The sequence below is a fragment of the Passer domesticus genome, chromosome Z (assembly GCF_036417665.1).
Source record: "Passer domesticus isolate bPasDom1 chromosome Z, bPasDom1.hap1, whole genome shotgun sequence".
NCBI classification, from domain to species: Eukaryota; Metazoa; Chordata; class Aves; order Passeriformes; family Passeridae; genus Passer; species Passer domesticus.
Window position 1 is genome coordinate 79718091 of NC_087512.1, and position 144179 is coordinate 79862269.

A 144179-nucleotide genomic window follows, 5' to 3' on the forward strand; every position below is an offset into this window, starting at 1 on the left:
TGTGTTGTCAAGTGAATATTATCAAAAACAACCCTTTAGCCATTTAGAGGGGGAAGAAATGCTTCAGAGGCAGGCTAATGGCTGTCAGGCTGGGTGCAGTATTAGTCAGAATATGAAACTGCAGCAGCAGTCACGGTGTTACCTACCAGCATGGCAGCAGGACAAGTTTCTCTCAGTGTCCTGGGGAGTGAATTATGACCCTTTTCCATCTCTCTGACCCCAGCTCCTGTGGATGGAAATGTGTGTGAATATGAAAAACCAACAATTCAGGGTCAAAATTCACTCCACGTACCTTCCAAGAGGATATGCATTTGATAAACTACTACAAAGAAGTGTTTGGATTTTTGTTTATCCTTGTTTCTTTTTCCTTTTGTCCCCACTTTAGCAGCTTTACCTGTGCCAGGGCTGCACATTCTGGCAGATTGATTATCTCCACGACACAGCTGCACATCTGTTCAATCCCTTTCTCTTAATTTCAGCTCAAGAGAGTGAGGAGAGCACACTAATTCCAGCAGTAATCTAGTTTTAATTGAGAACGGCTGACTTGTGGCAAAGTTTGTTTTTTGTCCCCTCTTATGATCCTCCTCATGCTCTGTTCTTACCCTCACATGTGAAGATTTATGAGGGGCTTTGGTGTCTGCCTGGGTCCACCATGCTCCATCACCTGTTGAAGGCAGAGCTGTCTGGTAGGGCATGATGTATGTTTCCATTGAAAACCCAGCAGCTGCACTCAGACAGATAAAAAAGGTAGGGAGGAGGAAGTTTTAGCCAAGAATCAATATGGAGATGCAAGGGGAAAGAAAATAAAATATCTTATTGCTGCTTCTGTGCCCCTATTAGCTCCCTTTCTTTAAGTGCTGAGAAGCTCTGCTGTGAGGTGTTAGCAGTGATGCATATCTCTGACTTTATTGATTCCATGGGAATCTTAAATATTTCCCTTTACCCAATGTTCCTGTGAGATCTTCAGCTGCTTGGTGTAGAAAGGAGCTGTTTTTCTCCACCAGTGGGTGATTTTCCAAACTCTGTTGAGGAGTTTTCTCTCAGTAAGTTTCATTTGTTATGGGTCAGTTATGGTGTGGAGGTGACGAAACCAATGATAAATGAGTTAAAAAGAAAATGTTTCTGCAGCTAAGCCCTGGTTACTCAGCAGGTTGTGTGAAGTGTGAGGGAGGAATGACCCGGATGCAGGAGGGCTTGAGTACAAACCAAACCAGATTTGAGAGAAAGGTTGGTATTAATAATTTATAATACTGTATTTTAAAATGATCATAAATTAAGTGATGATTTATTTGCTTGTTTTTTGTAGACTTAGTCATGGACTGAAAACTCATGGCGTGCAGGGGTCTGTAAAACACAATATTAGGAAGTTCTTAAGAGAACTGTCTCAACCAATTTTCGTCCCATTCAAGGACAAGAACTGGCAAATACCTGCAAAGAGACAGGTGGAGACTCACAAAAAGTCAATGAGAGAGCATTTGTGAGAATTAGAGATGATGGTCTTAAAAGCTTCATCCCTCTCTGTTTAAACACACTTTAAAAAAGAAGAGTTTTAATCCAAGGGAGCTTGATGCTTCTGGAGTGCCTGAGAAAAGACTTTGGAGGAAGAAGAAAAGAGATTTTAGAACAATGTGTCTCACTTGGCATTGAAATCTGTTATCAAGAGTAGGTTTCAGGCCATAATCAATATCCCAGGAGAAAACAAGCAGTAAAGAACCTTGAATATCAGAGCAGGTAAAAATATATTATTTTAGACGTGGAGAGCAGGTTCACCAGTAGAAACTGAACTGGGAAATAAAACTCAAATTCCAAACAGCAGTAGAGGATAGTCAATCAACTTAAAAGCAAAAGGAAATGAGATGGTAATTGAAATGGCACAGGAATTATCTGCTTGATAGAGTCTATTTGGATTTCCAAAAAGACTTTGCACAGAGCCCCTGATCAAAGACTTTAGGAAAACTAAGGAGCCGTGGTGTAAAAAAGAAGGTCCGTGAAGAGATGGGTAAATGCTAAAAAGGTAAGAAACAAAGTGCAGGGAGAAATAATCAGTTCTTTTAGCAGAGAGAGGTCATCTGAGTTCTGCAGAGCCCTGCCCTGGAAGATTTTTTTACTTTTAATAATTTGCCTGCAAAAGGAGAAGAGCAGTGAAGAAACAGAATTTTGTGATGGTACTAAGCTGGAAATGCAAAGAGAGGGCAGAGGATGAAACACTGCAGGAAAACCTTATAAAGCAGTAATATTACCTGGTAATAAAGTCTCTTGTAATTCCATGCACATAAATAGAAAGCACTGTGAATAGTGACAAAGACACCTAATTTCACATACAAAAAGAGAGTTGTTACTCTTTGGTAGCAATATTTTGGGTAGGTAGCTCCATGAATGCTAAAGCAATGATGAGGAGAAAAGAAATCTAGTGCTAAGAGTTATTGGGAGAGGAATCGAGAGCAAACCAGCATCACCATGATATTTTTATGACAATCCTTTGCTAGGATTTTTGTCCAATTCTAGCTGAGAAGCCTCAGAAAAGAAATGTAAACTATTAACTATCTGATGGCTGTGGGATGTGGTCTGGACATTGTTTACCACCGGGTGCAGCTGGGATTGGTGCATGCTGGTTGTTTCTAATTAATGGCCAATCACAGTCAGCTGGCTCGGACTCTCTGGGAGTCAGGAGCTTTTGTTATCATTCCATTCCTGTTCTTTCCAGCCTTCTGATGGATCCTTTTCTCTCAATTCTTTTAGTATAGTTTTAGTGTACTAAATATAATAGTATGCTATGCTATGCTATGCTATGCTATGCTATAATATAATATAATTGATATAAACAAAATATAGTATAATATAACATAATATAAATAACATAACACCATATGATATCATAATATAATAAATCAGTCTTCTGAAACATGGAGTCAAGATTCTCATCTCTTCCCTCATCCTAGGACCCTCAAACACAACCATAAACCATCATCACCTGGCATTACAGAAATGGGATGTGCTTACAAATCCAACACACATTGACCTGGAGCACATAGGAGAACCGGGGAAGTTTTTATAGCTGGTGATAAGAATGATTAAATGCTCATTTTCAGGCATTGGCTTGAGTAGCCTGGGGCTCCTCAGCCTGAAAAATTACCAAATGGGGAGAGATTTGTCCAGTCCATAACAGTTTGTGTGGCACTGAGAAAGTTGTGTCTGATTTGACCATTTTTTCCATTCCAAGTGCAGTCTGACCCAGCCTGCTCCCGACAGGAGCCAGTAGGAGAAAATTAGGGAAGGCCATGAGAATAGGCTAAGCATTATTAGGTTGATTTTTCCAGGCTCCAGACCTGTGGCTGCAAATCTGGAGCCAGAGATGACATCTGTGTGCTTCAAAGCATTGTAGGAGAGAAGCAAGGGTAGAAGGATGTGAGGAAACAAACACTTTCTCACTTGAATAATTTAAAAGAATAGGTGAACAAATCCCTTTGTTCCCCTAGATTCCTTTTTTTTTTTTTTTTTTTTTTTTACTAAGCGTAATTAAGTAAAAGTAAAATACTGAAACTGCAGCATGCATAATTTGGTTCAGATAAATGAGAAATTTTGCTGAATAGACCATAGGAGAATTCACTCTGTGGCAGGAATGTGAAGCAGGAAAAGGTGTTGCACAACTTTGGCTGAGTTGGGGGACATCCTTCAGAGTCTTTAAAATTTTTACTTCTTTTGGAGCCCATGTGAAGGCTGCTTTCAGCAAAAACAGCTTTTCTCTGGAATGACAGCCTTTTGTTTTCAGGAGCTAAATGACAGATGGGATAATTCTATATCTGCAGCCAATACAACAGATCTTTCCTCCTCTCTGGCACTCACTTTGGCCCAGACTTAATCAAGATGCACTTTTGTGAACATTAGTTTACTACATGAACAAGCACAATAAATGTGAAAAAATCTTGAATATATTGGGTGACACCTAGAATTTATGTTTTAATGACTTTATGAAGGGTGTTCCGAGTAAATCAGTGTTCTGAATTGTCAATAAACTGCCAAAACCTGAGAGGGGACTGCTAAATTTAACTTCAGAAAACTGAAAAATTCACCACAGCTTTTCCACAGAGAACTTACTTTTATTTTTTTCACATTGAAAATACGCATACTTATTATAATTTTATTATGAACCTAAAATGTGGGTGAAAGCTGAATGGCTCCAGTTATCACAATTAATACGAGTAACCAAATATCTCCATTCTACAGAGAAGCAAAAATCTTACAGTCCCAAAGAAATTTAGTCTAGAAGAGCATCCTTTCAATATAATTTTGAGCAATTAAAACTTAACTTCAAATGGTTGAACATCTATGTGAGTGTAAAAATGTAGGGTGAGAGCTTATATATTTTTAATTTTTAAAATTCACTAAGACCTGAAAGACAGACACCTGGGGATATAAACAGAGAGACTAATTTCTAATTTAAAAAAGAGTCAAAATAAATGAGGAAGGAAGTGGTGGAAGGAAGGAAGGAAGGAAGGAAGGAAGGAAGGAAGGAAGGAAGGAAGGAAGGAAGGAAGGAAGGAAGGAAGGAAGGAAGGAAGGAAGGAAGGAAGGAAGGAAGGAAGGAAGGAAGGAAGGAAGGAAGGAAGGAAGGAAGGAAGGAAGGAAGGAAGGAAGGAAGGAAGGAAGGAAGGAAGGAAGGAAGGAAGGAAGGAAGGAAGGAAGGAAGGAAGGAAGGAAGGAAGGAAGGAAGGAAGGAAGGAAGGGTAATGGGTGGGGGGAGAAAAATAGGGAGGGAGGGAGAGACAGATTAAGATGAAAACTTCACTTGTCTGTGCATGCTGTTATAGATATGCGTAGTAATTTGTGGGAGTAAAAGGTGTGTCAAAATATATACATGTATAAAATGAACTACTGGTGTACAAAGCGGAGGGGAAATTCTTCCCCAGGATGGCAAAACCACGGCAGATGGACAGAGGCACCACCACATTTGCATGCGAAGGAACTTCGGCTGCACAGGAGATGGGCATTCACAAGGACCTGCACCCAGTGGCATGATGGCCCAGACAAGATACTTATCGGAGAGGACCAGGCCCATCAACACCTTCCATCTGAATGCCAGATTCTGGGAATTGAGGAAATTCCCGATGGAGGCTTTGTGCAGCCTGAGCCAGAGAAAGAAACCAACTTGAATATGAAGAACTCAGAAAGAAACAAAGACACTCTGCTGTGGGCAGAATAAACCGTATCGGAATTTCTGCCTCGGAGCAGCCGGTGTGGACAGGGAAATTTGGTACTAGCAGGTCCATTTCTCACATTCACCCGTAATCACCGACCAGGGGTGTTAACGCTGGCCAATTTGATTGGTGACGGTCGGGGCTGTATTACGGTCACATAATAAATTTTATTTTTAAATTTTTTATTAAAATTGGCTATTTTTCATTTGTCATTTATAACAATGCCAACGAGTCCCGTTGACGCTCTCCATCAGCTGTCCCTGGTGCTCAGGGTCCCCCAGAACATGGAGCTCAGCACAGGGACAGGCACTGGGGCCAGGGGAACACCCGGGGCCCTGCCCTGGCTGGGGGAAGTTTGAGGCAGTCTCTTGCAGCACACTCTGCATTGCTGCATGGCTTTGCATCCCGTGCAGTGCTGTGCTGCAAGGCCTCACCACTGAGCCTGGGGAGAGCTTTGGGGCTCTCAGAGGGACTATGAGTCATCCTCACTGTCTCTGCTTCTTGTTCTACTGGTTCTTTTCCTTGTTAGTCTTCTTGCTCCTCCTCTTCTTCCTCTTCATTCACCTTCTGCTTTTTGTCTTCTGCTTTTCCTTACACTATTTCTAAATCTTTTTCTGATGCCATTAAAGATTTTTACTCTTTTTATACTTCTTCTTTTTGTTCTCGTTCTTCTTCCTCTTATTCTTATTCTATTCTTATATTCTTATTCTTATTCTTATTCTTATTCTTATTCTTATCCTTATCCTTATTCCTTATCCTTATTCCTTATCCTTATTCTTATCCTCATCCTTATCCTTATTCCTTATCCTTATTCCTTATCCTTATCCTTATCCTCATCCTCATCCTTATCCTCATCCTTATCCTTATCCTTATCCTTATCCTTATCCTTATCCTTATCCTTATCCTTATCCTTATCCTTATCCTTATCCTTATCCTTATCCTTATCTTTATCCTTATCCTTATCCTTATCCTTATCCTTATCCTTATCATTATTCCTTATTCCTTATTCCTTATTCCTTATCCTTATCCTTATCCTTATCCTTATCCTTATCCTTATCCTTATCCTTATCCTTATTCCTTATCCTTATTCCTTATCCTTATCCTTATCCTTATCCTTATCCTTATCCTTATCCTTATCCTTATCCTTATTCCTTATCCTTATTCCTTATCCTTGTCCTTATCCTTGTCCTTATCCTTATCCTTATCCTTATCCTTATCCTTATCCTTATCCTTATCCTTATCCTTATCCTTATCCTTATCTTTATCCTTATTCCTTATCCTTATCATTATCCTTGTCCTTATCCTTAGCCTTAGCCATTGCATTAGCCTTATCCTAATTTCTTATCCTTATCCTTATCCTTATCCTTATCCTTATCCTTATCCTTATCCTTATCCTTATCCTTATCCTTATTCTTTATCCTTATTCCTTATCCTTATTCCTTATCCTTATCCTTATCCTTATCATCCTTATCCTTATCCTTATCCTTATCCTTATTCCTTATCCTTATTCCTTATCCTTATTCCTTATTCCTTATCCTTATCCTTATTCCTTATCGATATCCTTATCCTTAACCTTATCCTTATCCTTATCCTTATCCTTATCCTTATCCTTATCCTTATCCTTATCCTTATCCTTATCATTATCCTTATCCTTATCCTTATCCTTATTCCTTATTCCTTATCCCTTATCCTTATCCTTATCCTTATCCTTATCCTTATCCTTATCCTTATCCTTATCCTTATCTTTATCCTTATTCCTTATCCTTATCCTTATCCTTATCCTTATCCTTATCCTTATCCTTATCCTTATCCTTATTCCTTATCCTTATCCTTATCCTTATCCTAATTTCTTATCCTTATCCTTATTCCTTATCCTCATTCCTTATTCCTTATCCTCATTCCTTATTCCTTATCCTTATCCTTATCCTTATCCTTATCCTTATCCTTATCCTTATCCTTATTCCTTATCCTTATCCTTATTCCTTATCCTTATTCCTTATACTTATCCTTATTCGTTATCATTAATCCTTATCCTTATTCCTTATTCCTTATCCTTATCCTTATCCTTATCCTTATCCTTATCCTTATCCTTATCCTTATCCTTATCCTTATCCTTATCCTTATCCTTATCCTTATTCCTTATCCTTATCCTTATTCCTTATCCTAATTTCTTATCCTTATCCTTATTCCTTATCCTTATCCTTATCCTTATCCTTATCCTTATCCTTATCCTTATCCTTATCCTTATCCTTATCCTTATCCTTATCCTTATCCTTATCCTTATTCCTTATCCTAATTTCTTATCCTTATCCTTATTCCTTATCCTCATTCCTTATTCCTTATCCTCATTCCTTATTCCTTATCCTTATCCTTATCCTTATCCTTATCCTTATCCTTATCCTTATCCTTATCCTTATCCTTATCCTTATTCCTTATTCCTTATTCCTTATCCTTATCCTTATCCTTATCCTTATCCTTATCCTTATCCTTATCCTTATCCTTATCCCTTATCCTTATCCTTATCCTTATCCTTATCCGTATCCTTATCCTTATTCCTTATCCTTATTCCTTATCCTTGTCCTTGTCCTTATCCTTATCCTTATCCTTATCCTTATCCTTATCCTTATCCTTATCCTTATCCTTATCCTTATCCTTATCCTTATCTTTATCCTTATCCTTATCCTTATCCTTATCCTTATCCTTATCCTTATCCTTATCCTTATCCTTATCCTTATCCTTATTCCTTATCCTTATTCCTTATCCCTTATCCTTACCCTTATCCTTACCCTTATCCTTATCCTTACCCTTATCCTTATTACTTATCCTTATCCTTATCCTTATCCTTATCCTTATCCTTATCCTTATCCTTATCCTTATCCTTATCCTTATTCCTTATCCTTATCCTTATCCTAATTTCTTATCCTTATCCTTATTCCTTATCCTCATTCCTTATACTTATCCTTATTCCTTATCATTAATCCTTATCCTTATTCCTTATTCCTTATCCTTATCCTTATCCTTATCCTTATCCTTATCCTTATCCTTATCCTTATCCTTATTCCTTATCCTTATCCTTATTCCTTATCCTAATTTCTTATCCTTATCCTTATTCCTTATCCTTATCCTTATCCTTATTCCTTATCCTTATCCTTATCCTTATCCTTATCCTTATCCTTATCCTTATCCTTATCCTTATCCTTATCCTTATCCTTATTCCTTATCCTAATTTCTTATCCTTATCCTTATTCCTTATCCTCATTCCTTATTCCTTATCCTCATTCCTTATTCCTTATCCTTATTCCTTATCCTTATCCTTATCCTTATCCTTATCCTTATCCTTATCCTTATCCTTATCCTTATCCTTATCCTTATTCCTTATCCTTATTCCTTATACTTATCCTTATTCCTTATCATTAGTCCTTATCCTTATTCCTTATTCCTTATCCTTATCCTTATCCTTATCTTTATCCTTATCCTTATCCTTATCCTTATCCTTATCCTTATCCTTATCCTTATCCTTATCCTTATCCTTATCCTTATCCTTATCCTTATCCTTATTCCTTATTCCTTATTCCTTATCCTTATCCTTATCCTTATCCTTATCCTTATCCTTATCCTTATCCTTATCCTTATCTTTATCCTTATCCTTATCCTTATCCTTATCCTTATCCTTATCCTTATCCTTATCCTTATCCTTATCCTTATTCCTTATTCCTTATTCCTTATCCTTATCCTTATCCTTATCCTTATCCTTATCCTTATCCTTATTCCTTATTCCTTATCCTTATCCTTGTTCCTTATCCTTATCCTTGTTCCTTATCCTTATTCATTATCTTTATTCCTTATCCTTATCCGTATACTTATCCTTATCCTTATCCTTATCCTTATCCTTATCCTTATCCTTATCCTTATCCTTATCCTTATCCTTATCCTTATCCTTATCCTTATCCTTATTCCTTATCCTTATCCTTGTTCCTTATCCTTATTCATTATCTTTATTCCTTATTCCTTATCCTTATCCTTATCCTTATCCTTATCCTTATCCTTATCCTTATCCTTATCCTTATCCTTATCCTTATCCTTATCCTTATCCTTATCCTTATTCCTTATCCTTATCCTTATTCCTTATCCTTATCCTTATTCCTTATCCTAATTTCTTATCCTTATCCTTATTCCTTATCCTCATTCCTTATTCCTTATTCCTTATCCTTATCCTTATCCTTATCCTTATCCTTATCCTTATCCTTAACCTTATCCTTATTCCTTATCCTTATCCTTATTCCTTAGCATTATTCCTTATCCTTATTCCTTATTCCTTATCCTAATTTCTTATCCTTATCCTTATTCCTTATTCCTTATTCTTATCCTTCTCCTTCTCCTTCTCCTTCTCCTTCTCCTTATCCTTATCCTTATCCTTATCCTTATCCTTATCCTTATCCTTATCCTTATCCTTATCCTTATCCTTATCCTTATTCCTTATTCCTTATCCTTATCCTTATTCCTTATCATTAGTCCTTATTCCTTATTCCTTATCCTTATTCCTTATCCTTATCCTTATGCTCATCCTCATCCTTATCCTTATCCTTATCCTTATCCTTATCCTTATCCTTATCCTTATCCTTATCCTTATCCTTATCCTTATCCTTATCTTTATCCTTATCCTTATCCTTATCCTTATCCTTATCCTTATCCTTATCCTTATCCTTATTCCTTATTCCTTATTCCTTATCCTTATCCTTATCCTTATCCTTATCCTTATCCTTATCCTTATCCTTATCCTTATCCTTATCCTTATCCTTATCCTTATTCCTTATTCCTTATCCTTATCCTTGTTCCTTATCCTTATTCATTATCTTTATTCCTTATCCTTATCCTTATCCGTATCCTTATCCTTATCCTTATCCTTATCCTTATCCTTATCCTTATCCTTATCCTTATCCTTATCCTTATCCTTATCCTTATCCTTATTCCTTATCCTTATCCTTATTCCTTATCCTTATTCCTTATCCTTATCCTTATTCCTTATCATTAGTCTTTATTCCTTATTCCTTATCCTTATCCTTATCCTTATCCTTATCCTTATCCTTATCCTTATCCTTATCCTTGTCCTTAGCCTTAGCCTTTGCATTAGCCTTATCCTAATTTCTTATCCTTATCCTTATCCTTATCCTTATCCTTATCCTTATCCTTATCCTTATCCTTATCCTTATCCTTATCCTTATCCTTATCCTTATTCCTTATCCTTATCCTTGTTCCTTATCCTTATTCATTATCTTTATTCCTTATTCCTTATCCTTATCCTTATCCTTATCCTTATCCTTATCCTTATCCTTATCCTTATCCTTATCCTTATCCTTATCCTTATCCTTATTCCTTATCCTTATTCCTTATCCTTATCCTTATTCCTTATCCTAATTTCTTATCCTTATCCTTATTCCTTATCCTCATTCCTTATTCCTTATCCTTATCCTTATCCTTATCCTTATCCTTATCCTTATCCTTATCCTTATCCTTATCCTTATCCTTAACCTTATCCTTATTCCTTATCCTTATCCTTATTCCTTAGCATTATTCCTTATCCTTATTCCTTATTCCTTATCCTAATTTCTTATCCTTATCCTTATTCCTTATCCTTATCCTTATCCTTATCCTTATCCTTATCCTTATCCTTATCCTTATCCTTATCCTTATCCTTATCCTTATCCTTATCCTTGTTCCTTATCCTTATCCTTATCCTTATCCTTATCCTTATCCTTATCCTTATCCTTATCCTTATCCTTAACCTTATCCTTAACCTTATCCTTATCCTTATTCCTTATCCTTATCCTTATTCCTTAGCATTATTCCTTATCCTTATTCCTTAGCATTATTCCTTATCCTTATTCCTTATCCTTATCCTTATCCTTATCCTTATCCTTATCCTTATCCTTATCCTTATCCTTATCCTTATCCTTATCCTTATCCTTATTCCTTATCCTTATCCTTATTCTTTATCCTTATCCTTATCCTTATCCTTATCCTTATCCTTATCCTTATCCTTAGCCTTAGCCTTAGCCTTAGCCTTTGCATTAGCCTTATCCTAATTTCTTATCCTTATCCTTATCCTTATCCTTATCCTTATCCTTATCCTTATCCTTATCCTTATCCTTATCCTTATCCTTATCCTTATCCTTATCCTTATTCCTTATCCTTATCCTTATCCTTATCCTTATCCTTATCCTTATCCTTATCCTTATCCTTATCCTTGTCCTTGTCCTTGTCCTTGTCCTTATCCTTGTCCGTATCCTTGTCCTTATCCTTGTCCTTATTCATATTCGTATTCCTGAGATGTTATTACCAGGCTGGCAGCGGGAGCGGGTGATTCTGACGGTGCCTCGGCAGTGGAGCATGGGCTGGGACGCAGCGCTGAGCCCCTGGCAGCAAGTGTCCCCATGGCCGCGGCTCTGGGGCTGGCACAGGGCGCCCTTTGGCCTCGGGGAGCCGCCCGGGGGTGCTGGGGAGCATCCGGGGCCGGCCGGGCCCGCAGGGACACGCGCAGGCCGAGGTGGCCCGTGCGGCTCCCTCAGGGCGCCGGGCAGGCCGCGGGCCGGCCGCCATCGGCAGGCCCGGTGCTGCTGGCAGCGGGCACTAATCCTCGGGCCGTGCCGCCAGGCAGGGGCAGCGGAACAGCCCCCGCAGCGCCCGCAGCGCCCGCCCCGAGAGCCAGCGGCGTTTCCTGCGGGGCAGCCCCTGCCCAGGGCTGGGCTCCAGGGCACAAGCTTCCCGTGGGATGGGCATGTGGAAGCCATCTTGAGCTAACACTACCAGTCTCTGCTGCTTGGCCTCCTCATCTTCCTCATTCAGGTCCAGGACGCTGATTTTGTCCCAGTCGTCCTCCAGCTGCAACCAGGCCTTGAGCCAGGGGCTCAGGACACGTCTGTTTTCCCAGCCATGCGGTGACAGATTTTGGACACTTTTGTCTTCCCAGCTGGCCTGCTCCAAGGGTCTTCTCTGAACCTTGCCTTTGGACATCTCCTGGCTCCTGTCTTCTCTCTGGGACATTTGCTTTCTGCAAACTTCCAAGTCGTAGCGTGCCTGTTGGCTTGTGCCTTCTCCTGGGGACAACAGCTGCTCAAGAGATTCTTCCCAGTCAGAAATCTCCTGGCAGTTCTCAATGTCTCCCAGGGACAGGTCTTGCTCCCTACATTCCTCCCAGTCAGAGACTACTGGGGAAGGCTCCATCTCTGGTGGGGAGGGATCTTGCTCCCTAAGTTCTTCCCAGTCTGAGAAGTCCCAGTAGCTCCCGGATTCCCCTTGGCACAGCTCTGGCTCAAGGCCTTCATCCCAGTCCAAGAGCTCCAGGGAGCTACGGGCACCTCCTGGGTACAACTCAGCACAGCCTTCCCCTGGAGTCCCCTGCTGGCCTTGCTTCCCCTCCCCTCGGGTGAGCTCTGCCTCCTCCTCCTCCTCCATGCTGAACTGGAGAAAGAGAAGGTCCCCATGCAAGGCCCCCCTCCTCCCTGTCCTTGGCCCCACCGAGCCCCTCTCGGCCTCCTCCTGCTGCCCACTCGAGGCCTGGGCTCTGCAGGGGCCGGGCCAGGGCCGGGGGGGCTGAGAGCTGGGCTTTGCCTTGTCCTCCTCCATGGCTGCCGTGCTGTGGCACAGACAGGTCCCACACACAGCGACACAGCCGCTCTGCTGGCACTGCCCAGCCCCGGGCCCGCACTGTCCCTTATATACCCCCAGCCAGGGCGGCTGCCATGTCACAAAGGACTGTGGCCACCACAATGTCCTGCAGTGTCACCGAGGGCTGTGACACAAGGTGCCTGTGCCACAAAGGCCACCCCGGCACGCCTGGAGCAGCCGAAGGCTCTGGGAATGGCTGGAGCAGGGCCGGCCTTGGGGCTCGCAGCCCCTGGGTGTGAGGTGCTGAGTGAAATGGTCAGGAAGGGCTGGGCCCGAGGGAAGGGGCAAAGGAGACCTTGTGTCAGAGCAGTGGTGTGGAGTTTATTGAAATGGGCATGGCAGAGACAAGGGCGGGGAGAGAGAGCGTGAGAAACAAAGAGAGAAACATGAGGATGTTTAGTCACTACTGACTCTGGGCAGATTAGTCCTTACTGGAAGTGAAAGACCCGCCATTTCATTGTGCAGCCAATTTTAGGACAGGGCCCCATAATATCTAATGAGCACTGCAGAGATAATATACTATTTGGAATAACCGTATCTATATCTTCTTGATACAGCTCAGCAGTGCTATTTCTGTAAAATGTTTTGAAATCTTCACTGATTTCCTTTGTTTCAAATGGTATTATTAAGGAAAAGGTGTAAAACCATATTTTTTTCTGAGTTTTGTGTATAGATCACTCAAATATATCCGTCTATTTTACCAGTAACTGTGAAGACTGTAACATGGAATATATTTCCAGTTTTGGGTGCTGCCCTCAGGGATAAGGTGAAACCAAATACTGAAACTTTGGAAGGAACAAATGAAAGGTTCACACTCCTGAAAAATGAATTTTGAGGTATGGTGGAGGTGAGACATAAAGAATTGAACATGTGTCAGAAGGAGGAGATAGAAATGTCTTGTGTTTCCTGTTCCTGGTTAGACAGGGAGCAGGAAGTGTGAGCTGGAGAAGGAAAGTTTAGTACAGATATTAAAAAAATGCACCAAAAACTTAATCAGACTGATTAGGGACTGTTGTCCATGTTTCAGTTTCAAAGGTCTTTAATTACACATTAGGCTGAGCAATAACTGAGGGGAAGTGGGTGTTCTGAACAACCTCCCCAAGGTGTGTGCTACCTCTTTGTCTGTCTTGCCCTCGGGTTATGCTGCATTATTTCCTTCTGGTTTTTCACCTTTCATGACAGCCTAAAGTCTCCCTGGCCCTTTGTCAAACTGCCTGGTGCTCCACAGGGTAAACATGCTGCATTGATTTAGTTAAGGCTGGTTTGAAATACTTAAGCTTGGTTTGTTTTTAGCTGAGCTGCATTCCAGATCTCTTATCACCTCATTTTTATTTTTATTTAATTTTTTTTTTTTAAAGGAAGGAATTCAGGCTAATTAGGTCAAGTCCTTCAGGTCTGCTTCCAGTGTGCTTTTCAGTTTTGTAAGTAGAAGAGCTCTGTACTTCTGATTTTTCTCATTAAAAGTTTGTTGATTATTTCTGGAAGAACCAATTCAGATGCCCTGAGAGACAAATATGGGATTGCAAAACAGTGCTGGTTAGATCTCTAATGCTTCAAGCATGCTTAATTTCCATTTCTAGGTGATTTAGTCTTGCATCAGATTCTTCAAAGAATCCTATTTGGTTTTCAGCATGGACATAGAGATTATATTTCATCTTTATACCATTACTAGCCACTCTTTATGTAAAAATAAGGAAAGCATTACTGATATGTGAATGTTTCAAGGAAATGAGATTTTTTAAAAAAAAATATAATTTAGAACTTCTGATCTTTGAATATTTTTTTAGATATTTATACATAAAAGCAAATAATTTAATAAAATAAGCTGTGGCAGGCAAAGCTTATTTCTAATAGCAGTACTCCAAAGCTGAAACTTTTAAAAAGGAGGAGAATGAGCATGAAATTTGCCCCCATCAATACTTTTCTCAGTTTCCTTTTAGATGTTCCATGATCAACTCAGTGCTGACACATGTATTTTAACAATAACAGCAAACCTTTCCACTCAGAATGGTATGTTTATTTCTTGGCTTCCCAGTGTACTTCAAAAAATAAAGATCCTTATAAACTTCAAGATTTGTTGGTTGCATTTTGTCAAGCTGAAAGGAATTTAACACCCAGTTCCAGGAAACAAATGGTTGTGTCAAGGATTCCCGGAGCACATGGAAATAAGAAACTTATTCCATATTTGTCATCCACATCCTTTCAAATCACTGACTCTTGTTTCTCCAAAGTGAAGTGAGAGTACAGGGAGAAGACACAGTGAATTATGTTCAGGTGATCACTGTGTTAATATCCAAACACAGAACGTTATATTTTATTTCTATTGTGTTGGATCTTACCTAAAGCTCTGAAGTAGTTACAGTAGATAATCTATTTTCCTTTTATCTCTCAAGTACTAAAAATTTATTTGGAAATGTGATGTACAAATCTTTATAAGCTTAATCTGTGGCTGACATTATCTGGCACTCAAAAAATCATAACAAAAATGTTTATTTCCACTGAACAGATTGCCCAGTCTGAATTGTTAGTTACAAAGAGCATCACAAGAAACTTCAAGATACGTGGAACTGCTGTCTAATTTAGACAGAATTCTTTACGGCCTCCAAAAATAATGTCACTTGCTGTACTGACTTTTAAAAATGCTTATTCTCTAAAATTAACCTCCTCTAAACCAACATTGGTGGTAAACAGAATAAAATTTACTCAAATCCTTAAGTTTGGCTTCAGAAAGAAATAAATTAAGAGTAAATAATATGTATTAATAGGACTATTAACAGAGAATTGACATTACTGCCATCATTTCCTTAAGAATTAAAATCTCCTGTGAAGTAGTAACCCCTAGATGTAGTTGGAATACTCCCACATTTAACACTTCTTGTAATAAAATTTCAGTTTTGCTCCAGGGTTCAAATTTCCCATTAGAAGAGCTTAAATAATTTGCTTTAGGAGAATTGAGCATATATTTATCAGTGTTTATTATTCTTGCAAGACCCTATGGTATTTAGTAAGGATGCAGTTTAAGGATATATTTACCTTCTGCTGTTTTCTGTGGAAGTTTTGTTGGACTTACAAAGCACTTTAAATTCTTCAATTAACCAGCAAAAAGTATTAGAGAAAATAGTGTGGGTTTTATTGCAAAGTTGAAACTTATGAAAAGAAGGAGAGGTGAGGTTTGTAAATTACAATTTCCATAAGGGTTGACATCCACACAGAGAAGGAAAACTGGTTTGGAGCAAAGCAGCAGCAAACCTGACTTAGTCCAGCAAGTCACATTTCTGGAACATGGAATTTTGGGGCCTTTCTGAACCCGTTCTGTTAACACTACAAGATCAAAGCAGTGGCCATGGAATTAGGATCTTTCCTGGGAAGAAAATTCATTTTTTAGAGCTCCCTTCTCCCTTTTTTCTCTCATTTCTCTGCTCCCAGACTGGGTTATTTCTTCAGCTTCTCTCTGTGGTTTAGAATTCTAATGCCATTAATTGTCCAGAAGAATTTATTCCTTAGAAAGAAGAGCCCCTGCTGACATGAGGGAGGTGAATTTAAAGGAAATGCTGCAAACTTGGTAGGACTAAAATAATTGCAATGTAAAAGGGAGAAATTAAATGCCAGTTTTTATTTCCATGCGTGCCTCAAAACATCTAAATGCACCTTGTGCAAGGAGGCTAATTTCCTTTATTGTAATTGTCTCCTCTTCCACCACTCTGTCTTTTTGGATATTTTCCCCTTCATTAATATAAACAAATTGCTAATCGAGTGGCCACCAGCAATCTACTGTTACATCAGTCATCAACCCAGGAAAATTGGTTCCCTTGATTATGTGACATAATCACCTGAAAAACAATCTGAAGGAAGTTTTGTTGTTATCTGTTCCCGTAGCTAAGAAATGTTTTTCTTTCAGAGAGCAGAGCTTCACACTTGTTTACTTTCTCAGCTTTTATTTTCCAGAATACTCCCCCCATCATTCCCCATTGTCCTCCAGCTTGCTCACAGGCTTGTGTGCGCCTACATAAGCCAGATGTTTTCCTCTCATATTCTCCACAATGGTTATTTTTAAGAGTTAATTGAACCCTGCGAGATCAGGCTTTGTTGTGGTTTTGCAGAGAGGTTCCATGCACAGGAGCTATTTAGGGAGGATATACAGGAGACGAGCACAAAGGGCTTTCAAATCCCTGTTATCCTGCCTATGGAATGCTTTTGGAGTGTTTCTGTATTTCTGGTGATACGGTTTTTTACCCTACAGTGCCCTGCAGTCCCTGGGCAGTTTGTAGCTGCTGACATAACAAAGATGGGAAAAGTTTGTGAGCTGGGTAGTTGTGACTATCACAGGATGAAAGTGAAGAGAAAGGTGATCTATATTTAGATTTGTTTTGCTGCTGTTTAAGACTCTCCTAATCCTTACTCAGAGGAACAGTGCAAGTAAAAGTATTAGAAATATTTGCTGCATGATATTTGTTGACTATAGAAAGCTTCTTAATGAAAATATTGTCCAGTAACAATATACCCCACTGTATCATTCATTTTAGACTGAAATATCCATTGATTTTGGAAAGATACTATTTCTTTTCAATCTGTGAGTGTTCAGAGTAGGTACAAGTGATTATGATTTTTAAAGTGGAATTCAAAACTATTTATTGCTGTGGTGTCTATAATAAATACCACTACTAAAAGAGTATTTTTTCTAGGAGTGAAAGAAGAGGAAAGTTTGCCTCTCTTCTAGCCATTTTCTACAATAAGTACACAGAATATTCAGTGAAATTATAGCAATTAATTTACAGACAATTCTTAGCTAACAACACATTTTTAACAACTCCAGGGAGTACTGAGACGTAAACAGGTCTTCCCTCCAGATTTGTGGTACTGTTTTAACTTTTCAAGAATAAATGAAAATTCTTCTGTCGGAGTAACAGGCATTTGATTATCTCCAGCCAGGGATATTTGCCAGCTGCTCTTTCCCCAGATGCATTCCTTTTTAATTTTTCTTTAAAACTGTCTTAGAAGCCAGGGAAAGAAAACCCCAAAAATTGTCAAAAATGAAATCAATGGATTTAGTCTCTTGTGAACAGAAATTGGAACATGAATAGCTGGAATCTCTAGGGTGAAATCCAACATTCACTGTAAAAAGAAAAGCATTTTTCAATTTAATGTACAATGTGGATTACAGCCAGGACTACTGACTTTTTTTGGCTCTGCAAAGACAATCAGGAGAAAATTTGGCTTATATTTTGGTTTTCTTTCTTTTTGGTGGAGAATCACTTCTGTGGCAGGAGGGGAAGGCTTAAGAATGGAAAAGAAAGACTGTTGAAAATAAAATTTTGGCAAAACTAATAGAAAAACAAATAAGGAGCTGGCCTCCAAGACAGTCCTATAGGCATAGGACAAGCAGTAAATTTATACTGGGGAGAGACTGCTATGCATTTTACATCTTCAGCTGGAGTTGAACTATTTGCTGATTAAATATTGCTGTTGCCAACACCTTTGCTTCATCCTTGCTTTATTATATATTTATGTGACAAAATCAGACTTCTTGTTACTGGAAATAGTCCACTTGCCAGAGGAAGGACCACTTACCAAGATGCATGAATATTTTTTACAAGTTTTGAGCCCCTGTAAATGAAAATTCCCGCTCAAATCTACTTTGATGTTTCTCAAGCAGAGTGGAATAATTGGGGGGGAAAAATTATTCATGAGCAGTTCTTTATTCATAACATCTCTGGGATCTTAGTGATGCTAACATTCAAAGCAAATATTAGAGTGCAAGTGTTAAAATTTATGTTCAAAATGTTTGGCTTTCTAAGGAAAGGATCTGAGATTCTCATCATGCACACATGAGCACTAATGATGGTCCAAATGATGCATGTCTTTAATACCCATCTGTCAGCTCCTAGTTTCAATGCAGGGCTAAAAAAGAAAGAAAATAAAAATTGAATTTTGGTGCAGATCATTATTTTGGTATGTAAAATAAGATAATTTCCAAGTAGAAATTTCCAAAAGACAATTATATTGTTGCTTCATATCCTTTACCCTTTTTTCAAGAAGAAAGCTTTCCTTCGACACTGAAAATGTAATTTTTGAGGGTTTAACCTCAAAGCTAATTGTATACTGATCAAAAAGGAAATGCATTTTTGAGACGAACAAACTTTGTTAGTACAGGAATGATGAAATAGTAGAATAAATAACAAGAAACACAGAACCACAGAATGGTTTGGGTTGGAATTAAAGACCATCTAGTGCCACCTCTAAATCCTGAAATTAGCTGATATGCTCTTTATATCTGGTTCTGTTGCATGAATTACTTGCTATTTTAGACACAAACTATATTTGGCTTTAAAGAAGTGAGACTCAAGGTTTTGAATCCCTTTCAATGAAGAAGATGATGGAGCAGAAGAGAGGAAAGGTGATGTTTCATTCTTAGGTTTGCTGTCTAGGGAGCAAAAGATAACTGAGCTACCTCAGCAGGGACTGGAAATGTCCAAGAATGAGATTAGTAAGAATTAATTAGACTTGAGAATTATCAGATTATCAGCTCCCCACTGGAAAACAAAACAATCCTGAAAAATCTCAGGCAATGCATCTGGATGGAGGAAACTCTGTTTCAGAGGGTGGGGGAATGTGGCTGAGGGGCACCCACCTGTCAGATCAGAGCTGATGGGGCATGGGAAAGAGTAAGGGGAATTTGTGTGGGAGTGAGGATGAAATGCAAGCACTCATTTATTTTCAGGAAAGGTGCTTGTGTTTATAGTAGGATACAGGATAAATAGCATTGAGTGCAACTGAGGAATTAATAGGAGATATCTCAAGAGAAAATAGTGAAAAATTTCTCTCAAGAGAAAATAGTGTGGTATTTCAGATGAGATGGACGATATTTGCAATGTGCACAATTTCAGAAGTTCCCTGTAAATCTGAAAATTAAGTTGCATAATCATCCTGGCTGCATTGAGATTGCTTTAGTGAAGGCCAGAAAGAGACAGTGCAGAAAAGTAACACTTTCCCCAGGGCAAACAGATCTTATTTTATATCGGTGCCCTGTAAGTGTGTAGAGAGAAAACAAAAATAGCTAAGATGCAACCCAAAGTGTAAGTGAAGAGGACATTCAAGAATAGAATAATATATTTATATATATATATATTAAGAAAAGAAGTATATTGACATTCTTTTATAACCTCTGAAACACTTTGGATTTGCCTAAATTGTGAAGAATTCTACAAAGTTTAACTAATATTGCTAATATTTACAACAGGGCTTGTTGGGATTTTTTTTTGTGTTGTTGGTTTATTTTTCCCCAAAAGATTTTTCAACTACATTAGCTATGAATTCAAAGTGGGTTTATTTACAACCACTTTATTTAAATCTCATGTGGGAGCCCAACAAAATTCAAATTACATTACAGTTGTTGTGTTGCTTTTATGGTAGATTAAATGACCTTTTCAAAGAAAGAGATGAAATTGGTTTGATATCACATGGCATGGACACATCCATACTCTAATCCCCAAAGTATTTACACATCAATTTTTTAGTCATTTGCTGAGATATCTCCCTGGGTATTAAACTTAGGACAGTTTGTCCTCTCTTTAACTATTTTTGAAGACAAAGAGTGTCTATGCCCTTTTTCAATTCTTCAGGGTCATTCATTTCCCATTACTTCTCACACATGATCATCAATAATTCAGAAATTGTATCAAAATAAATATCACCAGATCCTCTGACCGGAATGAGTTTAATCTAACCACATATCCTTTGATCTGTGTTTTCCTTTTTCTGATTTAAAAAAAACCCTTAAGCTACTAAGAGGGTCTTGAATACATTTGGCTTTTTTCAGTGTCCTCCTTTTTTTCTCCTTTTCCCAAGCAGTTCACCTGTGTTTTCCTTTCCCTTTCTTGCTTTCCTGTGTTGTTTCTTAGTACTTGTCCTTGGTTTTTCGTGCCTTCTCTCCATTTCATTACAGTCTTTCAGATTAAACCCAAAGTGACTGTGCTGTAATTTTAGTTTTCATTCTTTGTCTTTTAGAGGTCCCTTTTAGATTTTGGAGGGACCAAAATGAACAATTTTCATTGTACAGCTCTTTTTTTCCCCCTTAATATATGTGTCTTTATCATCTATCTTCAGTGTAGAGAGAAAATAAAAAAGATAATATGCAACCCAAATTTTATTTATTTTATTATCCCACTTCTGGACTATATTCCTGATTTAAAACCATCCAGATTTTGTTGCCTGGACCATTATATTTTGCAGTTCATTTTCTCCTTCAAATCTGCTTTTGTTCTCTCTGTGCATTTAAGGCCAGACAAACCCTTCTGAATATTACTCCTTCCTTTCTGTTTTTCCCTTTCCATTTTTGTGTCCTGAGCCACTCTCCAAACTGGGTAACTAAAGCCTGGATGGCTGAGCTGGAGTTTCACCTAGAGCAGCCACTATTCCCTGGCCAGGAAAGCTATAATCCCTCTCCACCTGCATGCATCATAAACCTTGACCTTCATTTCCCCAAAACCAGCTGAAATTCCAAAATAGTGTATTTTCTTCTACAAATTCCTATAAGATTAATTTCTAATTACATCCTTACATGGCATCATTTGTGGACTAATGACTATGAACCTTGTAGACTGCCTTAATATTTTCATATATACATATACATATATATATAAATATATATATATATATGCATAAACACACAGAACCTTCTGGTACACCTATTTTTTATTATTCTTCTTCTATCTGAAGCATCTTTGTTGCAATTTTATTTTTAATGAGATAGCAGCTGAGAGATGCCTTTCCCTTCATTTTAATCTAACTGCACATTAGCCAGGCTAGGAGTGGGAAGAGGAATGTGAAACAGCAGACTAAAATCTGGAGTTAGTGCCCTTTTACAATTTTAGGATAACTTGGAATAAGACATATCCAGAAGATTCTGAGCTGTATGGACTGAAATTTTTAAATTTTCCAGGCTAGGAAGCCACAAGCCTTATCACTTAATGATCATTGCTTTCAAAGATGAAAATTCAGAACTCCTTTTTTTTTTTTTTTTGGTCAAAAGCTGATGCCAACATTCATCTGATGCAGGAAATTAAATCAGTTCTAGCCCTAGGATCCAGAAATATGTCAATAGCTGAAGTGCTTTACAAGAACAGCATTATAAGTTTATGTGTACAGCATATGATGAATTTTGCCTTATGTATGCTCGTGGCAGAATACAGTGAAGAAATATGATAGTGACACAAAGCAGTAGCAGTGTCTGGGTCCAATTTCTGTCTTTTTTTATTCTTTTTCTTCTCCCCCTCAGGAAACAGAATGTGGCATCTGATATAATGCATGCAAATTATACCCCCAAACCATATTGTCTGGTTCCTCTGCTCCTGCAATAAAAAATTTGCTAAAGAAAGACTAACTTCCAATCTGGTTTGGTAAAACACCCAATTACATTCAAGTTACATTAAGAACTGAATGTGTAGGAGTATGATAAGAAGATTTAATGACCTACAGCATATAATTAAAAGGAAAAAAAATAAAGGAGCATCTCTACATGCTCTTTATTCTCAAAGGTAGTTATCCAACAGCGCTTAATTCTGTCCCATGCCACTTACCAAGATAAATGTTTGTTATCTTTGCATTCAAATCATCCAGCCTTCTCAGGCATGCAGAGAGCAGCTCTTCACTTCTATCCCCAGTGCCTTTGCCTACAAGCTGCATGCTCCACAAAAGCTTCCAGCTTCATTTGAGAGGAAAACCTTATTTGACTCTTCACCACTTGTAGAACAGATTTTTTTCTGTTCTCTGCAGCTGTGTGAAATGTGATTTTTAATTTTATTTGATTTGATTTAAAAAAAAAAATTTATTATTAAAAAGGAATTCAGTGGAGAGATCCAAGTACCTAAGCTTTTTTAATTGCTCTGATATATCAGGTACCTTTCACAGGAAGGAGCAGAGGGAAAACCCCAGGCAAACCATGCCATTGAGGAGCAGAAGGTGAAGTTCAAGAAGACATGGTACATAATATAAAATAAAATTTCATCCCAATATCCAGAGGGCACTATCTTCCCCAAAACATAGTTTTTGTCAGATTTTCAATGTCATCAGTAGCACCAACTGCACCTGCTGACAATTTTTACCTTCATAAACAAGCAGACAAGAAAAATGAGACAATGGTTTTTGAGTTCCTATCCCATTTCCAGCATATTTTTTTTTTAAATTCTGACCTCAGTTAGAATTAAACGGTGGCAAAAGGCTTTGTCTCTTTTTGGTCATGTCTGGCATAAGCTTATGCCTACATTTGGGGCTAAATAGTGAGCACTGAAACTGGAAGGAGGGGGAGATCAGTTTTAACAGGAGACTGAGGTAAATCTTGGAAAATTTCCCATGTGTGTGCCAGTTCCCAGCCCCCTCAGTAAGCCTGTCAGCCAACATCTGAACAACAGTTTGGGGAAGGATTTTCAGGTCTCTTTAAAATGGCCATTTGCTTATTTTACACTTTAAGTTTTCTCTTTTTACCAGCTCTGTTTCCAGTCTTTCATCGAGATCCTGGCTGTTTACGTGATGAAACTGCTTTCACTTTAATTCTATCTTGTTAAACCCCTGTGATTTTCACACACATAAGGTAATCATTTTACTAAAGAGGAACGCTGCATATCAAGGGAAAGCTCTTTGTGCTATAATCCAAGATAAATTAGATCTTCCAGGGAAATGTTAGAGGTCAGCTATTACAATGTACTAGGGAAAGCAGCATATTATTTGCCAGCCTTTATTTCAGAAGTGACTGAATTATTTTGATTAGTTTTCTCTAGTAAAGCACAGTCTTGAAATGTCATGTTAAAGGTCTTGACATAAACTGCAGGGAAAGGAAAAAGACCTGTAAAGTAGAATCTGTAGGTACAAGCTTGTATGTTAGCCAACATATATTTTGAAACATTTTTCAGTTATTCAAATATGAATAAATTTTTGGACATGAGCTGTTTTCTGGTGTCTTTGAGTTTGGTTTTTTTTCCATGTTATTTGTACCAGACTTATGAATTTATTTTGTTTCCTATGCCTAGAGAAATAAAAATCTTTTTGCTCTCTGCTTTAAGCAAAGAAATCAGAATTGTGCAATGTTCACGGGATGGTGTAAGGACACTTGACTTGGTGAAGAAATTTTTTCAGAAGGGGTTTTCAAAAAAATTTATAGTGCATGTAGTAGCAGCAGTTGGTAGACAATATTAAATGCACTTCAGATTTACCTTTCTATTAAGGAAAATATTGCAAGAATCTGAAGGGCTGTGTGTTTTCTTGACTCAGATTGTGCCTGAGATTCTTGCACCCCTTTGCTATGTGCTAATGGATGAAGCTGGATATCAAGCCAGAAAGATTGACTATTTACAGCTTTCCAGCAGGAAAAGAACCTCTTTGCTCATCCATTTCTCATTTTCCAAATAGGAAGGCAAAAGAAAATGGAAAAACATCAATATGTGAAAGTTTAACATTTTCCTTTTTTTTTTTCTGTACTACTGTTCTAAGTAACCAGAGGGTGTCTTGAACCTGTGCTTTATTTTCATTCCTGTCCCTTGCCACCACCATCCCCCTCCAAAAAAAAAAACAAAACAAAAACCCAAAACTGTTTAAAAAAACCAACAGAAACCAAAAAACTTTCACTTACATGAAATTCAAGTTATCAGAGGAAAACTGATACCATGTGTGTGACCATGTACTTTTACAAGTACAAAATGCTTCTAAAATTGAACAACTGTACTAATTAAATGTGATTTACAGACACACAGCTAATACTGTAGTTTTGGAGAGTAACATATAATTCAAGCTCTTATCTCCCAAAAATGTTGTTCTGTTGTGTATTTTTAATGGAATTTTTCTTTTTGCTTTGGTTATATGTTTTCTTACTCTGTGCAGAAGGTGACATGTTCACGACATTTTCTGTTCCTGTTATTTGTGTAAACATTTGGTGATCTACAAGCATCAGAATTACTGAAGTATATTGCCAAATAAGGGTTTGTTTCTTGCTATAATTAACAGCTATCTGTTAAGCTATTATTTTTTTTAATATTCTTTGATTCAGCCTCTAATTTATTTGTCAGGTTTATTTCCTCTCTTCCCTCCCTGACATTTTCAGCTGAGTAGTGCTGTACTGTGTATATATTTTGTGGTTTCAGTCCACTTGGGGCACAGGTGATAAGTGACACTTTCTCCCTCTGAAATCTAGGACTGGGATGGGAGAGCTGGATTGCCACCTCCCTGTCAGTGCTGATTCTCACCTGAGGCTTTTCCTCATCTTTACAGCTGCTTCTGTCCTGAATCCAGGAATGCTGCCTCCTGCTAATGAAAACATTCTGGCAAATCCAAAACTCCCCAAAAGTGCTGTGGTTTAAAATGCAGTAATCCTAATCTATCATCTGTGTATTTCTTTCATTGAACAATGCAGATACATAACTTTTTAAGTCCCATGCCACTTGAACATATGGAAACAAAACTTCTTGTAACCTTCCGAGATTTGCAGAGATTGAAAGCAAGAAATACTACCCAGACTGAAACTTATAGGAAGCAAATAATTTTAATTGCACTTGGAACTCCAAATTATGGTTTAAGGGGCATAAAAGTAAAGCATTGTTTTCTTGGATTGGAATCCAAGAAAAGGAAATATTGGAAGCTCCTTGACCATCCAGAAATGGACTATTAAGAGGTAGAAAAATTTGAACCATGGGCACAATAAACAGCCAGGGGTTCCTGAGGATGTGGGGAACCCCACACATTCTGTTGGGCAGAGGTCTTTGCCTGTTGAGGCTGTTGAAAATGAGATGGGGCTCAAGAAGAGCTGTCAATACAGCTTTCACTGTAAATGGAAGGCGTGGAAAAGAGTTTTAGGTTCAGACTTATGTGGGAACAAATCAAAGCAGAATCTGATTAATTCAATCCCAGTTCAAATTTCCCTGCTTAAAAGGAACAGAGAAGAGTATGACTTGGGGCTAACCATACTGAAAGTGTTTGTTAAGTTCACAATATATGTGCACATGAGATAATTACTTGTATTGTCATTTAGTTTAGCAATTTCTGCAAAAAAAGCTGATGATACCTTGATAAGGAACAAAAAAGAAACTCCAAAACAAACAAATCCAAAACCCCCCACCACAAACGTACAAGCCCCCTTGAAGTCAGCAGAAATTAGTCAACAGGAATTAGTGAAGAGAGACAATGTTAAATGACAGTGAGAAAATATCTGAGAAGTCTATGACACAAGGATTCCATGTCTTCATGACTCTATAAAAATACTTATGTTTTCTTCCCTTGTCATGTTTTTCCCTCTTATATCTTCCTCATGCTGTTCTGTCACCACCTTGCACTTGAATGCTGGCAGGGTGGTGTCATTCTCATTATCTTTTTCTAGTTCCATTCTCATTCTCAAGTCCTTGCCTTTATTCCTATTGTTCCAGGGCATTTCTAAATGACTGAGAAAAAAGTAGGCAAAAAACCAAACTGGAATCTAGATGTTTCACTTGTGGTGGCATTAGAAACCACCACATTAGATTCTGTGATTCAATGCTTCTGAATCCATGACTCCGTGATTCTGAGATACTGATAATTCTATGATTCCCTGATTTATTATTTAATTATTCAGTTATACTATGGTTCTGTAATCATGTAGTTTTTTTGTGTCTGTGATGCATTGATTTTATGACTCCATGACTCCCTGATTCTCATTTATTATTGAATTGCTCTGTTTATCTGAGTGTAGGTTTCCATGCTTCTGTGATGCAATTTTTCTGTGGTTTCCTCATTCTTTGATTCCATTACACTATGATTCAATGGTTCCGTGACTTCACAATGGCTCTATGATTTCATGTTCCTATGGTTGTCTTTGTAATGCATGATTCCATGATTCCATAACTCTGTGGTGCGTTGGCTCTATGATTCTATGAATCCGTCTCTACAAGTTGCAACGATTCCATGACTCCATGCCCCTGTAATTCCTTTGATTCCTTGCATCCACGATTCCATAATTCTCCATGTCTATGATGCAGTGATTCCATGTTTTTATGACTCCACAACTCCATGATTCCATGTTCGATTATTTTCTGATTTTGTGGTTGTGTGATTCCATGGCTCTTGTGCTGCAGGTGTAATGATCCCACTGTTCTTTAATTCCATTACTCCATTATTGTGATGCAATGATTCTTTGATTCTCTGATGTAATGATGCAAATATTCCATGATTCTATGATTCATGAGTATGTGGCTCACTGACTCCATGATTTTATCATTATTTGATCAAATGATTGCACAATCCCTTGTTACCATGATTTTTCTATTGCTTGATTTTATGGTTTCATATTTCTGTGACTGTTATAGATCCTGAATCTATGATTCCAAGATTCTGTGATTCCATCATTTCTTAACTGATTCTGTGCAGTTTTAGCACTTTGTTTGCCTGATAAATTTGGTAATCAAAGTCTGTGTTTTTCACCAGGCTTTTCATTCACAACATTAAAAAGTTGTTCTGAAAAGAGAAATGTCGCTATAAAGAACATACTTTTTTTTTTTTTTTTTTTTTTTTTTTTTTTTTTTTTTTTTCAGGTGAAATCGGCTTCTGAGCTGCTGCTGACCCTGAGCAACTCTTAAAAGTGAACAAAGCTGATGTAACTCCCTGTAACATGCAGGGGAAATTTAAGTTCAAGCCAAGTTGAGAAATAGTGTTAGCTCACTTTGATGGCTACATCCTGAAAGGTGATATCCAGTTTTGAAAAATTTATATGCCACTTTGATGTTGTCATGCTGGGAAGATGGGGGTTACAGAGGGATAATGAAAACACGTTTTCTTCAGTGTCTGGCAGTTCTTTCCAGGGGCTGAGAGTCAGGGTGTGAGCACAGTGCAGGTTTAACCTAAATGTGAAGAATCCATGGTCAGAAAAGAGAGTCCAAAATGTCTTATGGAAATATTGCCACTCAGTGGGGAGCCCAAAGGTAAAGGAGCAAAGGTGATGTGTGAACAGTGTCCTTGGAAAACTCAGTTCTGGAAGTGGAGGAAGCAGGAACTAAGACCGAGGACTAAAAAGAAATATGATTTTTAACTTGTTCCAATTTTCAACATGAACATTATCTCCTCCATGGTCTGCCTGGGTAGAGTCCTAAAGGGTCAGATAAGGCTGTGCAGAATGGACTCCACTGAATCAGAAAAGGACATGAGAGCTCATTAAAAATGCAAAGTCTTTGGAACTAAATAACGACAGCTTCCTTGTGGGTGAATTGTGTTCAGTTTCCTTCAAGGATGTGAACCAAGGAGGAGATACTGGAGTATTGCAAACCTTATCTTCAGATCTTTAAAAACAAAAAAACAAAAAAAACCAAAAAAAAAAAAAAAACAAACAAAAAAAACCCCAAAACAAACAAACAAAAAAAATCCATCTCATCAAGGGAGAAGACCTTCTGCCCTTTGTAAAAGTTGGTCTGAAGGTATCATGGTTAGTTATATAGAAAGCACGCATTTATTTTTAACAAAACAGGTACAGTTGCAACAGAATGAGGATAACATTAAAAATGTACAAATGTGGTTGTTAAATATCTGTAAGTGACTAGGCTGAAGACTCTTCTTGCCCATTATTTGAAAAATATCATAGTCACAGGAGTTTTTTTATTTAAATATACATTTGAAATATATTATTTTCTTTGATAATTATCACATTTCAGATGGTTCATGGAAGATATCACACTGGTCATAAAGAGTTCACAGGATCCCCCAGGGTGCATTTTTGGCTCACAGAAACCATATTTTTTTTGGAAATATATGACATCTAGGAAATCCATAGATCTTTGGTATGTTATAATGAATTCTAGACGTATTACTGTTCTACAGGAAATTCAAGGTGTTTAAGGCTACTTTCTACACCATCTCATGCCATAATAACACAGTGCTCCAATCTGATGTCCTTGGTGTTGTGGCCTCTGTAAGTGGTGATCTGAACCTGACTTCAAACCTTAGCTCTGCTCTCAAAATTCTCTTCTGATTGTTCCCCTGAAGTTTTTATTTCATAATTTTGGGTATTTTACTTTACTTTCTTTTTCAAGTATGGAATGTTTTCCTCCCTTATTTATCAGGTTGCTGTCAGGCACATTTAAATGCTGTTTGAAAAGCTGCTTGGGACAAGAAAAAATTAAAATTAATTATAAGAAATTAAGAAAGTTTCACCAATCTCTCCTTTAGTGCCCAAAAAAGCAGGAAGAAAGTAGTGAGTCCAACAATGCCATTATAAAACTGGTTTAGGAGCCGGTTTCAGCTTCAGGAATGGAAGAGGAGACTCAGTCCCTGTTTACTGCTTCCTGTTGAGTTCCATCAGCCATTCAGGCACTAATAACATTAGGTCAGTGACAACATTTTTGTGAGATGAGCTTTGACACACAGAGGAAAAAAAGAACATCTTCATAACATGGAGAGTCACAGCTAGTAAAAGCCAATTTTGCCCATTAATAACAGTGAACAAGTGAAGATAAATGAGGTGTAATGCACAGCTTTGAAGCATAAAAAATTGTTGTAATGCTCACATTTAATTATAATTTATCTGCATTCATTTCTCTTTAGATACCTGACAAGACACTGTTTCATCTTCCTAACACTTGCTACAATAGTTAGCTTTTTATTTCCTGCAATAATTTCATCACTGCACTTCAAAAGCACATCTATTCCTTTCGGACCCAAGACAAATGTGTTTGTTGACTTTCAGGCTGTTAAAATTAGCCATAGCACTGGATTAATATTCATTTGGAGCTGTGACTCCTTTCATCTATCTGAGTCTAGGCAGGCACAGTCTAATGTATCGTCTGACTTTTATGTAAATAAATATTCCTCCTGCCTGCAGAGTTTGATGGCAGCTGCAGACCTTCCTGAACTTTATGGAGTTCTCCTAATGCAGCAGCATCCTTCCCCTCCTGTCCTCTGATTGCATAAACAGCCCTTGTTACAATATTTATCAGGAGCTTTGTTCAGCACAGGCTGGGTTCATCTCTCCAGCACTTTCACATCACATCTCAGAGAGGCCCCTGAAATACTTCAAAAGCTCTGGTTTGCTAAAAGGTTGTGGGTTTATTTTTCCTCCTCACCTTTTCCCATCTCTGATGCCTTTTTTTTCTTTTTTTTCTTTTTTTTTGTTTTATCCTGTGTGTCTCTAGTTCTGTAATTTTCCTGCCATTTACTTCTCCCTCAAAGCTCTGCCACTTTCATCCTTTATACACAAGTAAGAAGGAATTGGTTGGAAAGGGCTATTACCCAGACTCTTCCCTGAACATGTGGTGATGGAATTAAAGTAACATTAATTTCAAACTTCTGAGACCCACTGGGAATGTAAAAGTTTTTCCTGTACATTTTCTACAACAAACAACCTCAAAAGAAATGTGAAAATGCATTGCATCCTCCTTTTATTGTTATCATTCTTTTCTCAGGACCTAGAGCTTTAATTTAAATGCTGATGTGGCTTTGTTCAGTAATGATGTTCCTTAGGATTCATGTATTCAAAATGTGTATTTTAAAGTGACATCTCCTTGTGTAATAACTTGAACAGAAATATCCCTTCACAATGTTGCTCCTTATGTTTTTCTTTCACTCTGAATCTGTAAATGATAATGCTTTGCTGATACTTGCTCAGAAATATTGTCTAATCTTCCAGTCTGATGGTGGTTTAAACAATGAAAAACCTAAGAATGCTTTTGAACATTGGAAAGCTTGTTTAGGGAAGTGCAGTTTTATATCAAGTACTAATCTGGCCCTTAAATTTTTTCCCCTGCACCTCTGCGATCACTTTTGGTTACAAAATGCATTTGTGCAAATAACATCTGTCTTTATTCTGTGATATTTAGGTTTCTGCTTTCATGGATTTGCCAATCTGTACCACTCAACATTCCACACACTGAATTCAGTGATGAACCCCCAAATTTGGTATCTGTCTTGGTTAAAACCCCAGCCAGGCCCAGCCCCAGGCAGCTGCTCACTCACTGCCCCACCAGAGGGGCTGGGGAGAGAACTGGGAGGGTAAAAGCTGGAGAACTCATGGATTGAGACTTGGACATTTTAATAGAGAAAGAAAAAGCCTGTGTTGTAAAATATGTCTGTATTCTCTTTGCTATCTGTCAGAGCTGGGGCAGTTCTCTGCTGTTCATGGGGCAGTTTTCTTTATCTCTCCCACAGCCAATCCTCCCTCCAGGAGATCTCTGCTGCTCATGGGCCATTAATTATTAATTATCTGCTGTTCATGGCCACTGAGTGTCCCTGCATGGCTGATCAAATTCCATCATCCCATGGGGAGATGCTCTACCCAGGGCAGGAGCCAAGCATTCCTACCTGGATACAATCTGAGACTTGGGACACCACAGCAGCCTCTGCCCCCTGCATTCCCAGAGGAGCAGCTTTCTCCTGCCCTGCATTCCCACAGGAGCAGCTTTCTCCTGCCCTGCATTCCCACAGGAGCAGCTTTCTCCTGCCCTGCATTCCCAGAGGAGCAGCTTTCTCCTGCCCTGCATTCCCAGAGGAGCAGCTTTCTGCTGCCCTGCATTCCCAGAGGAGCAGCTTTCTCCTGCCCTGCATTCCCACAGGAGCATCTTTCTGCTGCCCTGCATTCCCACAGGAGCAGCTTTCTCCTGCCCTGCACTCCCACAGGAGCAGCTTTCTCCTGCCCTGCATTCCCACAGGAGCACCAGGCCCATCTGCAGCAGCCCTGGAGCTGCAGAGGAAAACTCCCCCCTTGTGCAGGATCCCTGCTCCAGCAGAAGCACAGCTGGCACTGCAGGAGGGCTGAGCCACCCTGGGATGGGACTGTGCCACCCCCTGACCCACAGGGGCAGCTCCTGCTCTGACTCTGGCAGGGTTGTTTTGTATTACCGCATTTTTATTTTATTTTTCCTAATAAGAAATGGTTATTCCTATTCCATATCTTCCCATGAGATCCTCTTAATTTCAAAATTATAATAATTTGGAGGGAGGGGGTTTGCATTTTCCATTTCAGGGGAAGCTCCTGCCTTTTTTAGCAGACACCTGTCTGTTCAAACCAAGACAACACCAGCACTAAAACCCCAAGGAATCAATTCCCTGTTTCCCACGGAATTTCAGCACCTGCAGGACAGCAGGGTCACATCCTGCAGAGCAATGACCTGGAAAACAAACACCACCATTCCAAACGTCCCCTTCCTCCTTCTGCCCCCAGTTTCCACACTGAGCATGATGTCACACGGCCTGGAACATCCCTTGGGTCACTCTGGGTCCCCTGTCCTGGCTGTGTCCCCTCCAAACCTCCCAGGCACCCCCAGCCTCATCCCCAGCGTGGCAGTGTTGGAAATGATAGAACTTTTTAATAATTTCAGTTAATGGTTTTAATTAACTCCTAAATTAATTGTTTTAATGAGTCATAACCATTGTATATATACTAATTATGAGTTGCGTGTTATTCTTAGCCAGCATTTATCAAAGTTGTCATGAGCTGCTTTTGCAGGAGCACAGCTTGGGAAAATTACTGAAACTTTAAGTTTCGATAAACTAACTCTGATATGCTTCAATGAGCAGAGCCTGAGAGAGAGAGAGAAATGTGTTGTTGAGTTTGGACATCTGGAATGCAGAATTTGTGGGCCACAAAGGCATTTCACAGAAACTAGAAGATAAAGAAGAGACCAAAAAGACTCAGTATATGCATTGGAAAACCCCAACCAGAAGAAAAAGCTGTTAAAAGACTAAAAATATGGCCTCATTAGCATAAGGAGCAGAAATCAATAACTGATAGAGGAGAGAATACTGATTAATGAAAGAGGATTATGTAATTTACAACCACCAAACATTAATTTATTTGTTTGAGAAAAATGTATAAATAAGTGACAAAGTTTTGTGTCTGTGTCTGTGGAGGCCAGAATTTTGTCAGCCACACACACAGGCCCTGACCAGGAAAAAAGTAATGCCTGACTTGCTGACACCAAAAAAAGCAGTGTTAAAGGGATTTGTTTAACCCCATGATTATGGAGAATTTTGTGCCACCAGAAAGAGGAGCAGAAAAGACTTTGGCTCAGCAGCAGCAAAAACATTTCTAAATTTCCAACTCTGTGTTCATCACAAATCCAAAACAGAACCTCATAATAGCCACTAGGAAGAAAGTTAACTCCACCCAGGCAAAACCAGCACAGTTCCTAATCCAGTGTTTAATTTTGGTCACATCTGCAGACTCCACTACCAGATTTGCAACAAACTATTAAAAGTAGATTTTGTACTAACCAGAACAGAAAAGGGGAAGTATGCAAACTGATTTTTGTTTCAAAGCATCCTGGTAAGTAGAAAAATTATTATTACTATTGTAATAGTAGTAGTAGCAGTAGTAGTAGTAGTAGTAGTAGTAGTAGTAGTAGTAGTAGTAATAGTAGTAATAGCAATAATAGTAATAGTAATAATAATAATAATAACAACAACAATAATAATAGTAATAGTAATGCACTATAAGCCAATAAGCTCTTCACAAAAATCTACATTTTTCAAACTTTCACAAACAGGACTGGGGCTTTGTAGTAGCAATATCTTGAGGTTTATACCAGCAGGAGTCCCACCCTGCTACCTTCAAAAAATCTGAAAAAGACAGGATACATCCTACTCAATCTAATTTTTAAACGATTGCTGGAAAAAAAAAAATCACACTGCTTTAGACTGTTGACTTGTGAATAGATTTTCTTCATACATATTTTTTTGTAGTATAATTTGACCTCAGTGTTTCAAGGTCAATTCTCTCCAATGAGTATAATTTCCTTAGAAAAACGAAACTCCTAATTTTGCAACTGACAACACAGCTGGGTTATTTATAACAGATCAGAATAATCCAAAATATAAAGGACTAGTAAGTGACAGACAGAATCAAAGAGGAGTAAGGGCTAGTAGCAGGAAAAGTGAGGAACAGAGTAAGCTATGGAAAAAGAGAGAAAATGGATACAAAAGGCAACTTCCTACCCCATTCCCTCAAATACATGTGCTTTTCAGTGTTTTGGCATCTCTGTGCTTACCCAGAGATAGCCTTTTCACCTTTGGTTAGTTTAGTACCTCCTGTATTTCCACTCACTGTCAAAATCTGTGGTGTGGAGGCCCCTTTTTCTGTCTCACTTGAAAGGCCTTAATGGGATCTGTCTGCAGTCTTTATAGAAAAAAATGGTGAGCTATGGGGAGGAGGGAGAATTTATTCCTTCTGCCTCCATCAGGTCCAGTGGAACATGATTTGGAGCCATTTTGGGAGAGTATTCACTGCAAAGGAAGAGGGGAGATAACAATTTTTCAGGTCCCTTCCCAAGTGCAGCAGGAAAATGCTGCCACCTTGGCCAAAGTGTCAAGCCCTGACTCAAGGAACAGTGGGATCAGACACAATTATCTTCCTGTCCTTAGGTTATTGAATCCATAACTCTTGCTCCCAGGACTCTGCAGAGCACCAGGCTGTGAGTCTCTGCTGTTAACAGTCTGGAGCTGGGGATGGAATAATAATAAAAAAACTCCAAAAAACCAAAAAAACACCACCCTCAAAACCTGCTAAAGGTTCTAATGCAACAGCAAAGGGCAAAAAGGGAGCAGAGGGAGTAAGAGCTTGTGAGGTGGATTTTAACACCTTCCCTTGGGAAAGGGCTTTGCAAATTTTAATTTCAAGGGGTGATTATGTGCTTAGTGTTTAACATCAGACATGAAATGCAGAGATAGCCCTCGAGAGGAAGAGATGAATGCACTTGGTTTTTTAGGTATGCATCCATCCTCCTTTTCCCTCTTGAAAAGAATTCTGGGGTGTAAGCCTGAAAAGCAGGAAAGGCTTCCCTGTAGAGGTTTTAAAAAATGTTTAAAATCCCTAATGCAGAAAATACAGCCAGTTTCTGCACACGACTGAGGCACCAGCCATATTAACATGTCACCAATAAATATTATTCCAAAATATCCAAGAGTCGCACATTAAGAGTGCAATGATCTGAAGTCCATTTCCAGCACTGACATTCCTTATTTCCTCAAAGCACAGTGTTCTCCTTGTCAGCAATTTAATCAGAAGAGTGAAAATCTGCCAGTGATATCCACTTCGTCACTAATTGTTGAGATGTTGAGGTCAAGTCTGAGACAGGCCAAACATGGTTTTAATTTTCCATGACCACCTTGTTTGCTGCCACAGCAGCAGAAAGGGGCTTTAGTGTCAGGTGAGTGGCCTGAAAAATAAAAATGTGTTGCTGTTCTCTGTGGCACACTTATTTTCTTCCAAAATAAAGTCAAGACTAAAAAGAAAAGTGAAGAATTTGGCATGAAAAGGTGTTTAAATTCTTTCCTGCTATTCATGCACCAGAGTGAAATTAAAGAAAAGGTTTGTGTGTTTCTGTATATATATTGTTGCTTTAGGAACAGAATCAGAAGTGAAGCTGGTCTCTAAGAACACTCAAATGAAGTCAGCACAAAAAAACACATAAAGAAAATTAAAATAAAAACCACCATGAGATTACCTAGAAGGGGCAAAAGAAGATGCTGGGATTTGGGAAGAAGTAAATAAAATGGCACAGACTGAGAAACACATTAGAACAAAAGTAACCACAGAAACATTAAAAATAAAGGGAAGAACACAAAGGAAATCTTTTCATAGGGATCAGAAAATATCATAAGCTAGTCACAAACACACAGACATAGACACAGACAGAAGGGGGAGAGCACAGAAAATGACAGCCCAATATACAGAAGAGAAACATCAGAAGAGATTAAAAGAAAAAATGGCTTGCTGAAGATAAGGATGCAGCAACCTGACCAAAGTAAAAAATGACAAAAAAAAACGAGATAAGGAAAAGTCAGCACAGAAAAAACATAAGAAATGGAGTGCAGGAGATCAGTACAAAAACAAGTAATCAGTGTGAGAGGAAGTTTTAAGGAAAAAAAAAACCAACCAAACAACCAACAAAACAACAAAAAGAAATTGCAGTAAGCAAAAAGACAAAATAGTCTGTCCAAACTGCCTGCCTAGGCTTCAGGAGAAACTTCAAGAGTCAGATCTAAGGATGCCCCTGTGTGTGAGTCAAGAAGCACCTCACTGTAATTTATCCACAAGGAGCTTTAGATGCCTGTGATACCTGTTTGCTCTATATCTCAATGAGGATGACACCAAATTCAAGAGAGAGAGGCTAAAAAAGACTCTTAGAGTCTATAACCTGGCTAATTCTGTATAAAACTCATTAAAAAGGGCAGAAATGTGAAGTTTTGCTACCGAGTTTTTCCACAGTTGCCTCTCCAACTTGCCCTTTTTTCTTTCTTTTTTTTTTTTCTTTTTTCTTTTTTTTTTTTTTTTTGTGGCAGCAGCTTCAGAATTTGCAGCAGGAAAACCCTTACAGAGTCATGGTCCATCCAAGTGCAAACTGAGGGGCCCTTAGCAAAGGGTCTTGGTCTTTTTTCAAGTGAAAAAAATTCTCTACTTTAACAGAAATTTCCTGTTTTCCTTGCCTCCATCCACACAACTCTGGCAAATCCCTGTGTCCCTCTGATCCCAGACAGGAGCTCCCACTTGCAGCAGCCTGGGGCCAGTGGGGTCAACCCTTCCCCAGCTTTTCATCTCCCAGATAAATTCCATGAGGAGGATGTGATCTCTGAGAAGGATGCTGCCAGACCTTCAGTTCTGCAGGCACAAAAGGAGGCTCAGCACAGATGGTCCTCAGGGTGGTGGCTTTCGTGGTGAAGTGCCAGGCTGTGTGTGCTTGCTGTTTTAGAAAACAGAGTGTGTACAATTTTATACACATTTTGCGTTATTTTTTTTCAGTTTTCTACAAAAAATTTGCTTTTTCAACACCTTTTATCTTAATATTATTAGATCTCTGTTCTAATAACAAGATTAAAATGAAATATAGGATCTATTTCAATTGTCTCAGAATTTTCATTCATTAAAGATATAGATGTAAATGAAACCATAGATTTTTCTTTAGGTTTAAGTCTTATTTCTAAGTGAATTTTTAGCAACTAGGATGTAGAACTGTCGTATTTCTTCACTTGGTAACAGTTTAATGTAAGACACCTTCCAGTCTGATAACAAAAAGTTAGTCACTTCAGCTTTCAGATTTCTGCAGTTTTGTGTCTTTGCAGTCATGCCCCTTGAGAAAAAAAAAAAAAAAAAAAAAAAAAAAAAAAAAAGGAAAGAAAGAAAAAGAGAAAAACAAAGAAAAAAGAAAAAGAAGAGAAAAAAATTAAAAATAAAAAGAAGAAAAAAGAATAAATTAAAAAAGACAAAATAAGAAAAAAAAGAAAAAAAGAAAGAAAAAAATAAAGAAAAAAAAGTATTTTCTTGCAGATTTATAAGGTAAACAATCTCTATATTTAAGACCATGATTCTGTCTCTCTTTTTCTTATAAGGATCACAGATATGCAGCTTTATAGTTCCAGGACTGCATTATCTTGTATTCAGAAAGAAGCTTTTCAGAGTCCTAAATGTTGCAGAAATATTTTTAAAGTGCTTCATTTACATTCTGACATCTTCCTCTCCTGAAGTTTAGAGGGTAATTTGTGCCTTAACTTCGTGGCTGTCTGGGCAGAACCAATCCCTCATGAAAGGTAACAGAAATCTTTCTTTTGGCTTTACTTGAGGCTCATAGAATCATAAAGATTCAGCCACAGAGATGAAAAACTGTTGCTGAAAGAGGCTGCAAAAATGTATAAATTCAGAGCTGTCTAATCACAGAGACAGAAAATAGGTTACCTCAGCCTAAAGCATCTGGTGCTGGGCTCTGCCTTCCTCTTGCACTTCTCCCTTTGACTACAGATTATCCTGGAGATGTAAATGCTTGGCAAAAGAAAATATTTACAGCTTTCTAAAGCTTTGCAACTGTGACATACTTTTTAATTAAACAGTAACAACTGTAGCCTGTGGCATTTTCTCTGATTAATGAGTGGCTGGGAAGCATTGCTGGCCTAAAGCAAAGTAGCCCATCATTAATTAATAATTAAAAAAAACCCCTTGTTCTTGGCTTTGGTTATAATCTGTTTGGACTCAGAATCAAATGAAAAGAATTAGTTTTCTTTTCTGTAGTGCTGTCTCTTTTACACAAACTGCTGGGAGTTTCAGTTGACTCTCTCACTCAATGCTGTTGTAATGCACTGTGAACTTTTTTTTTCAGCAAACAGAACACCTCTGAATCCTTTTCCCACTGCAAGAGGTGCATTCTCACTGAGACAGAATTTTCCTGGAATCCAGAGCAAATCAAGGTTATTTTCTGTTGGTTTTTTTTTTTTTTCTCTCTCTGACTTTATGAAAGTTGTTTTCCTCAGTATTTTCTATGCTTGTGCATCTTTTGAAAACATCACAAAATTGTGTTGAGCTTGTTAAACTGTTTTAAGGGTTTCTAAATAAAACCAAATTAATTTGCCCTTGCCTCCAAAATTCACCATGATTTTAGGAAAAGTCTGGAAAATAAATCTGAAAACATTAAACCCAGAAGTGGACAGTGTTGATCCAACATAGGCTTCAATCTTTTTTCCCATTTCTGATTTTGTCTCAGTCTTATGCTGTGAGATAAGAAAAAAGCCCCACTGAAATATCTCAGAAGTGCAGGTGAAACCTGACTGCAGCTGTCTTGGGCTAAAAGAACCCAGACAAGAAAATAAAACCACAGAACAGCCCAGTTTGGCAAGAATCTTGAAAGATTACCTCATCCAACATTTCACAAAAAAGCAGCCCAGGTGGGATTTTCTTACCCTCTTTCCAATCTCATCTTTAAAACTTCCATCAATAGGGACTTGATTATATGATTTTGTCTTTTGGAAGCTCCAAGATTTATGATCCTACTCCAAACGGCATATTTCTGACTTTTTAAAAAGACCATTTGGCACTATGCAGATGCTTTATCAGAATATGAACATACTTATGGCTTTTGTACAAAAAAAGGAAAAAAAAAGAAAGAAATCAAAATTAATTCAGAACTCAAAATTGAAAGCCATAAGTGGCCAAGGAAAAATGCAGAGAAATAAGAAATATGACTTTTTCATGGAGAATCAGCAAATGAATTCTCAAATAAAACAGTGAAGTGAGATAAGGCAGGTACCAAAGCAAGTTAAGTAAGAACAAATACCGTTTTTGATGATGATGATGATGTTGAATATAATTATTATTATTGGTCATTAATTTGACCCACAGTTCTTAATTTCTTGTATTCAGGGGATCAGATTGTGCCCAGGTTGAAAGGCAGAGTATCAGACAATGTTGATGAAACAGAAACTCCTCTTCCAGAAAACCCAAGCACCAAATACTCAAGGGACGTACAGGTGGGAGAAAAAGCCCAAAACTAAAAAAAAAAAGCCCAAAAAACCCTAAACCCAAAAATGAAACAAAACAAAAAAAAAACCACAAAAAGCTCTCATAGGAATGTTTATCTGTGCAACAATGAACTTTTCAAGCCAGCAGCCACCAGCAATGTCATAATTCTATTTCATATGATAACTGCTAAAGTTAATGGTGAGACAATTAATTTCTTCATAATGAATGTGGCCTTTTCTGTTCATCCCTTGCTTGCCCTTCCCATTCATCCTGCCAAAAACCAATTGATTTGCTTCAGTTCTGAAAGTTCTTCTCCTCATCATCATTATATTTTATCTCCAGAGCCCTAGTGAGGGCTCTTATTGAAACAGTGTGATTGCTCATAGCTCATAAAGCAAAATATTTTCTCAAGGCTTTGAAGGGATTCACTGATTTACCACAGCAGAGCCATGCATAATAAAAATTATAAAGGGGCCTCTTTATTTTGAATGATTAAGCAGACTAGGACTCTTTAGTTTAAAAAACAAATCAATAAGAGGTCTGGTAGACATGTATGAAAGCAGGAGCAGTGTGGAGAAGGCATCACTTGTTCACTCTTTCCTCTGATAGAAGACCTAGAGGGCATCAGAGCTATCAGCAGGCAGCTTCAAACACATAATTTTTATGTAGTTTAATCAGCAATACTCATTGCAGAACAGCAGTGGCCTAGTTGTTGTGTTCAAGGTTGGAACAGGAGAATTAACAGATAAAAGTTATACCAAAGAATATAAAAATATTAAATACATGGCGTTTCCTCAGTCTCAGGAAGACCTCAGACACAAATTCTGAGAGACAGGAGAGCTTGAGCAAAAAAACCCAAAAACAAAAAAACCAAAACAACAAAAACAAACAAACAAACAAAAAACCCAGCCCTAAAAACCCCCCAAAACCAAAAATAACCCAAAATACCTGCCAAAATTGTGGTAAATTTTTAGATTTATTAGATATATTTTATTATTTCTTATTCAAGTCATTTGCTCATGGTGGCTTTGGCTTTGGCCTGGGGTTTTTCCTCCCTCGCTGCTGTGTTTTTATTCCCCTAGTTTTGTCTTTGCTGCTCTGACTTTACCTGTGGAAGCCTGCTGTTTGTATAATCACAGAATTATTTCCATAAACCACCTGAATATCTGAAATTTACACAAGGCAGGGTGTGCATTTTTACTGGCAAATGTGAACATCCATCGTGCTGTGAATATGAGCAGCTTTGCTGACCAGGTGAAAAGTGTGATTCTCTGTCTATTAATGCAGACAGAAACTTGGTATAAAGGCTTAAATAGGCAAACAAACAGAAAAACTTATAGTAAAGGCCAAAATCAAAGAGACACTCACAATTTATGTACCACAAGTGCTTCCAGAGTGGAATTGCTCCTTTTGGAATGCCTTTTTCCACCCCTAATTTAACATTCAAGTGTATTATGTTCATCTAGTGTGAGGTAAAATGACATTTCAGGTTTTTGCTATAATCATCTATAGAATCAGCTGATCAAAAAAATCACACTGCTTAATATATGAAAAATGGGCCTCATTTATTAAAATTATCATAGAGAGTTTTGCTAAGCATGAGTGAGACCTACCTCTACCACTTCATGCTGCAGAGATTCTGCTTCTTTCCTTAAATATCCAAATCCTCATGGTCCATTTATTAAACTCTCAAGAGACACCTTTCCATTCTCTCCCACATCTCTCTGGAGTTTCACACTTTTGCAGCTACCCAAAGATGTTTTTAAGTTTCTGTTTACAACGTGCCTACAAAGCATTTGATAATTACCAGATTGTGGCTGATGCACAAGCAGCCAAAATTTATGATTCCTTAACAGCCTTATTACCTTCTCCTTCCTAAGTGTCTAACAGCTTTTAAGATTTTTTGGGGGAAGTTGATTTTTTTATTTGTACTAGGAACCTTTATTATAAGCATATTAGAACTGGAATTTGAATGTAAACTTTTTTTTTTTTTTTAATTTAAATATCTCAACACATGTATACCAGGACTAGGAAATCTTAGTTTCTCAACACTAAACTCTCCTAATATAAGGACTGGCCTGTGCTCTGGAGCAGAATTGATCATGAATTCACTCAAAGAATCATGGCAATCCTGTGTTTTATATACGAAATTCTTGTTAAACTTATTCTATCTGGAGCAAAATACTTATAATGCAATGGAATTAGACTTTGAAGAGAAATATTTAACTTCCTTTCCTAGAAGCAGAAATGTGACCAAAAAAAGCATCCCCAAAACATCAACTCTGAAAATGCAGCTGAACTGGATGTCCTGTGGGAATTTGAAACTGTCCAAGGGTCTTTCCTTGCCCTGATGGGATAAAACAGAAATAACAGCAGCAGGGGTTTTCCTCTGCAAAGCATGCCATTAATTATTTATGGCACAATGCTTTCTGATTGCAGAATCAGATTGTACACTAGTGTTATTCATTATTTCCAGCAAAGCAGTTGTATTGACTCTACTACAGGGAGCCTGGATGCTTTGCCTCTGGCATTCCTGAGGGAAAAAAAAGAAAAAAAAGAAAATGTACCTTGCAGAAGGCTCTAGAACAAAATCTTTCTAACAGGAGAGATCAGGAAATGATCTTTTCCAATGTTACTTTCTGTCAAATGTTTACTTTCTACACTCATTTGTGAAATATGTTATTGCTATTTCTGGGTGATTATTGACTTTAGCAACAGAGAGATGTATTCAGTAGGACAGCTCATTAAGCCAAAGGACAGAGAAAGTTGTGTGCAAATCAGACTTTACACATTTTATTTCAGTTATGGGGATTTTCTATGAGTGTGACAATGTTTAGCAACCTGCTATGCCTCTGATTGCACTTTTCTAAAGTTCTTAATGGCCACAAATTTCCTGTTGATTTATTATACAAGGTTATGGACCAAACACTTTGATTCCTGTGGCACAAACCCAGATTTAGGTAACTCATCTTTGGCATCTGGGATCAGATGTTTACATGACTTCATTGTTGCTATGTCAATTTACCTCATCAGAAAATTCATCCCCTCATTTGGTAACATTGGACAAAATATGTAGCCTATGATAAAGTGATATCCATAATATTTTGAAAAAAACCCCAAACCTATTAAATTTTTTTTATGCTACTTTGTATTGTAATATATTCCTTAAATGGATGCATGATAATAATAATAATAAAAATATTATTATTATCAATAATGATTGTCATAATTATCATAGATAATGATTCTAAATCAATATTATTAAGCAATTGAAAGTGAGCATATGGTTTGGTCCAGCTACTGTAACACCAGTGTAATGATAAGAATCAAGTGTCCATCAAATACTGTTTTAAAAAACTATAAAGAATGTTTAAAACTGCATTTGAGAAAAAAACCCAAATGTAAGTGCAATGAATACTGAATACTGTACTAATTATAGACTGCATACTAATTACTAAAATAGCTATGACTGTAGAGGGAACGGAGGAAAAAATCATTGAGCTTTTACTAAACGAGCTCAACATTTCAATTATTCTAAAATTACTCTATACAGGGTCCAATTTCCTTCACTTACAACCTTCTTACAGCAATTTTTACAGACTAAAAGAGGATTAGCAAAATGTGGGGGTAAAAACCTGTCTAAAATAAGTGTGCCAGGGCTGTTAGGAGCCCATATTTAATTAGAGAATTAATGACAGAGAGTCAGTACTCACTTTTTCATTAATTGTGTATAAGTAGCAAAATGCCCACAGGTCTGAGCTAACAGAACAGTATAGCTTATTGTTTCAATTAATCTTTTTTGCTTTTTAGGTGTTGCACTTTTCTGGTAGAAATAATGAATCTGATTTATTTCCTGTGGGCTGATATTGGAGTCCACTGTGTGATTTGGAAAATTTTGTTTTGATATGAGAGAAACTTGGTGGAATGGCAAATGAAGCCTACCATATGAGGTCATAAACATGGAAAATGAGTGAAAAAATTCTACTGCAGGCAAGGCATTTCATCCAGTGCTGAGCAGAGTTTCAGATCCTGTACATCTTATCAGACAAGCATTTTTTTTTTTTTTTTTTTTTTTTTTTTTTTTTTTTTTTTTACTGAGTGCTAATAATCACATAATGGATACTGTGGTTCTGATACCAAAAGTGTCCTTCCAGTTTCTTGATATCCAATTTATCCGTGTCTGCTCAATCAATGGGATAACAGAAACACAAACTGGGTCACTCTGGTGATTAATTACCATACATGTGGCTCCTGGAAAATCCCCATATAAGGGAAGAGTGCTGCCTGCCCTTGCTTATCTATCAGGGGAAGATTCACATCATGAATACATAAATGCTGATTAATTATTCTGATCAATCACCCACAGTTTCTGATCTGTTGCTGTGAAAACCACTCCTGTAGCCCCCTCAATAACAAAACTGGCCACACAAATGCAGCATAGTTATACTGGTGATTTTATTGTGTAATTTAATTACAGACCTACAGGACCTTTAAAAAAAAAAAGTCAGTGTATCAAACTTCTCTGTTGTATCTGAGTCAGATGCTTTCTTACAGTAATGGATTTCCTTTTTGACTTACAGCAATGTTATTTCCTTAATCAAATTGCCAATAGTTCATTGAATTTGCTGTTAAATATTATATTTCATACCCTGTTTAGTCTTCAGGGCTGCAGATATTTTTTTGCCGTTATTCAGAAAGATTCAGTAAACAGCTGTAAATAATGTTCCTTGCCCTGCAGTGTTTATGTTAGTAACAACTTCCTCACTTTTCTCTGACATATGTGAATATTTCTCAGAAACAGAATCAGTCCTTGGCAGGGGGGTGGTGGGGGAAGGAGATGATATTTAAGGTCCCTTCCAGCCACAACCAGTCAGTGACTCTGTAACTCTTTCCCACCAAGATCCTAGGCTGTTCGTAGTTCCAATTTCCTATATTCCATCTAAAAGCTTTTTTGTTGTAGATTTCTAAGGAGCAATTAATTAAACCCAGGGATGGGCCCAGCTGAAACCCTACAAACTGGTAATCACATATGCATGCCATATTTGAATTCAGTCCTACATTTATGAGGCAACCTATTGCATCATGCAAGTTTTGTACTTAATGCTTACTGTGATACACGAGCAATTTAAATTTGTCTTGCTCTCTCAGATGTTAGGTTATGCAGAAAAATAGCAAAGCAGAGTTCAGGACATGTGTCTGAATTTTTTAATGAGGCTGATGACTTCCTTCAGCACCAAAGTTCTGGTATGAAAATTTATTATTACTTCTTCTCTTTTTTTTTTTTTTTTTTTTTTTTTTTAAATGAGCTTTGTAGATAAAGGAACATAAAGAATCTGGTGGAAACCACTGCTCTTCAAAAGAAAAAAACCATTTGTATTTGCATTTGAAATGGAGATTCAAGCTCTAGGCCATTTGTCTTAACATGAGTGTACGGCTTTTACAAATGAAGTTTTCTAGAATTAATGCCGCTAAAATATGAGTTTCTTCCAGGACATGGAAAGAGGACAATGAATCTATGTGTGATGCTATGAGATGAATAAATGCTTGGGAAATGAAAACAATTTCTGACCTGAATATGGATGAAAAATGTCTTGCAAATGATATGGTGAAATTTATCAGGTACTTGCATCACGTTTGCTTGATAGGCTCTGACCCTGAAGTTATACCAGGAAAGTCTTTTGCTGAAGAAAGTTGAAAACAACACCCAAATGATTCTGAAACATGTTTTATGAGCACTGTGAGATGCTCATGTTGTAGCAAAAATGATTAAAGTGATTTACATATATATAGCTTCTACATTGAAAAAAGGGCCTCAGAATTTTATAAACTGAATGCAGAGACTACTGCAACCAAAACGGGGAGTCTTTGTCCCCAAAATACTTTATTGTAATACGACATTGCAACATTCTACTGTATTTTGGACAGAATACTGTGATCACTTCAAAAAAATTCAGGGAGAATTGACTTGATCAGTAGAATTAAGGTAAAACCTGAACTTTTCAGAAATAGTGCTGCGTGGGAAATGGATTTATAGAAAATAAAGTGATGACGTTTGTTATAGAATTATGTTAGAATTTATATTCAGATTTAGAATTTTATATTTCAGAATTACTTTATTTTATAGAAAATAAAGTGCTGTCATTTATGCTGACATAAAGAAAATGACAGTGCTACACTTGAGAAATGTATAATGGTAAATATTAAACACCACCTCTGAAAGAGGGAATATTGGCTCAACTGGATAATTATGCTAAAGAGAATATCTGATTTTTACAGAAGTATTTTTACCTTTACTAATTCTCTGAAATATTTTTGAGCTGTCTGGGGACTTGTGCTTTAGAAGAAACCTGTTACATGCTCTTGCAAAGTCACACCTTTTGAAAAAAAGATGCAAAAGGGAGTCCCTCATTTAGTGTGTCTCAGAGATTATCACTTCTGTCACTGAATAACAGAATTATTCAAATTTTAACACATTTTCCTTTCTCCTTTTTTTCCTTTATCATTTCTTGTTTTTTTTTCCCTCTCTACCCCTTTTGCATGTCACAAGCCACCCAGCACTTGTTAACCACGTCTAACATTCTTTTAGGGGAGCCTTCCTGAAATTTAAGCAAACTCCTCAGTGTGACTGCTGTCAGCTTTCATTATTCTCCAGTGATTTTCATCAAGCCTCTTAAGCAAGGTTTCCCTTGATAAATTCTCACCAGTTTTCCATTCTCTGTTTTGTTCACCTTCCCAGTCACAGAGATCTTAGATCAAGAGCAGCACTTACACCCTTGAATTTCTACTTCATTTGCTGTTTTCACAACATATTAGGCTTTTTCTACCCTGATGTCCTTTTTATTTTTTTTCCCTTGGTTTTGTTATATTCCAGGACTCTGGGAAACTTGGAAACAGACAAAAGTTGTCCAGTAAAACTGAGATCTCTACATCTGCTGCTCAGAACAGTTGTATATGCCTCTGTTCTTAGGATTATTGTGAAAATACTGCATATACTATTTACATTAATGTAAATTACAACTGAAAGAGATGAGAAGCATCTCTTGCAGCCAATCAGATGACGCTGGGATTTTCAAAGTTTTCCTGAAAGGAAGAGTAGGAACCACAGTGTGTTCTCATCAATCCCATGGTGCAGATAACCAGGTTGTGGGGCCTCTTTACTGCAGGAAATCACTCCTAGGAGACCCAACAGTGAAAACTTTGCAATGCTTTAAAAATAAAACCATAAATCTCTCTGATTTTAGTTTTGGCATGTATTGAAGTGCTGTATGTTAAGCTGTCTCCCTTTTCAGATAGTGGCTATTCTTAAATCGATCTCCATAACACAATAGCTGTCTAGCAGACACCTTTGGACAGGCAATTAATTTTGAAACCTGACAAGGCAGAAATAAAGTCAATTTTAATTACCGTACAGTATGCTTCTGCCAGCTGACTTTTACAAAGTCTGTTAATTATTATTTTTAAATTTGTATTTTTTATTTTTTAATTTCTAAATGCAAGACGTAGCTAATGAGGTTTTGATGTTTGTGGTCTCCAGAGAAGATTTAGACTCAACATCCAAGAAAGTGTGTGTCAGCTTCTCATAGCCTCATATAAAACCTCAGTGTAGGCCCACTAGATAAATATAAAAGATGTTCTTATAATCCCAGAAATACAGCTTCAGTCCTCTGCCATTCATAGATTTTCTGTCTGATTCAGACAAGTGATTGATTTCTCTAATTTTCCATCTTTCTTTCCTAAAATTAGGATAATATTCCATGGCTGTAAGAGGTGATATCCTTCCCTGGCTGGTGGCTGAAGGTACCCTATGTGTAACAATGCCTGCGTAAATAATATAAATAAATAACACAAATAACTAAATAACTAAATAACTAAATAAATAAATGTTATAAATAATGTAGAGGGAAGTATGTTGACTTGATAAAGTTATGAATTATGTGCAAGTTGTAGGGAGGCAGTGTAGGGGTGGAGGGTGTTCTGAGGGTGTGGAAGAATGCAAACCTTTCTCTCTGCAAAAGGTTAATGGAGCATAGAACATTTACCTTCTAATCTCAGTCTGTCCTGCTCTGGAATTCTCAGGAATTCTGAAAGCTCAGCTCAGAAAATCAGCCCTCCAAAGCTGTTTGTTCAGTTGATGTGGCTTGGCCCTGAGCAGGAAATAATTACAGAAAAGGAAGAGTAATGAAATGGTTGTGGGTATGGCATAAATTATTCAATATTGGCTATGTTCTGCTACAGCTAAAGCAGATTTGTATGTGTTAAAGACCTATTGTTGTACATGCCTGACTTTAGGCCTTATATACCTAATAAAGCAATCCTACTGAAACCTCAGGATACGTCTGTGTTAGTCAAAGCAGCACTGAGCTGGCTCAGCCTTGTGCAGTCCACACAGTGCTGTGGTCTCTGCTGTTAAATGTTATTTCTAACATCTGGAGTGCTGAAAATATTTTCTGAGTTAGGAAATGGGTACTGCCCGGCTTTTTCAGGGCAGGAATCAAGGTTTATCAAGCAAGGAAGAGTTCTACCCCTGAAACTATCATGCAGACCTCACCGCAGTAATTTTTTGACAAAGCCAGGTCACAAACAATTGCATTCTGAGATAAATTCTGTGCTGCATATTAAGCTTTGTGGGTTAAAACTTCTGTCAACAAGGTGCTGTCTGCTTTCTGGATAAGACCTGGGCACACTTTGAAGGGGGAATTGTTTCTAAGTGCACTTCACATGTGGAATTACACATCAGTAGTAAAGACAGCTGGAGGTAAACTGAGCAAAACTCAGAGAATGGTGACTCTGATCCTAAGTACCCAAACCCACCTTAAAAAATCTAGTTTAGGTGGTGAAGTTCTTTCTACATGTTTTTCCTCTTCTCAAATGAGTGAATTTCTCCTCCAGAGCTGAGGAAATGAGGAATTGGTGGCTGCATCTACCACATTAGCAATATTGTGTGATTAATGGGAATATTTGGGCTTTGGGAGGGGGGCTTGTACTCAAAAGAAGGAAAGAAAAACAGACTAGAATGAAATGAAAGTTAGGGTTTTGAATTATGTTGGACATTATGAGAGCATTTTTGTTTTGCTCACCAGCAAGAGGAAATTAAACAAATTGCTCATTTGCATGGCAGCTGGGTGTGTGATGCAGACCTTGGTATTTTCATATGCAGTGGCTTTCTTAATATAATGCTTCCATCACTGATGTCTGACATTGTGTAATATGATATTACTGAGATTAAAATAGAGTTTTATTCCATGCCTAAATTTTTTGAGTTTTTTACTTCTTATCTGTTTTCCAGGTCTTGACCCATGGAGCCTTCAGAGGACCAGGAAAAAGAAGAACAGAAATTTAGAGGAAACTGAAATGTAATCCAAATAAATCAATGTACTGATCTGACTTCTTAGAGGCAGCAAAACTATTGGACATGGAATGCTAAAACGCAGGGCCATATTTCTCTTTCATTGAACAGAATGCTCCTTCTCTATCTTCCCTGCATTTATGTTCTATGCTAATAGATGTGTTGTGATGAAATTTTTTTGCTTTTCAGTAATGATTACAAAGTAAATAATATTAAAAGCGCGTACTCTTAATTCGGCCTTCTTTTTATTTAATCACAAGAAATGGTGCTTAAATTACCACAGAACATTTTTAGGTAGCAGTGAGGCAGAAGAAAGGCTGGAACTAACCGTGGGTTCTAGGTAGTCCCCTCCTCTGGGATTACTGATTTAATTTATAATATCACTGTCATTTCTGTCAACTGTTAGGACATAAAAGGACAGCAGGATCAATAAATAACCCAACTCTTTTCCATGTGTAAGGATTGTAATAATATTTCCATAGTACCTGGGAAGTCATTTTGACAACACAAAAAATACAGGTTTTGTGCAGAAAGTAGGGTTGAAAATCTGGCCAGAAAATCACGATGTATTAGATTTGCAATTTTTAAAATTTTTTTTTAGCTCTCAGTTTTCATTAGATTTGTTTCTTAACTTCATCTGTTTGGGTTTTTTTAGTTGCCTTTTCTGTTGTTGTTGTTGTTTTGTGTGGGTTTTTTTTTTTTTTTTGGTTTGTTTGTTTTATCTTACACCCAACATATTGGTTGGATTTTTTGCAAATAAATAAGTTTCTTTTAATAATGTTGATTTCAAACCTTTTTTTTCTAAATAAGGTGACTAACTCAAAGCTTAGGTACATGAATCTTCACAGAGATAAAACCTGGTGTCAGAAAATCTGACTTCTAGTGAGACTTATGAAACATAATGAACCAAACATCCTGCAGAAAATTTAACCCTGCAGGACCAGGAGGATTCACAAAAAAAGCTCAGATAGGCACTGAGATCTTCCTTTGCATGGTGTAGGTGTTATTGCTTTAACCATGGATGGGTTTGTGCCTCTTTAATGAAGAGTAAAAAGCGGATTAAAGAAATTACAGAAACGTTTAAGGGTCAGTCAGTGAAGTTTTAAAAGCATCACAGTGGGGACCAGATGGAGGAAGATGCTCCAATACCTCCAGGAGGTTTCAGGAGGACCTTTCCTAAGTTTCTAAACACCAAAATATGTAAGTTTATTTTTCTTGGACACCTTTTGCTGCTGTTGGTTGCCCAATGTCATTGTGTCTACTTTTTGAAGTCTTTATGGATTCATCACTGATTATGTAATTGTTTTTGTAATTGCATCACAATAATGTAATTAAGGCAGTTTTTCCCTGCAGTGATTCCACAAACACTGTCACAGTGATGTTTGGGACAGAATAACGGGTTTAAATGCTACATTAATATTCCTGTCAGATGTCTGTCAAAAGCAGGACACATTTTGCAGAAAGTAAATGTTAGTTAGAGACATAAAATTCACATCAGAAATAGGGTCTGAATGTGGAGGCTTTTTTTTTTTTTTAATTAGATTTCCTGTATAAATGCATTGGATGGAAATGAAGAATTTATCTTTTAATGTAGGCGCAAAAGAGCTAAATATTGAAAAGCAAATTACTTTTAACTATGCACAGATTTTATTTTTTTCTGGACTTGCAGCATGAGTTTATTTCAAGGTGAAAGAAAACACAACTTTTATGGGATATAACCCCAAGCTTACAGAAAAAAAAAAAAAAAATTAAAATTAGGTCTCTAAATCTTTACTGTGCTCTGTGAGAGATCTTGTGAAAAATCCTTGAGGAATCTTTGGCTGAATTTGACCTGGATCATGAGGGGAAAACCATGGGGTATTCAGGCAGCAAAGCTTAAAATGTAGTCTTGAACAAGTATTTGCAGTTCCTGGCAGATCAAGCAGCAGCAAATGTAACATTTACTTTTGCTTAGGAGAAGAAAAGTCAGTATCAAACTCAAATGCTTGCTTTTAGTTGGAATATTGGAAACATCTTTAACTCCTTGACTCCAGATGGTGAAATCGCCTAAAATCCCAAAATTGCCAAGAAATAAGCAATGCCTTTCTCTGCTGTGTTTATGTTTTGACAGCTGTCCAGACCCAGCCACTCTAGAACTTGAGGAACATTAAACTCTACAAGCAAAGGAATACCTTGTTCTGATCAGAACATTTTGAAAAATTAGATTTACACAACACTTGTACATTCTCCAGTAGCTAGTGCACAGTAAAGGAAGTGCAGCAGCAAATATTTTTTTTTATTTTAAATACAAAAGCAGTTTATTTCAGCCTTCAGTTCCAGAGCAGAAGACAATTTTCCATAAGAATGTCACAGATTATATGAAACAGACAAGATGTCCTGCCTGTAAACCCATTTTGGCTACAGATCAAAATGCTGCTCATTTTGCAATGAGCAAGAATATATGACACATTCTGTATTTTTCTGTGTGAATTATCCATTTAAATATTTTCCTGGGCTATGTTTTTTTTCAGCATTAAATCTGGAATCTTTTTCCCCCCCCCCCTTCATTTTTCATTTCTTTTAATGAAAACTTTAGGACAGCTTGCTATGGAGGAAAACCTGGAAAACTTCTTTATGATCTAAAGTACACAATTAACATTTGTGCTTTATGTTTGTTATGTAAATAAAAATTACTTGTCTTTATTGAGATTTTTACCTGTTAATTTGCCAGTCATAGGTAGCTAATGTATATTATTATATTAACAAATATTAACAATTATTGACTACGTAACTCTTAACAACCTGAAATATTTGTTCACTTAGTTAATGCTGGTTAGAGTGTAAAATTATCTTCATAGATGTAATTAAAAGGCCAGATTTAGTCCAAAGGGCCTGGTTTTTTATATTTATGTCCCAAACAAGCAAAATCTCTGAGCTGAAAAACCTGGTCTGGGGACAAAATACAGTCATGAAAAGAAGAATTACTCTTTTTAACTGCAAGAGGGGGTTGGGTTTTTTCTCCCATTGAAAAGTAAGTATATATTTTTTAATGTTGAAAGGAAGGGAGAAGCTCTCTAGTTGGTTAGATTTAATTTTCCGTAAATAACTTGGGAGGAGGAGGATACCACCATGAAAAAACGTAATTATGCAAAGATGTGTTTGGAAATAAACCAAGTTTAGTGGGTATTTATTAATTTCAAGCACTGAAGTTCATGTTGAGGCCCAAGATGCAGATAAATTACCTCATGTAGTGCTCTCCTTAAATTCTTAATAAGTTTTATATATATTTACATTCAGGTGTCATTTTCATAGGATTACTTACTTAAACTCTATTTTATATTTCATTAGGAGGAGTAGGTCACTCAGATCCCTTAACTACCTAGAAGTTTGGGTTTTTCCCTATGTAAATAATTTTAAATTATCAGCACAGAATTTAGTCAGATTTAATTCAATCAGAATCTTAAAATCCCTCTGTAATTACTTTGTAGCCAACTTTTATTTTGCTGATGGTGGCAACTAAAAATTTCTTCTCCAAATCACTTTTGTGTAGAAGTTTCCAGTGAAAGCTGAAGTTCAATTTTCAGAAGACTTATTTTATTTATTTAATTGCCTTAAATCTCCCAACAGTTAAATTTTTGCTTGGGATCTGTCTTCTTCTGTTTAATTTTTTTTATTCTTTCCTTGTTATTTCTGAATGGTTGTCTGGCTATAGAAATGTATCATCTGCCTTAGGTTTATTGGCATCATGGCAATAGCTAAAACTGACTTTAAATTTGTGTTTCAAAGCAACAGATTAGAAACTTCTTATGACACAGCCAAGAAAAAAAACTCAGAGCAGAATAATTAGAGACAGCTGGAATCATCAGAGCACAAAAGATACAAGGGAGGAGACTCGAAGGACTGAAATTTTTTTTTTTGGTCTATCAGGCAAAGCAAGAAATAGTAGGAAATCAGTCTGTTTTTCTCAAATTTGACACAAATAGCAGATCTTTCTGTGCTAACCTTTAATTTATCTCTTGTGCATGAGCCAAGTTCTGTTCTGATGGGCAAGAATGGCAATGGCACCCACCTGTCACAGGGGCTGGTCCTGTGATCAAATTTACCTGTCAGTAAGGAAGCAATATTTTTATAATGAAAACATAAAGCAGTGTTCCTAAAGTTTGGTAGCAGAGTATGCAGTACATAGAATAAATACAGAGATTTAATATATTTTTAAATAAATGGTGATAGCTGAGCTATTGCACATATCTGTGCAGTGTCAGATTCAGTGATATTATTTTTTCTTACCTGTTTATTTTGAAAACAATGATTCCTTCCTTTTCAGGCATCTCCTGCCTGACATTCCTCAAAAGTGTATTAAAAAAGTGTATTAACCCTTTAGCAAACAATTTCTCATACCTTTTTTTTTTTTCCTTTGGGGGATGTTTGTTTGGTTTTTTTGGTTTTCATTTTTAGGATTTCTGGGGTTTTTTTTGCTTGTTTGTTTATTTTTTCTGAAAAGTGCTTTAATTTTTTTTTTGTTAATCACAGATTTTCTAAAGTGCAGAATTCAGTCTCTGAAACTGAAGCCATTCTGATTTCTGATGGTGTAGAAATCTGTGCAACAACATCAGTGAATGTCAGGCAGGATGTTTGAACACGAATGCTTACTTTTTAAAATAATTTGGATTGGAGGTAGTGCTCCCTCTGCTGCACGTGGTTACTTATTCTGATAAAAAGCAGGAAAGGGATCATCTTTCTCTTGTTCTAAATCCTCCTGGGAATGCCCTTTGCTACTGAACACATCACTGCTTTTTTGGATATAAATATGGTGTTAAGGATGGATTAGGAAGGAAGATCATTCGTGCTCTGTGCTCCATCAAGTTCTCCAAGGATGTTGCTGAGGAATGACAGCAGTGGTTAAAAAGTGCAGTTATCTGTCAGAATGGATACAGAGTTTTTGAAAGCTTAGAGGGAATCGAGGATGATCTACGCAACAAAAAATTGTTTCAAAGTGCAGGACTCGGTAGAAGATATTTTTCTTCAGGGAAACACTAAACCCTGGAAATTACAAATGACAGATGGTGGAAAAGATTCCAGTGAGTCTATGACTGTCTTCAGCAGCTACTGAGGCCATGCTGAAATAAGCAGAAATATCCTTTTTGGAAAAGGCCAGGGTAGCTCGTGAGAATTCCTAAGTCCATAATACCACCAGAAAAGCAAATAATCTAGCCAAAGGCAGGAAGAGACAGCCCTACAAGCAGGCATTCGTTTAAAGAAGACCCCTGAAAAGTCACACCTTTAAAAAGCTGGTATCAGGCGTGGCAGGAAATTGCCAGGCCTTTCAAAATGGTGGACGTCCAAGGAGACACGGGTTTAACAGAGACTTTTAGATTTTAGGAATCTACATGTGGTGTATTCACACAAGACCCCGTGACTCAGTTATTATAAAACTACAGAATCGCACACTAGTTTTGAAAGTAAAAAGGTTTTAAAATCATAGAAAATTTAGGGAGTTAGAAAGAGAGTTAGGCGTAATAGGCCCTGGGGAAATGTGAAGGGCAGGCCCTGGGAAATGCTAGGCCTTGCATTTGTTGGGCCATGTGAAACTGTACCTGTCTAATCAATATATGAAAAATTATACAATCGTTAGATGTGATTAGATATAATTATTGTTTAATTGTTAGAAGACTCATGAGAAACTGTGTTCGGGGTTTGTTGGGGATCACAAGAAATCCATGCGTGGATGGAATCAATGTATACAATACAACAATGTATACAATACAATGTTGGTTTAATAATTAATATGTAAGTTATATAATGATAGAATATAAAACACATTCAGCTCAAAACCATGTCAGAGTCAGATTTGGGTCTGTACACCACTGACACCCACTCCTCAATAAAATCACCGGCATAGAATCATTCCGTGATTATGTGTTCCTGAATGCTAACAGTTTGGGATGGGGAGGGATCCCAAAGCCCCTCCAATGCCACCCCAGCCATGGCAGGGACACCTTCCCCTGTGCCAGGCTGCTCCAGCCCCAGTGTCCAGCCTGGCCTTGGGCACTGCCAGGGATCCAGGGGCAGCCCCAGCTGCTCTGGGCACCCTGTGCCAATGGCATTTGAAAATATCTTTGCAGCATCAATGCATTTTCATAATGTTTTCTTGCACAGTTCAAATTTTACCCATAGTCAACTTACTTTTTCTCTCCCAACATGACACAGGCTGCAAACAAGGCTCCTTTTCCAGCAGAAGTGGTTCAAATATTCTTCAGACAAGAGGACAGCGTAAAACATGACTCAGTCTGTGAAGAAAAATTAATTCACCTTCTCAAAACCTCATTGTTATTTTAGGTGCGAGAAAGAGAAGGAATGTTATTGTAAGATGCACTTTAAACAAGTATATTACATTGCATTTAAACTTCCTATAAATATATATAATTCAAAAAGTATCTCTTTTGATTACATTCTGTTTGGGTATAATCTGCATGCCTTTAATGGAAGAGTTTTTATTATATAGTTTATATTTTTTATTACATACTTTATATTTTTTAGTCTATATTTTGACAAATCCTCCCAGGTGATATTTTTAGTATGAAGATCTATGGTTGGTTTTAAATAATTTTTAATCCTCAAAACATACGTTGGTATTAAAAAAATGAAGGCATTGAAACAAAATCTGTTGTTTTTACAGAAACACGAATATTCAGTATATGTACAAATAATTTTATTCCAGCAAGAAAACCCTCTGTTTTATTATATTTTGTCAGATTGAGAGTGGAAAGAATTTGAAACACTAAGTAGTTTCCAAATAAATAAAAAATTAAAGGGCATGAAAAACGATTTTTCCATGACGCACAGGTAGGAGAATAAGTGCTTATATTATTTGGTCAGAGTTCAAAAAAAGCTGTTGGCAGGGGTTCCCTACCTTTTGTTTTCATCACTTGCCCATCCTTCCGAAGACACTTTGGTTCTCTCTTTTTTCACAGCTTTAAAGAACAAATTCCTTTCGACACATCCTTACAGTAGTGATCAAACAACAGCTCAGCTGTTTTGGAATTGAGAGAGATTTAATACATACTAATTTGCTGTGGTATAATCATATAAAATGCAATTACCACTGAGAATGAGTTTTAAATTAGTTATAAACAAATTGAAATAATTTAGAGTCATTTAAAATAACTGCATCTGGCTAAGTTTTGCTGTACCAGCTTCACCACAGGATTTCTGGTTTAGCCTGCTCTTTCTGACTGACAAATTCTTTCTTCTTAGCAGGAAACCTTGGGTGGTGGATTATGATTGTAATTGAGTGCCTTTTAATTAAAATTAAAACATCACATGAGGTTGTTTAGAGGTGGAGAATGGCGTTGCAATCAAAATCTCTATTAAGAAAAAAATCAAATCATTATGTCACAAGCGATTGAGTGCTTGAAAATTTCATTTGCAGTCTGAAACTGGGAAACTGGTTTGAGGTTTTCATTCCTACTGCAGAAATATCTGACAATATTTCTGTGCCATGGGCCAGCACTTGGGCCAGTGTTACTCCAGTGGATGCTTCTGCATTTGATTTTAGCTGTAAGGGCACAGGGTATCTTCCTGTGCTTTAAGAGAAAGGAAAACCAGTGCAATTTGTCATTAATTTGTAGTAGATTTTCCACCATCTGAAGCATTTCTGCACTCTGATATGTTGTCCTTTTGCCCAAAATCCTGTTGCTTCTATAGTTCATGGTGGTATCATTTCAGAATTGTAGTCTAACCCTCTTAAGATGTTTGCTCAAATTTTCCTCCATCCTTTTACCTATGTACTTACATACCTCAGGTGGATAATTGAAAGCCTTTTCTCAAAATTAAAAAAATAATAAAAAAAATATACAGGCATTAATTCTCATAAATAAATAGCTCTGGTGCACCAGAGTAATTTTGCTTTACCTTCTGTCTCATTGTCTTCCTGAGGTATGTACAGATTTGCACTGTGTCATGATTTGTCATGTCTTACTGCTTAATTAACCTTTAGTGTGGTGGCATTTCCCAGATTGCCTGCAGAATTATTTCAGATGATTATGTCTGTGTAGATAGGCAATGTCAAATATTGCAGCTTTCTGCTTAAAATATTGTTATTTGCTATCACCAGGGACATTATTCATGGAAATGGAGGCTGCTGAGACTCCCAGATCCAAACTTTTCTAGTGGCTTACTTTTAACCCCAGCTTTGAGTATTCAAAATCAATGCAAGCCTTCTTTTGCTTTATGTGGAGAAATTTTGAAACATTAAACCAGCTGTAACTTGAAGGAAAAGCTGTTTTCAGTGCTTGCTCATCTATTTTGCACTAGCCAAGAACTTGCTTGCCTATTTGATGCAGCCATGACTACTCTGCACCATGAAATAGAGAATATGAAGTTTAATGAGAGAGATTATGAAGTTTCCTTTCTTAGTCTTGAAGTGATGGCAAGAAAATATTTCTTAAAAAAAAAAAAGTGAACTTGAAAAATTTCTTGATTTTTCCCCTGTGAAAAAAGGTTATTTGACTTATTGAAACAGAATGAATTGGAAGCCGTCTTCATGAAGATGTTTTAATTGAATGCTAAATTTTCTTAAAGGGAAAAAAATCAAAAGTTAACAAGATACTTCAAATGGTTCATTTTCTTTGTTTCTTTGTCTATTCAAGTAATCTGTTAATAATTTCCAAGTTATTTTAGCCGTTGCCTGTATTTTTTAATTCACCATTGCAGCCATGATAACCTACAGCGTTTATAACCTGGACTGTAATATTCAGTGAAAGGACAATAAATTCTTATTGTTTTCTTCTGAACCCTAAACTTCATCAAAATTAAATTAGAAAGATTTATGAGGATCAAAAAAGGGGGACAATGGATACTTGTAAAGAAAAATATAAAGCAGTTTTCCCTTCTGTAACCTTCAACTCAACTGAAACACAGATATTGAGAATATCCTGGAAAGACATTTGAGCAATTACATTGGTTTAGGTCATCCCATAAAATAGTTTAGATACGACTGGCAGCTGTTTAACACCCTTAAAATAAAAGCTGACAGATTTAAAAAGTGGAAAACACAGATCAACGTTTCACACCCTTTCAACATAAAACAAATGAAGATTGACATATTTTTAATACCTAAAGATTAAAATTTAAATAAAAAAAAGCTCTGAGACATTTTCAATAAAACCTGAAAAGATTATGAAATGTCTACAGAAGTTTTTTTAAAAACAATATATTTACTAAAGGTGAGTGAAAGAGTTAATGACAGTAGAGGTACTGCTTAAAATAATGTGAGAATCATAAAGATAATAACCTCAGTTTTATTAACCAAGAAGGGCAGTTCTGGGAAATAAAATGATTATATGGGAGATAAGTAATAAGGATTTAGTGAAAGATAAACCACTAAATCTTCATAATTATCAGGTTAAGGAAGGCTAGGATTATTTATTTCAGTAGTTGTAAGAAGAGGAGCAATAGTTCTGAAATTGTAATGCTTGACATACAAACGTGAATATTCCCAACTTTAAAGAGAATATTTTCCAATTAAAATAGTTTTATTCCTACATAAGTATTTGAAAACCTTTGCAAAGTTTCTGTTTCAAATATTTTTCCTCAGTTTCTATATTTTCAAATTAATGTAGTGGCAATAAATAATACAGAAGGGAATCTTAGATTTAATAATAAATCTTTGTGGATATGTGAGGCAAGTGCATCAATTAGTACAAATTAACGTGCACTATTATAGATTGCTTACTTAATTGCTTATTACTGTATAATCGTTTGCAATTATCAGTGTAGAAAGACATTTCTACATTTCTACCCAATGAAGTAACAGAACATATATGCCAGCTAATGGAATCACCAATAATAGTACATTGGACACATCCAATAAATCTTCACATTTCATGACAGCAAACACTGTGTAGGGATGGTGCAGAGCCACTCTGTACTCTGGATTTGGGTCGCCCCAGGGCAGACCTGTTTATTTTGTCTGTTTGCCAGAACTTTACATCCAAGTTCTGCAGTTTATCAGCTGAGGACCCAGAGGTGCAGTGAGAATCCATCAGAAAGGACAGAATGGGACAGAGCGGGACCCCAAAGCTGTGCTGGGCTGGGCTGGGACCCCAAAGCTGGGCTGGGCTGGGACCCCAAAGCTGTGCTGGGCTGGGCTGGGACCCCAAAGCTGGGCTGGGCTGGGACCCCAAAGCTGGGCTGGGCTGTGCTGGGACCCCAAAGCTGGGCTGGCCGAGCCCAGAGCCCAGAGGCCTGTGCTGGGCCCAGCCCCGCGGGGGCAGCAGGGCAGGGGGGATTCTGCCCCTCTCCCCTCAGCCAGAGCCCACCTGCAGAGCTGCCCCAGCCCTGGGCCAGCCCAGCGAGGAGCTGGAGCTGCTGCAGCCAGGCCGGAGGAGGCTCCAGGCTGGGCAGAGCACGGAGCAGCTCTGCTGGCAGCAAAGGCTGGCACAGCTGCCATTGCTCAGCCGGGCAGGAGAAGCTTTGGGCTGAGCTCAGGGCGGCCTTGCAGGGCCTGCAGGGGCTGCAGGGAAGATGGACACAGACAATTGCCAAGGGCTGCAGGGACAGCACCCAGGGAATGGCTGCCAGGGCCAGAGGGCAGGGCTGGCTGGCATCTTGGCAATGGGAATTGTTCCCTGGCAGGGTGGGCAGGGCTGGCACAGGGTGCCCAGAGCAGCTGGGGCTGCCCCTGGATCCCTGGCAGTGCCCAAGGCCAGGCTGGACACTGGGGCTGGAGCAGCCTGGCACAGGGGAAGGTGACCCTGACATGGCTGGGGTGGCACTGGGTGGGATTTATGTCCCTTCCAAACAAAACCATCCTGGGATTCTATGGTTCTATAAGCAGCTTCTTCTGACTTTATCCCAGTCCATCTCCAAAGGCTTTTTACCCTTCAGCCATTACTGGTTACCCTTCAATGCCTTCTGGTCCCATTTAAAAAGTTCTTCTAATATTCTGCACTTATAAAATTGTGGTTTTTTGCCAAAAGTTTGAAAACAGATGGAAGACAGATGCTTAGCTTACCCATTTTTGCTGTTTGGAAAACTAGAAGAGAGGAATAAGGGCATCTAAATATTTCTGAGCATGTTTGGGTATGGTCACCTGCCATGGAAAGGACACTTTTTACGTCTTTATTTTTGAGGGTAACATATTACATTAATTATAAAATAACAATTTCAATTTAAAATTTCTCAATTTAAAATTTCAAAATAAACCATTCAATTTTAACAAGTAATATATTATAATATAAAATATAATAAACATTATTATAACATATATTAAATATTTTAACAAATAATATATCATATTATTTATTAAAATTGAAATTTTAAGAAATTTTTAATGTAATCCAAATGCAATTTCGCATCAGAATTTTATGAGGGACTCTTCAGCTTTTCCCTCCTAATTTACTTTTCAGAATATATAACATGGATGTCTCTTAATAGAAAAGTAAATTGTTTTAACTGTAGAGCCATTAGAAAGTTAAGTGGTGGAATCTGTCATTGTCATAATTCTCTTATTTTTCACTCTCTCCTTACCTGTGAAGTTAACTGCAGTGTTATCTCATTATCCTTTGTGACCAGGCACTACAGGTAAAAATACTCTTAGGCTTCAGGTGAGTAAAGCTGTTGTTTTAACCTGACTATAAATGAGGCAAAGGTGCCTTCATCAAGATGTCTGGATTGAGATGAGAAAAATATGTTGTTAAGTGCATCTGGAAAATTAAATATTGTTAAAATATATATTTAAAATATTTATCAGGATGTTTGAAAGTGCATGTACAGTGTTTGTTCTCTAAGGGTGGGTGTATGCACCTTGGTAAAAGTTTGGGGAAAAGTGATTTAAAAAATCAATGGTAAATATGCTAGTTTTGACAAATTTTATATAAAATTCTAGAGGCTTTACCTTATAATCTACAGATTTCCATGTAGAATTGTATAATCTACAATTCCTTTCAAATTTTCCTGAAAAATGAGTTTTTAAGAAACTGTGAACATTTGCACACAGGGTCATTTCCACTCTGCTGATTTTTGCCCTGTAAAGTAAATATGGTTTGAGGGACTTGGGGATGTTAACAGTGGTGAACAAATGTGTGATCCTTTTGATAAAGAAAGAAAAAACCCCTACACATTCTGTTCTTCACCAATAACAGATAAATATGTGCCTGAACCAAAAAATCAGCATTCTCAGAAGGCCCTGAATTTTCTCTCCCATTGTGCTTTGAGTGCAATAAAAACCCAGCATTGTTTAACAATCAAATGTAAACTTAATATTGCCTTTTGCATGAAAAAAGAAGCATGAAGCACATGAATCTGTGACTTCACTATTGCAGGTTCACTATAATTTATATTTGAAGTGGTAAGAATCAGTGGAAAATTGAAATGCAAAGAGACAATTATTAAAAAATGGTGTTTTAAAGAAAGTGTTTCATTGCAGGTGGCAAAAAGAATTTTTTAAGCAGTCTATAACATAGAAGCAAGTTTTATTTCACAATATCATATAATACATAGAAATATGGGCATTTTTTATGATACAAGAAAATGCTATGAAAACACTCACTTGAAATTGCTGTAAGTATACAAGAAATGATGGATGGGAATAATTTTAAACCATTCAGAAGTGACATTTAGATAGATATTGATCTTAATGTAGCAGAATTACAGTGGTCTGAGAATCACTAGAACAAACAGTTTCCCTGTACAATTTCCTTAAGGTTTTATTATAAGATTTCCACAAGGTTTTATTACCAACAAAAATCTTAATATTTCAGATTTCATTTGAGTTAAGGCATAGCAATATGATGCATATTTGCTTTTCGATTTGGGTATGAAAATGATGTGTTAAAAATAATTAGATGGTACAGGAGGGGCAAAAACAGGTAGAAAAAGGAATACATGAAGAAGAAAAAAACCAGAAAGTAATTTCTCCTTAAAATAAAGCTTTGTGTTTTTCCTGCTTGCCTGAGGGATTGGGCTAATGGAAATGCTCTGGTCTTTGGCATCAGGGGATGGCCCTGGAAGGGGGATCAGTGTAGGCAATTTCTCACTGCTCAGTGGTTTCCAGGCTCCCAGACAGGACCTGGAGATCACTTCAAGATGCAGTCAGGCACTTCCAGGATGCCCTTCTGGAAAAATTTCCTTCCTAAATAAGAGGAGATTTAGGTGTTCACCCAGCATCTCTTAATATTTCTGAAAGGCAGGGAGGTTTTCCCATACAAAAGGGACTTTTTACATACAAATTGTCTTTGTGAAGTGTTTCTTTTAACTTTTTCTCTGCTCTGCAACAAAATCCCTTGGAGAACTTTCACTTAGCAAAAGTCTTGGTCCTGGCCTTCCCTCATATGTCAGAAATGGTGCAGGACCAAGTAAATAATCAGATGGGTTTGGGAGCTGCAGTGGTTGTAGCAAAAGCCTTTGAGACCATTTCAAAGGAGGAAAACGGCAATATTTCTGGGAAGATGAGGTACCTGGTGTCTGGATGTTCAAGCTTTGAATGCAAATGTGATCCCATGTGTGGATTTCAGTCTATTCCCCAACTCTTGAACAATTTCAGTAGCTTAATAACATTTCTCCACAATTTCTCCAAGAAAGCCTGGAACTCTATTTCATAAACTTTAACTGCAAGCCAGAAATAAATTGAGATCTAAGACTCATTTTATTGTTGCTGTTCTTTTATTTATCTCTCATGATACATAGATTTGTTCTTACTGTGGTGGTGTGATAAATTACATTTGGAAGGAAGTCATGTCTCAGTTTTTATGTTCAGTACCATATATCTCATTTCATTACTTCATTCTCTGTACTTTGTGGTGGAGGAAAGGGGAGAATATTTAGACCACCCTTATGTTCAAGTTGATGCTTTGTAATTTTAAACAGGCTCTTGGGTCTTGTTTATTCCCTTTTTACAATAATATTGCTGTAATGTGCTGATATGTGGATTATATGGATTTATATCTTGTACATCACAGCTGTTGACTCTCAAAAGAGTGTCTTGAAAGTTTTTAATAGAGTTCCATATCTTGACCTGTGCATGTACCTTATCCCCCAATTAAACTGTTATTTCTTTAAGGATTTTAAAAAAATCCTTGTATTTTATTGCATGTTTCTTCCCAGATTTCACTGAATATTGATTTTTCTCTTCAGGCATTATGTAGAGAAGTGTCACAAGGTCAGTATGAAACACGCAACAGGTGCAAACTCTTCCATTTCCAAAGCTCTTGAAAAGAAAAATTTGAAAGAAATTAATTTCTGTGCTTCGGCCATTTTAATGTCTTATTTCCATAGCACAATGAATTGCCTCATAATGAAGTGGCTACTAATAGAATGGAGTCAAGAAGTCCAGTGCTTTGTGCAAGAAATTAATTTCTATAGAATATGTAAAGCAAGTGTGAAATTATTGATCCTCACTAAGAACAGAGTTACAGTAAGTTTATTTTTTCTGAGCACTATCCCATTACATATCCTGCTGTCTTGCTGGAAAACCCCATACTTTATTTTTCAGGGTTGAATCATTATTCTTGCATTTGATTTCCATGAAAAAAAGCATCTCATATCTCATTCCAGCTGAGCTGAAGTCCCACAGCAAAGCCCTCATTAATTAGGACCATGTCTTACACAAATTGGCATACCAGTTATATGGGGTTTTTCCTAACAAATTCTTTCAGGAAACAAAATTTATCCTTCCATTAAAGTCTTATACAAATTGTTTTCTGACTTCCTGGGTAAACCTCTGGCCTTTGGGTCAATGTGTTCTGACAGGGTGTGCAATAATGGTCTAAATATAATTTTTCTAACCATGTTTCCAAGCATGAATGTCAACTGCTCTCACCTGTTCAACCTGGGAATGACCCAGGAGCCAAAACTTTTAAGGGAAACGGGAAGACCCTGAAGAACTGAAAGAATTTTAGACATTCCTGCACCACCCTGTTGGCAGGACAAGCCTCTTTTTGTGTCACTCAGGTATTTTAGTTCCAGAGTTTAGGTGGGATGAAAGAGCTATGGATGGCAGAAAGAGCTATGGAGAACAGGAAGTTCCCATGCTGATGAGATTGGGAAACTCCATTCCTAAAGCCAAAAGGAAAAGCAGGAAATTAAATATTTCTCCAGGTTTTATTGGTCATCAAAAGGAGTTCCACTGAAATACTCAGCTCATTCTGCTCTCTGTCCACCACTTGACCAAATATATTAATTGGCAGAGCAGGAAAGTGTCTCAGTAATTTATTTAAAGTGCTAAATAGCTTTGTCTTTGGGTAAAATACATCAAAATTGTAAGATTTTACCTATGCTACTGTATTTCTGACTTTTCTCACAAAGGCTTAAAATTTAAACTAGAGAGTTGTGAAGGAGCAGTATTTTGAAAATATCCAGCTCAAAATTATTTAACAGCAGATCAAGTGCTTTTAAAATGTCAATGGTTTCTTCTTGATCTCACCTGTCTTCTATATTTATTTGAAATAAATCAGAACAGCACAAGATGAATTCAAACATTAAGAATGTAACATATGGCATCCTCAATTATTTGATGATGTGCCACAATATGTGGCCTGTTCACCTGGGAAAGGTGTTGTCTCTGCCAAGAGGGAACCTTTAGCTGATCTTTAAGGTTTCTTCCAACCCTAAATAATTCTGTGATTCTCTGTTCTTTATTATCAGTAACTATCCATTTGACACGTCTGCATTTTAATGGAGTCATAAGGACTGCACTTTAGAAATAGAATTTATGATCATCTGGATAAGAAATGTCAAAATGCCCATAATCTGGGAGTACTGAAAATGACATTAATTTATAAACTAGGAAAGGTGGTGACAGACTTTTAAGTACCTTGTGAAAACTTACAGATACCTTCCATATTAATTTAACTGCTCCTTAAACAAATTGTGTGACATCACATTTAATAACAGCAAAATAAACCAAATAAGCTTTTAAAGTGTTTTCTTAGGGCATTCACCTCAAAGAGTGCTGAAAGCAGGAGAAGCTAAGAAACAGGCGAGCCTCAGGTTTATGCACAGTTCAATGTTATCTAAATAGACCTAAAAGATTTATAAGTTCTACTTGTGTATTTGCTTGAGAAATGACACAAGGACCTTCCTGATTTGCAAAAAACCTCACTCCTGCTGGCTGCTAATTAGTTGTATAGCACCAGAGATGATTCATGAGTTCACAGCTGCCTAACGTGTTGGAATATCCTATATATAAACCCTGTTTATAGTCTCATAATATGGCTGAACATGGCTTCTTTTCAACTTTAAAGCTTCTGACAAATCAGCATATTTAAACCATTTAGCCTGAGTAAGTATACTAGTCTATCAGGTGAAGAAGATATACTAAGCCTATTTTTCTTTTGAACTTGCCCATCAAAGAGGCTTGCAGACCCTTTAATCTGTTTTGAGGGAATGTGTGGTGTTTGCTGTATAAATCAGCAGCAGCAGGGTATAGAGCTGTCTTATTTTCACAGTGCCAGAAAGCTGAAAATTACCAGGCTGTGCATGTGAAATCTCTGCTGCTGATGTATTAGAGGAGCACTGAAAGGAGAGGAAGGTAAATTGTGTTACTGAATTAATTTTTTTTGTGCTGTAAAGAAAAGACAAAAGGGAAAAGGATGAAAGAGACCTGCACGTTTTTTTTTTTTGTCCTATGGCAGAAGAATGGGCAGGTGAACTTTGAGACAATTTGCAGGTACACACTAGTAAACAGTTTTTACATTCTAGTAATAAATCAAAAAATCACATAAATTCTGTTGCAGATCTTGATAAATTAAAGAAGTGCCAAATGTCTTTTTGTGCTAGATAATAAAGTTATTCTCATTCCTCAAACCAAAAAGTTTGCTGCACCCTTTGATAGTACCAGTTCTCTTGGACTTCCTCACCAAAAGTCCCACCCAGGGAGATTTTATTAATATCTGTGTAAATTATTTACATGGTACAACTGCCAGAAGAGACCTCTAAGGTAATTTAATTCTTTTTTTTAAGTGTAAAAGATGGATTTGATTCATGCTATCTCCACAAAAGAAAACACCTATTCACTAAGCATCCTCTCCTTCTATATTTTAATGACATAATAGTTAGGACAGCCATATTCCCATTATGTCTTCTGTTGCTCTTGTGGGGAGATTTATATGACTGGAGAGCCCATCACTGATAACAGAATAATGGTGTCATCATTCCTAAATCACAGCTGCTATTTGCAGCATAAGTCATGCTTTGGCTAAATTCCAGTCACATACACCTAGCAGGAAATTGAGAGTAGAGGAAAAGCTAAAAATAGCTCTTGGCAAGGCCTAGATGCATTTGTGTCTCACTATTCAAATCCTATAAAATATTGTAAATGTAAATGTAAAATATTCACAGAGGGGGGTAAGCAATAATATACAGAAGTGTTTGTCCTCTGTTGCAGGACAATATTGGTATAAGGAATCAAATAAATATCACAGATGTGGGAATTGTCAGGGCAGAGTAAGGATCAGAATCAAATCTTACAAATCACTGCTGAACCCATTGCCCCAGAATAAAAAAAAAAAAATTAGAATAACATATCCAGCTTTCATGTTTTGTTGATTTTAGGCATAAATCTGGTGAATAAACTATGAACACTTTATGAACAAGGATGTAACAAAGGAGAAGCCAGCTTTTGGGGATTCAATTTTATTCTCTTTGACAAAGATATTCCAAACCAGATAACTGAAATAAGTAGATGGAACCACCCAGACTGGCTACGTGTTAACAAAAAAATTCCACATTTTCACTTTGTCTGTATACAAGTGTATCCCATGTAATCTCTTACTCTTGGACTCCTAAAACTCTATCCAGAGAATGGACAGAGTTCTTCCTGAAGAAAGGTAAAATACAAAAGGCTGGTTGTCTGTATGTGACGTGCCAAAAGCAGAGACAAATGGTGCCTCTGTTTTCAAATTCTCATGGATTTGATCACATGAGGTTATGAGCTGGACAAGATTTGAGGTGAAATATGTGTGACAAAGAACTGGCCTGTTCAACACTGGCTTCACATCCACCACATCTAATATTCCCTTCACTTGGGAGAATAACCCAAATTCCCCAGAATAACTGTGGAAAACAGTTCCCAAGCCACCACTGCCTTGAGATGGTAAGAAATAAAAATGGAAAAACTCATAGCATCACTCAACATACCAAGAATCTTGAAGCTTTCAATTTGTGGCATGACATTTCTTTGCTGTTCATACGACTGTATTTATTGTAATTTTATGAGGAATTGTAATAAATAAATCAAAAGTTGATGGGCAGATCTTCTCTAATGTTTTGTGAAATTCTTATGTGAATTTGAGGCACATCTTAAGTATATTTTTACTGCCCAACTTTTTTTTTGTATGCCGAATTTCAGGTAATTAGAAGAAATTTGCAGTTGTAGTTAAAGATCTAAGTACTTTCATCCACAAAACTTGAAAATATTTACGTGAAAACTTACACACAGATCTTTATGGTATATACTGGGAAGTCTAAAAATATAATTCTCACATTTTTGAATGATTGCAAATCCCAAAGATTTACTGAGGTCTGGTCCTTGACTCCTAAAAGGACATCTCCTGTGAATTATGTTTTTTCATCCTCTTTGTTTTGAGAGCTAAATGTTTTAATTTGTAAAATAACTTTCTGAGGTTATTTACAGTTTCCTTCTAGTGCATGAATCTGCCATTATTGTCTTTTACAAAGAGCCATTAACTTGATTAGAATAAACTTGGACACTAGTTCTGGTATTTTATCTTTTTCAAGCACATTATTACTTTTCTGGCAGGCAGGAGAAGTGAGATTGGCATCTGGTTTTGACATTATATGTGAAAGAAGAGATATAGAGAAATATTGTCATAATGTGTGAAGATACAATAGAATGTTAGAATATTACCAGTGAGGTTGTCTCTCAAAAGATAGAATCACCTCATGACACATGCAAGTCCTAATAAAGACAAGTAATGAAATATTTTTCAAAATTTTTAAAAAGTTAAATGAAGAAAAAGACATTATTCAAAATATATAGTTAATTTAAAAAAAACCTGAACAACTGTTAAAGTCCAAACCAATGCAAAAACATAAGTAAAAACCAGTTGCACATGTTGAAATATACCCATAAGATGATCCAAGATATTATAATTTATTTGGCTTATAAATAATAATAACAATAATTGTCAATAGAGAATGCAAGCCACTCATGTTCTAGGATTCTAAATCCATTACCATGAAAATACAAAATAAATATGAATTGACTTGTAGAAAATGTTCAATAATTGCAAAGTGGGTTGTTCAGTTGTGCAGCTTGTGTCAGGGAAAGGTCTGCAAATAATGAGAATGTTTGTTACAGCTTTGTGTTAAAAGCAGGACACAGATCTCATTGATTCAATAGAAACCACAAAATCAGATAAAGAAATAACAATAATTTATGTGTAAAATTATTAATACCAGCATGTTTAGTCAAGTAAAATAATTGTAAATATTCAAACTCTATAAATGTGTATTATTTGAGGAACTTGAGGAGAATGAAGTAAAAATATTCTCAGAGTCAGAATGGACTTTACAAAATTGAGCCATTTAATAAGTCTGTCAAGGACTGGCTCATGTTGCAGAACACATTAAAATGCCATAGAATGGCAAATGCCACTCCTGTGCTATTTTAAATTAAATCTAAATAAACAAAATAATGAAGACTGAAAATGTGCCATATTGCTGTGTGTTAAAAGAGCTAAATATGGAAGTTAATAATAATAAAGTTACATAACGTTTGCTAATACTTTGCTTGATGCAGACCAGTTCAAATTTGAGCAAGAAGTAAAAACTCTTGAGTAGGAAATCAATACATAGATTTTGGAAGTAATTTTGAGACTACTAGGTTATAATGGTACATAAGAGCAGAAAATAACAGGATTAGACTCATTACATTTTACATTTACAATTAGATTTCCCAGTTCACCCTGTATTGGAAAAATTCTACCCATAAATCCAAAGGCAACCAATAAAAAAACTATTGTAATTTGTAGAAAAATTTCTTAAATAACTTGGGTAATTTTGTTATCTTTTAATATATTTTAGATAATGAGATTCTTCCAAGTCAACCAAAATAAAAAGAATATATCCAAAAGAATGCTGACTGGCATAATCTTTCAATGTGTTAATTTTATTTTTTTCCCCAATACTTCAATATTTTCAAGATGTAGTTTTGAAATTTATGTTCTTCTTTGGCAACACCTGTGATTTCTGTTTATTATCTTTAATGTAGCGTAATTCCAGATTTGGCAGAAAAAAAAATGCTATGTATTAAATACTGAAAATAATTTTACTGAGGACTATGCCACACCATTCCTTTTTCTCCTTATGTTATTGTTTATCAATGCCACTGCCAGGACTTCCTGAAAATATGTCATTTGTTCCTGCTTTAAGGGGGGATTGGGAAGGGGAACATAGGACATGGCAATCTATTGAAAGAACACCCCAAATAAACAAAAAAACCACCTTAGATCTAGAGGAGATTTTTTTTTTTTTTAAAAAAAAAGGCAAAGACAAAAATTTACTGAGAGGAGTGAAATAGCCTTCTGCTTGCTCTTATTATTGTCTCTAAAATTATATATACAGACAGCTTTTAGCAAAGGTGTGGTCAAATGACACACACGTAAGGAGCAATTTTCTCCATATTTATGTTTTTCTCTGAACTTTTGTGCTCAGCCTTTGTTGCCCCTCTTGTCTCCCTCTCCCAGTTTTGTGGATAAAATATGAGGAAAAAAGAATCCAAAACAAAACTAAGAATAAGAGGAAATATCTGGTTGATGAAATGCACAATTTGCCTTCAGGACATATATTCATTAGAGGGTGTTTCCATCTCAGAGATAGAAAAGAATGAAATGGGACAAAAAGATTCTTTTCTTTGTCAATCATACATTGTTTAAGGGTTTCCTGAGAGGAGTATTTCATCTGGATCATTTTAAAAAATGAACGTGCTTTCCATGAATGTCTTTATTCTTGTTTAAAATGTATTTATCCCATTCACCTCCATCAGTTCAACAATGGCTCGACACATGAGGAAGATGATTAAAGGACACAGAGTATTTATTTTGTATTTGTTCTGAAAACTTTAGCTGTATGGTTGGCTGAGTGCTGCCATCAGATGTAGTTCCACCTGTGACCTGATTTGAAAAACACTTTTATAGTTAAACAGTAAAAGTCTAAGATGTGATTAAAAAAAGAAGTCTGAGATGTGATAAAGTGCATCACATTTCTTACAGAAATGAAGTGGGCATTTTCCCCCCAAAATGCATTTCTGTTCATAAGTACTTATTTAAAGATACCAAATAACTCCAAAATTGTTTTGAGAAGTGAGAGATTCTGAGTCAAATAAGGCTCAAAATTTAACTACTTTTTATATTTAATGGTGAAGCAAAACTTGAAAGAATACAGACTAAAGCGAAATTTAACAACCAGATTTAAACAAGGAAAGTTGTTTATTTCATTATTTAACTTATTTATTTCACTTATTTAACTTATTTTTTCATTATTTCACTTCATTATTTTATTTTTATTTGATTCTTGTAATTGTAAAATATTGGGAAAACATATCTTATAGATAATATTATACAGTTTTGGTTCAGTAAATCCATTATATCAGTTTCATAGCTAAACTTCTGTTTATTGCAGTTTTTTTTTGTTTGCTTAATGGCTTTGGTTTATTGATTAGGATTTTTTCTGGTTTTGTTTTGTTTTTGGCTGGGTTTCTTTGTTTGATTGAAGGTTTTGGGTTTTTTTAGAGACATAGGAAAAGACATTTTAAACTAAGTGAATAAAATATTTGATGTTATTGACAGCTCAAGGAGATCAGAAGTAGCAAAGGCTCCACGTAAAGAGTCCAAATAAAATTCTGTCTTCTGTGGTATTGTTTGGTATCATTTGGGAATCTCATCCTCTGATTTCTCCCACTTCATAATTGATTTGCAAAAACAAAAAAAAGAGAGATTTGTATAAAAAAGAAAACAAATCAGAGTCAATGAGAGATGTTTGATCTCTTGCTTTGATCCACCATCAGTCCTGTTAATTTTGTTTTTGACAGTGATCTTGTGAACTAGAATTATCTCTACAATTTTAGAGCATACTTTGTAAATCTCTCAGAGGTTCCAACCACTGAAAACTTCCCTTGGAAACCCTCCTTTATTTATTTTTTTTAATGGCTGTGTGCTAACCACTTTGTGTGGCCTATTGTTGTAAATGATTGAAAAACAGACTAATCACAGTTAATAGTTTCTGCTGCTGAAAAACTGATTTGCATAGTGAGAACTTAAAGCAAAATTAGGAAGCCAAGTGGATATTGACAAACAGCATAAAAATAGCAATAGGCACCATAAAATGGAAATATTTTTGCTTTTGGTCCCCAAGAATTTTAGAAATTCTAGTGAAAAGAAGTCTACATCTCTGTCTTGAAGAAGGCTGATTAAAGTACCTTAATTTTTATAAAGAGAATCTGTGCTCAAGGGAGCATTTACAGAAGTGTAAGGTGACACTGCTACTACCTTACAGTAAAAATAAGGAAATGATTTATTTTATTGCTGCTCCACCTACTTCTTAAATAATAAAAGCCATATTCTAATCCCAAAATAAAATGTGCTATATCAAGCCAAAGAACTGGTTAGCCTGTAACAGACACACATAAAACTTTCTTACCTGAGGAAGACAACAAATAACATCAAAAGTATTTGTTTAAAAATGATTGGGTTTTTTTAAAATATTTTTTTATCCTTACAAAGTGCTTTCCATTTACACTTTTTAAAAAAAAAATTAACTGGAGACTCCTGTTTCCCTTTCAAGGCAATATTTTATCTCTTCACTACAGGAGGATACAGTTTAAAGCTCCAGAAGAGCTATTTTGAAAGTAAATTTCTGTTGTGAGACATCCAACAACTTTCAAGTCTTGGAAATGGAACAGTCTGAAGTGCTTTTTTTCACTATTTGAGTTGAATCATGACTGTAGCCACCAGGAAACATCTTTAAATACCAGTCATACTGCCTGGAAAATCTAAGTTTTCTCCATCCATAAAAAATAAACAAGGTAATATTTAGCATTTTGTGGTCGAGAATAGGGTCACAGAGAGAGATGAAAAGGCTGTGTGAGTCTAGAGTCAAGAAACCCATCAAAATGTAAATCCAGAATAATTAAGTTCTTTTTAAAGGGAAGCATGTCTTTGAGTAGTGGACTAATAACAACAACAACAACGACAAAAATAAAAATAACAGCAGCACCAAAACAACAACAACAACCAACAACAATAACAATAATTATGATGATGATAATAGTAAAAATAATAACAATAATAAACAACAACAACAACCAGCAACAACAACAACAAAAAACAACAACAACAGTAACAGCAATACAACAACCACAACAACAATAACAATAATAATAATAATAATAATCATCATCATCATCGTCATCATCATCATCATCAATCATAATCACAATCTTAAAAGTTCGAGATTAAAAAAATTGTGAATATCAAATTATTGCAGGCTGGAACAGGGATTATATTTTGGCTTTGAAGTCTTGCTCACTTTTAACTTTCATTGCCCAATTAATTATAATTTTCTAGAAGAAACAGGTGGGAATACTGAGAATTATGCTGTGTTTATTGAGAAATTTTTATGGCAGAAGTTCGGAAAAAAATATGTTTGCAGGTTTATTTTAAAGCATGTCAAAGAGTAAATGACAAGAAAATGGGGAAAATTTGGTGGGCCTGCTGCTAGATTATTTAATGAAATCTGGAAAAAATTGTTTGTTTCTTATTCTGTACAACAGTAGTTCAAGTACATTTTTGCATTTTGTAATTTGAGGAATCAAAGTCCAAAATTCTCCAGCCTGGCTATTGCACCTGCATGAAACCACATGTTAAGAACAAAAAAGATTGGGTAACTTAACCCAACTCAGACTTCTGAATCACAGCTGTGAGAAACACCATCTCTGTGGAAGTGCTGTACCTAGAAAATGAGGTGTGAAACTACTTATTCCTTTTATGTATGCAATTTATGCATCCTACTTACCTAATTTGAATATGAAAATACTTGAATATGATCATTATGAGTTTCTAACAAAATCTTTTCACTTTGTGTTTCAACTGAACTAAGAAATGTCCATGAAAATGGGTAATTTTAAAATAATTTGTTATTTAAAAATGGAAAACTTTTCAGTGTCTTTAAAATAATCCTGTTCAAATTTGAAAAAAAAAAAGTTAATTTTTTTCATGTAAACATCTAAAGATAAAGGTTATTTATATTGTAGACATGCAGCATTCACACCAACATATTTTAATAGATTAAAACTACCCTAACTTCTATTTTAGGAAACTCATCATGCTCTGAATTGCCAAGATTGGAGATACTTAGAACAAGGAATTGAAAGATCTTTTTTGTTTGTTTTGCCATTGACGGATACACAGAAAAGGAAGAAAAAACATCATTGTATTAGGTCCTTATCATCTGAATAATTCAGATTCAGCTATGAATTGTGAGTGGAGTGAGGTTTCTCCTGGGACAGGACAATATCAATTTTAGACACATGGCACAGATTTATCATTTAAAGTGTGCTCAGCTCAGCTCTTCCAGGGAATCTCCAGGAAACAATTCCTGCCTTGTTTGAAAACCATATTGACACTGCAGAGAAGTTTCTCAAATAATTCATAGGAACTCTCTACTTATACATGAATCTCCAGTATATCCCTTCTTTGAAATAAAATCTGATTTAAATGCACGCTGAGGAGACAAAAGAAAGATAATTGTGTTGTGTTATTCAGCTCTGAAATGCAGCATTTAAGGAATTATGTACAACAGAGGTAGAATAACCCTTATAAGATTCTCATTCTCCTGCTTTTCTGTTCAGCAGAGTGGCATCTTGGATGTGGAAATGTTTGCCTGCACAACACGTCAGGGAAAGCAGATTTTGTTTTCTGAGGTAGTGTCTGCACTTGATAAATTCAAACAGGACAGCTGTTGTAGGAGGAGAGCCACAAACCAGTGAAAAGATAATTTGAAATAACTCTTGGAAGGTAAATAAAAGAAAAAAAGGGCAGGTCAAACCATTGTTAAGGATTTGTGAAAAGGCTCTTGTTCAAATGTTCATGTGTCTGAGTGATGCAGGTTTACAAAAATCTACAGAAATGGAAAAATAGCTTGAAAACACAATGTACTAACTGTACTCCACATTCAATGGAAATTTTTTATTTTTCTGTGTCCTCAATTCACTCCAGGTATTGGCTGCACCAATACCAATGAGCTAATTTATAAAATAATATCAAATTATAAAATATTTAAAACATATTAAATTAATTTTAAAGCATCACAGGAACAGACATAAAAGTTCCACTGTAATGCAGAGCTAATTTAATGTAGCACTAAAGTGGCTTTGGCTGCTTAATGCTTAATACTGGATTTATTAAAATTGAGCAGAGAGCTTCCAGAGAAACCAAATAATCTCTGCAGTGATAGGAGGTGGGATAGGAGGTTGCTGCATGGTTGTCCCCTAAACTTTCCCTTGGGATGAGAAACCTTCCCCTCATGGATGGGTGATTTCTTTGGAGGCATAGGAATTAAATTTATGGAAGACTTTGTGCATGCCAAATGCTTTCTTCTAGTCTAAACCCATTTGTCATACAACACCTTTCTTAACTTTCCAATGGGAATTTTTTTTTTCTTCAGAAACCTTCAGTCCAAATAATCTTTTTTTCTAATTTAAGTTTCCTTTTTGACCTACATGCCATTAAAAGATATAAAAGGGGAACTTATTCCAAAAGGAGTGTCTCAGATAGGAGAGGCAATATGAAAATATTTCTGTGTAAAGGATTTCATATTGCCTCAATTTCTCTTCCTAAATGTAGTCTGAACTAAAATGATACTGAAATCAGCTAAGAGCCTAAAGTACACTTCATGATTTTGGAACAGGGATCTTTTATGGGATAAAGTTCTCCTGAAGTTTCTTTGACCAGCTCCAGATCTGGCATGTTGAGGCAGGGGAATTCTTGGAAGGCTGATAATTTAGACCATGATTTGTAATTAATCTTGACTGCTAGAATCCTGTTAATAATTGCTAAGAAATACTGTCATTTTCATTACAGACCTTCATTAATGTTTTCTTATATGGTCCAATTAAAAAAAACCAAAAAACTGCCTAAACAAACTGAAGAAATTGTGTGGGAAGTTCAACAAATATCCCGTGCAGCTAAGAAAATTATATTTTCTGCCTATAAATGAGTTAGAGGCATTTGATTGTATTTATATTAGGTAATGGGTGACATTTCAGCTTAATTGTTGTTTTATTTATTTCACATATTGACTCATAAATTCTTAGTTTTACAACATCAAACCCCTTACATATGAAACTGCAAAGAATTGTGCCCACTAATGGATAATTAATTGAATTTCATTTGTTTACATTCTCAGTACATTTGGCCTATTACTATCAGGAGTTCAAATAAGTTCTTTACTTTCTTCTAAGCTATGATCAGTCCAAATTCTGGTGTGCACTGACTGCTCATGTTTGCTGTAAGCTCTGAGCATCCTAATAGAATAAGGAATTTCCAGAAATTTGAACTGAGGTAAATTATTTACATCTGTATTTAATCTTTTCTTCTTTTTATCCATAAGTGACACTTAAAACTAATAATTCCTAAACTTCAGAAATATCAGTTGGTTACAGAGTTAATCCAGAAATAGTAGTTATCTTCCAGGATGCACAGGATCCTTTAAAACTATGCTTGTCTCATTTTATCAGAGCAAACTTCTCCCCAAAAAATATGGACCTCCTTGCTTAACATAATTTTAACGTGGTTGACACTTCCATTCCCTCTACAATACCTTCAATTCTGAAATCAGCAGCTGCAAAGAACTTCAAAGAAAAAAATCAGAACTCACAGCAGTGAGATCTTAAATATTATAACAAAATTGGCTTGTTTAAAAATATTGAAATAAAGATGAGGTGTTTAGTGTATATGGTTAATATATATAATGTAGCTAATATCTTAGATATATATTACATGTAATTGTACGTATCAAATATCTATTATTATATAATAGATATATAATACATATGTGAGAAATACATTAAATGTAATAAATACATGTATATATATATACACATATATACAAATATCTATATATACATATATCTACATATATATACCTACACATATATTCATATATATACACACGTATAAAAATATATATACAACTATATATTTATGATATATATAATTGAAATATATACTATATTTATAATATATGTTATAAATATAATAAATAAATATAATTATATATATAATATGTATAGGCCAAATAAGTATCTGTTAGAAATTAATTCCTTAGATAATGGCCATGCTTGGACAGATATTTCTACTTGCCCCAGCTTTGAAGCTTATCCATTCTTTTGGAATTTTCTGTCTTTTCCCTGTGTATTACAAGCTGATTATTTTCTTGAATTTTGGCCAATATGGGTATACCTGGGGTGCTTTGTGAGTGGGTTTTTTTGTTGTTTTTTTTTTCTTTGGGTTGTTTGGGGTTTTTAAATTTTTTTTTTTTGGTTAGGTCTGTTCTGGCTTTTGGGGTTTTTTTCTTTATTTATTCAAGTTATTGTAAGGGGTGGTAATTTTTCATTCTTCAGGTTTGTTTCTAGGGTTTTTTTGTGTGCATTTTATTTTTAAAGGTGTTTTTACAATAGAACAGACCAGGTGCCTGAAGGAGATTGACCTGGAAGCCTTCTGGCACTGCATGCCTGGTGAGAAATTGCAATTTTAGCTGGAAGGCTGTAAATACCCACTGATTTTATCTGCAGTCCTTATCACTGATACTATTTCCATCACCCATAAATATTCCACTTAATATTTAATTTTATTTATTTATATATGCATTCCATTATAATTAATTTACAATTTATTTATTTTATTTATTCCATAAATATTCCATTTTACTGGCAATGCAATTCGAACAATTCACTGCTTTTGGGTGAACAACCAAAGAATGGTTTAACCAGAATGCCATTTAATTTTTCTGCATTCGTTGTGGAATGAGGCACAGTTTTGATAAATTCATCCACATTTTAGCTCCTAAATTTAGAATAATCTAAGTTATTATACTCCTTTTTCTTTTAAATACATGTGTTTAAAAACCTGCTTTTCAAAACAGAAATGTAATATATAATTTCTTTGCAGTCTTAGGTATAAATTTAACTGTATTAAGTGGAATATTTATGGGTCATCAAGAAGAATATTGCTATCTTATTAATGTTGTGAAAAGTATTTTTTATTTCCTTTCATAAAAGCTTGTTTGGAAAGACAGGTATTCTAGTCATGAACATCATTCCAACTGCAATTATAGGCTAACTGGGAGCAGATTTCCACAAAGAAACCAAGCTTTTGCTCCTGATGTACCCAGATTTACCATTCTCCTCACTTATGCTTCTATCTGTAGTTGTTAAATGCCCAAACTTTCTTTTTGTTTTTGTTGTTTTACCATTTAATCACTGAGGAATTAATATTGCTGCAACGGTGATTTAGTCTTCTGCTTACACGTATAACTACACTATAAATCTTTTAAATTACTGCTCAGAAGGCAAAATTAAGTGACATAAAATCCAGAAGTGTGTTTAGAAGAGCAAGAAAAAAGTGCAAACTTTTGTATCTTCGTCATGTATTTTTGTTTTTCCTTACTCTTAGCCCATCCTGCTCAGCCACTCAGGTCACCAAATTCTTAGATAAATATTCGCACAGATGAAAGGAAGATTTGTTAAATGGCATCAGTGATCAGAGCTGTTTTTCTGGCTTCTCTTCATCTCACCTGGCAGTTATGCAGCTTTTTAATGAAGAGGGTCCATGCAGTTTATCCTCCCAAATGACACATTTTGGCATTTTGGGTGGGTTTTTTTGTGTTTGATCATTTCTTCATATTCACAGAGGGACAGAAAAAAAAAGTCAGTGAAATAGGAAGATGTATAAGAGAAAATGATCAACCATTAAAGCACCCTTGAGTGCACAGCTGTGAGGGGCAGGGAAAGTTTTCCAAGCTGGCAATTTGCAGCAGCCCAACAAAAGATGTGCCCAAAGCATATGCAGGGTCTTGGGAGTGAAAAATACCTGGGATTTGTGAGTGGAAAGGGAAACTTGTTCCATAATCCTAAAGTCAGTTGTCAGAAGCTTGAAAAGCTGAATATTGCATGGTGAATACCTTAGAAGGTACACACACACACACACACATATATATATATATATATATATATATATGTATATATATATACACACACACACACACACATATATATATGCATATCTATGAATATATATGTAGATAAATCTTATGTATATCTATATGTATATATGGATATATATGTGTATATATACATATATATCTATCTACACACATATATATATGTATATATACATGTACCATATAATAACATAACATAACAACATAACAACATAACATAACATAACATAACATAACATAATATATATAATTAATATATATAAATGTGCAGGAGATCTTTGCTGCTGTCACTTCAGCAATGAATACATTAATTCATTTTGCTGGAGTAGAGTACAGTGTAGATTTCCTGAACTCAAATCCCCTTTTTAAAAATCTGTATCCAACTTTTTTTGCATTTATTTTCTGTTTGTTGTGGCTTACTCCTGGAAGGTAACTCAGCTCCTCAGCCACTTTGCTGGGGAGAGACCTGGAAAGGCAAAAGTGAGAAAACTTTAGGCTTGCGATAATGACAGGTCAATGGAGAAAGCCCAAGTCAACATCTTTCAGCCCCCAGGAGGGACACTGTCACCTGTTAACCCTGTGAAAGCCCTTTATTGTTTTGTGTTACAAAAATTGTTAAAAAAAGGGATCCTAGCCACGACTTTGGTTCCAGCTGCAGGAATATTCCGTTTGGAAGCAGACTTGCCCAAAGCCCTGCTGTGTGAGCAGTGCTTTCCCCAGCAGCCTTGAGCCTGGCCAGCACTGTTCCAGTGGCAGGAAAACACTTGGATCCTTATTTTGGAGAGAGACAGAGCGAAGCTACAGGTGAAAAAAACACATTTCAACAAATATCAGCAGCACACTTGTAATCCCAGACACTGCCCTGAGCGAAGGGTTGGTGTTCACATGGCAGTAAATCACCTTTTAGCATTTTTTTTTCTTTCAATCTTTAATTCCCCCTGGACAGATTACTGGGACCTGGGGGGAAAAAACCCAAAAACCTGACACACATGTATTAATGCAGATGTGTGTCAGTTAAGTGGGAAATTATGAGAGTGATTGACAAGATTATTTCTCACTATCTCCACGCTCCAAGCAGCTTTCTGTGCCCATCTACACATTTTAAATTTCTGCCCAAATTTATCTCAGAAGGGGACAGGCTTAGTAGGTGTTTAGTGGTAGTGCACTTATTAAAGAGAGCCCCAGGGCCAGAAACAACATGTTTCTGTCTCTAAAGAAATTATTTCTACCTGCAACTCCCATGCAGCAAGGCATTTAGAACAAGTAGGGGCTTCATTATTGTAATGTTTTGCCAAATAGTAGAAATTGCAGGGAAAAAGGCATTCAGATGTCCTTATCTCATTTTTAAAGCAATATAAATAGTATTCTTAGAACTAAGGTGGGACATTTTGGATTAATGAAATAAATGTATTAATTTTGACAGAAAAAAGAATTCTATGGATATTACATTATTACATTTTAGTCCATTGATTGTCAAAAAGCTGATGTTTCATTTTATTGACTGCTCAGATAATTACAAATACGCACAGAATCAGTAAAAAGCAGGTGTGAAAACCTACATTTTATCATAGTTTTTATCCCCAGATTTTACCAGATTGCTAATTTAAACATTGATAACTCCACAAATACAAGATGTGCAGGTATTACCCTTCCATTTTAACCTGAAAGAATTTTGAAATATATGATCTGTAGCTGACCAAGAAAGCAATTGGAAAAAAAAAAAAAGGTAAAAAAGCCTGAAAATAATTGTTTGTCTTTGATCTAACTTCAATAGGATGCTAAAAGAAAAATTGATGCAAATGAAACTCAGGTGTTGACTGTGCTGAGGAGGGGCTGTTTCCTCACAGGAATCATTACATTTGTCCACACTGACCCACAGTGAATAAATGTGTTCATGCCAGCTGGGAGGAAATGCAACAAAACACCTTTGGTGCCACACCAGAATTTCAACCATGTCAGAGCCCCATAGACAAGCTGTTCCCTGGCCCTGCAGGGCAGAGTTATTGATTTGCACACACTTTGCTCGGATGGAGTTATCAGTTAAACAGCAAGAGGACTTTTGTTCTCTGTCATTAATCCTCCTGCTTGTCATACCACAAGGCAGCGGCGAAAAAATTTGTACCAGCTCTGTGGAGGCTGGAGGGGAGAAGGAAATCCTGCTTGATGATGATAAATCATGGCAAAATAAAAATGAGGGTGATGCCTCCACGTGTGTGTTGTGTTTAAATGTCTCCATGAAACCTTCCCTGTGGAGGCTTGTCTCAGACTTGGGTGTGGGACAAAGTTCTTCCTTTTCTTACAGGAGAAGGAGATAGAAAAAGGAAAAGCCCTGTTTTCTTTTCTATTGCATCCAGAAATGATGGGATGAAAAAGGTTGACAGCCATGGATTTTCTGTGAAGACAGAACCCTTCCTGTGAGAATCAAATTTGTTTTGCAGAGTGTCTTTGGTGAGAAAAATGTAATAAAGAAGAAACACTTCCACACTTTACTGAGATTAAAGCAGCCTTTAACACAGGAAAGGTTGAGAAGAGTTCAACACAAACCTTTTTTTTTCTTCTGTCTGTATTCACCACATACATATTTCTTGGCATAGGTTCATTCTTAATATAAACAGTTTGCCACAAAAATTAGGAACAACATTCAACTCTAATTACAAAGAAAAATATAGGATATTTTACTGTCTATTCTAATATATTACTAAGTGATCTTTGTTGTAGAAAAGGGTGATAATTAACCAGAGAGAAAATGTGTTTTTTGCATAACATGAGAGTGAATTCATCAAAATGTATTTATTCCTCTATAATTTGCTGTGCTGTAGCAGTGTTAATTGTACTTTAAGCAATGTCTTGATCTGAACTTCATTTTTAATAGAGGCAAGACTTAGCTTGATTAAGTTCTCCTCACTATGGCTGAATGGGGAATTTAAGAAAAAATGTAATTATGTCATGTTTTAAAATTATTTAAGTGTTTTTGCTGTGTTTTACATGCCCTCTATATACATCAGTGTGCGTGCTAACATCACCATTAAAGGCAGTTCAGGAAATACATAAATAAACTCCCAGTGGTTTTGCAGGCTTCTTCAAAGAGGTGCAAGAAGCCATTATGGGAAAGATGGCCTTTGCACATGGCTGGAAGTTATGGGAAATGAATATGCCAAGGATCCTAAACCAACTTTGGGTCCTCCATGATGATGGCATCAGGATTAAATATCTGAGCAATTTTTCACTTTATGTAGCCTTTTTTTTTTGCCTGTTGTTTTGGGTTTTTTTAACTTTTTTTTTGTTTGTTTGTTTTTTGGTTTTGTTTTCGGTTTTGGGTGGGTTTTTTGGTTTTGTTTTGGTTCTTTTGTAGTTGTTTCTTTTTTAGGGTTGGTTGGTTGATTTTGCTTTGGCTTGCTTTTTCCCACTTCCACCATAACTCCACGAAGAAGGAGCTAAAAAGCTCTTTGGGATCCTGCCCTTGGCAGATGGAACAATCCCAATCCACATGGCAGGAAGAGCACAGCTATTTCCCCAAAACTGTCCATAAATCTACCTTATTTTTTCTGAATTGCTCTTTTTTTGACAATGTTCTGCCACCTCCTTTCCTTCTGTTCAGTTGTTCCCTTTCTCCTTCTTTTTCTCTTCAAGAAAACTCTCCTGCATGGTGTTCACTGTAATGAACCATTTCTATTCAGGTTGCCAGAGGACAATTTTCTCATCTGATGTGCAACAGCATTAACTTTTCACTCTCCATTAATCATTCCCACATCTAAATTTCTGTGGCTAAGCTAAAATAATATCCAGGTTTTTAAAATGCCTTTTAAAATTTGCACTTTAGTCAAGTCCTGTAATACCATCAAGGGCTACATAAAAACACAAATAATTTTCTTTCCACTCAGGTTCCTGGAATCCTTGATGTTTCTCAGCCAGTCAAACATGACTCAGCGATGCAAGGATGACTAATTTTGAGTACAATACAGACATTTTCATTTCTTTATTACTTGCTGCCTCAACCCCAAAGCCAGAGCTGTTGAGATCCAGACACCAACTCCTCCTCATCAAAAATTTAAGCCATGCCTCAAGCAGGGCCTGAAACACAGGGCACAGAGGGTCAGTGAAGCAGAAAGTGCAGTACACTGAACTGCTCTGCTGACTCCAAGTGAAAGAAGGGCTTGGAAATGTGGCAAAATTCATTAATTTCTGCTTAAAATATTTAGCACTCACTCTGGAGGTGTCAGATTGACCGGGGAGAAATGTGAGGTTCATTCTGCTCAGGCTGAGATTTATTTCTATTGTTTAACTTACTGGTAAAAGTACCTAGAGAGAAGAAATACAGAGAGAAAAAAAAAGTCCCTGCACAAAATATATCCATTAAATACTCTTGGATTTTAAGTGCTGGTTTGTTTTTCTTTTATTTTTTCTTTTTCCCTAAGTTAGCTGCAAGCTCTTAAATGAGAATAAGAGATTGTGGTACTTACCTTTTGCACAGTAGCATCACTTCATGACAAAACTTTTATAGCACTTAATAAGGGCTCATGTGAAACTGCTCTGATTTTAGCATTCCTCATCAGGTTCCTGTCTCCTTATTGAAGAAATGGGGTTGTTTGTTACAAGAAAACCAATCTTATAATGCATAACAACTGCATGATCATGTATGGAAATGGTGTTCTGGTTAGGAGAAAAATAATAACCTTGGAAAATAAAATAAAAAGTATATACTTAATCTTTGTTTTTCTATATTTAGTAGGCAACTTTTAACTTCTTATAGTTTTTTTAAGTTTTTTTAACTTAGGAAGTTTTTTAAAACTTTTTTTTTGTTTTTGTTTTTTTTTTTTTTTTTTTTCCTCATGCCCTGTTCTTGTGCTATGATAATTCACAAGAAAAAGTTAACAAAAAATATTTCCTCAAAGCATGGTCTGTTCAGGTAAACTTTCTTTGAACAGCACATCAGCTTCCTAGCAGAGTGCAATGGCCCTCAGTTTTTAAGTGAAATGCTCCTTCTTGAAGTGCCCTCCTGTTACTACTGAAGAAAAATATTTATTTATCTTTCTATTTCTTTTTTATATGGGGTATCTAATAAGACTATGGAGCTCATCCATCAGTGCTCTTACAACCCTCTGGGTGGGACCATCCAACCATTTTCTTATCCATACAAATGCCCACCCATCAAACCCCTGTCTCTCCAGTTTAGAGAAAAGGATGTTTTGGGGGACAGAAATCCAAATAAATGACATCTGCAGTCCTTCTCTTGTTCACTGATGTAGGCATTATAAATGAATATGTTAAGATGAGTCACTGATCTAAGACAAGCTATTTCTCAGGAATTTCTCCCTATTACTCAAAACTGTTCAGCATCTGGTTATTTCTATCTCAAAACAGCCAGGCAATCTGTTTTCACTTATAAACTAAATTAATTTATAAACACAAAGGAAACACATCTCAGCATGATAATAAATTAGGAGACATTGTTTCCTTATAGTATTTGTCATCTGTAGTAAACACACCAGATTTTTTTTTCCCAGTCTCCTGGTTTCTTTGCATTTTGCATGATGGCAGTGAGAACAGATATAAGAGCAGATGCCACTGTGCTAACCCCCTGCCTTCAGAGCAGATTGAATATTTTGTTATCACCATTTGCAGGCTATTGTGTGCAGACATTTACTCTGAAATTTACGTGCCAGCGCTGCAATGGGGTGCTTTGTGGGGGATACAGGTGGGTGGCAAAGTTCTCAAATAAATATTGGTATTTTTCCCTGTGTGCTTTATCTGTCTGACACTTTATTAAAATAAACATAAGATAAGGGTTGGTGCGCTCATATAGCCACAAAACATGCCTGAAAAGCTGTGTTTAGGTAGAATTTGCTGTTATGTTGTAGTACTGAACACTTTCCTCATTGCACTTCACCTCTCTTCTGCTCCCACCTCAGGTATTCCTCCTTCAAAAAGCAGCAAAATAAGTCCTTGGTCTTACTGAGGCTGATGTGAAATTTAGGATAGCTTTAATAGTGACTACAATGATAATTTTCTGCAGTCACTAATAGTCATGGAAGGTGTAAATTTCTGTGAGATTATAATTTTCCTTTTCTCCCTCTTAGCTGGGGTCATCCTGCTGCAATGTTTATATTTATATTATATTCATAATTGACAACAGAATAGCCTGCTTCATAATTTCTTACAAAAATATGCATAATTGCACAAGTGTCAAGTCACTTTAAGTAGTTCCAGCTGTTAACTTTCAAGAAAACTCCTCAAAAAAATACGTAAGAAGGAGATCAAATACTCTTTGATGGTGCTAGTTCATCTTTCTCTCCTTTTGGTGAAGACCTTTCTTGTCATAACAAAAATGAAAATTGATTTTCTTACATTTATTTATGCAAAAAATTCTTTGTTCTCTAAGAGGTTCTTGAGGCAAAGTTCAAGTTTTACACAGAAAAAACCCGCCAAAATCAAAACAGAATAAAGAAAGCCAGATACTCCTTCAGTATTTTCTACTTCTCTTATACAAGACAGTTAGAAAGGTCATATTTCTACTCTCTGACGCTTTACACAATAACAGGAGTAAATGAAGAAATGAGCTTTTTCCTTATAGACAGGTCTAGAAGGAAATCTAGACAGAAATTCAGGTATGTTTACACTTGGGTTTTGTATTTTTTTCGGTTTAGGGACTGAATTGTACAATGCTACATTTGACTTCTGTGTTTCCCAAACTGCTCATCATTAGCAGAAAGTATTGTTACAGTCATCATTACAGGCCAACCTGAATTTTCTGTTATGACTGAACACTTCATCATTTTACTGAAAGAGGCCTTGTCGACATTTGATGGAAATTTTAGAGCATTTTGTTAACTGTAATTAATTTACCTTCCAAATACAATTATAATGCATCTATTTTTAAATTTTGTTAAACAGACATATATATATATATATATATATATATATATATATATATAACTTTATTTTTAGGCTGTCTATCATGAAAAATTGAAAAATTTTTGAAAAATTCCTTTCTAAATGCATGAGGAAGTTTTTTTTCCATATATGAACCATCTTTAATCTCTTTATCCTTAATGTCTACAGATACTCCACTCCTCATTCCCACCTAATCCTTTTTCATGTTTATCTGTTATTTAGCATCTGAAAAGGCCAGATGGAAATCTGTTTTCACAGAACACAGACAGTAATGGGGAAAAAACAAACAGGGAGGAAAACACACATTATGACCTGGGCAGACACTGCTGGATTTTTCCAGGTACATGAAGAGTTTCCTCTGCCAAAACACAGGTCCAATTTGATATTTTTTAATAGGATGCATCTGTTTAAGAGGTTTTGTCCTTTTTCCACTAATGGCAGCAGGATTAATTTTTCATTATTTTCATCTTGACAAGTAAATGTGACTATGCCTGGCAGAACCACTTCTGAAAGGCAGATAGCATCTGCTTTTCCTAAGCACTCTCTGCAGAGGTATAAAGGCGATGTGAGTCAAATTTATTATTTCTATCAGCAAAAACTTCATGCTCATCTGAGGGCAGAATTTGGGCTCTATTTATTTCCAGTATAAAGCCATTTCAAGGAGCTAAGTGTTAATTTTCTTTCCATAAACAGGCAGGAGAACGAGGTGGAAAAAAAAACCCACAGAAGGTGGCACAAAGGCTTTTGATGTTGTACAATTCCAGTATAAATTTCTGCAAAACATGAAGACTATAAATGTGACTGAGCTCTGAGCATGGGATACTCAGCTGCAAGGCAGGGTATTCCTTCCAGACTGATGTATGATGCAAATATCAGGATATTTTCACAACTGCAGACATTAAGAAAATATTTTGGTCACATTTCTCCAGTACTAACAAAGGTGCCGATGCAATCATGTTACTGAGAAGATGATCAAATGTGTTTTAAGGCAAAAATCTAATTCTCAAGGTGATTTACATTACCACAGTTTGCAAATCCCATGTTCTTGCAGAACTGCAAAATGTCATTATTGTCAACACTCCCTTGAGGCAAATGGAAATAACTTTACTTTTCTGATTTTACCTGGGTCTAATAAAAACAGTACCTTGCTTTCATGTCACTGCAGCCTGAGCTACCCTCACAACTTCTTTTTTTTTTTTCTTCTTCTTTTAAAAGCAGTTTCTCTGAAGTCAAAATAGTTTCTATTGACTCAGACCCCGTAGCAGAAGAAGGTAAGAAAAGCAAACACTGAAATTAAAACTGCAAATTGAAAGAGTTACTTTGGTTTTTAGGTTTTCCAAATTGTTTTCATAAGGATGTTTCCCTCACCTCCTGAAAGGTTTTTCTCTAGACAAAGCCAGATCTCTGAGCAGTGGGCAGAAATTTACTGCTTTTACGGAATTTTATTGAGTAAAATTTAACAAGGGTTTTCCTGGTTATGTTTTCCTTACAAAAAAAATGAGATTATTCCAGGAAAAATAACAAAGTCTGGTTGTTAGGTTTTTAGAAGAGAGTGGTCTGAGGAACCAAAACCCTGTTGCAGGAGCTGTAAGAAGGATTAATGCTGGATAGTGCCAGTGATAAGTGGGAAATTGAGGATTCTGTGTGTGCACCAGACACCAAGTGTGTCCCTCTATGTAACCACCCAAGAAGCAGAGCTTGTTTATGGCACAGAACATACAAAAATTATCCTAACTCTGAGGTCAGGAAAGCATTTCCAAGTACATTACCAATTTCAGAAGTCAGAGAAGGCCTTGCTTGTTCAAAAGTGCTGTTGTGGTAGTTTGTTGATTGATTCAAGACTACCACATTAATTTAGAAGTTGCCACAGAAATCTTAGAGCTTAGAGAGAAATTTATGGAAAAAGGCTGAGAGAAAATAGGGGAGGCAAGATGGGATTTATCAATTTATGCTTTGAAAACTATATTAACCTCTGTGTGATAACACATATATCTGCTTCAGCCAAGGGAGAGCACTTGAAGAACACAATTAATTTGATCCTTAAATAGGTGTGTTAATACAGGTTAAATAAATTGTGCTGGCTTTTCTCAGACAATTGCAAAAGACATCCAGATAACTAGTTTGGATCTAAATGCCTGTGTTACAGATGTCTGACATTAAGGTGAGCTGGAGAGATTTTCACAGATCCCCAGAGAATATTAAAGACTAGCTCTGCACCTCCTCCATCACCTGAAGCAATCTAGGAAGTGCTTTTTCCATTTGAAGCTGATATTTAATGCCTTTCATTAAAAGGGGAATATTTTTTATATTTTTTCCCTTGATTGACTGTGCTGGCCAGCTCAGCTGACCAAGTTCTTTGTACCTTGATTCATATTTCCAAGTTCCTGTAGAGCTGACCTCTCAAGTAAGGAAGTTTTCTGGTGCAACCTTCACCCTTGTTCTGCCATCATCATTACCATAAGCTATGGAGCAAGGAAACAAAAAAAATAAGGTTACCTTTCTTCATTGTGCTGTCTCATTGTAGTGACTCCCTCTGCTTTGCTGCTGGTTTTTGCTTTTTACTTGAGAGCCCATTTTGAGTCACAATTCCTTGTGTCTCCTATTACAGAGTTGTCTTTTGCTTTTATTTCTGTTCCCCTGATTAATCTGGCCCTCAGAAGTGAGTAGCTTAAAGTCACTGGGAGTAGTTCATGCCAGGTAAAGAAAGATAGAGAGGAAAACAGGAAAGAAATACAACGTAACAGGATACTAAATAATGTCATAATAAGTAATTTATGAAATAGTTGGTAGTCACTTATTATACAGTTGATAAATTTGTTAATTCTTTAAAAACTTTTTATGTTTCTAAGCTGCTAGTGGATTTACATGAAGGAAGCCCTGCATTTAGGGACAATATAGGGAATGCTAAGATCTAATGTGATGATGTGTCTCTTCAGAACATATATTAGTAGTCAGATAGAAGATGCCTTTTTTCCAGTTTATTTTCAGAAACTGTTTTCCCATTTTATTTCAGGAAGATCTATTTGGAATTCAATGAGGTGCATTTTGATTAGGCCTTAGGAAGAATCTGAGACAGGAAGGATGCTTTTTTTGCTTTTTCCCCCCATAAATTCAGCAAGTATAATATGGCTTTTTCAGGCTCTGGTTACACTGATAATTATGAATATACTTTAATATACTAATTTATAATTCAGTCATGGAGAATAAATAGGCAAAGATAAAATTATTGGAATTAAACTGCAATAAGGAACCTGCCTCTGCACAGAAACCTACTGTTCTGTCAAGACTCTACATTTAAAAACCTTCAAGCAAAATATTAAGATTTTCTTTAAGGACATAAAAAAAATGTCACAGTATGACCTCGATCCAAGCTGTCCCTGATGTCACGAGGAATGCCACAGAATAGCTGAGGGTGAAAGGGACTTCTGGAGGTCACTGCTCCAAGCTCTGTGCTCAAGCAGGGACACCCAGGACCCTTCCCAGACAGAATTTTAACATCATCAAGGATGACACACTACAGCCCTCCTGTCTTGACCAAAGTAAAATGAAATCCTTGTGGGAACATCCATCCTGAGCACCTGAGATCTCCTAGGTGTGGCAGTCCTCTGTGTGGGTAGTTTGGAAGAAGAAAGTGACCAAAATTAGAGGCCAGGAATAGTAATTACACAGAATTTCCTTGCTGAGTCCCCTGAATTAACTGACTGACTTATGATGGAAGTATTTTATGCAGAGAAATAACATTATGTATAACTCATTTGCTTCCATTTATTTAATAGCTGTCTAGTCAGAATTTAAAAGAAAGGACTATATCAAGATATTTGTGAAAAAGCTCTAGGCAGAAGATGTTAATAACAGTTCCAGGGAAAGTTCTGAATATAAAATGCTATAAATATTGTAAATAAAAGGTGTACTTCTGAAAATAATAGTAAAATTTTATTTCACTATAAATCTGATGATGATGCTTACTTTAAGAGCCTTACTTTAATGAGGCTTCAAGATACTTCCACCCTTGAAGAATTTAGCACAAATATAAAAATAAATTCCATTTGGTCTTCTGCTCAGAAGGGATGATAATTTAGTGGTAGGAAACTTAATCTTGTTTGAGCTGACCTGTGTTTGTTCTTTATTTTACCAAACAAACACTATGAATGTCTGCAGAGGTCTTTAATCTTTCATCTTTTTGGATTAATTAGTGGTCAGCCTCTTCAGTTACTGGCAGACAGATATCTACACTTAGGGGAGTGCAGAGGCTGGGTGCAACACCTCATGTAGCCCAACTTTTGGAAATTATAAACTCCCCCTCCATGCCCCTGGCTGAGCTATTGCCCTGAACTACAAGGGGCAGATTTTCTGTATGGAAAGTTTTCTATACTGTTCATGTTCTGCACTAAAACTGGCACAGGTTTTATTTTCTCACCTTCCTCTGACACAGAGCTCTAACAAAAAAGATATGAATAAATATCTTTTCCTTATTCTTCTCACCTTTGGGCCAAAATAGACCAAATACTGCTGCATCGAATGTTTGTGCACCAAAAGTGTGGTTGCTATTTACACGGAGTGAACACATACACATATATATCCATCTGTATGCATTTTTGTATCTGGAGGTATTTATAACAGCCTATTTTAAATATACTCAATCACTTGATGCCAGTGAGCTGTGTAACATGACATGCTTGCTTGTAAAAACAGAGCTGCACCAGGTAAATTAAAATTTAACTTAGGTTAGAATCAGTGAAAACCCAAATCTGATTACATGAAGTTGGCCAACAATTCTGTATAGAGAAAAATAAAGAAAAAAATGCTCACCCAATTTATGGATAAGTAATTTGAAAAACAAATCCGAATTTGTCTTAGTGATTGATAAATGTGTTGTATTTTTAAAAATTCCAGATGTTGCTTTTAGTCTTGTATCTATCAAATCCTATTGATACACACTGAAGAGAAATAGTGAATGAGTTTAGTTTAAGATCTAGTCCAAGATTCAGAAACCTTTCTGTGGTGTAAATCAAAGATCTGAAGTAAAATTTAAACCAAATGGAAATGAAAAAAAAATTCATATAAAGGATATTACAACTTTTTTTTCTTCTATCCCTCAATGTGTACTATTTTTCAAGGCTACAATTCAGAATGCTAATAAAATAAGAAGAAACTTGTCAATAGCCATAAGAATACTTTGCAATGAATTAATTTAAAAAATAATGTTTCTCAATTGCTCATTTTCCCATAAATTATGTACAAGCCTATGACTCTGTGGAGGTGGAATTACAAGAAAATAATTAAAGAGGTAAGAGAGAGTCAGTCTTATTATTAAAATCCAAGAAAAGTTGGGTATTGCAAAATAATATGAAAGTAATTATGTTAAATGAATTAAGGATAATACTTTTGCAGGTTGAGAAAAGTGATATAAAATAAACCAAAACTTAAAATGTTGCAGAGAAACATAAAGGACTATCTGGAAATCAAGAAAAAAGTCACGCTGTCCTTATTTTGGAGAGTTTTGGAATTGTTTACCCTGTCATTTGTAACCCTCTTGAATCCAAAATGCTGGGTAGCAACCAACCGCTCAGAAGTGACACAAAAAAAACATTTTTCAAAGAGCCTTCCCCAGAGGATGGAGCCATGGACTTGTTTAAATCCATGGAAAAATGTCTTTTGACTACAGTTAGGCCAAGATTCAGGCTTGATGTTTTAAATGTGTCCATCCTGATTAAGTGCTAAAGGGTAAAGGCAGTGCTAGCAGGAGGCCTGATCACAGGGTCATAAATATTTAGGGAGTCCATTCCAGTTCCCATCAAAAGGGGGAAAAAAATGACACAGAAGGACAAAATCAGGCAGCAATGAAAGTCCTTCTGTGTCTAAAGGGACAAAAGGTTCCAAGAGTGTTCTTTTACCAAAACAAAGGGGATGTGTAGCTCAAAAATATATGTTAAAACTCGTAACAACTCAGGCAAGCAGAGCTTTCAAACTGACTAATTTAAATTTAGTATTTAAATTATTTTAAATACACATTAATTATTTTCTAGTAATAAATATATGTATATATGAAATAAATATATAAACATATGTATAAATGTAAATATACATTTAAATATAGATTTATAATATATTTACAAAAATAAATACATCTATGTTTATATATAGATGTATAATACTCATTCTGGCACCATTATCACAAAGTTACTACATTATGGACAATATTATTTAAGAAGAGATACTAATTTGAAATAATAAAATAATATTAAATTTACATAGACAGAAATAATAGTTTTCTACATATACCTAGATCACAGAATTACGCATTCTGGACATCAAATTGTCCTAGGCAATAAATGATAGGAGCCCATACAAAATTGCATTTCAATGTAAGTTTCAGAGCATGACAACAATATAAATCTTGAAAGAAAATATAAAAAATGTGTGATACAGCAATAAAATTCTTGTAATGTGTAATGAAATTCTTCCATTGTATATGGGTATATATTTATTGTGTGAAAATATATTTTTGACTGATGAGGAATAAAAAAAGACATTTGAATTTGAAGCGTACATGGCATGAATGCATAGAAAAATTTCCCATGCTAAGAAATTCCTTGATGCTATAAATTTGTGCTTTTCTGAAGTAAAATTTATATGCAACAGTTTATTTTGACTGATTGCCATAGTCTAGGATGAGACATGAAATTCAGTTAATCCCCAAATGTCTTTTTGGAGGGGGTTAGTTTATATGATTTAATGATGAGAAAGCCCTGTTTGTCTTTTTGAATTCTAAGAGATTAAGGGTGAGTGGCTGCAATGGGAAAATTGACTCACAAAATACAGAGTTCCTCCTCCTTTGCTCATTGTGCTTCCTGAGGTTGATGACACAAATCCCCTGGACCCACCCAGCACCTCTCCAGCTGGGATAATCCCTCAACAACTTTTGGGGGACATTTCCCTCACTCAGGAACATAAATTTTACTTGCCCCCTCACAAGGAGCATTTTCTCCATATTTGGTTCCAGCTCCTGACAATCTCATTTCTCATGAACAAATTATTCTGCTCATTCTGGGCTGTTTCATCACAATCAAAGATGAGCAAGGGAATTTATTTCGTGCATGCAGCTGGAAGTCACACCTTTGGACTGCAGCATGGAGAGACACCTGAATGCTGCTGACTCTTGCCTAACAGGAATCTCATGGTTTAGTATTTCAGATATGTTTGATAGGACATTTACTTTTTATATTTTCTGAATTTAATACAATAATTAAATCATCTACCATTATCATTGCCATGAAAAAAACTCTTCAAACTAATTTTGAGTCCGGAGAAGTGCAAAGGATTTTTGTTTTTTCTTTGCTTTTTGCTTTGCTTTTTCTTGATGAGCTTCAGATTTTACACTGACTTGAGGTAGAAATTGTTTTCTGATGTCAAAACTACTTTTGTTGTGTGACTTAAATAATTATTTGGCTTTAGATAGATAAGGCGCTCACCTTTGCACAAAATATAATTTTGAATTGCATTTTAAATCCCATTATAAATAACATTTGGCTTATATTTAAATTTTGCTATGTTTAAATGCTGTTGCATTGATTCCACTTTTCTGTTGAAGTGCTACAGCTTGTCCTTCATACACATAAATATGTATGTATTATATATATATCTCCATATATATGATACCTACACATGCATATAAATATGAAATAGATGTAGGAAATATAAATGTAAATGTACATGTAAATGTAAATATAAAATGTTGCACATTGTTTTCTGTTGCAGGTCATCCAGGAAGTTTGGGATCTGGGGAGGAGAGATCCAAAGGAAATATTTATATATCTTTCAGTCAATAAAGGCAAAGGCAGGAAAGGAGTTTGATATAAACAGGATGCTTTCATTGATAACTGACATGTAGCTTATTTGATTTATAAATAAAAAATACTCATACTATTTTATATATACACACACACACACACATATATATATATATGTATGTTTGAATTAGTGGTGAATGTTTCTTTGTTTAGTGATTTTTTAGCTTTTTTCACATACAAATTCACTCATGTGTAAGTGGAACTCATCAGAAATATCCAGGGTATTATAAATATTTTTGAAATACATTCAGTGGAATGTATCACAATTATATATATATATATATATATATATATATATATATATATATATATATATATATATTTATTTATTTTTAAAAATAAAGAACAGATGTTCCTTCATGAATGGGTTGGGAGGAAGATGCTCTTCAGAATGGACAATTTTAACCCTCTCACTGCATGTTTTGTCTTGGACACACAAGAAACTTGCTATGAGTTAGGCCACCCTGGTAGGAAATGGAAAAAAGCACAGAAGGGAGGAATTTGCTACAGGAAGTAGCAAAAAGTGGAATAAAGAGGCTGGGGAGTGATAGTACAGGGATAAAATGTTTCTAAAATCATGGTATATTCGGGGAGCTAGAAAGTAAGTTAGGCTTGGTAGGCCCTGGGGAATTGTGAAGGGCAGGCCCTGGGAAATGCTAGGCCTTGCGTTTGCTGGGTCATGTGAAACTGTACCTGTGTAATCATAATATGATAAATGATATAATTGTTAGCTGTGATGATTGCTTAGTAATTAGATATAGTGATTGTTTAATTGTAAGAAGAATCATGAGAAACTATGTTCAAGGGTTTGAGGGGGATCATGACAAACCCATGCTTGGATGAAATTAATGCATACAATACAACAATATAAGTTTAATAATTAATATGTAAGTTACATAACGATGGAATATGAAACATGTTCATCCCGAACCCATGTCGGAGTCAGATTTGGGTCTGTTCACCCCTGACACCCAGAGCTCTTTAGTAAAAGCACCTGCATAGAATCATTCCATGATTATGTGTTCCTGAGCATCAGGAAGAGAGTGGGAGCAGTGAGGGAGGGGACGCTGCCCCTGTGCCCTGCCCAGCTGAGGCTCCTGAGCACAGCAGACACCAGGAGCTGCTGGAGAGGCTCCAGGGCAGCCCCAGAGAGGATTTGGGCTCTGCAGCAGCTCTGGGCTGGGCTGGGCAGGCTGCAGAAGGGAACACCGAGGGGGATCCCTCCATCCACCCAGCCAAACATCTGCCAGGGCTGCCAGAGCACGGCCAGGCTCTGCTCAGGGCTGCCAGGGGCAGCAGCAGCAGCAGTGGCCACCCCAGGCAGGGCAGGCAGGGGCAGCAGCAGGAGGAAGAACTTGTGTCCATGGAGGGGCAGAGGCCTGGAGCAGCTGCCCAGGGAGGGCCTGGAGTGTCCCTGTGTGGGGCCATGGCAGCCCCAGCTGGGCACGGGGCTGGGCCCCTGCCCAGGGCACCCTGCCTGGCCTGGGGAATTGGGCTCTCCAGACATCCCTTCCAGCCCCAAATACCCTGGGATTCTGTGATTCTTAAACTCATACTGAGTGAATACCGTGGCCGTAAAGAGAAATTTTTAAGGTATTTTGTCATCATCCATCATGGATATACAACTATATCAATACTCAGGAAAGGACTAAGTATGAATGAAATGTATATTTCTTGTGGTGAATGCCCCAAGTGTGAGGACACGAGGCTTGACTCCATTTTGCTCAGAAGGCTGATTTATTATGTTATATAATATATTAAAATACTACATTAAAACTATACTAAAAGAACAGAGAGAGAAAAAGATCAGAAGTCTACAGAGACCAAGAGTAGAATAGAATAGAATAGAATAGAATAGAATAGAATAGAATAGAATAGAATAGAATAGAATGCATAACAAAATCCTGTGACTGCTCACGGCCTTGGCACAGGTGGCTGTGATTGGTCACTGATTGAAAACAATCCACATGGACCAATGGAAGATGCACCTGTGGCCTTCCACAGCAGCAGAGAGTTATTGTTTGCATTTCTTTCCTGAGGCTCTCAGCTCCTCAGGGCGGGAAAAATCCTAGAAAAGGATTTTTCATAAAATATCATGGCTACATATATTTGTTAAAAATATTTTATAGAGCTAGCATTCAAAATGCTTTGCAGTGTACATTAGTGGCATCCAGACTTCATTAACTTCAGCTTTTGATGTGAAGCGAGTACTGAGGAATTAGTTTTGAATTAAACATCTGAATAAGACACAGAAATCTTTCTGTGATTTTGTGCACATATGCAGATGTTTAAACATCTTCAGTGATATTCCCATGTTATATCTAAGCCTGTTTAGGAAAGATGATAAGCATCTTGAACATCTGTCTTGGCATTTCTCTGAAGTGGCTCAAAATAAGCGGAGTTTTAGGAAAGAAATCCCATTTGTAAGTGTCAGATTTCTCATCTGAATTCCCAAGAGATCAGTGATATTTTCTTGTAGGTGTTTGCCCAGCTGGTTCTCAGACTTGGCTGAACAAGGGTCTCATTCCACATTTTTTCCTTGGACAGTCTGGTTTGCATACTGTTGGGCAGTTACTTTGGAAAGCTACAATAAGTTTGGCTTCCAGGAGGAAAATAGGATTTTTATGGAACTGCTCCAGAGCTGAGGTGAATCAGAGGAGTCTAGGAGAGAACATTCCTAGGTCAGCCAATCTGGGATGGGCAGCAGCTGAACTGGAGATGGTCAGAGTAGAGGGGTATCCTCTGCTCCAGAAATCCAGGACAGGTTTACTTTACAAAAGAGCAGAGGCACATTAGGAAGAAACTTCTTGAAATGTCTTGGATGTTCCTGGTTCTCGGATTATGAGTAGGAAATCCAACTAAAAAGGAAAAAAAAACAAAAAAACCCAACAAAACAAGAAGTAGTTTGGAGATTTAACCAAATTAATGTAAATCCCAATTGATTCACTATTAAAATGGATTTCTGAGCTTTATATAATTATCTTTTTTTTTTTTTTTCATTTAATGGGATTTTCATTACTGTTTCAGTCAGCTGTTGAAATTCAGTTTGTTGGTTGCTGTTATGTAAGTTGGTTGCTATTCTCCCTTTGCACTTTCTGAATCATTTAGAGAGAAGGTAGAAAAACAGTAAATTTCAGATAATGAAACTGTAATAGGATCCATAATAGAAACATATAAACACACACACTCTGTTTTTTTCCATCCCCTGTGGAGCAGGAATTTTTGTTTATTTGTGAAGTTGGTTAGAGATGGGATAGGAATTGCCATGAGCAACTCACAGCCTTTCATTGCTGCATCTCTTCTGAACTGCAGAGACCACACTTTCAGAAGCAAGAAATGATTGAGTAACTGTCATTAACCAGTTGACATGAAATAGAAGCGTTAGAGGCCTCTATTCAGTTGCAAATTTTTTTGCAAGGTACCAATTAATTTTGTTTCAGAAGCTTTCAAAATCCAACATCTGAGAATTTCTACTAGCAAGAATCCCATATTGTATTTATTTAGTAAATGTGGGTAATGGGAGTTTACCTTTCTCATATGTATGGGCTTTGATTTAATTTTTTAAAAATATGAATTACGTTGTCCAAAAAAAAAAATTAGGAGAAAATAAAGGATGAAAGTGTTCCACTGTTCATAGATCTTCCTCAGTCAGCAGTAAGAAACTGTCTTCTCTAAACTGAATATTTTCAATATACAATAAATGAAAAGGAGAGTCACTGTGCAGTAGTGCCATTATGTTTGCTATTTTATTAGTATTGTTTCTCTGTTGAAGTAGTGCAATTATGTTACTAGCAGACTAATGAATTTTTTTTCTCAGTTTAGCCAGAGAAAGCAGACTCATAAGTAAATTCAGGTTTAGGTGGCAGACATTTCTGCACAAAAACTGCTGGTTCCTAACTGACCATGAAATACAACCCCTTCCTGTTAACCCCATGAATGCATATTTGACCATTTTGAATTTATTAAATTAACAGAGCAATGTCAACACAGTTTGGTATTTGAAACAAAGTATCCTTTTTCATTGCCAATTGCTATTCGCAAAGAAAGACTTTCGAGAATTTTTTTTTCCATTATTACAGATTTTTATGTTTTTTTACTTTGTGCCTTGCTAGCTGTGTCTTCTGTATCTCCTTCCCAGCTAAAGAGAATGGGAAGAACCTATAAATATAAGGAAAAAGCCTTAAAATAAGCCTAGATTCTATGCAGGAGCAATAAATCGGGAATACCACAGGGACTTTTTGATGGATCCAGAGCACTGTCCCACAAAGTTTCAGGATAAAGATAATTAGCTATTAATTTACCACAGCAAACTATGCTATTACAATCACACTGTCCAGGGAAAGAGAGTTCTAATTGCTTCATCACATTTCCAAATGAAATTATTATTCCATCCAGAGTGCGTGTTTGTCCAGCAATTGTCACTTATTAATTATGGAAATGGAACATGTTGCACTGGGGGAATTACAAAGGGATGATGTAATCTGAGCAAGGGATGCTGTCTGGGAAGAAAACAGTTGTGCAAAAAACTCAAAGGCTGTGCAAAAGTGAGCAGACAAATGAGTGTTTCTGGCCATCTTGTGCACATTATTTCACTGTCCAGTGGTTCCTGAGAGCCCACCAAGAATGTACATCATTCCTTAAATGCCCTTTTAATGAATTTCCTAGGATAATGGCATTTTTTTGTTGTTATTAAACAGAAAAGCAAAGGCAAACCACTTCTCTCACATATAGAGAAATTGACACGTGCTGTTGGATGCAGTTTTAGGTTTCTTTCTGCTGCTGCTTAACTTCTGAGGCAGTACTGGGCTGATTTCTGCTCAAGATGTAATCTCTAGGAAAAATCAGATTAGAAATGCCAAGGAGCCAATGACTAGAACGTATCATCAGCAATGTTTTTCAGAACTGGGTTGTTTGTCAAACACACCTGTCTGCTCCCCTTTTTCTTTGTCTCCTGTTGTTTTTTAGATACTTAGCAGGTCTTGAAAACAAGTAAAACTGCAAAAAGTAGAAAAATAAAGGCACAGATCTACACCTGTACTGTTTTTTTGTTTTTTTTTTTTTTGTTTTTTTTTTTTTGTCCCAGTGATAAAGAAACACTGCTAAAGTATTATCTATATTTCCTACCATACTCTTGCAGCAAATGTCACCAATTCACTTCATAAGCATGCATAACTTTACAGTACATTTCATATGTAATATTCTTCTTGTTCCTGCCCATCCCCACCACCTGCTGTGTAATCTGGAAATTAGGAGAGCAAAATTCAGCATTGATTTTTAATGATTCATCCTAAGTCATCCAGAATAGATGTCTTGCAATAAAATGTCATAAAATTATTAAAATTACCTAATCTCTTCAGACACATAATTACATCTGTGTAATTTTTTCTCCTCAGTTAATTTTTGGAGCACTAAGATTGTAGCAATAAAGGCTCTGACATATAGAACAATTATTTGTTTTTCCCAAATTGGCATTTCCTTTTTATTTTTAATTATCGTTATGCAAAGTTATTTACAGAGCAAAAGAATTAAAGTTAAGAGGGTGCATTCTGTGACAGAGGCTAAAGCATAGAAAGGATTCTATGCATTCTCTCAGTGTGTTCTGGGAAATATGGCAAAATTTATTTAATGCTCCTGCAAAGAAAAAGCAAAAAACCAATCCTGTGACTGATACTTTGCTCTCTTATTTCCTGTTTTCCCCCCTCACAATTTTTTGTGGCTTAAAATTAAGCATGGCACACAGGACAAAATAAAATGGTCTGAATTTGAATTTGCTCAGGAGCAGTATAGATTTGATATTATGGAAAAAGTTCATCCCTAAAAGGGTGGTCAGGCAGTGGAATAGGCTGCCTAGGAAGAGAAGGAATCAACACCCCCAAAACTGCCCAAACCCCATGTGGATGTGGCATTTTGGGGACAAGGTTTAGAGGTGAACACAGTGGTTGGGAGGTCAATGGTCCCATGCAGTGATTTTGGAGGTCTTTTCCAACCTTAATAATGTTATGATTTTATGCTTCTTGTATCACACAAACCTCACAAGGTCTCATGTTTATTTTATGGATTATTTATCAAAGTGACAAGATAGAAAAGTATGGGTCTTTTTCTTTGTCATTTCATCATTTTCTCTCACTTAACCTGGGCTTTAGAGACAGGGCTGAGTTAATTATTCCACATCTGTCTTGGAAGATAAGGAGTTTGCTGAGAAGTAACCTGTGGCATTATTTGAGGATGAGGAGAGTGCACAGTCAGGGTTTTGAATTGCAGGTTCAGTTCCCTGTAATGGACTTGACTGCACAACAAAATCATCAATAAATTTGAGGTGAGTCTCTAAATCACAGGATGTGTGGTGACTTCAAATAAACCCTGCTATTCCACATTCCTGACAGACATAAAATCCTCCAAAGGAGCCCTTGCATCTCTAAGGTAGTATATAGACGATGGTAAATTATACAATAGAAATGAAGAAATCCAAGTTAAACTTTTATGATTTTTTAGGCCATTTCAACTGTTGTGGGATGGTTTTAAATCTCTATCAGTTGATGAACCTCTGATTCTCAGTACAGATGCATAGCTGCCGTGTTCTAGCTTTTCTTCTAAATTGTCAGGTACTTCTGGAGTAATGAGGAGGACTCTGGAGGATCTAAAGACTGAAAGTTGATAATTACATGTGAGGAAGTAGCAAAAGATCATTGAGACATTAACACATCTCTCTATACACTGACATTCTATTTTTATTCGGTGCATTCTTCATGTTAGTCTATATTCTTTCAATAAACCTCACTTCTGTACCCAGCTGCAGTAAGAAGTGAGGTAGTAATACAGATGAATTTAAATAGTTCCACTTAAAATGTTCATATTCCACTTGTCTCTGAAACTTGAATTTAGTCAGAACATCATTTACTGTTCCATGTAAAAATGGCAGACTAAGGAATCTTAACATTGCTCCCAGAAAAAAAAAAAAAAAAAAGGGAAAAAAAAGAAAATATAAAAAGGGACAAGGGGGAAAGAAAGATAAAAAGGGGAGAGTATTCTAAAATAACTTTTCCCTTGATGCCTCATTTTTACTAACCTTGCCTAAAGATTGCTGCTTTGTGTTGTCTAAAAATTATTTACTGTGTTTACTTTTCCCAGTGATTTTTTTCAAAGATTATTGAAGCATGCTGTCAGTTCTGTAACACAGTTTTAAGGAATGGCTCACATGGACTTCAAATCTTATTCCTGTAGGACAGTCTTGCAGGAGTCAAACTTTTATTCAGGGTATTTTTAGGAAAAAGGCAACAAGCTCTCCACTCTGAGAAGGAAAGCCAAGGAACTGAGGTTGCATTTGAGAAAGATTAGTGTGGAGAAAAATAATCTTCTTATTAAGGAGGAAACAAAGTAGAGATGGAAGAAAGCAATTCCACTATATGGATGATGCCCATAAGCCAGTTTTGAGACCTTTTTTTACCCATACCAATTTACTGCACAAGCGTGGCATTTTCAATTTAAAGCTCTCAGCTTTCTATTGCCTTTCTTAGACAGCTAAGACTATTTACAGGAACCAGGAAAACTCACCTTCTCTTCCTGTCCTGTAGCCCTCCTGGAGAGATTTTTGCTGTTCCCAAACCCAGTTCAAACTTCAAAAACCTGAATCTCACCTCTCAGATATTCACGTTCTTGAACTGGATGTTGTTGTGTGGAGAAAAAGAACCTTGCTGCTGCTATTGTGTAATTAATTAGGCTGTGAATGAAAAGCTATGTTGACTGTCCAGAAAAACTTGTATTTCCTATGGCATATGGAAATTCATATTGTAGGGGCTGGATGGTTTTAGGTTTCATTTTGTTGTAAGAAATCTTATCCCAGGCCATTTTGGAGGCAAGGGTTGCCTGGCACTGGGGTGTCATGACAGAGGCTGTCATGGATAAGTCTGTGCCCTACAGACCTCATATTTATAAACTCCTGTGTTGGGGAGGTACATAAATTATTTCATTGTTGTCAGAAGTGCTGGTATTCACATCTCTGTTCTGCAGAATGTGCTGCTGCACCCTACCTTGTGTAAATTTGGAATTTATAGGGAAATAATTCACATTTGGCTCATGCCTCTTCACAGGAATATGAACTCTTATTTTTTCTCAGTCACAGTAACACTTCAGAGAGAATAGTTCTTAATGACAGAGAAATAGGAAATACTTTCCTAATGCATGATCTTTTTTGCAAAAGAAATGGCACAGGTTTTCATTACTGTGCTTCTTGTCCCAAATTCTGCATTAAATTCCTCAGTTTTTCCACAAGATGGGATTCGAATTTTTGAAATGAGGAGGAATTGAAGAAAGGATCAAGTTTTGTTGAAGGACCACAAGCAACAAATATTCTCTTTGCAGCAATTCTGTCTTTTTTTCCCTCTGAAAGCCAATGGAAATGTGTGTGTCTGGCCTGCAGATTGGGTTAATTAGTCTCTGTAACTTAATGATAACTCTGTTTCTTACTGCATACCAGATCAGCTTTGGTTCATGGCTGCATTCTCATGGCCATAGGTTGGAAATATTTTTTTGCTCCTTCTCCTCGTCGCTATACAGCAAATTTAAGAATAGGAGTTTGTTCTTATTAACAAGTGTGAAGGCTTATGTCTATGCAATATAAATGTTCTGGAGAACAAGATGTTTTCCTAAAAGGCCAAAATAATATAGATTTGAAAAATCTATTTTCTCCCTTAATATGATAATCTTTAAATTAATCTTTCAGTTAGAAACTTTACGGACTCAAATATACTATGACATCTTTAATTACACCATGAGTTGTCAAAAGTCATTAATGTTTTTGTCACCTTGGTGTCAGTAATTCATTACATTTACATGTCTAATAGTAACCCACTGCTTGCTATAATAATGTGGTATTAAAATTAATTTATTTTACTTGCTATTAGTTGGGGATGACTTGCATTGTATCACTGCAGTGTTTCCCTCTTTTTTTTCTGGTCTGATTCATATAAGATTACATAGTTATCTACAAAAAGTCTATTCAAGTTAGAAAAGCAGTCTGAAGTCTGTTTAACTGGAAGAAAAACTCATTATATGTATAGCCATTGTCATGTATTGTAAGAGAAAACACCGCTATTGAGAAATGTGCCACAATGTTCTATTTTTAAAATAAAATAGCTTCCAAAGATCTTTATCTGTCACCATCCTGTTTGCTGTTATTAAAAAAAAAAAAAAAAAAGTTATTTCTGAGAAGTTCTCTGGAGGAGAATATTAAACAACTGACTCAGAAAGTTTATAAAAGTGAATTTGTAGTCCCTACTATTTGCACAGCAAATCTGAGTTTGAGATAACTGCTGTCAGTGATGGAAATCAAATATTCTCTGCAATTCATGCTGCAAACCCAAACATTTACAGCTGTAGAGTTCATTGAAAAGGTCAGGGGAACAAAAAGGAAAAAAACGAACATTTGATTGTTACTGTCTAGAGCTATTGCCAATATTGAAATAAGAATAACTGCAAATTCTGAAGTTCTGTTTTTATGGTGTTTTATGGCAAGATTGCTGTTTTCTGGTGTCCTATGTATCCAAGGGTGTTTCTATCTTCATGATAATAACAGACTCTTATATGTCTTCTTTTTTTTTTCCAATTTAAATCTGAAAATTCAGCCTTATAAGAATTTATCCTGGAGGATCTTGCCATTCTGGGAATTTAATCATTCATATGTAGAATTATAAATCCATCAGCCTCTCTAATTTCATGCTCAGTGTGTCTGCACAGACAACATCTTAGGCTTTGATTGAGCTAACTTGCATATGGACATGGGATACCCAATTTACTCTATCCAGGGTGCTTAAACTTAATGAAAGAAAAGATTAAAAGAGAGAGCACTGATTTAGCAAACAATTTTTTTTTGCAGAAACTGTAGAAAAAGAATGCAATTTTCCAAATATTTAGTTTCACTGCCCATTATTTGTCTTTGTAGATATGACATTTTCTCTTACTGCAATGTACATTTTTCAAAGTTATTTGTCAATTGTGTTGTTAAAAAAGAGGCCTAAATGTACCTGTTAAGGCCACATTTGTAAACTACATATTCCAAAATACAGTAATTTTATGTTACCTTTGGCTATCCCTCATGAGCAAGGATTTGTCCTGTTACAACTACATCAGAGAATATGAAAAGAATAACAAGACCCAAGAATAAAACTGTTTGTAGTGAAAGTAAAAACCTGCAAAATTTCCATAACCAGTTAAATGGGCTTGAAAGCCTCTCCTTTCTTCTAAAAGTGAAATTAGTATAACCAAAGCCACATTTATTCTTTCCAGGCTGTAGTTGAATTTATTCTATTTTCTATTTGATGTTCTCTGCTGGTATTCAATTTATGAAGAAATGGCTCCTCCACAGGCCTTTAATAACTCAAACAGTTCAGTCACTTGATTATATGTGGGGGTTTTGTTTGGGTTTTTTTTTCCCCTCTGTTTTTTTGTTTGCTTGCTTTTGTAATAAAAGGTAGTGAAAAAAATTTTTTCAGCTATTTTTCTAAAAAAAGCTGTCTTGTATGTCTGCAGAACAATTCAGAAGGGCAAGTAAGTTGTCTCTGGATTTATCTGCAAACTTTAAATAAAAGACAAATTCATAGCCACCAGAGCATGATGGAATACTTGCAACTAATATTAAAAAAAATAAAATTATACCACATGCCCTTAAACACTCTTATCCTATATTGTAGCCTGAGATTTAAAAAAACCCTTTAACTACGAAAATTTCAAAGAAACTTTGGTGTGTACAACTTCTGTCTCAATTTCTGTTTACAAAGACATCCACAGTGCTTTGAAAAACACCCATGAACTTGCATTTTGAGGGATGTAAACATCTCTAAAAGAATTAACTGAACATATTCCTGTGCTGAACGCCTTCCTCAGCTAAATTAATGAGGACATTAATGTTGTATCTTGGGACTTTATACATCTGAGCTGTACGGTAACCTTTGCTTGGGGGAAAAAAATAGAAGAAAGGAAGAAAGGCTATGAGAAGTCCCTTTTGAAGACTTTTTAGTCCAGATTTTATTCACAGGGTTTAAATCTCCTTTGCAGTGCCAGAAGGAAGCTCAAGCTAGTGTTGTTTAGCAGTATAGGAAAACAAAATTCTTGTTTTTCATAGCTGCTGTTTTTTTCTCCATCCAACACTCTGCCTCAAGCCCTTGTTGAGGTCTGTGGAGCCAGTTTCAACAGTGCTTCTGGTAATTTTTCTAACTCACTTTCTGAACAGCCTGAAAAATTGCCTTTGTTTCGGACAGCAGCAATAATTTTAAATATTTCACCTTGTATGTATGATTTTTGATTTTTTTTCCTAACAAGTTAATATTTATTCTGTATTAAAACCTGAAATCAGAACTTTTAAAATTAATTTTTATTTGCATAGATTATTTATCTATTAACAGAAATATAAAGTATGTACTGTTGTTGTCATGTGACACTCATCAAAAGGTATTTTTTTTTTACCAGTATTAATAAGGGGAATGCCTAAGAACACATGTGGTGTATTTCAAACCCCTATTAAAGACAAGTTAGAAAATCAAGGTATGATCATGCATGAAAATTACTTCATGATCCATCCTGGGGATGGATATGTTTAAGCCACACCTTCATGGCAAAGTTGCTGTGGAAGTGGGGTAATTAATTATGAATGGCTTAATTGAAGTGAATGATCACAGAGAAAGTTAGACCACAGCTACATTTTGTCCATAAATTTGAGTCATGTGGTTGAGCAAGTATAACTTTTTTTCTGAAATGGGATTTTTTTTTTTTTTCCCTGAGGTGAACTTTCAAAGAAAATGTTGGATGGTCGGTGGAAATATGAGCACCTGAACCCTGAAGGGAAAAAGAAACAGGCATTTCTAGAGTGAGGCTGAGGCATCATAAAAATATGTGCCCAGTCTCAGGATCACAATATATTTTAGGAAAGAATTAAAGGATCCTGCACTATCCATACTTAGAGATATATTTTAACTACACTTCCAACAGTGTCCCTTCTGTGTTATTTCACCCCACTAATGGAATGGCTTGAAAGGTTTAGGAAGAGACAATTTTTGTTAAGGACAAGAACTTCTGTGTCTCTCTGAAGAAAAAAAAATACAAGTAACAAGAATGGAAGGTTAGACATTTTCCATCAAATCTGAGTTTACCAGAATCTGATGGCAGCTGAAATTATAGTTTTGGAGGGCTGTTTCAGAGGTAGATGACAAAAGTTTTTAGAAGACTTTCTTTTCTTCTAGTTGAGATATGGGGCTTTGTCTATATAAATTTACATATATAAAATATTTGCCATTTTCATGTTATACAAACAATATCAGCCTCAAATTAATAATCACTTTTAAAAGATCCATGTTTCCAATAAAATTTCAACACAGTTCACAGAAAGATCTCTCTGAAGAAGGACTGTGGTATGATTTACACTCAATAGATCCACTTGACTGATTTGAATATTCTTTGGCAGCCCATTTATTTAAATAACCCAAGGCTTTCTTTGCTTATAAACTGATAATGAACTCCTAGGCTGTGGGAACTCCAAAGTATTTGTTAGTGTTGGCTACATGCAACAAATCGAGGTCCTGTTTTCAGCTGTGTTTGGAGGAGAGGTTGTTTTCTGGAAGGAATGAAGTCAGAGATTTCTTTGTACATTTGATTTCTTAGTCCTGGCCCCCAGGGTGGAGCTTATTTCACCCACCTATTTCATTTATGATGCAGATCTGAACACAAACTTAGCCACCAAATCTCTCTTTCTGCAGTCAACAGAGAAAAACAGATGTTTTTGAAGCAGAATATGACTTTAAATTTTTAAGTGGTGGTGGTAATTTTTCTTCAATATCAACACAAGAATCTAGTTAAGTACAACTTAACCTCCTGGGCTGGAGGTCTGTGTAATCAGTTCTCATTCTACATTTGAGAAATGATTGAATTTTATCCAGTTACTTCTGTCCTAAGACTCATAATTTGTGACTAAAATGAAATGAAACATGTTTAAAGCTGTGTGACTGGTATATATATTTCATTTTACAGACTTAAGGTTGAACCTTAGCTGATAACATTAATTTTATCTCTGGAACTACTTCATCCACAGATATTTACTGAAATTCATCACTGAATATTCTAAGTTTAAGGTTTGCGTACAGTTGTATCAAATTGATAATTTGGTTTCATGTCCTCCATATTTTGTAAGAGTGGCAATATGTCACTGAGTGAGTATCATATTTGTGATTGTTTTAAGAATTGAATTATCTTTATTTTTTGTGTAGATAAAAACCTCAAACAACCAACCTTGATTTATCATGTTCAAGGAATAAAAAACCAAAGACAGATAATTTGTGGCAACCTAATATTGAAAACAAGGAAAATGAAGAACTGACTACTCTTGATTCCATGGGTTTGTTCTATTAGTAAAAGGAATGTGTCTAACATTTACATCTTGTATCCATGTCTTTGGCATGAGTCTTGTAAATATTTTTCTACTAGGAATATAATTGCAGTAGTTCAAGCCTTCTTTTTCTGTCTCAAATTTTAAAGATTAAATTAAATTATTTAGCACCATATTAGTTTGGCTTGAAAAACAGCAACAGGCAATTCCCTCTTTTGGGGGCAGGGAACTTTGAATTTATTTTGAAATTCATCAGATACAGAATGCTTTGCATCCATGAAAGAGTGAATGGCTTCTGTTGGGATAATTTTTTTTGGTAGCATTTCCCATGGTGCTATGTTTTGGATTTGTGATCAAAGCAGTGTTGATAATGTAGGAATCCTTATCTACTGATGAATAGAGCCTGCACAGTGTCAAGGACTTCTCTGTTCCTCACACTGCCCTGACAGCTGGAAGTGGGGACTGGGACACTCCATCCATTGTGTCCACATGGAGGCAATGAAAATTTCCTGTTTAGAATTGCTTTTAATTTTTCATTTCTCTAGTATCACGCAGAATTTTATATAATCTTTTATAAAAGTGTGTATTCTACATGAGCATTGAACATACTGTTTTACACATTCTCCTTTATCATTTGACAAACTCTGTGTTGCCACACATCAAGCAATATTTTTCAACTAACCAATACTTTCCCTGGCCTATCAAATAAGTAAAAAATGGGCATTGTATTTCATTACATTAGTGAAGCAAAACCGTTGTGATTTTGAATCAAGCATTTGCCAGCAGAGATTCAAATCAGTTCATCAGTCTACATCTCTATTTCACAATTATTTTCAGGCTCATTTGGCAACCTCTGATGTTTTCTGACTTCAAATTCTTTGGGTACTTTGCAACATTAAGCTTTTCTTTTATGATGTATTTCCATTTGCAAATTTCCTGTGGAGAAGAAGCTAAAAACACTGACTTCATGAAGACTGAAAGACTAACATATATTCTTTTATAAAACAACAAACATCTGAATATTGACAGTATGTAAAACTAAAGGTAATGAAAGATGATACCTTACAGTGAGCCATTGCTAGAGAAAAATAAATAATTTGTAGAATATACCCCATTTTATCATACATTGATTCAATATAAAGACAATTTTAGTTGATAGTGCAAATTTATACACTGTCAAGAGCAAACAGAGTGCATTTCATTGTTACCCAAAATACAGAATGAGTTAAAATGGATTACAGTATTATTGCCATTATCATGGAATGGAACTCATTTAGCACCTGATATGAAAATGGTTATGAGGTTGTGAGAGATTTGGAAAGTTTACAGTAGGAGACATAATGACAGTAGGAAAAGAGAAATAAAGAAAAATTGTGTGGTTTATGCATCAAATTATGTTTCATATATCTGTATATATATACAAAAACCAAACTCTGAAAAAACAGAGTTTAAGCTTTCTCTTCAGATAATGTCATTGACCACATTCCCTGTTTTCAACAACAACAAAAAATCTTAAAATACAGACCTGTGTATTTATTTTGTGTTTAATTTCTATCTGAAATGAAAACTTACAGTAGTTAAACCTGAATATTTGAATTAATTCTTTCAGGAACAATTTACCTAATTTTTTGTCCTACTGGTAGAATGAGAAATTACATTTTTGACTGGAAATTGCACTACTGTTTACTATCTTTTGTGGCACTGAAATTTAATGGCCTATGCAGATCTATTTTAATGACCTCAAAACTTCCTGGGTACTGATCCTTGTTCTGAGTGAGCCCACATCCAAACCAGCAGTCATGCATGCCCTCACTAAATGCCAATAATAATATAATGCAGGGAAATCTAATTTTTTTTGTTTGTTTTTGATAGAATAATGGGCTTGTGTGTCAGAGTTTGAACTGCTCTGCAATATGAATAACATGCAACCATTTATTTCTAACCCTCAATTAGAATCTCACTTGAGTAGCCTACACATGGTCACTCTGATTGGTAAATGCAATATACCCCAGGAATTCCCAGCCATGCACCACTTCATAGCCAGCTGCTAGAGCTGCAGGTTAATTTCCTAATTCTGGAAAATATATTCCAGCAAAAAATACTTTTACTGTCTCACAGCACATTTGCTTTTTGGACGGAGAGGTTGAAGGAAGACCAGAAACGCCATGAGTCAGCTTTCACTTTAATCTTAGTCCCAGCACAGTTTGGGCTGGAAGGAATCTCTAAAAGTCTTCCCTGCTGTGAGAAGGAGCATCTCCAGCTAAACCAGGTTACTCAGGGACCTGTCTGACCTGGCCTGGAGTGCTCCCAGGGATGGGGCAGACACCACCTCTCTAAGTAGCCAGTGCTAGGCTTCCAATACCCTCAGAAAATGATTTTTCCTTACATCTCATCTGAGTCTGCCCATTTTTTAGCTGAAAACCATCACCCTTTCTCCTATTGCTCAAGGCAGTGCTAATAGGTCTGTGCACAACTTTTTGATGAGCTCTGAAAGGCTGAAATAAAGTCTCCCTGCAGCCTTCTCTTCTCCAAACTCAACCACCCCAGCTCTCTCAGCCTTTGCTGGTAGGATAAGGGGTGTACCACCCCAATTACTTTTTAGCCCTCCTCCAGGCCGTTTCCAACAAATCCACATCTCTTCCAGACTGAGGATCCCAGACCTAAATCCAGGCTGGGTCTCATGAAACCAGAAATGAGCATTCCCAAGGTCATATTTTACACTATCATTCTATTGCTTAAAATACCTGGAATGAACTCTAATAAAATGTTTTTCTCTTTTTCAGCCATAAAGTTGAAATATTCTTTACAGACAGAACGGTTATTTATAAAACTCTTTATTTTTTTGTGAAGCATCAGATCACAGCATTCCTCAAAGAATTAAAATAATTAACAGCACAGGATCCATAAGAGTCAAATATATTCTTTAATATAAATTGTTGCCTATAGTTATATTATAATTACTGCATGTGTTTTACAATAATGCTTTTTGTCACACATCTGGCCACCAGGGTGCTTTTTAATATTGCCAAGTGCTTAGATTCTTTTCCCTATAGCTGGTATAAATATAGCTCTCTTTAAATTGGCTGCACAGTTATTATCCTGTCATTATGAATAATTCTACTCTATAATTTTAAAGACAAAAAGGATATTGATCCAAAAGGAGCATCCCCCTGCAATAGGAGCTCTGCTATTCTGAGACTGCACATTGCTTTCTGATCTCCCTTATCATTTATTTAAAAAAACCCCTGTAACTACATCTGTTTTTATAGATAGAGTTATGGCATGGTCAAACAGCAAAGTCAAATACAGATACAAATTAGGATTTATTCTTCTGATTATTGTGGCTTTAACATTCCCTGAGTGCAAGAATTCTTCATGAGATGTGGCAGATAGAATTGACTTGCTGCTTGTACTGGCACTGATTGAATTCCTTGGTAAATTGAGGCAATCCTGGTGACACCAATCATGTGTTAACCTTGATTCCTTAAAATTGGTTTATTTAAATGGAGGAGGAGACTGAAGATATAAGTCCACCTCAATATGGAATGTTTTGTGATAGGTGAAATGATTAGACTTTAGGTTTTATATATATATTGGACTGTTTCTGTTGAAGTCCATAATTTAAAAGCGTTTTTTTTTTTTCTTTTATCCTACCTTTTAATTTCTGCATGAACTTATTTTCTGGAACGTTTGCACAAGTACTTTTCTGGAAAGATTTCTCTTCAAATATTTCTCTTCAGTATATACTGTCCTACTGTCTTTTCAAAGCCTTTTCTTTCAGTTCAGCAGGGCAGGAGCTGATTATTTTTAAGTAGTCCCAGCAGAACTTGGTATTCCAACCATGAATGATTTTATCTGCCACAGAAAATTCTTGAGTGTAGTCTGCTAAACTCTGAAATTAACTAGAAATTGTCCCATTTTTTTGAGATCTGTCCCAGGGGGCTATGCTTCTGAAGCAGACACTGCTTTGCTGTGAAGAGGAAGAGGATGGGAAGATGTTCCATGGCAGAACAAGCTTCAGACTGAATACTACCAGCAGTGGGTAAGAATTAAAGATCATGAACCTGACAACTTATTAGTTTTTGATTTCACATCTATTGAATGAGTTAGTATTAATTTAGTACTTAATGGAGGTTGTTGTGAAAAATTAAGGATACTTCTGATTTTCTGCCTTATTTATGCCCTGGGATAAATAAGAATGCATTACAAAAGTGTTAAGGAAAAGTCCCTCTGGCCACATTTTAGAATAGATTTCACTTCTCCACACATATTTCATGGTCTTCAGGGCTGACAACATACCCTTCCTGCTGAGAGTGTTTGCTTTATATGGATCAGAAAGAAAAGACCTTTTTTTAAATGAGAGCATAATAGGATATTAGATACCTTTATTTACATTCTATTAGATCTGACCTATACAGTACCATAGAAACGAATTTCTGAACTTATAACTTTATTCTGTGATTTATAGCAACCTCTGTTAACAATAAGTTGCATCTTGTGATGGAACTCACCAACAGAATAATTTCTAAAACCCCCAACAACGCAAACTACCATAAGAAAAACTCTCCACCATTTGCAGGAAGTAAATAAAGTGTTTAAGAGATTAAGCACATCTTGTAAAATATGTCAACTGCAGATTAAATTTAAAATAATGGTCCTAACACATGTTCAGCTGCACCTTCCCACAGAGGTTCTGTCTCTGTGCTGCAGGTTTGTCCTTGCTCAGTGCTGAGGCTGTGACACACCTGAGCCCAGGTTGGTTTTGGCCACGGGCTGAGCTGGCTGCTGCTTTTCTTGCAATTCCAAGTCCTGCTTCACCTCTGCCAGTGGTGAGTTGATGGCACTGGCTTCACATTGTTTAGGTATCTTTCTGTCATAGCATGAAAAGGAAAATTGCTTTTTATGATCCTCAGTCACTGCAGTCACTGGGAAAGCAGAAGAGAATAAAATCAGAGAACCTGTCCTTATTTGTGTAGCAAGAAAGGTTCTGAGTGCAACCAAAAATGTTTTCCTTGGAGCTATTGGAAGCAAAATAACTATGCTTCCTGCTATAGAAGTTAAATTTAGAAATAAAATCTTAAGCTTTGAATAAGCATGTGTGCAAATATTATACAGGACAGAGAGTTAGGCGACCACCAACCATGTGGAATTTAACAAAGGCTTCTTCAGATTGGAGAAGAGAAGGAGGAGAGATGACCCCATCATGGTCTACGCCTTCCTCGTGGGGGAAGGTGGAGGGGAGGTGCTGATCTCCTCTCTGCAGCAACAGGACCCCAGGAAATGGAATGAGGTGGCACCTGGGGAAGTCCAGGGAGGAGTTCAGGAAAAGGTTCTTCATCCTCAGCATGGTCTGCCCCTGGAACTAGGTGGAACAGGCTTTGCAGGGAAGGGCTCATGGAACAGAACCCCTGTCCAAGTTCAAGGGGCACCTGGACAGGGTTTTAGTCTTTTGGTTTAACTTTGTGAGGAGCAGGGAGCTGGATGTGATGACCTTGTGCCTGATGATCTTATGCCCCCCTGCCTCGAGATATTCTACAATTCTGTGATTCCCACAGTGAATTCCCTCTCTGTGGCTTTAAGGTTTCTATATTGTGGGACTCATCTGTGAAGTAAAATGGCTTGCATATTTGGAACTTCTTGGATAATAGGATGCTAATAGTTTTCTGATAGTCAGAAAAAAAAATTTTCAGAAATATTTCCCTTTGTTTGCTGTGTAGAACTTCATTTCATCCCAAAGTGTTGTTCTCAATGAGTCTGCAGGGTGAAATGGATTAGTCTAGTTATGGTGCCTGACACATAGCTGTGGAGATTTCTTTCCTATGTATGACTTTAGCTTAATTATCTTAGTGAAATGGAGAGCACTGGTGCTGGTTTAAGATTTCTTTTCTGCCACTTCCACAGTATAGTCCCTTTCTTCTCTTTGAAAGTTCCACATCTATCATTTGTATGGGTGGGATGTGGCCTATACTCAGACTTTTAAAGATTTTTTTTACATAGCAGACTGCCTGGAGTTGTTAGATACCTTTTCCCTCTGTTTCTCTCACAAAAGGTAATTTTAATTAACTAAAGTGGACAGGTTTATCAGGGTAATTTCACCAGCAGAATTTGTGATGTGCCTGTGTTTTCTGACACCTCAGCCGGCTCTGGGACTTGGTGTATCTCCATAAGGTAAAAGTATATCAAGCACCAACATTGACTTCGCTTGTAGAAGTAGTGCACTGTTAAAAAGACTAATTGTTTTAGACTTGGCTCTGCTCGTGCTGCAGTGATATTGCGTCCTGGAGCTAATTGCACACTTAATTAATTAATGCTTGAACAACAGCTGTGAATAAATATTTCTTTTCTTGCTTTACTTGAATAGATTCATCTGATAGAGATGCTCCATCAGTGTCCAGTCCTGTGCAAAAGGCAGAAGAGGAGCCATCCACTGATACTGCAGACTGGTGCTGGAGCACCCCAGTACAGATATTTTGGATTGAGATCCCACTTCTAAAGAAGGCACAACTCTCTTTTCCCTTCTGAAAGAGCAACCATATTTTAGAGCCTGTACATATTAGTCAGAAAAGTCACACAGTTCTCTCTTCAGCAGAAATATTTTTCTTACTCCTTGTGATAATGGTATATTATGTACTAAAGGGGCTGCACATCATCCTTCTGAAGGAGAGGGTGTTTTTTTTTCTCCCCTTGAAGCAGGAATTTTGATGTCCATCTATAAAAAAGCTCAAAGAGTTTTCTCTCTTCACAAGATTTATATCCAAATCCCTGAAAATGTCTCTGGTGTTTAAAACTCTCTTTTTGTAGGGTTTTCACAGGTAAAGTGTTAGATTCCTTCCTCATTTGCTGGTCCACTGTGAACTTTGCAGCTACTAGTTTGGTTAATTTTGTTTTAGAGATTTGTGTCTTCAGTCAAAAGGTGCCTTATCTTGTCTCAACAACACATATTCCTTTGAAGCTCAGATCCCCACTTGTGAATTTAGGCAACATTTCCAGACACACTTCTAGAACTGCTTACCTTTGGTCATGGAAAAACTTTTGTGCTCCAGGCTTTTCATCAAAGAGCTGCCTCCCCAGGGCTTTGGAGATTCTTGGATGTGCAGGGTTCTTTGTGGATAATTGGACAAGCCTTGCTCGATCATATTCCAAACAATGCCATGGAAATAGGGAATGGAGAGGGTTGTAGGAGCATAAAAAGATGCATGGAAAAGCTGACTCTCACAGCCAGTACAGTAGGGTGAGTTGAAATGGGAAAATTCACCTTCTGAATCAAGGAGGTAATGCTGTTATTCATTTATGCTGGGCCTTAATCCTTCCTGTGTCCTCCTCTGGCACGATGTTTATTTCTTTCATATGGTATATTTTTAAAAGTAATTTTGTTCCGAAAAGGATTATTCAACTTGGTCAGAATGGGGAAATGTCCAGAATAAATATCAGGTAATATTTTTATGTGGAAAAAGCTCTTTACTTGTACATATCTACTTAAAATAAGAAAAAAAAGAAATGTCCTTTCCACTTCAGGCAACTCAGATTGTACATTTCCTTAACTGCCTGGTCAATTTTAATTTTTTTCTTCCCTAAAAATATAACGTGTGTTGCCTTCATTTCTAGAAATCATCTACAAACAGTAGGACATCTCAAAGTTATATGTGATATTTATTTTCTGCTTTAAAAAAGACAGATATTCTACCAAAATAGATTCAGGAGCTACCTTGAAGATCAGATAATGGATTTCTTGTCAAAAGTAATACAGAAGAGAGTGTGAAAAAATGCAATTCATTCATTGAAAGCTATAGTGATTGTGGTTATTCATGTTATAGTTCAGTAAACACTCTGATGGAATAAAATGTTCATTTTACTTGAGGACTTGGAATAAACTCCAGAAGATAAAGCACAGAAATGAACTAAATCAAAATGTCCTAGATGTTCCTGAATCAGATAGTCTGAATATCTGATAATCAGACTATTGACAGCAAAGAATGCACATCTTTTAAATCAAGATAGAATACTTAAGGCAATTTTTTGATATGAAAAGAATAAAATTAGGTAACTCTAAATAATGTGTCTAATGGAATCCTTTATGTTTTTAAACCATATTTAGCGATTTTTATCTCAACGTTCCTCATCCAGAAGGAGCAAATAAATCAGATTTTATGGCTTGAAAGTTTCCTCTCTTGCAGCAAGAAAGTAGCTTATGCAATCCTGCCAGTGTGCTGGAAATTGATGTCCACCTTCTGGTACTCCTGTGGCACTTACTGTCCCCAGCTGAGAAAATGCAGCAGAATACAACTCAGAAAACAGGTAAAGAAAGGCTGGTGATAAGCCAAGATGCTCAAAACAAGGTGCTCTGTAAAAGGCAGAAAAACTTTCTGAGGGCTCCAAGAGCCACCATAATACTTGGGGCAAGAATATTTACCCCAGAAACAAAGATTTTGTAAGTGGGCCTTACTCAAGAGAAAATTACTTTTCCTCTGAAAAATAAGATTTTATTTGAAAAATAAAATTTATTTTATTCTGTTTGAATACAGCTAATTTTATCATCAAGAGGTGAAATCCCTTATTTGCAGGTTATTCCCAGTTCTCATGATCAGGTCTCTGGGTGAGTTTCTGGTTTCTGGACCAACCCAATGGCTTGTAAAAGGTCTTAAAAACATGAATGAGGACACAAGACTTTTTCTACCCAGGGTAAAATAGGCTTCTTTTTTTTTTTCCTAAAGTAATGAGACCTGTGGGGCTCCTCTGTGGTGCAGTGCTGGAAAGGGCAAAGGACATTGTGCACTCTTGATCTGTTACCTTGTTTTCACTGGGAAAAAACCCCAGGCTTATTAGCTGCAGGGAAGGACTGAAAGTCAAATCTTTATTCTATATTTATTTCCAGTGTGTAAGTACCACAGCATGCAGGCCAAATGTTTTTTTTTTTTTTTTTTTCTAATGTCATTGTGCAACCCATATGGCCTTCTTATAATGAAAAAACCCCTAGTTTATTTTGACACAGCCCTGGAAACTCACAAAGCAAAGATTATTGCTAAATATATCAGGATACAAAAACATTTGCAAAGGTGGGTGTAGAAAAATATTCTCCCCCTCCCCCCATTGTCTTCTTTTGCATCAAAACTAAAAAGAAAATATTCTCTCAAGATATTTAGGGAGTGATAAAAGATGCTCTTTGTGTATGAATATTTTTAATTTTGATAGACAGAAAAATAAGCACAATTTCTTTGCTTTTAGGGATGTCTTGTCCACAGGGAAGCCCTGTCACCTGCCAGCAAGAGATGGGGGAATCACAAGGACCCAAGAAAGCTCATCCAGAATCCTGCTGCTGCAATGTCAGAGGGACATGCCCAGAAAAAAAAAATCCCTTGAGAACATCAGGTGTTTATACCTGTGAACTATGACTGCCAAAATGTTGCCATGAGGCAGCATACAGAATAAAATATACAATATTTTTTTGTGCAATATAAACAGATAATTGAGTATGGGGTAGTGGAAGAGGTATGAGAAGACCATGATAAATGGAGGAGGAAGATACCTGGAACCACAGGCAGTGCATGTGACAAAGTCACGGAGAGAACTCACATTTAGTCCAGACATAATGATTTTTAATAAAGCAGTTTGTTTTTCCCTCCTCCAAGTCTGCTTCTGCCGTTTGCTGTTCAGCTGGTGAAAAACTGAGCCCTCCTGCCCTGCTTATTTTAGGCATTTATTTAATTTTATTTTTGACGTTGAGATGCAAAGAGATTGAAATGACAAAGGCTTTTTTTTGGTTTTTTTTTTCTTTTATTTCCACGTGGCTTTTTTTGCTCCATGTGAATGTGAACTGTTGGCTGTACTGTTGGATTTTATAGCTCAGATGTCCTAATGAAACATTAATTAAAATACAGTACTACCTTTGAAAATTTCTCACCTCAGGAGAGGAAAGAAAAGAAAGAAAGAAAGAAAGAAAGAAAGAAAGAAAGAAAGAGAGAAAGAAAGAGAGAAAGAAAGAGAGAAAGAAAGAAAGAAAGAAAGAAAGAAAGAAAGAAAGAAAGAAAGAAAGAAAGAAAGAAAGAAAGAAAGAAAGAAAGAAAGAAAGAAAGAAAGAAAGAGAGAAAGAAAGAGAGAAAGAAAGAAAGAAAGAAAGAAAGAAAGAAAGAAAGAAAGAAAGAAAGAAAGAAAAGAAAGAAAGAAAACAGTAAAAAAAATCCAAAGCAAACTTTCAAGTCAGAAATACATTGCTGAAGTTGTATTATCCACCATGACAGCTCTTCCCCAGCCGACATTTTACATTGTTATGATAATTTGCTCTACAGAAGAAGCATGAGGCCACATCCCACTACTTTTTTTTGCCTTCTTGGGGTGAGACCCTGCTATCACAGGTGCATTTTCTGTCTGCCTCCTCCTTCTCTGTAAATGAGTATTGGCATCATTTTCCCCCTGGGACAAGCTCACCACCTCTCCCCTGCAAATGTTTTGCAGTGCAAAGAACTCCCCTGCAACACATGGCATTTACCCCTCTCTGTGCTCAGTCAGTTGCGTGAGCAGCCTCAGGTTGCCTGTAATTGTCCAAATGCACATTTTACAACCATCCTGCAATTAATTGCAGCTTAGCTTGCAATTAAAGGTCCTTCTGCCAGGTGCTGTAGCATCAGGGCTATGCTTCATCAGCCAGAGCACAGGCAGAGTAGCCAGGCTTTGGGAACTCTGGCTTCTCACATCCTGCTCACAGCAGTGAGCATTTTCAGTGGCTTTTTCCTTCCCACCAGTGAAGGAGAGGTCATGGACACACATATGCCATGACAGGCCTTGCATTATTCATGCAGCCTTCCCACACTCCTGGTCCTCCTTCCTCCTCCCCACTGAGTGCAGTGTGATGCACAACTGCCTGACAAAATTCTTTGCTGGCTGATCAGCAAACTCTGGAATCTACAGCAGGCAGGTCTAGATTCCTAAGGTCACCCTGTCAGGGGTGTGTCTGTGGGATGAAGGATGGGGAGAGATTTGTTTTCAGGGAGGCATCTTAGGCAGCCACCCCTGTGACCCCATAACCATCCCTTTCTTCTCAAGCTATCACCTAAGCCACAGATCAGGAAACACCATGGAACATGCCTGCAATTCCATTTCTCTCAATTTGCAAGAGCAGATGTGGATTTCTCAAAAAAACCCCATGCAGTGGGTGGACCATACAGACAGGACATGATCAATTTGCTCCTGATCTCACACTGCCTGTGGGTTTCTCACCAGCAGAGCTATAAAAGCTACAACATCTGCCCAACATGGGAGCAACTCCTTGTCCAGGAATACAGTGATGATTTGCCAAGCAGAAATTCATTTCTGCACTGGATTACAGGAAAGAATTTGTGCAGCACACTTTGCAAACTGAGATGACCACTTTGCTTTGCTCAGTGCTGTAACTCTGGCTTAGGCACAGCTTCTGGGTTCCTTATGTGCTGGAAACTCTAATGAAGCTGCTATGGCTGTATAAACACTCACATACTGTATATATAAAGTCTAACTATGTCCTACAGAAATAAGGATTTCTGGGTTTGAATCTGTCCTACAATTCTGCCCTTGGGCTGAAGAATAGTCCATTCAGAACAGAAAAATCATTAAATGCACCAGTTGCCTAAAAATAGCTGATAATGGATAAATTAAAATGCTGATTTCTAAAAACCAGTCCTAAAAGTGCTATAAACAGTTCTGTCTTCAGAAACTTATGCTACTCTTATGATGATCAAATCTGGAAATCGTAAAACCAAAACACTGATGCTGCCTAACACAGGGATAATTGTCCTATAAATCTAACATTCTTCACAAGAAAACAACATAACTCCATCACTGTTTCAAGAGTAGAAGCTGAATTCTCAAAATCCTGCCAGCAGCTGGTTGGGTGTTTCAGTCTGTTGTCTGAAAAGGGAGAGAGGCTTTTGGTCTTTTTGGCACAGTAGCAGTAAAGGTGCACTTCACTGATTTTGCCTGTCCTAAAGCAATACATATCTTAATGGTTACATGCAACAAGATATCTCTGCAAACCACCTTCTCGTTGGAAATATCTTATGGATTTCGAATCTGAAAACATTTAAAGATTCATGTGAATTTATAAATACTTCATGAGTTTAAGAGGAGGTAGGGAACACTTGAGAAGAAACATTTGTTAAGGTTATTAAATCCATGTAAACATGTCCAACCCAGGAATATCTGAGGTGCCTGCTACCTCTGCTGGGATCTGAAGACAACATTTTCTTCTAAGGGGATGGACCAGTGAGTGCTTCTGTCTATGGTTTTGGGGAGGATATACAGTAAATGAATGTCAAGCATCAAGAAAACCAATGTTTTCATTTTTGCTGCTGCATAAAGAAAAATGTAACTGAAGAAATACATCTGAGTGATTTTTGAACCCCAAATAATTTAAGAAGTGAGGGTGGCGAATGATGGTGAATGACCTGTCATGCTTGCAGTGGATCTGGGATGTATCTGCCTCCTCAGGAGCATTCTGCCTCAAATGCTGCTCAGAAACATGAGCCTGCATTTGTGTATCTGTGCTGTGCACACATTTTCGTGATTTCTCAGGCAGCAAACTGGCTCTTTTCTCATACAATTAGTGTCTTCTCATATCAGTTAAGCAAGCAGATGGTCACACAGTTTGTACACACAGATTTCCAAACGTTCCTAGTGTTTGACTCTTGTTGATGGCCACAATCAACAGCACCAAACAGAATCCTCTCCAAATTGTGATAAAGCAAAATGACCATTAAGTTGGTTCAAAGGCAGTTATTCATTTAGGTTTAGTGGAGGGTTCATTACAGTCATTATAGTATTACACATGATATTGCATAAATACGAGTGCTGTGTGGTAGCTGAATTCTGGAGAAATTCATTCAAAGGAGCAGGAAAAAAACTTCAAGTGAGACATCAGACAAAGAAACTTACCCAGCTTGGGGCATGTAATTTGCTGGAGTAACAAGGCAGTGGTGACTACCATGTGGCAGCTGAACTTCATAAAGTGTTAAACCATGCAGGAACACACTCAGGGATGCAAAAAATCACCTGTGTCCCACTCAGGTTTGTCACATGCAAAAATAGTTGTGTTTGGGAAAATCTCTTTCCTGGATAATTTGATAATTTTGCTTTTTGGAGTCTGAGGTGAACTTATTTATCTTTCCAAGACAGACAATTCCATGGCTTTATCTTGGTTTAGGAACACTGCATATAAAAAGACATTTGATTAGCATGTCAGTGGTTTGTAGGTGAATATATATTACAGCCACTAAATTTTGTCAGATTCATAAAACTCTTAACACCCCAATAAAAAAATCCCCTTATGCAGTGTTTTCACTCTAACTCCCAGTACTTCTCCTTTGGAATCAATAAAAATCAAAAGGATTTAAGAACATAAGAAATCTTCCTCTTGGTGAGATTCATGGTCCATCTAGCCTAGAATGCCATTTTTAGAAATTGCAATATTATTCAGTGAGACCATATTAGTTTGGTTTATCTCTTGGTTTTAACATTAGCATAATGCAGTAATAAATGCAATAGTGTTTCATATTGGTTGAGAACCCAGGAAAATATTTAAAGAGGGAAGGTAGAATCACTTTTGCTTTCTCACTTGCTAATAATCCAGTAAAGGCACAAAATTCAGGATTTAAATGAACATGTCTTCCCGATGTGTGTCATAATGGGAAAGTGATTGTTGGAAGTGCAAAGAAGCAAAAAACAGACTGCAAAATTGCAAGACAGAAAGTCCAGCTGCATTAACCGAGCATCACCTGCAACTGGCAGCAAGTTTTATTTCCCTCCAGGAATGCCTGGTGAACCTGAGGCATCATTATGAACTCCACACATAGCTGAGGTCATGCTGATCCTGAAAGAAAATAATAAAAGAAATTCAACAGGGAAAGCAGAGAGGCTTTTCATCTTCATTCCCAAGAGAATTCCTTTCTCTTTCCCTTGTTAAAGTGTGACCAAGGCCTTGCTCATTCTCACCTGGGCCACGCGTGTGAGGCAGAGCCAGCTCTGAAGTCAGGCCCTGGCTATGCACACAGGTACCCTGGAATGTCACTGCTGCTGCCACTGCTGCTCCTTCCCTCTCTGAATCCCAAATGAAAGGATGATGCTGTTGTCTTCACAGATGGTGGATATCTTCATATTCAGTGATACTATCATAATTTTATGTTCTCATAACTTTATATATAACACACCCCCTCCAAAACAAACAAACAAACAAACAAACAAGCAAAAAAATCCAAACTGTCAAGAAACCACATTTTAAAAGGCCAAGAACAACAGTGATGATCTTCTAAGAGCTTTTTGAAGTATTTTTTTTTCCTTTCCTTTTTTTTTTACTTAAGAGAAAGGGCAAAGAGGAGTTCCAGGTAGAATAATAATTTCTCCAGAGGTGACTCACAGAATCATAGAATGTTAAGGGGTTGGAATAGATGTTAAAGATCATCTAGTCCCAAAGCCCCTGCCATGGGCAGGGAAACCTCTCATTAGACCAAGCTGCTCAAGGCCTAATCCAGCCTGGCTTTGAGCACTGCCAGGACTTGGAGCATTGACAGCCTCCCTGAGGAACATGTGCCAGTATCAAACCACCCTCACAGTAAAGAGTTTCTTCCTAATTTCTAATACAAATCTCTCCCTTTTTTGATTTTTACCCATTACTCCTTTTTCTATCACTACAATTCCTGATGAAGGGTCTCTCTCTGGCTTCCCTGCAGGCCCCCTTCAGAAGCTGGGAGTTTGCTATTGGGTCTTACACAAAATCTTCTCCTCTCCAGACGGAAGAAGAAAAGGATAAAATTGCAACCCCTTGTCTTTAACTCCCATGGAGAGCACAGAGCACAAGGGCTGCATGAAACTGATGGTCAGAGCAGGGTGATTGGTGCAGTTGTGATAATAACACAACCAAACTTTTTGAAGAGAAACTGAAGCTGCTTTATTTCCTCTGGTTGTCCAAAGCAATTTTCCCCTATGCAAAGGGTTTTAATACAGACAGGTAGCAACAAGGAATGGTTTCATTAACATGTGATTCTGCTCTAGATATGTTGTTTTGCCAAATGCTTCATCTCAGTGAGTCACAGCGAGCAAAGTCTTACTGATTATGTTGTCATCTGCTGTGAGAAAAGAGCAGCACACATGGCAGCTGGTGTCTGGCATAATAACCAGACAGTGAGCAGAAATGCTCCAGGGGGCTGCTTAGAGCAGAATACCCAAAATCACCTTTTGTAGGAGCTCATTGTCTCATCACTGCATCTTCAGGGAGAGCCAAACAAGGCTGCAGTTACTGTAGTTAGTGTAGTAACTCTGTACTGGGAAGACTCTTGAGACAAAATGAAATCAAATAAAAAATCCTCCTCTTGCCACTGATTATCAGTGACTGAGAAGAAGCTGTCTCATGGTGTTGGTGTTTTCAAACACAATGATTTTACTTATATTTGCGACCAGTGTCAGGGTCTGGTACTCCTCCTTCACATTGTGTGGTGCACAAGAGTCACTTGTTTTCTGAGCTTCAGTCAGGGAAAAGATTAATACTCCTGAACTACAATAGAGTGATCATACAATTACACAATTGAGTGATGAATAGAAGTTAAAACTTTAACTGCTTTTCCACTCTACATGGCACAGAAAATCCCTTTCTTTTTGTTTTTGTGATCCCAATTTTCTTTGCATCATGTGCTTAGTGCATTAACCTTTCAATCAGTTCTCACTCAGACAATTTCTATCAACAATGAAAAAAAGTAAAGTCTCAAGAAGTCAAAAATCTCCCACAGACTAATACTGAGCATGTGAGAAAAATCCACGGTACTTTTTGGACTTTAGTGTGATACTTTTTGTTTTGCAGTAACTATTAAGAAGAGATTTTATATTATTTCGGACATTATGCACATCATTACTGTCAAGGCAAAGACTGTGAAATGGAAAAATCTGTGCTGATAAGTTCTCCAGAAGACCTTCTGTTGTAGTTTATCAGAACCCATGTTTGTGGAAAGGAAAAAAAAAGGAAAAAAAAAGAAAAAAGAATTCAAAAATAAAAAAAAAAAAAAAGAAAAAAAAAGAGTCCTATGCTTCAGAGTTTAATCATTTACCACAAAGATAATGAAGTGATCTGTTGTGCAACATTTACCAAATTCTAAAGTCTCACCCTTTCCCTAAGTCATTTAAAAATGCCTCTTGTAAAGGGTGATGTACACATTTGAGCACTCTGCTAAAAACCCTCCCTAACTCCCACAGCAGGTTGGATCTGACTTTAAGTCCCAGTGCAATGAGAGCTCATTTTTGTGCCTGAGATTCCCCACCAAGGGAAGAGCCTGCCTTAACTGAGCTGTGGGGTGAGCCAGGATGGGGTCATTGCAGGCAATTGGAGAATTTCAGCTTCAGGGCAAACATGGAGTCACTGTAATAACTTCATAAATTCACAACTGTACCTAAACAACCCCAAGAACTGTAATAGAAATGTATTCCCAAGGTCACCACACCATTTTATGAGCTCTTCATCTTTTCCTTCAGGAAGCCATGGGAAAAATGGAGGCACATTTAGTTTTTGTCATAACCCCATTCCAAAATTTAACTATATGATCCAGCTAGAATTAATCTCAACATAAATACATCTCTTAAGTCTTCAATACGTTCACTGAAATCAGGTGATCCAACATCAGTTCCCAAATCCCCAAAATAATGAAGAATGTACATTTAAGGACAATAACGTTACAGTAACTAAACAAAATCCTTAATATCCAGTAGCATATTTAAATCATCACAAGCTGAATGAGATATGGATTGCAATTCCCTTTTTGTGAATGAGCAGTGAGAAACAGGTATCTGTGGCAGGCACTTCATTGTGAACCAACAGACAATTAAAATGTGTTGGGGAAAAAATATTTTGAAGTAGAATGAAAATAAAGAATTAATGACTTGGCATTTTTGGGGACAAAAAAAAAAAAAGAAATAAGTAGGGGTGGCAAAAAGAGGTGAAACCTAATATGTTGGTACTAATCTTTATTGGGCTATGCCTGTGAGCAGGAGTTAATGAGGTGGGAAAAAAGCTCAGTGTTTCAGTGCTGTGAGACAGTTGCAAACTCTCCAAGCAGATGGGTCATCAATATTGAGATTAAAGTCTTGGACAACCTAACAGCCTTCAAAAGAGCACCTGAAAGTTTTAAAGAGATGAAAAGAAATCCTCCACTAGCTGATCCAAGCAGCTTTGGGGTACAATAATCTTTAAGAAGCGTAACAGAGGCCAGAAGTAATGCAAAGATGCAACTGAGGTTCTTAGGCTTGTTTTAATGACAGGACTCTAAAAAAAGTACATTTCAAAATAAAGTTAGGTGTTACTGCTTAGGATGTCAGAGCCACGTGACACTCTCTGTTTCCCTGGCAGTAGGAGGAAGTATTCCTGCAGGACAAAGCCTTGACACCTACTTAATAATTCCCACGTTCCACCCCTGCTGTTTTGAATTAGTTTCAATTTATTATACATCATGTTTAAAATTTAGGCACTGCAGATGGCTCTGACAAAGGACTTCATCATGTTCATGTTGAATCGGTGGCTAATTAATTGACTTAATCTACTTGCCTAATTTTGAAAGGTAGAACCTTGAATAAAGATTGACTTCCCCTGCATGGACATTTATACGACTTTGACATTTGCTGTCTGCCCATCTTATTTAATAAAAAAATGCCCTTCAGATGAAATGCTGAGTCGTTATAACAATAACAATAGCAGTTAAAATTATATCCAGTGCGTTTCATTAGCACTTCTCTCAGTGAGACACTTTGAAATAAATTAACATTGCCCTGTACCCAAGAAAGAATTTCAATTATTTTTTTCAAGGTTAATTCATGGAATGAAGTGAGGGCCAGGTCTTGCAAAGCCCACTTAGGTTGTCAGTATTTGGACTCTGTTTCTCTCATATCTGTCTTTGGTTTGACAGTGAAGAGCATGGCAACGAGTTTGATAGAGGGACAGTGAGTAAAAGTTAAAATATTTTGATAAACTGAACTGTAAAATATATGCTATATAAAACATAGAGTTTGAAAAGTTCCTTGAAGTGTGGAGTTCAAACTCCTGCCACGCTGTATAATCTGCTGGAAAAGTTTGCTTCTGTAATGGAATACAGGAGAATTTTCCACCAGACTTCCTTTAAAAATTGCCTGCTTTTTGGGAACAATTAACAAATTCCAAGCTTAAATACCATCATAAATGGATTTCCCTTTGTCCTTGGCAAATATTGGTTAAAATATTGCTCTAGAGTTTATCTGGAACATCTCTGTTGCCTCCTGAGTCACCTGTGGAGAGGATTTTTGTCTGATTTGATATTTATTCCACATTTTAGAACAAGAGAATAATTTATCACCCATCTCCTATATCCTGTGTTCTAATTCCCTTGGGAATCCTAGAAATATTTTTACATCCATTTTAGTATGATCCAATGATCTTTTCCACAAACCTGCAACCAAAAGTAGTGTTCAAGGGTTTGTTTTGATCTTTTTTTTTTAAATCAAATAAAAATTGTTCACAGTTTGTATGAACAAACCTTTATATTCCACTACTATTTTTTTGCTTCAAGTTTTGTAATATATATTTTTGTTGTTACACGCCCAATAAATTTATTTTTATTGATAGGTTTCATTCTGTCAACAATTTCAGTTTCCAAAAGCACTGAGTACTTCTCATGTTTCAGTATGTGATGGGTTTCCCAAGGCTTCAACAGCTTTTCAATATCCTATTTCATGACAAGATGACTTAATTCAATTAATAAAATGAGCAGAAATCCAGTGTCAAGCACAAGAGATTTGGAATCATAACCTTGGAATTTGGAATAAACAAAATGGTAGTGCAAAATCAAATAAAGCACTTAATTGCTTTCAATATCCTGTTTGTTTTTGTTTTTTTTTTCCCCTTTAAGCTTCATTTCGATCACAGCCATCATGGTTCAGGAGAAACATAAAGGGTAAAGAAAACTTCTGAGAAGCTTTGATTTTTGCAAATTTTTCCTGAGTGAGAGTTTCCAAGGCTCTTGGACATTGATTTAGATAACAATTTTCTATCCATATACTTACAAGGAAATGATATCTTAGGATCTTAGGTACTTAAACATATGATGAAACTCCCCCTGAATGGATACAAGTATTCATAAAATTTCTCTCCAGTTGAAATGCTTTCCAGAACTATTTCTAGTTTTATTTAAGGAGCTTGGCTTGGAGATTTTTTTTTGTCGAGTTGTTCATTGTGTAGTTTTGTTTATTTTATTGTTTTGTTTTAGTTCTATCCTTAATTTTTATTTTTAAACAACAGTAATTCATATCAATGTTGTTAAATATAAATTGTAAAAGAGGGGTCCAGAATTAATGTTTTCCCTGGACTGCAGTCTCCATAATCTCACAAAATCTAGCTTTTGATATTTATAGAAGTTGAAAATTTTCCTTACACTTGTAAGAGAATTAGGTCACGAAGAATGTGAAAATCCAGCATCCAGGAATTTCCAAATACCTGAGGTGGATTTAAAAAGCACATGATATTTTTTTTTTTCAGTAAAATTATAGTAGCCATCTTGGTTATTTTGGACACACTTTGCCCACTTTAATTCTTCCTCTAGGAGAACTCTTATCAAGTTCTGAAATAAAAGATGTTTCTTATTTTGCAGTGAATGTGATACCTTTTGGTAAAGTGAGAGGAAAATCCATTACCTCATTATTTTGGGATTTTTTTAACACATTATTGTTTACCAGAGGTATTAGAAGGAGCTGTAGTTGCAAATAATCCAATATTTGTTCTGAAGATTACATATATGCTTAGCTGTGTCTTTTGGGAATTTTTTGTGTCCTTAACTCACACCACTACAAAGATTGAAAAAAATGTGACATTCTTTACTGATTTTGAGTATGTGTTGGATAGTGATGCACCTCTTGAAGAGCCAATTTTTCATGTTCCAAATAAGAGCTCTATCAACATCAAACTATGGACCATAAACAATAAAAATTTACAAAGCTATGTAATTAAGATTTTTTTTTCTCTGGTTTCCAAATGGCACAGTAATTGCAGGTTTTGGAGTAGGAGAAGGAGGTTCAAGAAGTATTGAGGACTGTACACAAAATACTTATCCAAAATTATTCCATTCATGCTCTGCTGTTTAGAAGTATTTGATGTTGATTCAGAAAACAAAGTGCTTTCCATAATCTGTTATTTTCTGATTCCTTTTTTAGGGGCAGAGTGTCTAAATACTGAGTAGATTTTTGGACAATATTATACAAAAAATCTGAAGACATGCTACACATAAAATCCTTTAGTTCTGGGAAGTCTTTGAGAAGTGCTGGGTACAAGGAGGTATGACAAGGCTATTAGCCTGTCACTTTCTGTTTTTTAATCAAAATATTAGTCCTAAAGTAATGTACTTCATAACTAATTAATTCATAATAATTAGATAATCCATTTTAAATTAGAAGCATTTCCTACTCAGGAAACCAAAGCCTTATTTTTTTCCCGGATGGTCCAAATGATGTAGGTAAGCATCTCATTTCAAGATATTTGTGGTGTTCATAATCTCACAATACCTTTTTTTAAAAGATCCTTTCCATCAGCTTTGACTTTTATTATCAGACAACAGACACATCTGTTGAAAACTAGAGCAGCACGAGTGCAAAGGACCTTTTTTCCCAGAGTAGACTTCCTATTTTTTTAAGAGTAGTATTTCATGCACTTTCAGAAAGAAAACCTCTTACTGGAATATAAAAAACTACATGTAAATGATCTAATGTTCTTCTTACTGTAATTAAGGTATTGAGGCCAATGGTAGCAGCCTCAATACTTTAATTCCTTGGTCAACATTGAACACTTTCAAAAATCCATTTGAAATACACACCCAAAGTTTGTAAGGGTTATTCTAGGCTATTCTATTAAATTATTTTGTTTTCCTGTGTAATTCATTGGCTTGTGCAGTTATTTTGTACAAGAGCAAATAACAGCCTCAGTTGTGTGAACAATTACTTTGCTGACATCATCTTTCAGCAAAAGGCAGCCTGCACTGAATAATGGCTCTTCAGAAAGGTGACACTGTTAATTAACACCATGGAGAGGAGCACGAGGATAAACTGTGGCTACACAAGGTTGTCAAGTGGTCAGCAAGCAGTTCAGAATCACTGAAGAAAATCATAATGCTTGCTTCATCACAGTTATGTACTCAAGAACATAATTAATGAGATTAGTTGGGAAAAAAAATAATTAATAACAGAGTTGTCTGTGCTCCTATGGAAGGATTCCTTAATTTAAAATGTAGCAGATAGAAACCATGCAGAGCATAGAGTTTTTGTTTCTTTTTTTAAAAGATAAATAGGATTAATTATACCATAATTGTAATGTAATTGATAATTTCATTTTTCCAAGGACACTTTTTGGGTCATATTGCTTCATTTAATCATGCAAATGAATAGACAATATGTTGAATACTCACCTCAGATAATCCATATATATATTTCTAAGGCAAAAAAAACCCCAAAATAATTAAGCTAACAAATTTTTAGTTATGGAGATAAAAATAATCATAAAGGGATTTTCACAGCATAAAAAAAGGCCGGTAAAAATCACAATAAATGTAGTCTTATTTCTAAAGAGCCACTCCAGCATTTGGGTCTTATAAATAATAGATGACCAAAGTTTAGCACATGTTTTTTCAAAAACTTGGAAACTAAACCAAAAGCATTTGTTGTGCAATCATAATTTTTTTCTAGAGAAAGGATGATATTCTTTGGGAAAAGAAACTTTCTAAAAAATTTAAGTAAGAAATCATCAATAAATTATTACATTATCAATTTTTAATAATAAATGATGTTTGGATAAGTAATATTTTAAGAACTTTGGTGCTGAACAGTTTTATGCAGGGTTTTTTCATGTTTGCAATGGGAGTCTATTTCCTCCAAACACAAAACAAGTCAAACATGAGTGGCACCACATGATAGCTCAGACTCATGAGCAGCAGATGGCAGTAGGTTATTTATTATTTTTATACTGTGTTGCAGTGGATCTGTGCTTCTGTCTATAGTTTACAGAAATTGCAGAGAACATGTGCATTAATTAATTAATGAGCATTCTAAGTCCTTTTTCATTGTTTACCTCTAACACACACATCCTGTCGCCTGCTCCTGACACAGGGCTTTCACACACAGTCTGAAAATACAAGGGAAGGTGATCTGTCTAATAGTGTTGTACATTGGCAGAGCAATTTTGTATGACTTTAAAATCTCTCTTTGTTGCTACTTTTGAAAGACAGATATCTAAACCTCTCTTACAAAGGACTTTTGGAAGTGTGAGGGATAATATAGGAGATGTACTTGCTTTAAGGCTTTAGCATGGCACGTCAAGACATGGATCAGAGCCATGGTTAGCAGCAGTTGAAGTAGAACCACAGAATCCCAGGATGGTTTGGGATGGAAGGGACATAAATCCCATCCACTGCCACCCAGCCACGGCAGGGTCACCTTCCCCTGTGCCAGGCTGCTCCAGCCCCAGTGTCCAGCCTGGCCTTGGGCACTGCCAGGGATCCAGGGGCAGCCCCAGCTGCTCTGGGCACCCTGTGCCAGCCCTGCCCACCCTGCCAGGGAACAATTCCCATTGCCAAGATGCCAGCCAGCCCTGCCCTCTGGCCCTGGCAGCCATTCCCTGGGTGCTGTCCCTGCAGCCCTTGGCAATTGTCTGTGTCCATCTTCCCTGCAGCCCCCGCAGGCCCTGCAAGGCCGCCCTGAGCTCAGCCCAAAGCTTCTCCTGCCCGGCTGAGCAATGGCAGCTGTGCCAGCCTTTGCTGCCAGCAGAGCTGCTCCGTGCTCTGCCCAGCCTGGAGCCTCCTCCGGCCTGGCTGCAGCAGCTCCAGCTCCTTGCTGGGCTGGCCCAGGGCTGGGGCAGCTCTGCAGGTGGGCTCTGGCTGAGGGGAGAGGGGCAGAATCCCCCCTGCCCTGCTGCCCCTGCGGGGCTGGGCCCAGCACAGGCCTCTGGGCTCTGGGCTCGGCCAGCCCAGCTTTGGGGTCCCAGCCCAGCCCAGCCCAGCTTTGGGGTCCCAGCCCAGCACAGCTTTGGGGTCCCAGCCCAGCCCAGCTTTGGGGTCCCAGCACAGCCCAGCCCAGCTTTGGGGTCCCAGCCCTGCCCAGCTTTGGGGTCCCAGCACAGCCCAACTTTGGTGTCCCAGCCCTGCCCCACAGCACCCCCAGGGCTCCTCCAGGGCTGCTCCCTGTGCTCAGCCCAGCCTGGATCCATCCCAAGGCTGCCCTGACCCGGGGCCAGCACCAGCCCTGGCCTGGTTCCACCTCCTGAGATCCCCACGGGATCCCCTGGGGGTGTCCAGGTCCCTCTGGATGCCATCCTGCACCCTCAGCTTGGTGTCACCTGCAAACCTGCTGAGGGTGCCTCAATCCCTCTGTGTCACAAGTTCAGACATTAAATAATGCTGGTCCCAGTACAGACCCTGAGGGATACCACTGGTCACTGCTGTCCATCAGGGTTCTGACATGTTGACCCCTACGCTATGTAAGTGACTGTCCAGACACTTTCTTATCCATCTAACCTGTTCAGCCTGTTCATTAAATCCATCTCTCTCCAGTTTAGAGAAGGATATTGTGAAGGGCTGTAGTTGGCAGAAACAAGTTACTGGAGCTAATACGTCTAAGAGGAGAGCAAAGACAGTATCAGTAACACATTTGTGTGAATGATACCAATTCACTCCAGACAGCCCTGCCCAAAATTCCCAGTAATTTTGGGGAAATTACAGTGCTGCTCGAGACTCGTGTCACAATGCTTTATGAGAGTATGCAATTGAACTATAAAATGGAGAAATAATGGCAGTCATCACTAGCAGCTGCCTATGCAATAAATATCCTTTTAAAGTCATGGCTGCAGCAGGGAAAGCATTAGAGAAGCATTGATTTTTGCAGTGTGACATTCTAATTAGATAAAGAAATGCAGAAACTTTTTGAGAGAAGTATTTGAGTGTCGTATAATTTCATGTGAACACCTCTTTGTAATTTTGGTGATAGTATTTTTCACTGTGGATAAAAAACTATTTAATTTCTTTCTGTTCTCTTTAATTGCATGTGGCAGCCTCTTTTGGTCACGGCCATGTGAGGAGAGAGGAATCTTAAAGAATTTGCACAAGAGTGTCCAAGTCATCTCTACCTGCTGACACAGTCTCTGTCAGACAATCTGCCTCATTTCTTCTAATGGAGGAAATTATCATCACTTTCAAAGAGATTCCAGTTAAGAAATATGCTCTTTCTAAACTTTGGAGCTCTTGTATGAATGCTTAATAAAAAGACACAGCAGGATTTCATGCAAAAAAGTTCTTTTTTTGTACCAACTATTCTTCAAATCTGCATTTATAGGGGGCTTTTAAAGCACCGGAGAGTGTAGGAAAATCAGTTTCCTTCTGATCACTGGAAAGAATTTGACTCAGTACATAAAAATATATCTATTTTATATATATATATATTTATTAAATGTTATAATATGTACTAAATATGTAATATATAATATATAATATATCATTAATATATAATATATGATACTGGTACTACAAGGGTTGAAATGAAATCAGATTATAAATTTAACACAAATAAGACTTTATTCAGACATGTGTCCCACATAATGATCATCAAACAATCTGTAAAAAATATTTGAAGTGGTAAATATATGAGCTATTATTCTAGTTACTCCTCATAATCTTTTTTTTCATCTACACATGCAGCTATTGGCATAAAGGCATTATATCATACAAAAGTCTGATTTTAGTACAATGGCTGTACAGTAACTACTTTACAGATTCCAATTTTATTTAGTAATACAGTTTAATGCTTGGTGGGATGGATTTGAGTAGACCTTGCTGCATGACAATCTCTTTCATTTCAGTCAGATAAGTAAGATGCAGGGGATTTATATTACTCAAGTCCATTATTTGTGAAAAGAACTTAAAGTACCTGATTCAGCTTAACAACCCACATTCAGACTGATTTGCCTCGCTGAGTTCAGCAGCCACAAGAGAAGTTGTCACACTGCCAGCACTGCATTAGATCAGCTGGATTTGTCTTGTCCAGCCTTGAAAAAAATCTACGCACTGACCACATAAATAAATTGAAATACAAGCATTTCATTTATCTGCATGCATTTATCTCTACTATTTTTTTCTGAATATGGTATCAAATGATAATTCATGAAGCTGACTAGTCGCAGGATGTAAATGTGAGGAGGAAACAGCATATATTAAATTTTTAACTTGTCTGGGCATAGCAAAACAACCAAGAACCACAGACCATTTTGACTGTATCCTGTCTACTTGGAAATGGTTACTTGTTTACCCCATGGACTTGGAATTAATACTAAAGAAACTTTTTAATTTTCAAAGTATTATGAGGTTTTAATTGGTTTCCTAGGAATCAATGGATTTTGATAACCAGAAAGTCGCAGCTATCTTATGAATATAAATTCTACATTATGATCTTAGAATGTCTCTAAATTGAAGTATATGGATTTGGCTAGTCCATATATTTTAGTTTTTAACTTTTGATTGTTAAAAACAGCATTCCCTGCTTACGTTGAATCTGGTTTCTGTGAAAAGCATTTACCTTTTGCTCTCACTGATCTAGTTCAGAGTACTTGGTTTTAAAATACCTTGCTGTGGTGAATTTTAATTCTCTAAAGATGTGCAAACACACCCACCTCACCCCATCCCACTCCCCTTGCATGCAGAGTAAATGACCTTTAACTACTAATAGGTTCATATAAAACAAGAAATGTCCAAAGATTGTAAAGTTATTTCTTGAAAATTAATTTTGATTGACTTTTAAATGTACATCAGCCTCATTTAAGAAAAGGTTTCCATATTCAATATATCTTTTACTAAGCACAAATGTTCAGAAAAGTATTTCTTTTAAAGTATAAACATTCAAATTGTTGGCAAGACAAGTTACAAGTTTGCATTATTTTGCAAAATCTTTCTTGTCAAAATAAGCAAGTCTCAAAAAAGAGTCAATACTAAATCACTATGTAACCAAGAACACATTGAAAATTGTGGGTAGGTCAGCCACATGGTGTACTTTATTTTTTTGCAAGTTAATATGGAAATTCTACTTAATTTGTATATGAGATCATAGTATTTATTGCTTGCTTTTATCCAGGCATGACCTTAAATCTATATTCAGAAAAGAAAAATTAGTATAACCTATTACCATAACAAGGAAAGTAAGCAAATTATGAATTTCCATAGAAACATGTTTGATAATTTTTGCTAACTGAAGAAAACCTGAAGTAATAATAAGTTGAACAGCTTGCACCTGTTTCTGAATGTTTTGTGATATGAGGCACAGACGCAGAGAAAAAGTCTTTCTGCCTCTGGAGATGCTGAATTCTGATTTGTATGCAGGTGCCCACATTGCTCTGGCTCAGCAGACTCTTGCACTGGAATTAGGTACCTACATCTCCTGAGCAGGCTGTTGTCATCCATTTGAAGACAGGGCTGTCATCCACTCAAATAATCCCCATAAATTGTTCATTCAGGATTTGCCAGCCTGCTCCTCCTTCATTTTAGTGAGCAGAGTTTTTCTCCAAGTACTGTGGGCTGCTGTCCAAAGGTGGCACATAATTGTTAATCAGACAGGGTTTTATGAATGCAGAAAATTGACAGCCAGGGAGTAGTTACATGGTCTTGATAATAAAAGTGTCACTGGCACTCAGGAAAGGAAAGAGATGAGTATTTTTGCACCTACCAGTGCAACAGCCATCATCTGCCTCCCTCCTAGGACTGAACCACTGCCACACTCCTCTATTTCTTAAAATTCTCCCACTAAATCTCCTCCTAGTCCCAGTGATCAACTATTGTGGGTCTGCTGCTCACAATCCAGAATTATTTTCCTTATACTCATTATTGTGTCATTATCCTTTCTTGTTAAACACTTGGCAACTTTAAAATTTGTGTGTTAACCTGAAATAGAAATACTTTGTTTTCATTCACAGTACTGTTGAAAGACAAAGTATATTCAAGAACTGACTGTAGCTTTTTTTGCTATTAATTCCAGGATTTCAGTGTTGAGATTTAGTCCTTTCATCTCAACTGTCTAAACAGAGTTTAGCTTGTGATTTTAACATGACGTGCTTAGAGAGTGAATGATTTGTAGTGATGTTTAGATTTTTCTGAAAAGAAAAAAAAAAAATCCCAAACAAACCCACAATCCTCATGTGTGAGGACACGAGGCTTGACTTTATTTTGCTTAGAAGGTTGATTTATTATGTTATATACTATATTAAAATGTTACATTAAAACTATACTAAATGAACAGAGAGAGAAGACAGATCAGAAGGCTACAAAGACCAAGAATAGAATAGAATAGAATAGAATAGAATAGAATAGAATAGAATAGAATAGAATAGAATAGAATAGAATAGAATAGAATGCATCACAAAATCCTGTGACTGCTCACAGCCTTGGCACAGGGGGCTGTAGTTGGTCACTGATTGAAAACAATCCACATGGACCAATGGAAGATGCACCTGCTGCATTCCACAGCAGCAGAGAGTTATTGTTTACATTGCTTTCCTGAGGCTCTCAGCTCCTCAGGGCGGGAAAAATCCTAGCAGAGGATTTTCCATAAAATATCATAGCTACACCCACAACATAACAGAAACCACATTATTTAGTGCAAGTGATCCCTCTTTATTTATTACCAGTAAATATATGTGGCATATTAACATTTTTATTTCCTTGCAATATGTAAACATGTATCCAGGAAAACACAGTGATAAAGCTCAGAGCCTGTGAATACCCAGCAGTAAGTGTGAAAAAAGTAGTAAGTGATTAAAAAAAAAGTGATAAAAAGTGATGAAAATAACATCAAAGTTGTCTGTAAAGTAGAAGGGATGTTGGTATGGAGCAGGTGACACGAGAGAGATGAAATGAGGATACTGGGACTGTGTTGTGGCAAACATCCCATGAACACAGGGGCAGTGGTCTGTTGGAAGATGGAGAGGTCCACAAAGCTGGGGACTTCCCCAAGGTCGAGGAGGAAAAATCCATTAGCAGCTGAAATGAGGAAGTCATTAGCTCGTTGGAGGAGAGCAATTTTCTTGTGAAGGCCATGGAGAAATCCCGATTAAAATCAGCCAAGAGTATTGTTGTGTGCAAAATGATTTCTGTGATGGTAAAAGGCTACTTTCCTCAGGCCCTTTTTTCCCCTGGGAGCACAAAAATTAGAAAGTACTGATTGCTGGTTTGTTGGCTTTTTTTTTTTTAAATTCAAGGTCAAGTGATATTTTTAAAGGAGGTGTATAATTAATTTCTTTCACTATTTTTTTCCCCCTTGGATTTATCATACCTATGACATTAAAATTGGCAAAAAATAAAATGCAGATACATAATGGGAGATGTTGAGGAGACATGTGGAAGAATAGCCATTAACAACATAGTAATATTAAGAAAAAAATTTAAAAATCAGTATACTGTGAAAAATTTTGCAGCTTCATAAGGCTTACTCATGGCCAAGTCAAGAAAATCATAGAAAATGTTTAAATGAGACAGGACTGATCATAAAGATTGCAATGTATGGAAATTTTGAAAACAGGTCACATTTTCTTGTTTCTTTGACAATTGTTAAAAGTTGGAGAATATTTTAAGAACGGAGAAGCTCCCAATGGGCTGGAGTGTCCAGTGTGCTCAGAACAGGAGAGGAACTGGAAAGGAAATGTTGGAAGGGAAGATGATGTGGAAGAGAGAGGCAAGGAGTGAGTGAAGAATATTTGCATCCAGGTATTTCTCAAAGTTTGTATTTAGTCATGTACTGTATTAGTGTTAATATGTGGGAAGTGATTAAAGGAATAAAGTCTGCAGAGCTGTGAGGTGGTTATCTAGGGAAAGGGAGTTAGAGTTTTCTCTAATTAGCCAGTGGGTCTACCAAAAAACAAACTGGAAAGGACAGGTAACGGGAAAAATAAACACCTGACATTTTGTGCAGAAAAAGCTCCCAAAACTAAATCTAAAAGTAAATGGTTCTGCTTATTTTACCTTAGTTATATTTCTGTTAAATTTGTTTACCTTTCTGTTTGCTTAGCTGATGGTGTGTAGATCCACGTTCCTCCCAATTTAACAGCCATTTTACTAGTATGTTGAACATATACTAAGACAACTAAAATGCTTTGTATAGCTGATGAAGTACCCTTGTCAATGGTATCTTGCAGCAAAAACCACTCAGATTCTCAGATATGGTGAATATCATGGAACAACTAGAGCTAGAATTTCTGACTAAACTGTTTTTCTTCTGTCAAAATGATTTTATAATTTTTTCCCCCAGATTTTGTTTCTGTGGTTGCCTAGTGTCAGATGCAATCTGAAGCAGTTCCATTTGCCCTTGCACATACATTTCTTCAAATGGTGTTGTTCCATGTGAAGTAATAAAAATTTCTTGCACTGCTGAGTGCCTTTAATAATGTCAAATGATGTCTTGCTGAACATCCAGAAATACCTGATACTCTCTGTGATACACAGGTGACCTCTGTGAGAGAGCTCTTGCTCTTTGTAGCATGTAAATAGTCTGGTTGCCAGGAGAGGGATGTGCAGGAGAGGTCAAAAGAATATGTGAAAAAAAAAATCCTAAATGTGAAGATTCTAAATGAAATATTACACATGGGAAGGACTTTAACAGGAAACGTGTTTTGGTATATACAGGCACACATACATAAGTATGCTGCAAATTTCTTCATCTTATATATTAATATTTTATGTTCTGTATTTACATGGGCATTCAAATCCATTGAATAGATATATTTTTCAACTACATTTAAAAATTGACTAATATTATAGGTTGACTATATAAAATTTAGATATAAACTTTATATATAAACTTTCATCTTTATGTTAAAGAAACATAAACTCTATTACAAATGGAGTAGTAGAGAAATAAACAGGAGAGAACTGTCAGCAAAGAGAGCTAATAAATTTTATCTAGTCTTATTGAAATGCTTGAATTAATTATGTGAAAGAGGACTCAGTAAACATGAGAGTTTCTGTTGAGTGGTTCCAAAACAAGGGACAGGAATGATAAAGAATAACACAAGGTTGTTACTATTGACTGTTAATGACATTCAGGTTAGGAAATTTCACTTGTACGTGTTTGTAGAGGATTTGTGGACTCCTTCAAAATGTGACACTTACTTTTCCCTTCTTTTCTCCTTTTTAAACTGTTCCATGTAGTTGGATACCCTGAAGACATTACAGTTTAGGAATAACTCAATCTACAATCCTTTTAGAGATTCATACATGCATTTGGACAAAATGGGAAAAAGAAATCAGAATAACATCACCAGAATTATTTTCTGTTAAATATTTTTCTACATGTGAGTCAGTATTCTAGAGAACAGCATATGCAGATGTTAGGATAATTCTTTTAGAGCTCCACAGCCTCTCCATGACAGATGACTTTCTATTTCCTGATAATTTTTTTCCCATTAATAAAAATAAAATAGTCATAATTAATAAAAATTAATAGTAGGTTTGGGGGGTTTTTTTGCTGACTATCAAAAAAAATCTGTATTGCTGGTTTTTCTAGATTTTTTTTTACTTTCCTGATACTTCTCCATAGTATTGGTACATCATTATAGATACATGCTGCTCTTCAGTCTTTCCAGCAACATCTAGAACAGTGAGCTGAAAGACCTAATAAAGAAATTTTTCCTATTAACTGAAATTATGTACAAGAGATGTGAACAACCTCAGGATTACTACTGAAGCCAATAAATCATCTCCCATTATTCTTGTTTGCTGCGAATTTTTGTGTTGCTTTGCTAGGCAGAAAAAGAGAAATTAATGTACACGGCACTTAATCTGGAAAAATATATAATTCATTATCAGTAGATATGTCAAAAATAAAAAAAAATAAAATGAAATTCTAAAATAAGAAATTAGGCTGAGTGTCTTCTAAACAACATTTTCTGTGTGACTCATGACATTTCTCTGTTTTTACATTTCCCAGTACTTTCTTTACACTATGGAGACTGATTTTTAATTTCAGATTTACACTCAAAATAATCAGGTCATTGAAACTGGCTATTTCCACAGAGGAAATTTGCTTTCCACTGGAGTAAAGGCTTTGTAAAGAAGACAGTAAAGGTGTGATATATTTTTATAGTAAAAAGTAGCAATGTATTATTACATTAACATTATGAGCCCTTTAGGCCTCAGCCACATTTTTCATATAATAAGAACAATCTAATTGTGTTTATCAACCACCTAGATTGAAAGAATTTTGTAGTGTTATTTTTGTAGGAGAAGTAACAGTATAAATAATTGATTTCTAGAAATGAATGGAAATGATAGCAAACATACAGTTTACAAGAGCAGTAGAAAGTAAAAGGAAATAACTTATTTTGGTTAAAATAAAAATAAAAATATAGAAGGATGCAACCAAATGAACATGAAATGCCACAACTCTTAATCATAATCTCAAACTAACACCATCTCTCTGAATAAAAATAATTTTTTCTTCCACAAAGCTGGTCAAGGCTTTCTGTTCAGTAGTGCAAAATTCTGCTGAGAAGGAGCAAAAGAATTCATACACCTCATACTTTTGTCCATGCTTGCAGTGTGCACACCTGAAGAAAACTTTCTGAAAATGAAAATTTAAAAAAATCATTGCTTTTTTAGTGGTTTGTGGTTCTCTGAAGCAATTTGTCTAGCATGTTACTAATTCCACTGGGCATTGAAAAAATTTATGTGTTTGGAGGGATGCTGTGATCCCTAAACTCATCTTATCTCTGTTAGGAGAGCAGGGCTAACATTTATCAAATTTCTTTGGGCCTCACCCAGGCAAGATTTGAGTGTTTTTAAGGATGACTGTTTCACAGCCTCTGTGGAAAACTGCAGCAATATTTAACCACTCCCAGAGTCAGAAACTTTCTCCTTTCCTCTAATTGCAATTTCGAGCCTTGCAGCTTGTACCTGTTTTCTCTGCCACTAGGCCCTGTCAATCACCATATTTTGAAATAATGTCATATCATTTTGAAATAACATGATGAAACTTGTGTTAAATTCACCGTGAGTATGCCAAATTCCACTAGTCAAGGATTTGTACAGAATACTGATTTTCTGAATGTCAAAATTTTATTTGAAAAGAGGAGAGGAAATGTGAGTGAGAACCTCGTGCCCCTTCCTTTTCTAGTATTAAAATCCATACACTCAGGTAATTCATATGTGCTGAGAAAGGTTAAAGAGAGGTAGAAGTAACTCAGACAAGAGGAGCAGCAAGACAACAACAAATTGACTCCAGCTGATGTGTAACCTGGAGGAGTAAAATATTGGCAAAATATTCAGCAAAACTGTCTGAATAAACACAGTTTTTGCTACCCAATTAAAATTTTGTAGCAGAAACATGTCCTAGTTCTCTTGAGAGTGAATCCTTTGTGTCTGTGTTCATTTACTGTCTCAGAATGCTAAAGATCTTAAGGCAGTGTGCTTTTGATTGATGGTTCTCTGATTATCAGGTAACCAGCAGGCATCTTGCAACTTTCATCCCAGCATCTCTGATTGCCATTTTGAGGTGTCTAGGTTGCTGCTGGAAGATCATTATGCCATTTTACAGCTACATTTGCATTATCATTGTTTCTTGTAAAAGTACTCTAGAAAACACCTTGGATTTTTTTTTTTTTTAATTTGTTTTGCTTTTTGGTGGTGGTTTATGTGTTTGCTTATGGTTGCCCTATGGTTTGTTGTTGCTCATTGGCACCTAAAAAGTCACAAGTGGAATTTTTGGTCTTAGGTTTATTTTAAAAAACCATCCAATGTCTCTGGCATAAATAACTACTGCTTTATTGTGCCTAGCTAAAAAACATTGAATAATTTAATGGCATGCAACTATACCGGCTGAGTTTCTGCTTTCATTAAAATATTATTATCTCCTACCATCTGCCTGTTGATTTTCCACTTGAACATTTCAGCAGATAAGGAATATCTCAAATGCTCCATGGGAAAGCTGTGCCAGTGGCTTTACTCACAGTACCAGGAACGCAGTGAAAGACCCAGTGTTCTCTAAATTGTGCTGGAAACTACAGCAAATGACAGAGGAGATTGACTTTATGGGCAGAATTTTTTAAAAGCATTATGCACGAGCATTAGGACGATTTCCTGTCATTGCTTCCTGAGTGCCACGACTTGGCATCACAATGGTTTATAACAAAATGAGTATTCCTTTCAAACATTTCTGATGAGGAAATAATAGCTCCCATCATTTTGCACAGACGGGAAACTGCTGAGAGTCTGGGCTCAAGTTTTATTTAAAGAGAAGGAAACTGAGAATCTTTCAGAGGGCGGACATCAGTTGCTTTTCTCTTTACTGTTTCTTAAACTGAATTATTTTCTCAGACTTAATTGGTTCATTCTGTACTAAAAATGTTTACAACATCCTTTACTTAACTACCTCTGCATATTTTTATGTGATGCACACAAAGAATTAGACTAGAGACTGCATAACGATGATTTTTGCTTTAAACTGTAAAAATACCTACACTCTAAGTGTACCCTGGGTACCCTAACCACAATCTACATGTCACTAGTATTTACCACTCATTCTTTGGGCTAAATGCTGAAGAAAGTAGAATTCATGAAGACCTTGATGTTACACTCTTCACGGATAAGAACTTTTATCTTTCTAGAAGTTCAATAAAGCCATCTGGGCTTCAGCCATGCGTGAGAGAAAGCTCATATGGAGTTTATTGAATCTTGACCCTTGCCTTCATAGTGCATGTTTTACTGTGTAATTAATGCACTTACTGTTCATGTTTTAATTGCTATTACTTACCTATTCTTAGTCTTGGTCTTAAGTCTTGTAATTACTGTTCGTAATACTACTGCTATTACTATTGCTATGGGATGTTTACTGTTTATTACATAATTAATATGTGCTTACTACATAACTGCATTGTGCAATCTTTTATCAAGAGGTGGTGCTAAAACTGTTTCCATCTTGTCTAGAATTAGCCCCAGTTTCTGTGACTCTAGAATTTTTAGTATATTTTTTTTAGCTTCAGACAAAAGTCTGTAGATTCCTGTTAAAAATATAGAGCTTTGGCTTCCTAATTTTCACTTAGAGTACAGTCAGGTATAAACACACAAAAAGCAGGTGTTTCTCAGAGCAGTGTGCTCCTGCTGAGGAGCACAGGTTTTCTACAAGAAACTTATGCTGTAAATGTGACAAGCTGTCAGCATCAGTGTGCGTGGCTGCTGCACTGAGACAAGAAGTGTACGAAACCTTGTCAGAGATAATCCCCCCAAAAAAACCTGTCTGAGCAGTTTTGCCAGATATGTGTGATGTTTTTCCTGTGGATACCATCAAACCAGACAGCTAAAGTAGCTGTCAGCCAGTTCAATTAAAAGCCCATCCTTAAAATATTATATACTGAGTCTCTGTTTGAGAAGAATTAATTATGGGAACTCCTCCTGATGCACTGGAGACCCAACTGTTCCCAGCCCCTGGATTCCCCTAGGATTATTTACCATGTGGTAATGTGATTTATCATTTCTTTGGATTCTTGCTTGATGGTAAAAAAATCAACAGAAACTGGTAAATGAAATGAAATATGTTCTGGGTATGGAGCTCATGCTGATGGTGGTAGTTAATGGGACTACTCTCAACAGTGGCATCTTATATCAGGTAAGAGTTTTTAACTTCTGGCTTTAGTAAAGACATTTTTCTCTTGATACCACACCTAGCCAGAAAACCATGTAGCAAAGTGTTATTGCATGTTTTATAGGCAAAAATATTAAACTTTCCAGCTGGCATTGAAATGTGTAATTTGCATATGCAAATTATACACAAAATGTCACTAATCCCATCCAGAAAGTCATGTAAGTATTTCATATTTTATGGTATAGAATATCACCATTTAATGGACTACATTTTACATGTTGGACTGAAGATTTATGTTGTGATTACCAAGTGTAACTTAACTACCACCATCTAGGATTTTGTTAGTAGGTTCATCTACAATATTGCTCCAAGCACCACTTTTGTCTGAGGGATTTAAAAAGTTTCCTGCATTTGAGGTACAGAAAGAAAATGGACCCAGCTGTGTATCCTGGCTTAGGCTCATGGGAATTAAAAAATGACTGTGCTGGGAAACGTCACTGGCAGATAATCCCAACTATGATTTTCTCAGTAAATCATTCCAGGCAGGAAAACACACACTTATGTATTACAACATAAATGTCTTAGCTTTAGTCTGATTTTTAAAAAATAATATATATTTTATGTCATTTTTTGAGTTCACTTAGGAATTTTGAAACATCAGAGGTGTCATGCAAACTTGATCTCTCTCTAGTTTCTTTTAAAAAAAGGTGTAAACAACAGTGAAAGTCTAGGAAATACAGCTACAGATTAAAACCTAAACCTTTACAATGCTTGTAAGTTGAAAAAAAAAAAAAAGTAAATATAACTCCTGCTTTCCTCCACCACAAAAATGTCCACCAGTCTTGGGAAAATCTAGGCAAGGAAATGGAAACAATCATAGGTAAACCAAGATAAAGCAAATTAAGTTCAAAGAAGTCTGCCAATATGAATAGGCTTAAACCATATTCAAAGCTTTCAAATAAACACATGTGGAAGGACAAGAAACACATTCTCTACTAACTGAAAATGTCAGGAATGTATTATTAAATGCCTACTAAAAAAGAATTACACTTACTTAGAAAATCCAATTAGATAATTACTGTACTTCAAAGGAAAGTGAGGTCTTGGTACACAAGTAACTTTTTGCAAGGTTTCTGAAAATGGTGTCTTTATCTTAAAATACGTGCATCTTTGCAACCTGATAATTAGCTGCACTTTTTAATCACTCTTCATCTTTGGTTTCCAACTAAAGAATAATAATCATCTAATGGTGGTATTCATCTAAACTATATTTTAGTGGAATTAGAATTAACCAAAAGCCAAGTAAAAACCAGGCAATAAAATATCTATTATTGGCCTGTATATATTATTCAAGCCTGAAGATGTTACAGATTAATGTTCAGAAAATCAGACCTGAGGTATTCTTTTCCCATACATTTTAGAAAATTGAAATATTATCATTTTTGCTAAAAAACATACTAGTAAAATGCTGGTTGTTTTTTAGATTGCAAAAACAGTTTCCTCGAAATGCTTGGCTAATGTTCCTGTGCTGAACTAGTCAGTAACACCATTAGAGCATAAGTTTTCAAAAATAATCTTTTTATTCTCTCCCATTTTTCCCTTGACTAAAAAAAAAAGAAGGTGAAGATAAGGAGCTTTTCAGAGTTTATTTATGAAGAAAAGTTGATCAAGGTTGATAGAGCATTTATAGCTTTAATTGCAGCCTGTAATAAAATGTATGAGAAAAGTCTGTGAGGAAGTTGTTTTGTTTGTTTGCACAGGAAAAGGCCATTGAAAGTAAAAGTCAATCCAAATGAAAATGGCAATTCCAAAAATAAATATTTCCTTTTCAATATTTTACACTTCAAATCTAAAGGAATGGTAAGATTGTGAGAGGATGCATTCCATGTGATTGACCTAAAATTGCTGCTGGAACAAGGATGTGGCTGAGGGTCAGGATCTGCCACTTTTCCTCCGAATTTAAGTCCTTCCTTCTACAGTGGCAGGACATGGCAAATTCCTGCTGCTGGCCTGTGGAGTGAAAGATTAGTGGTTATTTTTCTCTAATCTCCAGTCAATTGCTGAAATAAAGGAGAAAATTATTTTGCTTATGGCTTCTCTGGTTCCTGTGCTTCTGAAAAACACACGAATTCCCATAGAATACTCATGAGCTTTGCAAGTGTTTACTGCAAATCACTTACATGCAATTCTTTATATAATCTCTTTTTTCCCACACTGATTTTTTTCCATGACTGAAATGTAAGGCTGCAAGCAAATGTCTTCATGGTTGCAGAAAAAAGGGGAATCTGAGCAAATTAAAATCACTGAAGCTTGATTAAAATGAAGATAATTTTTACTTCCCCATTTGCAAGCACAAATGTAGCAAAAAATCCTACACAAATTAGGTGAAGAAAGGTTATCTGATAGATATTATCTCTCTGTACATCCTATAATCAAGGTTTTATTATTGCAGCTCATTCCAGCTTTTTCTGATACAATATTTTATTACAGCTTAACAGCCCTGTGGTTCAATGTTAAAAACCCTGAGTGCAGTTTTCTAAAAATAAAGAGAAAAAAGGGTAGCAGTGTCTTGATAGTTATTGGTTTTGTGTAGTAATTATTTAACTGCAGTGTTACGCTCATAATGTAATTCAACTATAGTTTATAGGTGTGCTGCAATCACTGCTTGCTGCTCAGCTAATTTCTTAAACATAATCAAAGACTGGAATTTAAATTAATTCACAAGTTTTCCATTGTTTCCACTTCCTGATTTTAAGTACGCCTTGAAAATGTGTGTTAGATACATAACGCTAAAATTCTCGGGCTGTTGCTGATTGCAGTAAAATCCTTAATTGCAGAGGAAAAGCTTACTTCAGGAGTCTCTCCTGCTGCAGATATTCTCTCATGGTGTTATACCCCCTTAGAGGTAAGCAATGCTCTCCCTGCTCTTAAAAACTTTCATTTTAAATGCATTCAAGGAACAAAATTATGGCAATTTCCTCCCCTTTTGCTTTCATTCTGCCACCTTCTTTAGCTCCAGGTCCATGAGGATGGGCCATCACATTCCTGTGTGGTGTTGCAGGTGGGCTTCCCATACAAGAGTAGGATGTTCAGCTCTTCAGCAATTTTAGACAGCAGACACACAGAGACAAACTAAAAAAGGCTGCTTCAGAATGACTTGCACATGCTAAACCTAGGAAAGAGTAATATATTTTCTGGCCCCCTTTTTAAAAAAAAATACCTGGGTATTTCATTGCAGGCTCACTTAAAAGAGAATTTGCATTGTATTTAATTTCTATGTTTTCCTCCTACACAAGGGAAAGTTCCAGGGGAAAATGGCAAGACTACAAAGAGAAACTCTTTGCTAAACCTCAAAAGAAGCTGGAAGATCTGAAAGAATATCCCACATAGAGCTGGACAGAAAGCTTGCAGTTTTGTCTGAGGTCTTATCCAGAGAAAGAGCTGCCACCAGAGTGCCCTAAGAGAGCTCTTGATGTAGGTTTCTTGCCCCAGGCACATTTGGGCTGGGTGCACAGAGATTCAAAGAAAGATCAGCCAGGATCTCTGGGAAAATCTGATTTTTACATGAAAGAACCATGGTGATCTGGAGACAGAACAGAGAATATGAGCGGAGAGTGTACTGGGGAGAGATCCTGGCAAGAAGACATGGTGAGGAGAGCTGTCTCGGTGTGGTCTTGCAGATTCTTTTTATTTGTCAGTTTATTTGTGTTTAGTTTGGTGGTGGTGGTTTTTTTTTTTTAAATATATTTTTTATTTTATTTTTTTTTTTTATTCCTGGTTCATTAACTTAATTATTTACTGCATTTATACAGTAACTTGCCAAATGAAA

At 36.6% G+C, this 144179-nt stretch overlaps 6 long non-coding RNA genes across 12 annotated transcripts; 5 read left to right on the forward strand and 1 right to left on the reverse strand.

Moving 5' to 3' along the window:
- The first annotated feature begins 12879 nt into the window (after positions 1-12879).
- Positions 12880-14918, forward strand: LOC135289978 (uncharacterized). 2 transcript variants are annotated; one of them, XR_010352724.1, is made up of 4 exons: positions 12880-13115; positions 13565-14089; positions 14219-14281; positions 14801-14918. It is a non-coding gene; the product is annotated as an uncharacterized LOC135289978 (long non-coding RNA). The 2 variants fall into 2 exon arrangements; XR_010352722.1 differs by having other exon boundaries at positions 12881-13115; positions 14790-14918.
- Positions 14919-26734: 11816 nt separating this feature from the next.
- On the forward strand, positions 26735-48848 carry LOC135290548 (uncharacterized). Of its 4 annotated transcripts, none has more exons than XR_010353313.1 (6): positions 26735-27269; positions 27404-27553; positions 29028-29184; positions 33015-33117; positions 46816-46869; positions 48359-48848. It is a non-coding gene; the product is annotated as an uncharacterized LOC135290548 (long non-coding RNA). The 4 variants fall into 4 exon arrangements; XR_010353311.1 differs by having other exon boundaries at positions 26737-26793; XR_010353314.1 differs by lacking the exon at positions 29028-29184 and having other exon boundaries at positions 26737-26793; positions 27404-27790.
- On the forward strand, positions 37187-38492 carry LOC135290549 (uncharacterized). The gene is made up of 3 exons (XR_010353315.1): positions 37187-37373; positions 37937-38024; positions 38318-38492. It is a non-coding gene; the product is annotated as an uncharacterized LOC135290549 (long non-coding RNA).
- Positions 44372-58484, reverse strand: LOC135290547 (uncharacterized). 2 transcript variants are annotated; one of them, XR_010353309.1, is made up of 5 exons: positions 55308-58484; positions 54581-54684; positions 52400-52500; positions 47112-47216; positions 44372-46890 (listed from the first exon to the last, which is right to left on the reverse strand). It is a non-coding gene; the product is annotated as an uncharacterized LOC135290547 (long non-coding RNA). The 2 variants fall into 2 exon arrangements; XR_010353310.1 differs by lacking the exon at positions 52400-52500.
- A 286-nt stretch (positions 58485-58770) lies between these two features.
- Positions 58771-71470, forward strand: LOC135291112 (uncharacterized). The gene is made up of 3 exons (XR_010353979.1): positions 58771-62555; positions 64843-64925; positions 71223-71470. It is a non-coding gene; the product is annotated as an uncharacterized LOC135291112 (long non-coding RNA).
- Positions 71471-128487: 57017 nt separating this feature from the next.
- Positions 128488-144064, forward strand: LOC135290892 (uncharacterized). Of its 2 annotated transcripts, XR_010353722.1 has the most exons (6): positions 128488-128614; positions 129127-129224; positions 129795-129949; positions 134336-134484; positions 143188-143255; positions 143647-144064. It is a non-coding gene; the product is annotated as an uncharacterized LOC135290892 (long non-coding RNA). The 2 variants fall into 2 exon arrangements; XR_010353721.1 differs by lacking the exon at positions 128488-128614 and having other exon boundaries at positions 129008-129224.
- The last annotated feature ends 115 nt before the right edge of the window (positions 144065-144179 follow it).